The 144,179-nt window shown below is 32.1% G+C and overlaps 9 protein-coding genes and 2 long non-coding RNA genes across 17 annotated transcripts; 7 read left to right on the plus strand and 4 right to left on the minus strand.

Annotated features, from left to right (window-relative positions):
- The first annotated feature begins 9,075 nt into the window (after positions 1-9,075).
- Positions 9,076-19,312, plus strand: PKDM7D (Transcription factor jumonji (jmj) family protein / zinc finger (C5HC2 type) family protein). 3 transcript variants are annotated; one of them, XM_020370224.3, is made up of 13 exons: positions 9,076-9,383; positions 10,159-10,299; positions 10,384-10,762; positions 10,890-10,961; positions 11,419-11,496; positions 11,615-12,127; positions 12,238-12,462; positions 13,203-13,364; positions 13,632-14,000; positions 15,469-16,891; positions 16,990-17,093; positions 17,526-17,723; positions 18,541-19,312. In XM_020370224.3, exons 3-13 carry the CDS (start codon positions 10,448-10,450, stop codon positions 18,847-18,849), a joined length of 3,768 nt encoding a protein of 1,255 aa, XP_020225813.1. In that variant the 5' UTR covers positions 9,076-9,383; positions 10,159-10,299; positions 10,384-10,447; the 3' UTR covers positions 18,850-19,312. The 3 variants fall into 3 exon arrangements, with proteins under 3 accessions (XP_020225813.1, XP_020225804.1, XP_020225820.1); XM_020370215.3 differs by having other exon boundaries at positions 9,077-9,383; positions 10,393-10,762; XM_020370231.3 differs by having other exon boundaries at positions 9,077-9,272; positions 10,393-10,762.
- Positions 19,313-31,440: 12,128 nt separating this feature from the next.
- Positions 31,441-41,066, plus strand: LOC109807570 (nuclear pore complex protein NUP98A). 2 transcript variants are annotated; one of them, XM_020370117.3, is made up of 14 exons: positions 31,441-31,691; positions 31,835-31,980; positions 32,227-32,288; positions 32,512-32,814; positions 33,431-34,015; positions 34,135-34,359; positions 34,463-35,055; positions 35,781-35,868; positions 35,978-36,038; positions 38,840-38,978; positions 39,122-39,238; positions 39,337-39,511; positions 39,882-39,947; positions 40,070-41,066. In XM_020370117.3, the coding sequence occupies exons 3-14, from the start codon at positions 32,270-32,272 to the stop codon at positions 40,726-40,728; spliced, it is 3,030 nt and encodes a 1,009-aa protein (XP_020225706.2). In that variant the 5' UTR covers positions 31,441-31,691; positions 31,835-31,980; positions 32,227-32,269; the 3' UTR covers positions 40,729-41,066. The 2 variants fall into 2 exon arrangements, with proteins under 2 accessions (XP_020225706.2, XP_020225713.2); XM_020370124.3 differs by lacking the exon at positions 31,835-31,980.
- Positions 41,067-42,934: 1,868 nt separating this feature from the next.
- On the minus strand, positions 42,935-46,323 carry LOC109788490 (uncharacterized). Its single transcript, XR_002238746.3, has 3 exons — positions 46,189-46,323; positions 45,131-45,301; positions 42,935-43,164 (listed from the first exon to the last, which is right to left on the minus strand). It is a non-coding gene; the product is annotated as an uncharacterized LOC109788490 (long non-coding RNA).
- CP5 (Polyketide cyclase/dehydrase and lipid transport superfamily protein) lies at positions 46,177-50,158 on the plus strand. The gene is made up of 6 exons (XM_020347221.3): positions 46,177-46,453; positions 46,560-46,728; positions 46,815-46,991; positions 47,074-47,157; positions 48,050-48,131; positions 49,466-50,158. The coding sequence occupies exons 1-6, from the start codon at positions 46,293-46,295 to the stop codon at positions 49,903-49,905; spliced, it is 1,113 nt and encodes a 370-aa protein (XP_020202810.1). The 5' UTR covers positions 46,177-46,292; the 3' UTR covers positions 49,906-50,158.
- A 3,676-nt stretch (positions 50,159-53,834) lies between these two features.
- LOC109816601 (granule-bound starch synthase 1, chloroplastic/amyloplastic) lies at positions 53,835-58,922 on the plus strand. The gene is made up of 14 exons (XM_020381675.3): positions 53,835-53,996; positions 54,112-54,469; positions 55,496-55,576; positions 55,685-55,783; positions 55,899-55,988; positions 56,425-56,488; positions 56,572-56,672; positions 56,770-56,879; positions 56,998-57,241; positions 57,344-57,520; positions 57,627-57,818; positions 57,918-58,004; positions 58,086-58,214; positions 58,355-58,922. The coding sequence occupies exons 2-14, from the start codon at positions 54,128-54,130 to the stop codon at positions 58,469-58,471; spliced, it is 1,833 nt and encodes a 610-aa protein (XP_020237264.1). The 5' UTR covers positions 53,835-53,996; positions 54,112-54,127; the 3' UTR covers positions 58,472-58,922.
- An 8,060-nt stretch (positions 58,923-66,982) lies between these two features.
- Positions 66,983-71,674, plus strand: LOC109804758 (Glycosyl hydrolase superfamily protein). Its single transcript, XM_020366602.3, has 4 exons — positions 66,983-67,325; positions 67,406-68,514; positions 70,453-70,617; positions 71,474-71,674. Exons 1-3 carry the CDS (start codon positions 67,274-67,276, stop codon positions 70,528-70,530), a joined length of 1,239 nt encoding a protein of 412 aa, XP_020222191.1. The 5' UTR covers positions 66,983-67,273; the 3' UTR covers positions 70,531-70,617; positions 71,474-71,674.
- Positions 71,675-72,818: 1,144 nt separating this feature from the next.
- On the minus strand, positions 72,819-82,746 carry LOC109807742 (ubiquitin carboxyl-terminal hydrolase 9). Its single transcript, XM_020370343.3, has 14 exons — positions 82,492-82,746; positions 82,176-82,374; positions 80,126-80,380; positions 79,335-79,479; positions 78,750-78,809; positions 78,541-78,636; positions 77,849-78,235; positions 77,621-77,761; positions 76,936-77,106; positions 76,284-76,541; positions 76,062-76,207; positions 73,950-74,492; positions 73,571-73,841; positions 72,819-73,447 (listed from the first exon to the last, which is right to left on the minus strand). The coding sequence occupies exons 2-14, from the start codon at positions 82,325-82,327 to the stop codon at positions 73,289-73,291; spliced, it is 2,784 nt and encodes a 927-aa protein (XP_020225932.2). The 5' UTR covers positions 82,328-82,374; positions 82,492-82,746; the 3' UTR covers positions 72,819-73,288.
- Positions 82,747-88,616: 5,870 nt separating this feature from the next.
- Positions 88,617-99,479, plus strand: LOC109788462 (RING/FYVE/PHD zinc finger superfamily protein). 4 transcript variants are annotated; one of them, XR_014427895.1, is made up of 8 exons: positions 88,617-90,182; positions 90,863-91,224; positions 91,726-92,793; positions 92,897-93,052; positions 93,189-93,540; positions 95,232-95,331; positions 96,457-96,527; positions 96,631-96,753. XR_014427895.1 is itself a non-coding variant. In XM_020347195.3 (8 exons), exons 1-8 carry the CDS (start codon positions 89,198-89,200, stop codon positions 98,958-98,960), a joined length of 3,459 nt encoding a protein of 1,152 aa, XP_020202784.1. In that variant the 5' UTR covers positions 88,777-89,197; the 3' UTR covers positions 98,961-99,479. The 4 variants fall into 4 exon arrangements, 1 of the variants encoding a protein (XP_020202784.1); XM_020347195.3 differs by lacking the exon at positions 95,232-95,331 and adding an exon at positions 98,619-99,479 and having other exon boundaries at positions 88,777-90,182; XR_002238736.3 differs by lacking the exon at positions 96,631-96,753 and having other exon boundaries at positions 95,232-95,361; positions 96,457-96,578.
- A 4,185-nt stretch (positions 99,480-103,664) lies between these two features.
- On the minus strand, positions 103,665-108,311 carry LOC109788975 (putative lysophospholipase BODYGUARD 3). The gene is made up of 4 exons (XM_020347842.3): positions 107,316-108,311; positions 106,844-107,172; positions 106,568-106,770; positions 103,665-104,304 (listed from the first exon to the last, which is right to left on the minus strand). Exons 1-4 carry the CDS (start codon positions 107,911-107,913, stop codon positions 103,980-103,982), a joined length of 1,455 nt encoding a protein of 484 aa, XP_020203431.1. The 5' UTR covers positions 107,914-108,311; the 3' UTR covers positions 103,665-103,979.
- Positions 108,312-122,982: 14,671 nt separating this feature from the next.
- On the plus strand, positions 122,983-126,188 carry LOC145949565 (uncharacterized). Its single transcript, XR_014427896.1, has 2 exons — positions 122,983-125,005; positions 125,898-126,188. It is a non-coding gene; the product is annotated as an uncharacterized LOC145949565 (long non-coding RNA).
- A 9,366-nt stretch (positions 126,189-135,554) lies between these two features.
- Positions 135,555-139,325, minus strand: LOC109794388 (methionine gamma-lyase). Its single transcript, XM_083059834.1, has 2 exons — positions 138,382-139,325; positions 135,555-136,305 (listed from the first exon to the last, which is right to left on the minus strand). The coding sequence occupies exons 1-2, from the start codon at positions 139,127-139,129 to the stop codon at positions 135,743-135,745; spliced, it is 1,311 nt and encodes a 436-aa protein (XP_082915960.1). The 5' UTR covers positions 139,130-139,325; the 3' UTR covers positions 135,555-135,742.
- Between the last annotated feature and the right edge of the window lie 4,854 nt (positions 139,326-144,179).

Genomic DNA, 144,179 nt, shown 5'->3' on the forward strand with positions numbered 1-144,179 from the left:
AAATTAGATACTGCAATGTCTTATGTTAATTTTATTTTTTTTAAAATATAAAAAATCCTAATTTCACAATATAAAAATAAAAAGAAAAATTCATAGTAAAAAAAATAAAATAATTGTTGAGTCATAAAAGGAGGAGGGATAAGAGTAACAAATTCAAGGGAAGGAGAGAGATCGCAATTTTTATGCGGAGAGGGTTCTTCCCCCAACTAAGATCCATTTTCATCTCATTCTACTCACAGAAACCCTAACAAATTCATCTTATATATATATATATATATATATATATATATATATATATATATATATTGTAGAGATTATGATATCAATTTCATCTTTCACCTTTTTCTTTTCTTGACGTGTGTTATAAAAAAAATTAGCACTGGAAAGTTAAAATTTCAAGCATTTTTTTGTGTTATATAAAGGAACAAATTCAACTACATAGAATAAAATAAAGCAAGTCAATTAAAGAGAACGAACAGAAAAATAGAGCAAGTCAATGACACTATCATTTACATATCGGAGTTTCACAAAATAGGGGAATGAGATGAGAACAATACTACATTATTATATATTAGCAATGAATAATAGTGCAATATTATTAGTAGAGAAAAAAATGGATAAGACAGGAGCATAGAAAAAAAAATATGAAAAACTCACTTGAAAATTCTTGAAACACTTGAAAAGTCACTTAAAACAATCCTTCAAAATCCGATGGGTTTGGATGTGATTGTTTTATGAATCTAGTATTTATAGATAACACTAGAAAGTCCTTCAAAATCCCTCTCATACAACAATCCTTTAAAATCCTTATATTTTTTAATACTAATGAATTGTTTTTAAGTTATAAAAAATCTCAAATGAATACCAGTGGATTTTAATGGACTCTTTAAAAAATCTTGAAAATCCAGATTGAATACCACTGGATTGTTTTTAAGTGACATAAAATCCTGATTGAATACCAATAGATTTTTTTACTCAAAAAAAGTCTTTTAAAATCCTACGAAATCTTAAACCAATACACCCCCTTTAGATTCATATAGTTAAGACACTAAAGATTGTGAAAGACTTTAAAAAATGTTTAAAAAGATCAACTAATTTTTTAAAGCTAAAATTAATAAAATCTATTTGAATTCATCAACGTTACAAGAAAAGTTGATGCTAGCTAGCTTTAACAATTTTATCTATGGATAAAAAAAATGTTGAAAATATTGATGTTAGTAATATTATTATTAATCGCTTTGTTTCTAGAACGCTTAAAGAAATTTCACTTTATGATAATTTATATATATATATATATATTGTTTTATAAGGAATAAGTGACATATTTAAGAGCAAATTAAAATATTTTATTGATGATAGATGACAATATAAAAGTATATTGAATGAAAAATATAATTATTTTTTTATATATGTTAAAATGCTATTTTTCCAATATATAACAAAATATGTTTTCTTCTAAGATATATTTGTACATAAATAGTCATCGTTTATTGTTTCACTTTGGACCCATAAAATAAGAGGACTAATCTTAGTAATATTTTAAGAGTTTTTAATGTTGTTCTTGAATTAAAATTAAGGCTTAATCACTCACTTCATCTCTTATTCCTCTTAATTATTTATTTGTTTGGATTTGGTCTTCTTTTTTTTATTTATTAATCGTTAATTTTAAAAATTGATATAATATTATCTTTTCCATCCAAATTAAGCTAGCGTCGTTAACTCTATAATTTCTAGTGATTTTAATTTACACTTGATGTCCAATATTTTTAACCGCCATGCACTATTAATTTTTTAAAAACAAAATTATAACAAAAGCGTAAGTTAAGAGTATTTTTCTTTAAGCTTTTATAAGTTAAGTTGAACACTTTACACATTAATTAGAATCTTAATCACGATTGAATTGAGATTTAACTCATCTTATATATATTCAAGCTGAAAACATATGACTGATTTGAATAAAAATATATTCAAGCTGAAAACATATGACTGATTTGAATAAAAAGAAATTTACAACTAGGAAAAAAAATGTTGAACAAAAAGTCATCATAAAAAAAAAAAGTGGCGACCTATTTAAGAGTCTTCTGAAATAAATTTCTACTATCAACAATTAAGATATGATGATATATATAATAACTTGATAAATATAGGTTTAATTTCTTGCTTTCCACATCCAGTGGCGTGTTTGGTTCTTTATCCAAGTCTCCTTATAATCATTCACAATTATACAATATTGTGATAGAATAAAGCAAAAAGTTAAGGAAGAAAAGGTGGAGAAAACTTGAGGCTTGTGTTTGTCGGGTTCAAAATCCATATTGATATAAGTTAGGGAACCTAACACGTGACTGATTAATTAAAATGCCAAAGGCCCAAGTTAGGAAATCCTTTGAACATATTAGAGTAAGTCCACAAGAAAAGATAACCAATTACGAATTTAAGAGGTGACTTTGAGGGTTTGCTTTTCCGTTGAAAATGGTACAACGCACCAATTTTATGAAGTGTGTTTAAAAATTAGTTGAGTTAAACTTAATTGAAGTTGAAACAAAAACTTTACATTTATAAACTTTAGTTTTTTCTGTAATTGAGCGTGTATTTTTTCATCCAACATAAATTTAAATTGATATTTAAACATACACATAATTTTTCTTTTTTACACATAGAGTCATTTTTATTTAAATAATTAGGGTTGAGCAAAAGGTAGGATTTGGATAACAATTTATGTTCTTTTTTGTTCTTTATTTATTGAAGACCCTCTTCATCTTTTTTCTAATATGCCCCGTAACTTTTAATACTTGGTTAGCTGTGGCCAATTGGTTGGAGGTGGCGGTGATCTTTCCTAATTCTTTAACATCTCTTTATTTATATTGGATGAATCTTGATATTTATAAAAAACGTTCTCAGTATTTTCTGGTGATTTAGGTTTTTGTTATTTGGTCACTATGGCTTCATCGGTATGTGATCACATTTCAGTAAGGTGTTACGGATTGCAAGGAAGTGTTGGACAATATTAAACTGCGTTCATGAAAGTGGATAACTAATTTTGTCCCTTAATGTTCTTTTAGTTACATTAGTTGGTATCATAACCCTAATTTATGTTTCTCATAGTTTTGACTTTGATTTTGATTTCTAACTATATTTTTGTGTTTCTTGTAATGGATTGGAGTACGTCCTGTACTCCTTTTTAATTTAAATCTCTTTTGTTTATAAAAAAAAAATCGCATAATATTCTAACTTTATTGTTTGTGTTCTACTAAAAAAAATGTTTTCACTTTCTTGTTTTTACTTTTTAATTATAAATTGTCACCTTATTTTCGGTGTTTTTAAAAATTTGTACATCCGTAACTTTTTGTTTTCTGTTTAGTATACAAATCTTTAAAACAAGAAACAAATCGAGAATAAAGAGATAAATTTGTAATTAAAAATTAAAAACACGTTTAATCTTGCCTTAAGTTCACTCAAAAGTGTAATAATATACTTACAAATATATTTGTAGTATATGCTCAAATATTGTAATGAAAAAATATGATTTAAAAAATGTTTTACTAAAGATGATCAATTAAATTTTTAATAAAAATAAATATTGACAAAATAAATAAATATTTTGTAGTAATAGCATAATTATAAGAAGAAAGAAAAAATACTACTAATTCACAGAGAGAAAAATAACAGTAGTCAAGGCAAGAGCAATTAGCATAGTTACTAGTATCAATATGGTTAACATTTAATTCAGAGAGTGAAAAACAAGTAGACTACTAGTGGAACATTAAACGAGTATATATATATATATATTAATCAGTACATGGACCTTCAACTACTAATAAACAACTAGCAAAGGACAGTCTTCTAACTTTTTAAGAGCATGCGTGTGTCGGTTGGAAGAATTCAAAAATATTTTTTACTACTTCCGAACTAATGATTTCCTTTTTCTCCATTTTGAAATTCTATACCAAAATTTACAGAAAATAATTTTTCAAATTCACTCTCTCTTTTACCTATCGAGATGATTTACACAATGTATTAATATCAGAGATTTAAAAATGGGTTCGGATGGGCCAATCAGATTGGTTCAACCCAAAATTGGTGGTTTAGCCGGTTTGAATCTTGAGTTTAATCAATTATGCATTTGATTCGTTTCAAATCGAAGTAAATTGATCAATTTTTTTATTTGATCATTGAAGCGATAGGTCAAATCAGTTTAATCACAATTTTTTTTTTTTAAGGGACCACAAATATCAAAAACAACAATAAAAATTGAATCTTCTTCATGAAAGAGCAAAGAATCTTATCAAATATAACAATAACTACTTGTTCTAATGTATTTTTTTTGTAATGTATGCAACTTATAAAACTTTTATAGTATATTATTAATTTTAAATTATATATTTAATAATATAATATCTATGTAGATATTACATATATTATTTTGTGGTGCCAATTACAAGTATATTATATATGTACATATTATTTATATTTTTAATTTGTATTAACATACAATTTAATGTGTAATTTTTTTATGTATTTCTTAATACAAAATAAAATAAAATAAAATTTTAAATAAAATTGAAATTTAAAATAAGATATTAATTTATTAAAATTTATAAGTATAAAACATATTTAACATGAATATTTTAAAAAAACTGAATCATACAGTTCAATTAGTGATCTACCAGTTTAACCTTTAACCTGACTGCTGACTCAGTATTCTAATCAATTTGAAGATCGATATGATTTTTAACACTATGATTAACATTAAGATTTAATGATTAATTTATGTTTATATAACGTAATTTTACTATTGATAATAATTATATTTAAGAATATAAGTCGATATGACACTATGAAGACTTATAAAAAAAAATTTAAAATAAAATATCGCCCTCTCTCTTTCTCATGTACAAATACATGATGGGGGAAAGACAAAGTTATTTGTTGCTGTCATTCTCTCTACCAAGAGACATTAATAACTTCATTGACAAGGGTTACTGATAGTGGGTTACGAACATTAGGCAATATTTGAATACAAGAAAATGGGTTTTGTTGGGTCATGGGTTCAAATCTTAGAATAAAGGCCCATTTCGTTGTTGAGCAAATAAAATTTAAATGGGTCAATTAATTTTCTTTTACTTTTGTTTCTCTTTCTCTCTTTTAGGATTTTTTTTATTGTAATAAAATAAAAATAGTGAATAATAATGAATATAAAATAAATAATTAAAACAAGTGGAAAATAAATAAGAAAAAAAACGTTCAAGCAAATTTCATACACGATTGTGAATCAAATGTTTTAAAAAATCTATTTATTAATTATATCAAATTTTGTAGATAATCATTTCCATGTATGCTCACTCATGTACAACAATATAAATAACTCTCCGATACAATTTAGTCTATTTAATTCAAGATTATTAAACTAAACCGTAAACAACACTTTTGAGAGATTAATTAGTATATACTTTTATTGACATAATTTTTTAAAGCCTTTCTATTTATATGTTAAATATATAATAATTTACATTTTTCTCTCTTAAAAGATATATGTATTACATTGTTACTCTCATTTTATATTAAAATAATTTAGTCTTTTTAACTTGACAATACTAAAAAATATTTATTATAAAATTTTAAAATATAAGGAGGAATATGTTTATTCTAGGAATAAGTCTACCTAAACATATTGTATTTAATGACTCATTTTTTTATATTAAATTTTAACAATCCAATCGTTGTTGAATTAAAAATTTTTAATACATAAATCATGTTTACAAATTTAAAAAAAATTTAAAAATTATTTGATATTTCGTTTCATTAATTCAAATTGACGGATAATCATTAAATTATTTTATATGTTGATTTGAATTAATGAAACAAAATATTAAATATTTTTAAATTTTAAAAAAATTACATAATTGAACAATGCATTAAAAGCTTTAAATTCAAATATTTGATCATTGAAATTTGATTTAAAACACAAGTTGCTAAACATAATAAATTTAGGTAAATTTATTTTTAGAATGAAGGAAACATTCCTCTTAAAATATCTATTAAAATGTTTTGAGTTTATAAGTTGTCATTCACTCATTTGATTTTTTTTTTTGTAAAATATATAATTAAATTTATAATATATAAAAGAATTATGAGATAAATTACACACATATATATTTTGATCGATATTATATATAATAATTGTGTTTCATTTAAAATCATTTTTTAAAATAAATTCATTCATTTAAAAAGTTGTATGTTTAATATACGTATATTAGCGTTAGATTTATTAAACTTGATAAATATATTATGCTTATAAATGTAATCTATATTATTAATAAATGATACTTTATTTCTTTGTATACACATTTTAATTAAATTGTTTTGTCTTTTTTACTATAAATGCACATCTATCTTGATTTCTCTTTTCTCTCTCATTTTTATTTTTTATTTAAATAAAATAAATAAAAGCAAAAAGTGTTATTTTTCAGTAATAAATAATAATATTATAAAAACTAATTATATATTATATTTAATAATATAGTAATTAATATTATATTAAAAATATCCAAATTATAAAAATATGTATAAAAATAGTATATTAATAATATCAATTAAATATTACTTAAATTCTCAAATAAAATTAGTACTGATGATATATATATATATATATATATATATATATATATATATGTTATTTTAAAAATAAAAAACATAGTCTTTACAAAAAAATAATAATAATAGTAAGTTTGTAAGGTATTCTGCTTTTATCTATTATATATTATTCACGAGTTATTATAAGACATAAAATTTAGTCTTTGTTACGTGGATAGTTGACATGATATTCAACTTCCATGTGTGATTAATAACACTCCGTTTTTTATTTGAACTGCTCGCCGTAAAAATTTCCATTATATAATTTTTGCCTTCTTGCAAAAACTTAAACAGTTTTATATGATTATTCCTCAAAGTCTACAAAAAAACAACATCGAAATAAATAAAGAAGAAAAAAATTAGAATAGTTTTGTACTTTATTCATTTTAAAAATGTTTTTTCATAAATATTTTTAAAATAAAATAAGTTTATTCATAAGTTAAAATTAGTTTATAATATGTAAAAAATTTATCATATTTACTTCTCTAAAATCTTATTTTAAATTTATATATAAGTTTCCTTTAGAGTGGCAAATCCAAGACTTTAGGTTAGTGGGACAATTTTTTAAGTAAAAAATTAATAATTATTATCATTTTTAGAAGCACATACTCCTTCGGGAGGGTAGATTGGGGCATGGACATAAGGATCTTTATGACACAATAAATAATTCAATTCATTTTCAATTAGGTCTTGCTCTAGCCTCTTTAGGAGTTATTACTGAGATCAAGACATTTTGTGTCTTTGTATTTTATTTAAAAATTTTAAAAAATAAAATTAAGTAATAAAGATAATCTATAACATATATAAAGACAATATGTGGACACATTTTTAGACAATATTATCCTTAACTTTTAAAGTAATAAAAAATAATATTAAAAACTAATCATTTATACAAACATAAGATTCAAACTCAAAACCTTAAAGTTTGATGATCAAATGCAACACCAATTAATCTACATCGATAATTCTTAAATACTTTTATTAAATAAAATATATTGAGATACAAAGTATCTCGATTCAACTAATTAAGTAATAAAAGTAGTAGAGTTGAAAGTTATTAAAAGAGAACAGTAGTTATTAGAAAAATATTTTTTTATATATATTTTTTAATAATAGAAGGTAAATAGTCTATTAAATGTGAAGACCAAATGTGATTACTATAAGTGGTATTTCCTTTATATATATATATATATATATATATATATATAATATTAGAAGGTGCAAAATATAACCTCAAACGTGTGGTTCAGCGGTAGGAGTTGATCCACGTTTAAGCAATGTCAGGGGTTCGAATCATGTCTTGTGTATGCAGCCGCGTTAAATATTGGGGTCAACTATCACACCCTTTGAGGTGCCTCCAACCTAGCTAGGAGATTAGTCACCGCTATCGGCGTGGATACTCCAGGAACGAACCAAAAAAAAAAAAAAAGGTGCAAAATATGTGACGACTGTCATGCTCCCTACACTTAATGGCTTGATATTTAACAATAGAAAATTACTAATAACTTAAAGTTATATGTCAATTATATTTGAATATGCAGTATATATCATTCACATAAAATTGAAATAATTATACAAACATAATGACATAAGTACAATAATTCAATAAAAATAAACTATACAATCTAAGTGGCCGATTAAACAATTCCTACTATTAACAGGTTACTTTATGGTAGCTCAAAATAATAACATCGTCAATCTCAATATAACCTCTAGAACAGTCTCCACAAAAGCATATGTTTATTTTACTCTTTACCAAGTATGATTATCAGAGTCCATTCAATAGGGTGTAAGACCCACCAACTTTTGTATGTTCCAATAATTTTTATCTATTAAAAAAAATGTGTCTTTAAAATTCAACAAACTTATTATACATAATGTTTGTGATTAAATGATTACGTGAAAAGAATTTTCATTATTAATGTATAACTATTAAACTCTATTTATATCTACGAGGAGAAAATATTGTAATTTACTATGATTTTATTCATTAAATTTAGTCAATTATTATTTAACTATAATATTTTTAAAAATTAATTGAAGTATAAAAAAATATTTGTGTAATAGATAAAAGTATTATTGTAAATATTGAATAAAAATTAAAATTTTCATACGATCGAATAATTTTACATAAAATTTATAAATATTTAATATACAAATAAGTTATAGTCTAAAATATTAAAAAAAATATCATAAGCTTAATATTATAATTAAAAATAATTTATAGTGCAAATGCTATTTGTAAGTTATATGATACACGGAAAGGAAAGCAGTTTCTAAAAAGAAAAAAAGTTTGTATCAAAAACAAAAAACGTGAAAAAAGTTAAACGTTATAAGGATTCGGCTAGGCCTAGACGTGAAGCCGAAGCCGGAAAGCATAAAAAGACTGAAATGCCCTTGGGCTCAAATACTTTATACAAATTGCACTGCTACAAGTTTACCCCAAAAGAAAGTTGACCAAAAAAAAAAAAAACAAAAGATAGGGGAAAAAAAAAATTCATCTAGACATTAATGTAGAGGATACAGATTTATCTAAGTTGCTTCCTAAATCGTCTTCTTCCTCTATCCTGTTAGGGTTTGTAGAGTTTGCACTTTGTCTTCAATTCTTCACGCTCATCGTTCTCATCACCGGCCACCTATAGGTCCTCGAAATTTTTCTTTATTTTTCATCGATACTCCATTGTATTAACCCCAATTTTCCATGTATTCAACCATACAATAGAAAATCGCAATTCCTCCACGATTTCCTTTAGGTAACTCCTGATAGGATATGTTCTCTTGTTTTCTGTTAGGATTACAGCTAATCACTGCAAAATCGCTTGATTATAGTAAATTTGACTAAGTTTATTTATTTATTTATTATTATAATTATTAATTATTAATTATTAATTGTTGCTTGGTTTCCTTCATTTAATATTCCTAAATAATATTATTGCAGTGAGTTTATATTGATGTTTGCTTTGCTCTATACATCTGTATTGTTAGTTATACAGATAATGGTATGGAGGTCCTTTTTTACAATTTCTACAGGATCTTTTAGGTTATCTTTGTGATCCTGTCAGTGATTGCTTAATTGTTTTGAATTTTTATCTCATGATCTGACTGTTGAAATGCAATGAACTAGGGATTTGGTCCTGAGAAAGGGTAAAGAGAAATATTAAAAGAGGGGTAAATGAGAAAGAGATAAAGAATGCTGTTCACCTCTGGATTTAGATGATGCACTCCCCTACATTAAGCTTAATCCTTCATTTGTCAATTAGTACTATTTGATCCAACAATAATATTAATGAAAAAGAACATATTGAAGTTTCAATATGCCTTTGCTGTCTGATCTGTTATTCTGATGAATGAATGCCAATAGCCTTATTGAAAATAATTTGAGTTTTAGTCTGACAAGAGTAAGGATAACAATTTTGACTAAATAGAAAATCAAGTATGCAATATTAAGATACTGTGTTGCATTATGATGTATTCGCATGTATTACCTTATCTGAGCTGCCTCTCTTTGTTTGTTGTGACTTATTTCAGATTGACGTGTTCCAGCAATTTATGAAAGTACTGGGATCTCCAAATAGCCTTCTTTTGATGCGATTTATAGCTAATACAGTGGAAGTTCAGAGAACCAACAGACTCGACATCTTTCACTTTATAAGTACTCTTTTTAACAAAGTAAGTTTAATAAAACCCAGATTATATATTTTTTTTTTGTGCCTGTGCGTGTGTGCAGATTATGGCTTTATGCTGACTCCTTAGTTCATACAGGGAAGACATATCACTATCAGAGACATTATTGCCTATTGACTTTTTGCATGAGGTTATGATGGGGACTGAGCTTATGAGAGTATGTGTTAAAGAAGATAATGATGATTTTCCATCAGTTCCACCAGGTTTTGAATCATACACATCTTTCTCACTGAAGAGGGTAGAAAACAATGATAAACAAAATGATAAAAATATGACCAGTTCAGCCTCTACAAGTGCTTCTGAATCACCTTCAACTCAGGTGGAAAATGATGTTCAAGTTTGTGATACTGCAAAGGTTCCTAGATCCCTTCGACGAAGACCATGGATTAATTATGGACAATATGAGAACTGTTCAGATGAAGACTCTGACTGTGAGCCGCTTGATCAAGTCAGTCTTATATTAGTTCATTTTTTTTTTGTTTTGGATGTCTTCATTTTGAATTCAATGCACACCATTTCCTGAATATTAGTGCAGAGAGTTCTGGTTAGTGCCTTACATATAAATGTCAATGCAGAATTTTTCCTCAAGACCTTGTCTTCCTCGGGGAGTCATCCGTGGATGTCCAGATTGCAGTAATTGCCAGAAGGTCTATTTATAAAATATACATGATTTACTTTTGTTGAAAATATTATTGGCCTCATTATTAGTGAATCAACTCTAACTCACCATCTCCATTCTCCTTGCTCTCCTCTATCAGCATCATTTCTTTTATTATTGTTATGTTAATAATATATAGACACATTAAATTTTTTGAAAGACAGAATTTATTAAGAAAGAGAAAAGTACAAGCTACAAATGCTAGAGGATAATTTGTAATAATGACATTTGCATTGCCAAGTTTTATGAATTGGGTTGCTCCCTTATTGAAACAGAAGGGTTTTGGTCTACCTTCTCATCCATCAGACTGGTTATTGTAATAACACCAATGAACTTGAATTGATTATTTTTTCATATATTATAGAGTTTATTTCATCATAAATAGATATTATTGGGCATGCCTCTCGCACGATGAATGATTAATTGACAATCAAAGTTTCTGACAGGTTGTTGCCAGATGGCGACCAGAAGAGGCTCGTAGGCCAAATATTGAGGACGCTCCTGTTTTCTACCCTACTGAAGAGGTCTTGTTCAGTTCCAGTGACACATTGAATTCACTTCTGTCCATGCACTGTTCTGTTTACTTCTATGAGTTAGCTTTATCCGAAAATCATATCATTGACTTGTCCATATTTTTTCCAGGAGTTTCAAGATACTTTGAAATATATATCAAGCATTCGCTCTAGGGCCGAGCCATATGGAATTTGTCGCATTGTTCCACCGTCTTCTTGGAAACCTCCTTGTCCTCTCAAAGAAAAAAGTACATGGGAGGGTTCTAAGTTTGCTACACGTGTTCAGAGGATTGACAAACTACAGAATCGTGATTCAGTGAGAAAGATGTCAAAGGTTCAAAGTAATATGAAGAGGAAAAGAAGAAGATGCACAAGAATGGGGGTGGATAATGGCACTAGAAGAGGACCTAATGCAGGTTTTTGTGAAGTTGAAAGGTTTGGGTTTGAACCTGGTCCAGAATTTACTTTGGAAACATTTCAGAGATATGCCGAAGATTTTCGGATCAAATACTTTGGAAAAAATGAGAATGTATCTCATTTGGGTGCTAATTCAACAATTTTAAATGGTACCTTGGAGCCTTCTGTGGAGAACATTGAAGGTGAATACTGGCGAATGGTTGAGAGTCCTACGGAAGAAATTGAGGTCACATTCCATAGAATCTCATTAATTTGCTGCTTCATGAAATTATTGCCTATTTGTTGCCCGTAGTACATGCCACTCTCCTTACATTTCATTTTTCTGTACACTTCCAGGTGCTTTATGGAGCTGATCTGGAAACAGGGGTTTTTGGAAGTGGTTTCCCCAGCAAATCTAGTCATATTGGTTCTGCTTCACATGAACAGTACATAAAATCTGGCTGGAATTTAAATAACTTTGCAAGGCTTCCTGGATCTCTGCTCTCTTATGAAAGCAGTGATATATCTGGTGTTCTAGTGCCATGGTTGTACATAGGAATGTGCTTTTCCTCCTTTTGTTGGGTAAGGACTACATCCCTCGTTTTCTAGCATGTATTTCATGAATTCTTTGCAATTTGTCTTTATAACACTTGAGACCGATGGAAGAAGTACATATATTTCATATTTTGATTAAACTGTACAAAGGATACATAAATATATAGATACAAGGAGAAGCTAAAAATAAGGGGAAAAAATGGAGCTAAACCTTAAGAGCTGATCCTAATCAGATAATGTGCTTAAAATAAAAAATAGGCTACCTGCATACCTACAAATCAATCTGATATTCTGATATAAATAGGAACAAAGTCAACAAAATCAAACTTGTATTGGATCTCCTGGGATATCTCTGTAATCTATGTAATATTTTGACAACAACTATTACAGTTACATGCTATTATATGTGTATGTATCTTTTATCTTTAGTTTACATTTGCATGTCTTTTGTTTGTTGTTGTTTATAGGAACCCATGCATGTCCATGTGTGTGTTGTGTCTTTGTATGCCCTTTGAGGATGGGAGGGGATGTAAGGGTGTGTAGGGTGTGTTTTTGTGTGAAAATAATGGGATGCATATAGGTGACATCTTTTTGCTCTGATTTGTTTTGTAAACCACTACGCCATAACTAATTGTTGTGTTGACTGGCAATTTTTTGATGTTTGGTGTGTGTGTTTTTTGTGTGAGAGAATGAATGCTTAGTTAGCATAGCATCTTTAGTTTTTATAACTGCTTCATATTTTCTTTATGGTTTAATTGTGGATGCAGCATGTGGAAGATCACCATTTATATTCATTGAATTACATGCATTGGGGAGCTCCAAAAATGTGGTATGGTGTCCCTGGAAAGGATGCCTGCAAATTGGAAGAAGCCATGAGAAAGCATTTACCAGAACTTTTTGAAGAACAGCCTGACTTGCTTCATAAGCTGGTGAGCAAAAGTTTTCTATCGCTGCACAAATGCCATTTGATCATTTAGTTTGTTTTATCTTTTAGAGAGGTAACAAACAAGGTTAAAATTATCATTGCGTTCTCATTGGGTGGGGTGAAGCTCTATTTTTCATTTTTTATCTCTCCATTTCACCTACCTGTCCATATTTCTATTATTGTGCAGATAAAGAATTGTGTTGAATGATCATGTGTAGTTTTGTGGACATATATTTATCTAATGCATGAATTTTTAACTTTTTTGTTGCAGGTCACTCAGCTTTCTCCTTCTATCCTGAAGTCTAAAGGAGTACCAGTTTTTAGGTGTGTTCAAAACCCTGGGGACTTTGTTCTGACATTTCCTCGAGCCTACCACTCTGGGTTCAATTGTGGCTTCAATTGTGCTGAGGCTGTTAATGTAGCCCCTGTTGACTGGCTGCCCCATGGACATATTGCTATAGAGCTGTACCAGGAGCAGGGGCGCAAGACTTCTGTATCACATGATAAGTTGTTGCTTGGGGCTGCAAGGGAAGCAGTACGAGCCCAATGGGAGCTTAATTTGCTAAAGAAAAATACTTTGGATAATCTACGATGGAAGGATGTTTGTGGGAAGGACGGCCTTTTGGCAAAAGCACTTAAGGTAAATTCCGCTTCTCCATATAGTACAGTATGAAGGGATGATATTTATGATTTCGTATTAACTTTATGGCCTGTCCATAATAAGGAAGTTGATGTTTAAGTGGTGTTGGTTATAATTATTAGAAACATACAATTCAAAATTCAAATCCTATGATTTGATACAATTTGACAATTTTGACTACCTATCAATTCATATCATAAAATAAATCTCAAATAACTTTGAATCTTACGATATATGAATGAATTGGTGCCATTTCATACCATTGATATGAATCACTCCATTATTTTTTTTTAAATTTGTTTACTTTTCTTTTTACCATTTCTCATGAAAAAGATAGAAAAATCATTTTGTTAAATAAAAAGGAATTAAAATACCATTTCTAAATGTATCCTACTTGATTATTCCACTACTTTATTTGTCACTCATTCAATGCATGCACTCTATTTGCTATTAGTTTCCACTCTTATAAAATAGAGGCTTCGGTGAAACACTAGGGTCAGCCTAGTGGTGGCGAGTTGAAATAGTATGCATAAGGTCTTGAGTTCGAGTTGTGTAACCGTCATTGTAATTCCTGCTAACAAAAAAATAAATAAAACTAGAGGCTTTGCATATGATCATGTTTTTGTTTTATGGGACTTATGGTTCAGTTGTTTTATCTATTTCTAGTTTAAAATTATTACATTGAACACTATATATCATCTATATGATATTTTTTGAATATTTTTTTCTGTCTCAATCTTACAATTTGGTACAAATTATGATTTATGATTAAAAAATTAGCTTGGCAAGTCACGATTTGAATCTTTATTCAATAACCTCACCCACCATTTAAGGATATTATTATTTTAGGGGATTCTGCCTTATTGAATTTAATATTGAAGAGTTGAGTGCTTTTGGATATTTTCTTCTGCCCATCCCTTTCTTCTACACCACCTTGTCTTCTAATTCTGTATTATATTAGTTGATTGTTGAGAGTCTGTCAAGTGAAAGCCTAAGTGCTAGATTGAGTTTAAAGAACAATTATTGTTGGTCAAAAATAGAATAAAAACAAAAAGAAAAATAATCATAGATTCAATGATCCCTATGTGTCATTAACCAGTTAACTTGGAAGCTTAAGTTAGTAGGTGAAGCCTCATGAATGGTTTTTTATGTTTCACATCCCTTTACCCAAGATGCTTTTGGGTTTATGTCTAAATAATGCACTGGTCTGCCTCCTTTTTGCTGAGATTCAACTTTATTATAGAAAATGGGGGTGCCAAGGATCACCCTCCTGAACACCTGTTCTAATCCCAAAATTGTAACTAAACTGTGGAACTTTTGTTCTGTTTGCTGAATATTTGAGGATCTTAGGTGGGACCCGTGCGTATGCACTGTAAACGAAAATTGAAAAGAAAGACTAGTATAAATGAGTGTTGAGTTTTAATGTTAATAATCTCTTTTCTTGTTTTACTTGTGTTTTCCTCTCTAGATGCGTGTTGAGATGGAGCGAGCAAGAAGGGAATTTCTCTGCAGTTCTTCACAGGCATTAAAAATGGAGAGTACTTTTGATGCTACAGATGAAAGGGAATGCAACATTTGCTTTTTTGATTTACATCTATCTGCTGCTGGTTGCCGCTGTTCCCCAGATAGATATGCTTGCTTGGATCATGCAAAGCAGTTTTGTTCATGCTCTTGGGATTCCAAATTTTTCCTCTTTCGGTATGATATTAGTGAACTAAATATTCTTGTGGAGGCATTGGAAGGAAAATTAAGTGCAATATATAGATGGGCAAAATTAGATCTTGGGCTGGCACTATCTTCACATGTCTCAGCAGACAAGGGAACAGTACTTATGGAATTGAACTCGCGTTCATCTAATTTGTCTCATTCTTCTAGAGCAACTGTGCATAAAGAGACAGCTTTGCATCCCTCAAATAAATTTATTGACGATTCTCAATTGATTGATGTCCCAATAGAGAATCAAGCAAATAGCAAAGATCATAGCCCTTTTCAACCAAGGAAATCAGCTGAATCTACTTCATCTCTGAGTTCCACGAAGGATTTGCTAACATTTAAAAGCTCAAAACCTACATGTGAGACAGCTAATCATAAGATATGTGTTAATAAAGAAGAATCTGTTATTTGCAGATCAAAGATGAGAACCCCTGGCTGTCAATTGTCTCAAGAGGATACACCAAATGCTTTATCTCTGCCTCTTGCTCAACACGGAGGTGAAAAAAGTTCACTTTACAGACATAATAACAATGTTATACTTCTCAGTGATGATGAAGATGATGAAAAGAAGATTCCCTATTCAAATAGAGGGAAGGAACTTCCTTATATGCTCGCAGGTCCTAGAGATAAGGTGAGCCCATGCAATGATATAGAAAATAAAAACTTGACAGTTTCTGTGACAGATACTCCTATGATTAGTGAAAAGGATGCTATTACATTGCCCCGTGAAAATATGAGTTCTGATTCAACACGGCTTTTGCGTGTGAAAGAAGAATGTCATGAACACTCAGGAACAGTTCTGGCCTTTACCCCAGTAGATCTTTCTTGTCATATAGGTCTTACAAGTACAGAATCTGCTAGAAATATTCCAACGTCTTCAAAAGTAGAGGCCAGTGATAATTGTTTGGAGATTTGTCCTCTGAAACCACAACATTCTGGCATTAAGGTTAAGACTGAAGATAATCATGAAAAACTTGGAGGATGTGCCACTTCTAATGTAGCGGACAATGCAAGAACGGCTAATGGTAACTTTTCTTGTGGTCCAAATAATTACCGTCAGAAAGGTCCTCGGATTGCAAAGGTTGTCCGGCGCATCAACTGCAATGTTGAACCATTAGAATTTGGGGTTGTGCTTTCTGGAAAGTCTTGGTGCAGTAGTCAGGCTATATTTCCGAAGGGTATGTATACTTGGTCCATAATGATTTACAGCTTCCATGACAATGTTTAATTGAGTATGTAAGCTGTGTATTCATGCAAATTAAATTAATTGATGCAGGATTTAGAAGCCGCGTTAGATACATCAATGTCTTAGACCCATCCAGTATGTGTTACTATATTTCAGAAATACTTGATGCTGGACGTGGTTGGCCTCTATTTATGGTACTTTCACCTTATTTTCAAAATTCAATTGCAGGCTCTTGTCATGCAATCGGCCTTATATATTTTTTTGATCAGTATGGCTAGAAAGGTCTCTCAAATTTCTGATGTAAATTTGTTGTCGTACTTGAAATTTAAATCCTCTGTTCCTAATATCTTGTTGCTGAGAGGAAGGTGTTGTGGTCCTGGGTAATCCTTGATGGGTGCAGTTATGTGTTTGTCCTATTGAATAACTTGTGTCCTTCTTTAGTCATAAAAATTGAGATTTTGAAACTTTTTAGGTGTTGGATGCATTTAGTTAAAAATTACTTTGGGCATTGAAACAGGTTGCTGTGAGTAATTTTTTTTTATTTTTTTACTGAAGTTGCTGTGAGTAAATTAGTTAACTGGAATTGGGATGAGGTGTGTGAAATAATAAAATCTTGCTTTACTCAGGTTTCGTTAGAAAATTGTTCAAGTGAGGCCTTCATCCATATGTCAGCTGCAAGATGTTGGGAACTGGTCAGAGAGAAAGTGAATCAAGAAATCGCAAAGCAACATAAGTTGGGAAGAAAGGGTCTTCCTCCTTTACAGCCTCCTGGCAGCCTTGATGGCTTTGAAATGTTTGGGTTTTCTTCACCAGCAATAGTGCAGGTAATTTTACTGATTAGGGCCCTATTTGGATAAACTTTTTATAAACACTTATAACAGAAGAAAATAAGATAAAATAAACTGAGCTTCTCTCGTAAGTTGAAGTTAGCCTATGCACCTCAGCTTTTGGAGAAGATAAAATGAAAGCTTCTACAAAAGTTAAGTGCTTAAGTTGATTTTAGTTTATGGGAGAAGTTCATTTTACCTTATTTTCTTTACCTACAGATTTTCATGGAGACATTTATCCATAGAGCCTAAAACACATTTACAATTCAAAGGACTTTATTTATGTATAACGTGGGCTGATAATAAGTTCCATTCCATTCCATTTCTTGTTTCTCCCCACCTTCCATGGACTATTATGTAAATTATGCGTATAACAATTTTTATAGCTTCTTTTGGATTGATACGATAGTGATTTAGGATTGAATTATACCCTTTGCAGTAGGTATGTATGTTTGGGAAATAACAATAAATGTTTTCATTAAAATGTGACCAAGCATTTTTTAAATAATAACAGGATATGCACAAACCAAACATGCTCTTAGCTAGTCTCTTACCAAAAGGGAAAATGGAACTCCGAGTGTCTAGCTTCAGAAAAATTTCAATCAATGGTTAAGTAAACAACATGAAAACCATTCAATGCAATGTTCACTCTTGTCGCATGTTTTACATCTAGATTTTAAAAATAGTCTTAACTCGGTTAATAACATTTTCTAAGGTTGTGTTTTGGGGCTGTAAACTTCTTTCTGGTTTTTCATCTAAATTGTTAGTATTTGTAATGTTATGTTTGATTTCTTTCCTCGCTTTCTTTCTACAGGCTATTGAAGCACTGGATCGAAGTCGAGTATGTAATGAATATTGGGACTCAAGGCCCTACTCTCGTCCTCAAGGACAGATTTCACAAACATGCCAAACCAATGGAAATGCAAATGGTGGAAATAGTGACAGGGTTCTCTTGAATAAGCCCACTCCCGTTGGAGTTGTTGCAGTACTAAGGAACCTATTCAAAAAGGCCAATGCAGAAGAATTGAACTTATTGTACAGCATTCTTAATAGGCCAGCGGCTGACACAAACCTAATTGCGCAACTTCTCAATGAAGAGATTCACAAATTACAACCGCCTTAGGCAATTGATTATTTGGACGGTGTTGTTGTTCATACGCCTAACCTTTTCTTGACGTGTAAATTGTAGTCCCTCGCCGGTTGCACATGCAATTTCATGCAACCTTAGTCTTTGATTTTTTTTCACCTGAATGGAGGTTATAGAGAAAGAGAAAGGAAAAAAAAGGGAAATAAATTTAGGAAAAAGGAGGAGGGAGGGGGAGCCTATTTCCCTTCAAAATTTTGCTCTTGTCAAGTGGCAGCTGAGATGGAAAATTATCAAGTGTCACTTTGGCTGTTTCGTGTGAAACTTGAAGGGCGAGGCTACCAGCCTTTATAATTGATTTTGGTTCATATGTTGTACACACAGTTTGAAACAATTAGGTTCATGTTTAGATTTGATTAATTATTTTAGAAAATAGCTTTTTACTCGTATTAAGCTGTTTTCTCTAAAAAAAATACATGTTATAAAAAGTTTATTTTTTTCATGCCAGAGAGTTTTTTTAAGGCATAATAAGTTGATTATTGCCTTTAGAATTTAGATTAGATGATTTCAAAAGCTTTAAGAGGTATCATTTTATCCTCAACCAAATAACTTGATTAATTAAATATTTTGAGAATGCAATTTATCAAAGTGATTCTTTTTATACAATTAACAAGATTTTTTTCTTAAATTCGATTAAGAGTTAACATGCAAAATGTCTATTTAAAAATTTATAAAGCTGATCTAAACATGGGGAATTATCTAGTTCCCTTTTTTTATATATGAAAAAGCTCAGGTCAAGTTTTTATATACTCTTTTGTTAATAAGCCATTATATTAAACAGATTTTAAAGCATATTAAGTAAATTATTCATTAAAAAAAAAGTCAATATATACTTGCAACTTGATGAGCTTTTGTGATATGAAAAACAACAAATTACGCCTCGTACAATGTTATATTTTTCTAATCTTTTTACATTGATATTTAGGCTATTAGTTACAATACTAAGAATTAAATATACTTGTATTCTATGATTTTTTTTAATTTTCATTTTTAATCATTTATTTGGTTTTAATCCTTAAAAAAAGATCAACCCCAAGCGTGTGGTTCAGCGGTAGGGGTTGATCCACGCTTAAGCAAGGTCAGGGGTTCGAATCCTGCTTTGTGTATGCAGCCGCGTCATAAATCTTGGGGCCAGCTATCCCACTCTTTGAGGTTAGTCACAGCTGTCGGCCCTGAATACTCCAGGGACGAACCAAAAAAAAAATTCTTAAAAAAGATTTGCACAAACAAAAACTCTTAATGTCAAAAATCCTAAACCCTAACCCAAAAATATTACTGAGAGTAAAAGTTCAAACTAGTAAAAATTATGTTGATGAACTAAAAGTTATAGTTGTCAAAAAGTTTAAGGACAAAATATAATTGATTCTAATGCTAATGATGTTAGCGATATATTAATTATTATATACTAGGAAAAAAATAGTTACTTCGTGTCTCACTATTTCTCTCATTTTTTTTTATAAACATAGTGAATGATTAAATGATAATTATGGATAGTTTTTACCGTCTTTGATAATATTTATTTCATTAAAGTTAGTAGATGTATAATTTTATTTTTATTTTTTTAAAAATTGTTATAAGGACAAATGTTAAGAAAATTGATTAGTCATTTTGTGGAGTCTTTTCTCTCTATGTCTTTCTCTTTAAATATAATACTCAAACATGAAATTTAATATAAAAATATTAAGTATCACCTAATTTTATGGAACATAAAATTTATTGGTGTTTTTTTTTCTTAAATCCACTTTTGGTCCTTATAATTTTACAAATGTACAACTTTTATCTTCTAATTTTTTTTATTACAATTTTTGTCTCTTTAGTTTTCAAAATTAAACAATATTAGACTTACATTAACATGTTATTCAAAATTAAATCTAAAATGACAATATGTGTCTATGAATAATACTACTTGTTATTAGTTAGCTACATAAGAAAATAATAGGATTAAAAATTTTAACAAAGTAGATTAAAAATTTCAATTGAGATAAAAGAAATAGCATATATGTGGAAAAAAATGTTGTTCCATACTTCCATATATGGAAGCCAACATGGTTAAGTAAATATTCGATAGTGTTACTCACAAATAAGTTAACGTTTTTTGTTTAATATTTGGACGTCATGTTCATTATAAACCTAGATTGCTTAATTTTAAAAATTAAGAGATCAAATTTGTAATATTTTTTTAAGAAATTAAAATTGCATATTTGAGAAATTATAGAGATGAAAAATGAATTTAAGCATTAACTTTTATATAAGGAATAGTATTTTAATTTGTACAAGGTACATGTTAAATATTTATTATATATAACTAAAATTTAAAATAAATTATGTATATAAATAAATACTATGTTAAAATATATTATATTTAAAATTTGGATAAATAAATATTTTTAAATATATAAATTATATTTTAAATTTATGATAAATAATTTATATTATAACAAAAAATTATATTTATTTATTGAAAATTTATTTTAATTTTTTAATTTAATTTATAAATAATTATAATAAATAATATCTAAAACTTTTCATGTAAAATAGTTATTTGTATTTTATATAAAATAACGCATAATAATAATCATTTTTATTTATTGATGGGTATGATTGATTATTCTATTTAAGGATAATTTTTTCGGATAATGTTTCCTTATTAAAAAAATATAGGACAATGTTGATAACATTATTTGTTTATTTATTTTTATTTTGAGTGGCCATTGGTTATAAAAGTACAAGGAAAAGTGTCATAGTTTTTCAATCATTGTATTTTTCATGTTTTGCTAAAATCATAACCAAATACTACACTGAATATTATTGCGATCAAAAAGGTTAAAATACTTTTTTTTTCTCTCTTCAATAAATACATAATTATGTAAGATTTTTGAATGTTAAATTACATTAACTAACAATATTTTTTTATAATAAATTACATTAAATCAAAGCATTTCCTCGTAGATCCTATGCATTTTGGCTACGTTGTAACGACTTTTGTTAAATATTTTCTCTCTCTCATATATATATCACATACGTTTAGGTTAGATATTTTATAAATAAATAAAAAGGTTAGATAAAATTATTTTATATTCAACTAATTATCATTTTAGGTGTTTTTAAATAAGATCATAGTATATCCCTTCAAAAAAAAAAAAGATCATAGTATATGAAAAAAAGCTATTCTTTTAAGTTAAACTCGAAACTATTAGTTTAATAAATTTGTGCTAGTCTTTGTGCACTCGATGTATTATTTATTTTGTACTTTTATACTACATCAACTTCTATGCATATTTATATTTTATTATTATGTTTGCTTCTTTTTTTTTTCATTGAAAAAGTTATATGAAAACCAAAAGTTATAAAGAAGTTCAATTTTTAAAAAAATTGTTGTTTTCAGTCGACTTAAGTTATTTTTTTTTTCCGGGTGTTACATTTCATTTCATTCACCTCATTGTAAAAAAGTTCAATTATTAGAAGAATAAATGTTTTCATTTTATCTTATCTCATTTTATGTGGATAACAATATTTTCTCTCTCTTCATTCAGCCCATCGAAAGAGTTAATAAAGATGTACACGTATGACTTTATTAAGGTAGTTAATTTTTATAAAATATAAATGTTATTTAATAATATGAATTTATTATATGTGATTAATATATTATAGACGGTTATAGTAAATTAATAAGTATTTGTCATTATGTAAATGAGAATAGATATCTTGTAGGCTACTGTATGTATGTAGACCTTTTTCTTTAATGAGAGTTTTAAAATTTTAATTTTTTAATCTATTTTATTTTATACTTATCGTATTTATTTTTAAATTAAATTTAAATATATTTAACATAAATTATCAATTAAATCAAAAAACAAATAACCAATAATTAAGATTAATATAGTATCTTTACATAAATTATTTACTATAAATTTAAAGACTCAAATATGTTTTTAATCCATCAAACTAAAATAAATTTATTTTTAGATCTTCAAATTTAAAATTAATATTTTTAGTTATTGTAATTTCAAAAAAGGTTATTTTAATCCCTACACTATGTCACAAATAATATATTTGAAAGCGACAAATTAAGACAGTTATGTAACTGTGGTGCTTTTACTGACAATGATACTAGTAAGTGAATTTTGTGCAACAACATTTCACATATTCGCTAACAAATTTTTACCTTGAAAATAAAATAAGTTTTTTTTAATTGAAGGGACTAAAAAAATAGACAAAGATGGAGTAGATTATATTGAGAGGATAATATTCACTTTATATATGTTTAAGATTTTCAATGCAGATTAGTCATCAATGGTGAATATTTTGTACCCATATCATGATTATAAAAAAATATCAATTTTAAATTTAAAAGATTAAAAAAATTATCCTAAATTTAAAATACTAAAAATATATTTAAATCTAAATCAAATAAATAATTTAAATATTTTAAAAAAATATTTATACAAATTTTAAATAAAATATAATTTATAAATAGAAAAACAAATTCTATATAATCCATTTAACACTTACAAAGGTCCTAGATGATATATTTTGTAATATTTTATAAATACTCTACTTTTCTCACTCTCCTTGTATCTTTCATATTCATTCTCACACTCTCATCTCATATACATTTGATAATAATATTTTTTATATTTTTAATATCAAATATTACTTACTAAGTATTTCTCTACATCACTTTTTTAATTAAATTTCATATTTATTTAATCTCCTACATTTAAATATTTCATTTTTTTTATGACCCACCTTAATCCTTACACTATATGACACAGTTACTAGTAGTGAAAAACGTCCCACTTAGGACTATAGTTTTACAAATATGAAAAACGTGTATTATTCTATTGATAAACTAAATAAACATGTGTAATATAAATATAGTAATCCAATAAATGTAATTTATACATTCTAAGTTGTCCATCAAACAACAACTACTACACATGCATTTGTACCCTCATCAAGTAGTCAACAAAACACCCCTAGCTCATGCACCATTGAGTGGCCTTCACAGTAACTCTTCAGTCCTATCTTTATCCTATTCTCATACCACATATGATCATTGTAATCCAAACTACATGACAACATGTAAGGGTAATTATTTTTTGCTTGTTAGATCAATAACAAATTGGATACAAATTCACAACACAACAACTCAATTTTTCATATGTCACCACTTGAACAAAGAAGTATAGTACTAATGTCGAGAATAAACAGTTGGGTACGAGTCTATCACGACATTAGCTAGCTAAACTAAGTCTTCTACGAGATTAGTAGATTGACTACCTTCCAAATACTACGCTCTTCCGATACCTAGTTAGAAACTAAGTTCTCAATTTCATACTTTACTTGGTTAGTCCCTTGTAATTAGTATAACTCAACTTGGTCCCTATATTGTGATCGCTTCATACACATGTGTCTCGACCTTGCCCACAGACGATACCAACAAAGTCTTGAAGGAGAAACAACACAATATTCACTTTGAGGGTCAACTTCCCAATAAAGATTTTCAACAAATCAGACTTTTGAAGCATCACTACACAATATCCACACAATGAGATATACAACTTTTGAAAACCTCTTTTCTAGTTCTAAGTGGTAAACATAGCTCAAAACACACGACAATATTTTATAGATTCGACACAATAACAAAATCAACACACAACTTTTCATCTCACAACTCATAGTCAACCTTGTAATCAACAAACATCTTGACAACACATCGTATATTCAACTCAACCATACAATCAACATACAACTTGGTAAACACACAACTCACAACTCAAATCTTTTTCAATAACTAATGCTTGTCGCTACACACACTATGCTCAACGCCATTCAGGCAGGGAGCTCTCTGCCTCGCCCACGCCTAACATTACACAACTCGCACCTGGCGTGACTAAGGCAAAGGCCCTTGAGACATCACCCTTGGCATGGTAAACTGCCATGCTTGGCCCTACCTCAGGCAGAGAGTATCTGCATGAGTCACGCTCGACGTCCCCATCTTGACGCCTAGAAAAATCCAAACAGAGAGCTATAGCTTGGGTGCACTGGGTGCCACTCAACTTTGGGCCCCACGTCACCAAGTTAAAGAACTCTCAAGGTTGCCACACTCAATGTCGTTCCAACTCAAGACGTTTGACATCATTAATCTTACGTCTGACATAATCGAAATAGAGAGCCTCGAGTGAGAACAATGTTCGACATCTTGAAGGCGCGCCCAATGCATTAGAATTTTGTGAAATGCAGAACCCAATTTTAAGCCACAACCCGATATTCAACAAAGATTTCACTCATGCAACATGAAATACTACTTACATGCATCACAATCAACACATATTAGCACTTAAAATAAATATGCAATCTCAATCAATTCAAATCACCACATTCTTGTTCAAGAACACAAAACCCCAACTTTCATCATCTAACCCATTCTAATTTTGATCAATAACATCAAAAAATTACAAGGAAAATATCTCTAAAAATACTTATTTAATAAAATTATTTGCATATATGCGCACATGCACACACACACATACATACATACACACACACACACACACACACACATATATATATATATATATATATATATATATATATATATATATATATATATTAATAAAGATATAGATTGCACAAAAAATATAAAGACATAGATAAAAAATAATATAGGATACAATATTAATTTAAATTAACAATTTTTTTTAAAAATGTTATTATTATTTTTAAATATAAAAATGTTATATATATACATATTAAATTATATTTTTGATCTTTTATCTTATTTATAAGATTCATTTTGGTTCTTTATATTTTAACATGTTCATTTTGGTTTTTTACATTTTAATTTTGGATCAAATTAGTCTTTTTAAAATAGTTATCATTTTTAATTTTGTGATATGATTTTGATTCTTTATTTGATTGATTCAAGACATAAATTTATTTCATTAAATCTATCTATTAACTAATATTTGAATTCAAAAGAGTTATAAACATAATATAAATTGTCAAAAAAATCATACAAACAATTAGATTTTGTTAATTTTTGAAAGCTCCTTTAATTTATTTCCACACCATTTTTTATTGTGTATAAGATTATTTTTTTATTTAAATATTAGTTACATTCAATAATTTTCATGTAAATGAAACAAATCTTAAATTTGAAGTAAGTAAATAAATAATTCAAAATTGTACTTCAAAATTTAAAAGAATTATTATTTTAAAAAGTTTAAATAACTCAAATAAAAAAAATTGAAATGAACAATTTTTTAAAAAATTAAATCTGAAAAATAAGATAAAAAAATAATAATTAAAACTGTTAGATATAATTTTATCTTATAGTTTTTTATCTTATGGGCCTAGGCCCGCTGCTTTGTATTTAAACACATCTTTTGCTTTGCAATACACAAGGAATATGTTCTCTCCATTCACCATTACTCTCAACATGGTATCTAGAGCCTATCCTTGACTTTCCGGTGGACCCACTGTTCATCGGTGCCCGAAAAATGTGTCTCATTCCGTTTTCTGGCTATCCACTCAGTCGTGTCTCTTTCCGGCAATTTTTCCTATTTTTTTAGGGTTTTTCTTCGCTGCTGCCGCCGCCGCCACCTTTCCGGCCGGCGACCCCCCCCACCCAACTCGCCTTCCTCCGGCGAACCCAACACCACCGGTCGCGCGACAAACGGAGGCCGCACGCGCCGCTTCCGTGCTGGGCGCGTTTTCTCTCTCCTCTCCGTCAGCCGCCGCGCGTGGCGGCGCGTCCGACGACTTTTCCGGCGGCGATCACTGGCGCCAGACTCGCCCCGACCTCCTCTACCCCGATCTACTATTTGTTTTGTGATCGGACCTCGTTTGTCACGAATCTCTTCCTTCTCGGGCCGTTTTTTTTTTCTCTCTCCTGTTACAGCATCTATGGCTTCCTCTTCCGCTGATCGGCCTGACTCTGCTATTTTCACTAATTATGTCAATGTCTCTCTTTCCATTGACAAGTTAGATGGCACCAATTATGATACTTGGTCTTCGAATATCAAGCTTTGGCTTAAGGGACAGGATTACGTTGCTCACCTTACCTAGACAGCTGCTTCCGTTGATGAGAAGGATCGTCCTCATTGGTTGAAAATTGACGCTCAAATTTGTAGTGTCCTTAAGTCGACCATTCATCCCTCCCTAAAGCAAATTTTTCGTGCCCATGAGACATGTGTTGGTGTATGGGAACAAGCCCGAGTGTTATACACCAATGATACTCAACGTCTCTATGGTGTGTGTCAAAATCTCCAGAATATCATCTCCCCACGACGCCTTGATGGCTCCATGGCTGAGTATTTGGGCAAAGTTCATGGCCTCCTACATGACTTCAATGAACTTTTGCCTCCTGCTGACACTCCTGCCAAGGAACTAGAGCAACGCCAAACATTCTTTATGTTGATGGCATTGTATGGGCTTCCTGATGAGTACTCTTCCATTCGTGATCAGATTTTGGGATCTCCGACCGTGCCTACCTTGAACTTGGCTTGGTCCACTTTGTTGCGTGTGCCTTGCAAGTTTTCCCCTGACATACCTTCTTCAGCTCCCACTGGCGACTCCTCTGCTTTGGTTTCTCAACGTGATGATCGTCAGCGTTCTCGCAAACCGGGCAAAGGTCGTCCCAAGTGTGATCACTATCACAAACTGGGCCACACAATTGACCGTTGCTATGTCTTACATGGTCGTCCCCCTCGCCCTACTACTGCTGTTGCCCACACTGCCTCTCCTGTCTCTACTGCATCTGGTGCTACCCCCTCTGATAGTTCTGGCTCTGGGCCCCCAGCTCTCTTCAATGACTTCCTTAAATGGTATGAAGAACGTCAAGCTTCCAATTCCACTGCTTCTGTTGCGCACACAGGCCCTTCGTTTGTTGGTTTCACTCACTCCACCTCTCTTGGCCCTTGGGTCCTAGATTCTGGTGCTACCGATCATATTTCTGGTAATCGGTCTATTTTCTCATCTCTTTCTACCTCTACTTATTTACCCTCTATCACTATGGCTAATGGTTCTCGCGCCACATCTCATGGTGTTGGTACTGTCCATCTTTCTCCTTCTCTCTCCATTGACAATGTCCTTTATGTCCCAGAGTCTCCCTTTAATTTATTATCCCTTAGTCGTCTTACTCGTTCTCTTGATTGCCTTATTTCTTTTACCAAAGATTCTGTTTTCTTACAGGACCGGAGTTCGGGACGGATGATTGGCACCGGATGTGAGTCTCATGGCCTTTATCACCTACGCACCTCTGCTCCTGTTGGTTTGGTGGCGGATTCCCCTTCCCTCATCCATGCTCAATTAGGTCATCCTAGCCTTGCCAAACTTCAACATCTTGTACCACGTCTGTCTAAGTTGTCTCATTTATCGTGTGAGTCGTGTCAGTTAGGCAAACATAGTCGTAGTTCCTTTTCTCCGAGTGTCCACAACTAAGCATCGTCTCCTTTTGCTTTAGTTCATTCTGATATTTGGGGGTCGAGTCGGGTCCCGTCCACTTTAGGATTTCAGTATTTTGTCACTTTTATTGATGATTACTCTCGATGTACTTGGCTATTTTTAATGAAATCTCGTTCCGAATTATTTTCCATATTTCAATCTTTTTAAAATGAAATTCAAACTCAATTTGGTGTTTCTATTCGTACTTTTGGTAGTGATAATGCTCATGAATACCTCTCTCACTCCTTTAAAGCCTTCATGGCTTCCCATGGCATTCTTCATCAGACTTATTGTGCATATACCCCTCAACAAAATGGGGTGGCTGAGCGCAAAAATAGACACCTAATTGAGACCACTCGCACCCTCTTACTTCATGGTCACGTTCCTCAACCTTTTTGGGGCGATGTTGTTCTCACTGCTTGCTATCTCATCAATCGAATGCCATCTTCTGTCCTCAACAACCAAATACCTCACTCTATTTTATTTCCCACTCAACCTCTCCACCCTCTACCTCCTCGCGTCTTTGGATCTACGTGTTTTGTCCATAATCACAGTCCTGGTCTTGACAAACTCTCCGCTCGATCTCATAAATGTGTCTTTTTAGGGTATCCTAGGTCTCAAAAAGGGTATAAATGTTTCTCACCCTCCCTTCGTCGCTACTTAATTTCAGCTGATGTCACCTTTCTTGAGTCTTCTCTTTACTTTTCATCTACTTCCTCTTCTCCTACACCTGTCCTTGCCCCTTCACCCTTACCTCTTGTCTTTGATACTCCTCTTGTGTCTGCTGTGTCACCCGACCCACCACCTCAGCCTCAACTTCAAGTTTATCATCGTCGGCAACGCTCCAGCCTTCCCATTGGACCCCCACCCGACTCTACTTCGGTGCCACCTCCTTCGTCTCCTCCGGCCCAACCACTTGAGTCTGACCTCCCTATTGCCCTTCGGAAAGGTAATCGTTCTACTCGTAATCCTTCCCCTCATTATATTACTCGTCGGCAACGCTCCAGCCTTCCCATTGGACCCCCACCCGACTCTACTTCGGTGCCACCTCCTTCGTCTCCTCCGGCCCAACCACTTGAGTCTGACCTCCCTATTGCCCTTTGGAAAGGTAATCGTTCTACTCGTAATCCTTCCCCTCATTATATTACTTTGAGTTATCACCGATTATCCCCCTCCCAATATACTTGTCTCTCTTCTCTTTCCTCTGTGTCTATTCCTAAAAATGTAGGTGATGCCTTGGCCCACCTTGGTTGGAGACAAGCCATGCTTGATGAACTGTGTGCTCTTCAGAACAATGGTACTTGGGATCTTGTTTCTTTGCCTCCTGGGAAGTCTGTGGTTGGATGTCGATGGATCTTCACAATCAAGGTTGGTCCTGATGGCACCATTGATCGACTCAAAGCTCGTTTGGTTGCCAAAGGTTATACTCAAATTTTTGGATTAGACTATGGTGACACTTTCTCTCCTGTTGCCAAGATGACCTCTGTCAGATTATTCTTAGCCATGGCTGCTCTTCGCCGTTGGCCTCTCTATCAACTGGATGTTAAAAATGCCTTTCTTCATGGGGATTTGCTTGAGGAAATTTATATGGAGCAACCTCCTGGGTTTGTTGCTCAGGGGGAGTCTTCCGGTTTGGTATGTCGTCTCCGCAAATCACTTTATGGTCTTAAGCAGTCTCCAAGGGCATGGTTTGGTAGATTCAGTACTGTAGTCCAACAGTTTGGGATGACTCGAAGCGAAGCTGATCATTCGGTCTTTTATCGACATTCCACTGCTGGGTGCATCTACTTGATAGTGTATGTTGATGATATTGTTCGTACCGGTAGTCATCATCATGGCATTTCTCAAATAAAACAACATCTTTGCCATCACTTTCAGACAAAAGACCTTGGTAAACTTAGGTATTTCTTGGGGATTGAGGTAGCGCAATCTACAAATGGAATTGTAATATCTCAAAGAAAGTATGCATTGGATATTTTAGAGGAAACTGAGCTAATGAATTCCAAGCCCGTTGATACACCTATGGATCCTAATGCTAAACTTCTACCTAGTCAGGGGGAGCCTTTCTCAGATCCTGAGAGGTACAGAAGATTGGTTGGGAAATTGAATTATCTCACGGTAACTCGTCCTGATATCTCTTTTGCGATTAGTGTGGTGAGTCAATTTCTCAATTCTCCATGTGCAGGACATTGGAATGCAGTCATCCGCATTTTGAAGTATATCAAAGGTGCTCCAGGAAAAGGTTTATTATATGGCTACAACAATCATACCCAAGTTGTGGGATACTCAGATGCAGATTGGGCAGGCTCTCCCTCTGACAGGAGATCCACCTCAAGTTATTGTGTCTTTATCGGTGATAACTTGATTTCCTGGAAAAGTAAGAAGCAGAATGTAGTGACAAGATCTAGTGCAGAAGCAGAATACCGTGCTATGCCTCTGCTATGTGTGAGCTCATTTGGCTCAAACAGTTGCTTAAAGAACTGAGATTTGGCGAAGTTACACAGATGACTCTCATATGTGATAACCAAGCTGCCCTTCATATTGCCTCAAATCCAGTATTTCACGAGAGGACCAAACACATTGAAATAGATTGTCACTTCATTCGTGAGAAGATTTTATTTGGGGACATTACTACTCAGTTTGTTAACTCTACTGATCAGTTGACAGATGTCTTCACCAAATCATTACGGGGTCCTAGGATTGATTATATTTGTAACAAGCTTGGTGCATATGATCTATATACACCAGCTTGAGGGGGAGTGTTAGATATATTTTTATCTTATAGTTTTTTATCTTATGGGTCTAGGCTCATTGCTTTGTATTTAAACACATCTTTTGCTTTGCAATACACAAAGAATATATTCTCTCCATTCACCATTACTCTCAACAAAACTATATTTTTTCACGATGAAAAAAATACACTATTAAATATAGGAGTTTGGGGAAAAAAAATTACTCCATTTAAGAAAAAAACAGCTAAAAAAGCTTTAATTGAATAATGAGTCTTCAAAATTCTGATAGGATATAGCTTATTGGCTGAGCACGGGTCGGGTCCGGTCGGGTCGGTTACACCCGTTAATCCACAAAATATAAAATAAAATAAAATATAGTTTCATTTAGGCTTTCCTTCCGTGTAGGGTTTCTTTCGACTTCGTGCGTGAATCGTCTTCTCACTCGGCCTCGCAGACTCACAATCGCAGACCACGGGCCGCCGCGCCGCACGCCACCGTCGCTGTTGCCTAAGCCTCTCTTCGCGGTGACATCGTCTCGCACCTGTCTTCGTCTCCGCGGTTCTTCGATTCCGCCTCCTCCTCCGCACCTTGTCTCCGCGTTTCGTGCGGTCTCCGTCGGTCACTTCTGATTAAACACAGGTTAATTTTGGATTTTTTTTTTGTTTTTTGGCGGGCCAACCCGGAACTAACGGGCCGGGGCGGGTTGACCCGTTTTGCCACTATAGACGGACATATTACGCTATAGACTTGTATTTATAATTTTTTTGTATCATATGTGATAGTGTGTGCTCGATTTGAAGGCAAGAGAAAAGAGAGAACGCAGTGGCTGAATCCAACCCATCTCGGCTCAGCCATTGAGTATTCACACACTTTCTCTTTTCATTCTCTTGTCCTAATCGTGAACCCAAGATCCGTCTTCAATTTCACTGTAAGCTTTTCATTCTCTTCTATTTTCCTCTTCGTCTATTCAACTTTCATTATCTTCAACCGCTACCGTCTCCTAGTCTGATTGATTTATTTTACGAGATGTAATGTCCGTGATAATTCTTCGAATCTCACCGCTACCTGCTTTTTACTCGTGCGTTTTTATTTTTGTTGTATTGTGGAGTTGTGAAAACAAATTAAGAAAAAAGAGAAGCTAATGATTTGATGTGTATTTCAATACCGATTGCAGTTGAGGGACAACACGCTACCACTGTGTTTGGAAAGTTGCAAGGATGTTTGGGTCAACAAACCGTAAGTTTTGCCTCCTGTCCTATTATGCTGTATGTTGATTTATTTTCCTCGTGGCTTGTTGTTAGGTTAGTCGCACATCTCTTTGTTGAATGATTGAAGTATTCTTTGTTGTTTTTGCCGCTGTTATTGTTGTTCAAGTGTGTGTATGAAGGATGAAGATGATGTTTATTTGTTTTGTTGGTTTCATTGACAAATCATTGATAAATGGGGATTGTTTCAACAGCGTTTGGGCAGTCATCATCATCAAGCCCTTTTGGCTCTCAATCAGTTTTTGGACAGACTAATTCAAGTAGCAATCCTTTTGCCCCCAAGCCATTTGGTAGTACATCTCCATTTGGTTCGCAAACGGGAAGTTCCATGTTTGGAGGTACTTCCACAGGAGTATTTGGCGCAGCGCAACAGTCTTCTCCATTTTCTTCCAATACAGCTTTTGGTGCTTCATCATCACCAGCTTTTGGTAGTTCGGTTCCTGCTTTTGGGTCATCTTCAACTCCTGCATTTGGTAGTTCATCGTCATCATTTGGCGGTAAGTGCTCTTGGAGTCCTTTTTGGATTTCATTTATTAGTTGTTTCTTTGGTTTATCCATTAGATTGTCTTCATATGAGCCTCTGGAAACTAGTTTATTGGTAATGGTGTGAAATATCACATAATATTTTAGTGAAGCAAAATGCCCATTTTTAGATATAAATACTTTCTCTAGAGGTATTGCCTCATGGGATAAAACAATATTTTGAGATTCTTTGTGTCATTTTGCTAATGCTTTTTTTGTAAAGAAGGGTTGTTTTTATGGTGGATTGTTAAAACAATGAGCAAGCTTTGTTTACTTTTAATTTACTGTTGTTGAGTGTTAATGCAAATTCCATGTGAAACCTTAAGAACAAGAATATTATGAAAGGGCGGCATTCCTTTTAGCTGCATGTGGTCCCTATTCATTACTAGTTTAATTTCCCTTAGAATTCTTAAAAACTACACAGCTTAACAATTGAGGTTTACACCAGGTAGTTTATGGAATTCTCGAGTTCTTTATATCTATAATGGATTGGTGGTCATTAGTATCATTTGACTTGCTTTCTTCCATTGTTCATTATGTTATCCAACAGTTTTCTAATTCAATCTGATAATCGATTCTTTTGCTTTCTAGGATCATCAGTTTTTGGTCAGAAGCCTGCTTTTGGAGGCTTTGGATCTACTACTCAAACAAGTCCATTTGGTGCTACCCAGCCATCACAACCAGCGTTTGGAAGCAGCATATTTGGCTCCTCAACACCTTTTGGTGCTTCATCTCAGCCAGCATTTGGTGCTACGAGCACTCCTGCATTTGGTGCAACAAGCACTCCTGCATTTGGTGCAACAAGCACTCCTGCTTTTGGTGCATCAAGCACCCCTGCATTTGGTGCTACTAGCACCCCTGCCTTTGGCTCGACCTCTAGCCCTACATTTGGTAGCACAGGTAGTGCATTTGGGGTATCAAGTTCTCCTGTATTTGGTGGTGGGGGAGCATTTGGAGCTTCGAGTAACCCCATGTTTGGTTCATCAAGTACATCTGCATTTGGCAGTTCAAGCTCTCCATTTGGGGCCTCTAGTACTCCTGCTTTTGGGGCCTCTAGTACCCCATCGTTTAGTTTTGGATCTGCTCAAGCTTTTGGTCAGTCTTCTTCTGCATTTGGTAGTAGCAGCCCTTTTGGAAGTACAGCCTCACCCTTTGGAGGTCAGAGTTCTGCTTTTGGTAAGATCAAGAACGATCAGAATTTTGACTATGTTATATACCTATTTTCAAGATACAAGGATTTTTAGTATCTTGTGCAAATGTAGTTGAAAGTGATTTTCTTGTATTTTTACTTGCAGGATCCCAAACTCCGACATCGACTTTTGGAAATACTGGTATTGGGCAGTCAGGTTTTGGAGGTCAACGGGGTGGAAGTAGAGTAGCTAATTACACAGCAACAACTGAAGCAGATAGTGGTACCTCTGGACAAACTGCAAAATTGGAGTCCATTTCTGCCATGCCTATTTACAAAGATAAAAGCCACGAGGAGCTAAGATGGGAGGACTATCAATTGGGGGATAAAGGTTTTATTTATTTTTATGATTTTTAATAATTTGTTAATTCTGCTGGTTTTCATTGCAGTGGTTATGACCTTGACTTAATCTGTTATATATAATTCAAATTTAGGTGGACCACTTCCCTCTGCTCAGTCAACTGGCTTGACAGGCTTCAGTTCATCTACAACACAGACAAATGCCTTTTCTCCTTCACCGGTGTTTGGTCAATCATCAGCCAATCCTTTCTCTACGACAACACCTAATTCTAACCCCTTTGCACCAAAGAGTTCACCTTTTTCTTCTGGATTTGGAACTTCTGCTGCTCCTGCCTTCAGTTCATCGGCTTTTGGTTCTTCAACATCAGCAGCAGCACCTTCAATATTTGGCTCATCCCCATCTCCATTTGGAGCCAACTCTGCGTCAACACCCAGCTTTGGTCAATCTACGTCCCTGTTTAATACTGCTCCTGCTCAGGCTTCATCTTCACCATTTGGCACGAGCATTTTTGGCAACACACAGTCATCCCAATTGTTTAGTTCTGCAGCTCCTACAATTGCACCGACGGGTTCTACTTTTGGACAGAATACCTCCCCCTTTGGGCAGACTACACCTTTTAGTCAATCAAGCTTGTTCAATTCACCTTCTTCTGGGCTTGTTGGAAGCATTTTCTCATCAAGTGCATCGCTCACTTCGAATAATCTGACTGGTTTTGGTCAGACAGCGGTATGTAGTTTCATTTGAATTTGATAATGTTTTTCTCGTACAAAATCTTTATTATTTTTTCTTTAAAGTCATTGTTTATGAGACAAGATAAATTGGAGTCATATTTGAGCTTTATACTTTACACACTTATTGAACATTATACTAATCCAGTATTCTATAAATATTGCATATATAAATTATTAGTACAACAGCAACAACAAAAACCTTATTAGGCAGGACTGGTTAAATGGACCTGTCAACTCCCTTTTGCTCCATTAAAAAAAGAAAATCAGTAAAAGGGTAAAACCATCTGTAAACTAGTGTTTAAAAATATTAAATGAACTGTTGCAAACTGAACAATGGCTGTACAATTACCACCTATTGGACTACATATCTGCCATGCGCCCATGCCTATTACCTAAATACAAATATATTTCACATTTATCAACCTGTAGATTTAGTAGAGTGTTGTTTATTTTTCTTTACAAGGAGCACACTGCACCTTCTTTGAATTATTGGTGTGTTAACTTACACAGCAAAATTAAAGATCCTTTAAATTAACTAATTTACTTGTTGATAATTGTGATTAAACTTAGCATCTCTATTTGTTAATTTGCTGAATAATCTCTTTGTCTATTTTCAAGTTTCCATTGCTTGTGCGTGTGAAGTGATTTCCCTGTTGAGAAAATAAATGCTCAAGTTTGTACAGTATTTTGACTCTTTTTTGTTTGACTTCATATCTGCAGCCATCAATTTCAACACCTTTCCAACCTGCACAACCTGCTCAGTCGAGTGGTGCCTTTGGCTTTAGCAACTTTGGCCAGACACAACCTGGTTAGTTCAATATATTATCTAAAGTTTATACTACTAATTGTTTTGTTTCATTTAATGATTGAAGGCTTAATGTTTTGAATTAACTTTTTTATTGTATGGTCTTAAATAGTTGGTGCAAGCAGCTTTGGTGGCACTCCAGGCATATTTGGTCAGAATAATTTTGGACTTCAGTAAGTTACAATTATTTGAAGTCTTGCATTTAGTTCAAAATGCTTTTACCTTTTGGGGGTGACCAAGGGGATGTGAGTTTTGAGTCTTTTGACATCTGAAGCCCCCACACTCTTCATATGACACAAGTATTATAATGATGTGACACATACAGGAAATTCTTAAATATTCAAAATATGATGATCTATATATGTTAACATGAATTAAAAAAAAAACTCTTTACATAAATCATAGTATCCAATCATGCACAATAGCGGCGCTATCATACTGGAGTGTTTTATTGGAGCATGCTGCCACTCCTTCAAGGCTGTTGTGTTGCGCCTGGCCATCATGGCACATGTCGCTGCCGAAATTGCAGTGATGTTCAGGCTTTGCAGCTGCTTTGTGCTGTTGCCAGACAGTATGTGACCTGTACCATCACTGTGCAACTTCTGACTGGGAAAGATAAAATGATTGGGCAAGGAGGTGTTTAGTTATTGAAGGGTAGGTTTTATTTTTCGGGGTAATGGACTAATGGAGAAACTAGAAAGAGGCTAGGGTTTTTTTGGGGTGAGAAGGGTGCCTTCACCCCAATTTGGGCCACTCTTCACCTCAATCAGTCCTACAATTGAGGTTTTTTCTTCTTCTGTCTTTTTTATTATTAATCATATACTGTTATAATATTTCAATAAAGAAAATATTAATACATAATTATATAATATAGTAATAGAGTCAAATATTTAACATATAAATATATATAGATAGATTATATATATAGATATAAAGGAAGTAATTAAGTAGAAATAAATTAAAATCATAGTAGTCAATAGCGGTTGTCGCGGCCGCAATCGCGGCGCGTCGGAGCGGAGCGGCTCCGTGCCGCTTCAAAAAGTTTGTTGCGGAGCGTTTTGAAGGAGCGGTCGGAGCGGCCGCGAAAGCAGGGGCGCGTGGCGGCGCGATCGCGAGTAGGCGACGAAACTTCTCTTTTTTTTCCGGCGGATCTTCGTCGGTCTGTCTTCTTCGACAGCGGTGCTGTCTTCTCCGACAGCGGTGCTGTCTTCTCCGACAGCGGTGCTGTCTTCTCCGACAGCGGTGCTGTCTTCTCCGACAGCGGCGCTGTCTTCTCCGACAGCGGCTGTCTTCTCCGACAGCGGTTGTCTTCTCCGACAGCGGCGCAGTCTTCTCCGATGGTGGCTCAGTCTTCTCCAGCATCTACAGTCTTGTCTTCTTCTAAGAGGAGCGGTGACGGCTGCTTGAGTCTCAAGGTGGAAAAATAATTAGGGTTAGGCCAAATGGGCCAAATGGGCCAAGTTTTATTTTATCTTTTAATTTGATTAAGGGCCTTTTACTTCACTATTTTTTTTTGAAAATAACTTCTCTTTATTATTAATTCAGATAATATTTTAAGTAATAAAAAATTTAATATAAGACCTTAAATATTTTGTTTTCTTATTTTTTTTTATTTTGTTTACTTCACTATGAATTTTTAATTATTAAAAATGTTTAATACATGAATTTAGAATTATTTTTTGTTTTTTTTAGCTTTTATATATATATTATTAATTATTTAATATATATAAATTAATATTAAAATAGCGGTTATCCCGCTCCGCGTCATCCCGCTATCCCAGTTTTAGGGTGGACCGCTCCGCTCCGCTATCCGGGATTGACTACTATGATTAAAATATTAAATATATATTGAAAAAGCTAGATTAGCTGCCATCCCACTAGTGTTTTTTTGGGGCGGTCTCTCCTGGCCGCTATCTATTGTTAACTATTGTGACATAAATCCACAACATGAAGATATATTGACTATTTCTCATTAATATAATACTAGGCTATATAAATGGACAATAATCATAATTTACAGAAAAATACTTGTGATCATTGTCATTAGATTTGATACGATATAGATGGCAAACAATGTGAATTGTGCTGCGTGTCGATTTTGTACTTGAATCATGCCAGAATTGCATGAATCACGATCTGTATCTGAATCATGCGGTTCTTGCTTGAAATGGATCACTCCAAAACAGGTTGGATCACTCTCGAGGCAGTTTTTACTTGTCTCTGTTCACGGTGGACATCTGAAACACATTTGATTTTAATAAATTTTAACAAAACTCACACATACCATGCTCATAGATTATTGATCATGAATATGTTTTAATGTCTTTGTTAATTGTCTATGCTATGTTTTATTATAGATCATGAATCTTACTATTCACACTACAATTTGATTCACAATTCGGAAACTAGGCTTTCTGATATACAATTTAACCTTCGATTCATCTACCATGCTTGTGATCAAAACTATATGCTTGTGATCAAAACAAAAATCATAGTTACGTTCTGTCTATTACCCTTAATCATCAAAATATATTCCCTCCCGTATGACCATGCAACAAGAATTTACATATTTGCCATATCCTTCGTTAGAATGTCTCCAAAACCATCATTAGTCCTATTCAGAAGTATTGACTCTATACAAATGTCGATTTACTGTAGCTTAAGAATACAGAGGGAAAGATAGAGTTGTATAATTTTAATCTTTTTCAAAGTATAAGAGCTGTATCCCAAACATATCAGTCAATAAATTAGAGGATGGTCCTTGGATATGTAGCTAGGACATGTATATTGGTAATGGAGCCTAGTATGACACTGATACTTTCAAATTTTTGGAGTGTCTAGGCTTCATTGCTTTTCAGACTTGTGTATATAATGTACCATTTTATTTCTCTTGAATATAATGACATTTTTTTTAAATGAATTTGGGTATTGTATTTGTTTTTCTTTTCACTATTTTGGATTGTTTGATTGACAGGTCTAATACCCAGAGTTCTGTGGCTGTACAAGCAGTTCCGAATACAAATCCATTTGGAACACTTCCTGCGTTGCCTCAGATGTCAATTGGTCGAGTTGGAACCACTCCTTCAATTCAATATGGAATCTCTAGCATGCCTGTAAAATGCCCTTTCTTGTTTTTAACTTTTGACTTTGTTGGTTTTTAGGTGCTTTTGTACTTTAACTCAGGCAGAAGTTATTTAATTTTTGTGGTTTGAGTTTTAATGAAAGCAAATGAGTTTCAATATGACATTTCATTCAGGCCCTAGACAAACCTGCTCCTGTTAGAATATCATCTTTATTGACATCTCGGCATCTCTCACAAAGACGAATCAGGCTTCCTGTCAGGAGATATCATTCTAAGAATGATGGTCCAAAGGTGAGTATTTGTAGCTCTTTTATCAATCTAGGTTACTATAATAACTTCTTCTTTCATGGATCTGAATATGGTATGTCTTACATACTCTGTTCTTTCAGGTTCCATTCTTTAGTGATGATGAGGATACTCCATCTACACCCAAGGCTGATGCTCTGTTCATTCCTAGAGAAAATCCAAGGGCATTGATCATTTGTCCCATGGAGCAGTGGCCAGGAAAAGCTTTTGAGAAGGCATCAACTTTTAAGGATAGATCCATCCCAGTGAATGAGAATGGTACTATATTTTTTTTATTGATTGCATTACTGTTCTGTATTACTGCTACTTGGCTTTTAGTAAGAGTATTCATTTGGTATTTGGTTCTAATATGTGCCATTCAAAGATTTGTGTTCCAGTGTTTGCTAGGATGGAAATAATCTATTTCTGCTCTAGGACATTGGGTACCAGTTCAAATAGTTTTTGAAACCTTCTGGATGTGTAGCGTACAAATCCTGCAACTGTAGCTGGATGTAATTTCAAAAATTATTGTGTGCACACGTGTGTTATATATATGTGCAATCACGATTTATTTTTATTTAAGTTATAGCCTTTACCATAAAATGTGCTGACAAACATGCCCTTATTTATTTTTAATTGTCGTGTTCAGGAAATATCTCTAAAGAGGCATGTGAAACGCCTGATAGGACCAGCTCACAGGATAAAGATAGAGAGAGTATGTGCTCCTTATGAATGTCTAGTATTTGATTTAATTATAAAATATAGCTCTAGTTTATTGATATTCTGTAATTTAACATCACGATTTTTGGATCTATAATTTCTGTTGATGATCTCCAGAGAGTGCAGTAGAAAATGGATTTGTCAAGGAGCAAGCTCAGACTACAACGATAAAGCAAGCATCCAATGGGAGTAATGAAGATCATTCTCCACAAAAGGCGGACATGTACAAGACACTGAGTGGTCACAGAGCTGGTGAGGCTGCCATTGTATATGAACATGGAGCTGATGTTGAGGCACTAATGCCAAAACTGCGGCGGTCTGATTACTACACACTACCTCGAATACATGAACTGGCAGCGAAGGAAAGAGCTGAACCAGGATTCTGCAGTCATGTTAAGGACTTTGTGGTTGGAAGGCAAGGTTATGGAAGTATCAGATTTTTGGGTGAGACAGATGTACGAGGGCTTGATCTTGAGGCCCTCATTCAGTTTAACAATCGGGAGGTGATCGTATACATGGATGATTCAAAGAAACCTCCTGTTGGACAAGGGCTGAATAAACCTGCTGAGGTTACACTGCTCAACATAAAATGTTTTGACAAAAAAACTGGACATCAGTATACAGAAGGGCCAAAAATAGAGAAATACAAGGAGATGCTCAAGAGAAAGGCCGAGGACCAAGGTGCTGAATTTGTATCATATGATCCCGCTAAAGGAGAGTGGAAGATCAGGGTCAACCACTTCAGCGTCTACAAGCTGGTTGATGAAGACAGTTGAATAAATGATGACAAGTAAGGCCGTAAGGGTTGATCCGGCTGTTCAATTTGGTGGAGGAGAACAGTACTTTTGATAGTTTCAGAACCAAAGTTCTGCTTTAAAATGTATTTTGTTTTTTTCCTGTAAATTTTCACTGTATTGTGTGAAGGATATAGCTTGGAAGAACGCAGTTGATGTGCTTCCTGCTCTGGGGGAATATTTTATAGATCTACGGTTGGGGATGTTCAAATGTGGGGTTTCTAGCATCATTTTTTACGTACTTATATTTTGATTCGCTTAGATGTTATGGCTATTTCAACTTTATTTTTTTTGAATTATGAAGGTGGTGTTTGACATGATATTTTTTTTTATCTCAATAAATTGATTAAGAGTGCAGTCAAAATGTGTGTGGTTTGCTCAAGTGAGTAGGAATGATGGTAATCAGGGACAATAATGACAGTGGTGTAAAAAAATAACTTTTGGCAGTTATATTTTGAAAATATAATTTGATAGGTTGTGAAATTGGGTATGAAGTTAATCAGTCTGTGGACAGAGAATACTCTTTATAAGGAGACCGTAGTCTCTGGGATAGTAAATTTATTGTTAAATTTGTGTAATACGAGACTTGTCTCTGAAACACCAAATGTATTGCTGTATTGTGTGTGATTTTAGCATTTAATTTTAACTTATCAGTTAGAGTTTTATCCTTAAGTATCTAGAATTTCTTTTCGAGAATGTAATATATACTATATCTTGTTCAGGACAGATTGAACAATTGTCTCAGAACAATGTTGTACAATTTTTTTTCTTCTGAAAAGACACGATCGCAACTTCCATCTGATTATCGATTTTATATTTAGTCATAAAATCCAAAGTAATAGTGTTATGAGCCTTAGGTTAAATAAATTTGATACTCCTGTCCATGATTGTTGCCATTGGACTGCATTTGTCATAAGCAGAAATCAATCTGATGTATTTGGTAATGCATCTGCACATTATCTCAACTTTGGGTGGTACACTAACTTTATGTTTAGAAGAGAGGAAAGAAATAAAAGAAGAGGAGTAGATAAGAAATTAAAAGAAGGAAAGTAGAAGAAAAGCGAAGATAAGACAAATTTTTAATTAATTTATACTAAAGTAAAATTTTAACCTATTAATATTTTATTCATCTATTATTATTATTATTATTATAATTATATTTTTTTGTTAGATTTAAAACTATTTACTTTAAAAATAAATAAAAGTTATACATTGCTATAATAATAATAATAATTTATTGGTATTATATTTATTATTTTAATAATAATAATTATTATTATTATTTTATGTTCCGATCTTCTTTGCACCTTCCTTTGATTTTGTGTGGAAGAAAAAAATGTTTACAACTTATTTACACTTTCCTTTGTTTTTGCACACTTTAGTTGTCCCAAACAATCTTGTACAATATAATCTCTTTGATTTTCAGGCTCTTGCACTCTTTTGTGGCACCAAATGGAGGCTATGGATAAAATAATTACAAGTGTGCTCATTAAATTAATAAAATGTTGGAAACTTGGAATTAAAAAGAATCAGGATTGGGATTTAAATTTTTCAATAAATTACAAGTGTGCTCATTAAATTAACAAAATGTTGGAAACTTGGAATTAAAACAATCAGGATTGGGATTTTACTTTTTCAATAAATTTTAAATCAAATAACATGTTTCTTCATTTAGAAAATATAAAAAAGAAAGAAATAATGAAAGTCTTATAAAATTATTTTCCAACATAAGATATTAAATTTTTATCCATAAAAATTACAATGTTGACAATAGATTAGAACATGAGACTTGAGTATACTATTACAATCTAATTATGATAATATAATTTATTCTTTAGGGTTAATTTATCTCTTATCATCATTACTAATATATAATTATGAGTTGATAATAATATTATTGAATTAAAATTTTAAAATAATTTAAATAGTTTGATATTTGGATTCTTTAGTTAGGGTTCGATGTTTGTTCATTGACTTGGCTATAAAGTTGTGATTGATGATACTATTCCTCTATAAGGCTCTCTTGGCGGGAAAAGTTATATTTTTTTATCAATTAAAAAAATGTATTATGTAATTATAAATGATATTTGAAAGTGAATATATCATGTTTAAGATATTATATGTAATAACCCACCATACCCACTACATTTCGTGAAATCTCTAACTAGTCGTAGAACTACTCATATACTTAAGATTTTATACTCACTCTACATGGATATGCACATTATATAACATGTATATAAGTATAAGTGAAACTAAAAATAACTCTATAAATACATACATATGTACAATCATCTAATATAAAATAATATAGAATCCTAAGTTTCAATCAAGCACTACTATACAAACCATCAAAAGCCATCCAATACTACATCGCCCAAAAACATCTTCATGAAACCCGCTTCGACTAACCCTATCCTGTTCCCATAAAAATCATGATCATCATAATTTAACCCACATGAAAAAGAACATACAAGGATAAGCTAGATTTCAAAAACATACTAGTATATGAAAAAAATCTATCCTATTCACCAACATGTAAACTAACCAAAACACACCTCGGTTTACAACATTCACTAAACAACACAATACCAATATGTTTGAAAGCTACACACCAAGGCATATCAAACAAAAATATATTCATTCATTGCATATGAACACACCAACCAACAACACATCATATGCATACACTTCAACTAATATGTCGTCATACATTTATCTATGGAGATTTCCTAACAACATGAGCAGTCAAAGTGACTCCATCCTATCGAACTAATCCAATCTTTTTTGCATCTGAAGCGTCAACTCGATCAAAGCAAAATGGGATAGCAATCCCTCTTCTGATTTCTCGGGTTTTTGTCACTCACATTAGGAATGTTTGGTTCAACCATTAGGAATTGTACAACTAGGTATAAACTTATCACGACCTTGACATGTATTATCAAGTCACAAATGAAATTCATCCACTCATTATCATCAAGGAGCCACACAACCTTTCTAGCTACTTGGTTAAGTCTTGTAGCCTTTAACTTCCTACCTTACTCAATCATAAACTAAGGACCTAGAGGAGATATCAACACACCTCAAAATCCACTCCAATAAACACATCTACTTAAGAAGGGTTTCCCAATAGGGGTTTACCTGAACACCACTTAAGATTTCTTAGGTGGGATCTTCATTTTTCAAAAATAATTTCCTCTACTCAAGTCCTAAATTAGCTAACATGCCTTAATGCCCAAAGCATTCTCGACACCCACACCTCAATATTCATCATCTATATTACATAACCTTAGGTCAATACATATAGAGATCAAATTACACCATCATACATAGCATACAAATGCTAGACAACTTAATCATAATAACATAGCAATGCCTATCCACCACTCCAACCATGCAAACTTTAGCACATTCATCATACATAGCATATCAATGCTAGACAACTAAATCATAATACCATACCAATGTTATCATCATCATTATATATCATACAATATGTAATAGACACAAATATTATATACATGTTCACCAAATTCACCTATCATACAACATGTATCAACATACAACTTGTCAAAATTAACAATGATAACTTTCAAATAAAATATCATAGAGAGAGTTATATTACTCGTATCAAGCTCGTCCTTATCTCATATGAAAGGAAAAAAGATTACCTACAACTCTTATGAAGATCTCAAGTATTAATTTCATCATCTACTATATTAAAAAATTATAAAATTTGTAACATTTTTTTATTAATGTTGACAAATTGGTCTTCACTCACTAAAATAATCATAACTTGAGTTCTAGACATCATTTTTAGGTGATTCCAAAGTTACTAGAAAGCTAATATCCAATACTACAACTTTTATGAAGACAACAAAGTCTAATTCAGAAAGTACTAAATTGCTTAGCCATTTCAAAATCATTCAACAGATTCCTTCCAAAAACACCCTCTAATTATCATCTCCAATTCCACTTAATCGTTTCAAAATGGCTTAGCTATATTCTTCTAGAGACACCCCTAATTCTCATTTTCAATTCTGCTCAGTCGTTTTATGAAAGAGACCATCTCTGTTTTATTTCACGATTTTGGGGTTTTCAAACCTCTTTATTCCATCCAAGCTTACCTACAAACTCCAAATTCAAATATAAACCATAAAATCTTATCTAAACAACGAGTACATCAATTCCAACAATAAAACAAGACTTTTCTCCCAAAATCCTAAATACCTCAAAAATCTTTAAGAAACTAAGAACACTAAGTCTTTCCTTACAAATCAATTTAATATTCAAACAATTATGCATCAAATGAACCTTCATACCACACATGCAACATTGAAATCCTTACAACTATCCACCAAGATTAAGTCTTAGCTCCCTTTACCTTAATTATGAGCTCACCAAGAACAAAGAAGAGGAAGAAGAAGCTTTCTGATGACATCATACAACACCGTACTCACACCAATTCACAATCTCAATTGCTTGGATCCCCAAATGTTTGAAGCAAAATCCAACCTCCAGGACCCCCTAACAGCCAAGTTTTAAAGACTGAAAACTAAGAAAAAAGGAGAAAAATAACTTTGGTCACTATAACATCTACTTACTCCCATTAAGGGAAAATTGACCCAACAGTTACAATGTTACATTATATTACACCTATTCAAATTATAGTAATAATATAACATTCAAAATTAACCATTAGCAATCTTGAAAGTTTTTTTTAAAAATATTTTAAGGTTTGTTCACAATTGTGTATTATCAATTATAAACTCATTTTTATTTAAAAAAAAATCATAATACATATTAATCACATAAGTGTAATTTTAAAAAAAAGTAAAAAAAAAGTAATTTAAAATTTTAAAGGAAGATTATAGTTAATTCTATTTTATTTAAAGAAATACGAATAAACTTTAATTTGAGTATATAAATTTTACGTATTCTCAAGCGAGTGATTGAATAAAATATTTTCTATTCTTTTCCTGCAAATCTTTATAAATAGCCTGTCTAAAAGTTATTAAGAAAATTGTAAGAAAAAAATATAGTCACATCAATTTTAGTTAGATATAATAAATAAAAATAAAAATAATTATTTATACATCAATTTTGATATAACAATACATGAATGTGAATCTAAATAAACACTTGAAAAAAGTACAACTTCAATCTATTTTTTCCTTTTATATACATATTTTCTTTTTTAAAAAAAAAATATTTTTATGTTCGTATAGTAGGATAAAACCTCACAGTTATGGAAGTAGATGATTCATGAAGTTGTAAAGAAAAGGAGTAGTTCAAGAAAATTAGGAAACTAAAAAAAAGAAATTAATGATATTTCCAAGGAATAAAGTGGACCACAATATTATACGTCCTCATAAACTCATATGAATGGTGGACATTATAAAATGAAATGAATTAAGAATATTATTATGATGATGGTCCTACGATAATCGGGAGTAGACGTGTAGAGACCGCTTATCTGGGGATCCTTATCCGCCCGCAATCGAGTGAGCCCATATCTTTTTCTCTCTGCCCCAAATTCTGCTGCCATGCCTCTTCTCCCTCACCTCGCTATGTTCATCACTCCGCTATGGATTGCGGTCATCCTCGGCGTCCTCGTGGGCTGGGCTTGGAAGCCCAAATGGGCCTCCCGCCTCAACCTCCGTCCCCAAAACGACACCGCTTTCCCCCACTCCACTCCCAGCTTAAGGTTAGCTTCCTCCCGCCTTCTCTCAAATCGCCGAATTCCAATACAATGCAATGCGCAATTCTAATTTCTAATCATTTCATTTGTTTCTAATTTATTAATTTCGCAGCGCGCGTGAGAAGGACGCGAGTGCGGGCGCGAGTGGTCCCGTGACGGAGCGCGATTTGCTGCATCTGTGGAAGTTGGTTGAGGAGAAAGACGGAGGCCCCGCGTGGGTTCAGATGATGGACCGTTCTACCCCCACCATGAGTTATCAGGCGTGGCGCAGGGATCCTGAGGTACGCCTTACCCCACTCGGTTAGTTTAGTTTACTCTTGTTGATTCAACAGTTCCGTAGTGACGAGCGAGGGTGCATGTGTTTTAGAGTGGGCCGCCGCAGTACCGGAGCAGGACGGTGTTCGAGGACGCGAGTCCCGAGCTGGTGAGGGATTTCTTCTGGGACGATGAGTACCGGTTGAAGTGGGATGACATGCTTATATACGCTTCGACGTTGGAAGAGTGTGACCTCACCGGAGCAATGATGGTGCACTGGGTGCGCAAGGTTGCTGTAGCTTCTTATGCGTTCTAACTACTTCTCTTGCTTCTTTTTTTATGTGTCTCATGGCGTGTTTTGCTTGCAACAGTTTCCCTTCTTTTGCAGTGATAGGGAGTATGTCATTGGTCGCCGAATTTGGGACGCTGGGCAAGTTTACTACTGTGTCACTAAGGTTGGTGTCAAATTATTAAACTGAATTGAGTCCTTAGCGGTGTTAATTAAATAAGCTGTTTATAATTTGAAAGAGTGGAGGATGTTTGATAGTTGATGATGAGTGTGGTGTTTTTCTCATTATTTGAAGAAGAATCTTTTTATGTGTTGTACTTATGGTTTGTGGTATGAGTATCAACTGATAAGCCCTTAATTAAGTATAGGCCTTTTAAGAAGGAAAAATAAAATAAAATAAATTTCTCTGTGTGCTAAAATTAGCTTAAGCATAAACTTATTTGTAGAAGCTCTCGTCTATTACTTTCTCAAAAATCTTATTTTTAACTTGTACATGTTAGTTTTATTAGTTCATAGAGAAGTTAATATGAATTTTTCTTGTTATTTTTTTTTAAAAAGTGTTTATGGAGGACCTTATCCAAACAGACTTTTTGTGTACAAACGGAGGCAAAGCGAGGAAAATGGGTCTATAAGTGTATGGGAGGAGGAACAAACATGTGACACAAGAGGGAGGGAGAGGGAGAATAACTGAATGGGGACAGGTGGCAGAAAGGGAGTGGATGTGAGAATCAGAGGAATGTATTAAGGGGGTAATAGAATGGGGAGGGAAGGGTGAGAATTATCAAGGATCATTGGAAAGTCATTGAGGGTGGGAGTTGGTCCTTCTCGCTGTGCAGGATTATCTTTTCCTTTTCTTTTTCATTTTCACTGCCATTTTGTAAGGAGCATTGCTCCAACCGTAGTCATGTTTTTCTTTCTTTGCAGACCTTTTTGCAACAATACTCCCTGTAGCTGTCTTTTCTCTCTGATTTATAGAGTTTATAATGCAGATTGCTCTATTTTCTATGTTTGAGTATTTTGGTTTTATCACCAACTCGTGGCTTATTTTGCTTCTTCAGGGAGTACCTTGCCCCTCCATGCCAAGGCACAACAAACCTAAACGAGTTGATCTATATTATTCAAGCTGGTGTATCCGTGCAGGTAACAGGCAGTGTAGAGCTTAATTAGTGAAAGCACTCTTTATTTAACTGGCGTTTCATGTGTTAAGAAATTATAAGCTATGGTTTTAGAAAAGCTTGCCGATGTGTAGTTTGGAATTGAGTACTTGAACCTGGATGTTTATTTATTTATTTTTTACACACATATATATGTAATTTTTTTTAAGGCTTTCAAATATTCTTTTTAAAATGGTTCTTGTTTTAAGAGACATAGTGTAGTACTACTTCAGAATCTTGACGTTTAGGGTACATTTAACCTTTGACGTATTTTAGATTAGACATATTAGGTTTGTTACCATTTGCTATCTTAGTGATTTTGTCAATAACCAAGCCTTATTTTGCCTTAAATGGATCACTCAATGTCAGTGTGCTCCATTAATAACACAATTTAAGTGAAACCATTTAGAGCAAGGTCGTTTTAAATTTTAATAGTTACTCCTTGTTTTCTGAGGTCTTGCTCCATTCCTTTTAATTGGGCTGTTTGTTGCACTTTTCTCTCTGGAGCCTTGATTTGTTCTTCCTCTGTAATGATCAAAGTACCAAACACCCTTGGGTTAGTTTTACCCACATTCTATAAACTTGATCTCTTTTACATTCATGCCATTCTTAATTTGATTTTCTCCTGTATGTTCATTCATCTAGCTGAGGATCCTCATCTCTGCCGCATATATTGTTTTTCTCTCTTTGACACTCACACTTCACTGCCCAAATTTTATAACCGTACATCATGTTGGTCTTATAAATGTTGCTAGAATGCTGGTCTCATCTCCAAAATATTTACCTACTTGCATTCCATGTTCTCTGTCTACTCCTTGGGGACTCAATTTTAGAATTTACTCCTCTCTCTACTTGCATTGTCTTGTAAAAAATCTCAAATTTGGAATCCAACTGGGATTCAATTAAACTGGTTTTGGTTTCGTATAAATGATGGAACATGATTGTATTCTGTTTATTTTCCTTAAAGTAGGATTTTTAGCTTGGGATGCTGAAGAAATCTTTAATGGGTTTTCTATTTTGTGCTTGTGGGCACTTGGTATGGAAACATTAAATACACTATTAAATTAAATACTTTAAATTAATTACTCAAATAAATATTTAACGACTTTTGTGTTTTTAATATAATAACTACTTTCCTCTAAAAAAATAAATAAATAATAACTACTTTTCTTTGAATAAAAGGTTTTCTATGTTTGACTTCTCTTCTAGTGGCAATGGGAGCATAATAGGAAAACCCTTCTTTAAGTTCTGTTTTTTGTTTTCATTAATGCGGTTTTATAGACAAGAGACTTATGTGCGTCTGTTGCCTATCTGGATCAGTTAAATCAAGAAAAGATGGTCAGCTGACTTCATGCGAAGTGTTATTGTTTCATCACGAAGATATGGGCATACCCTGGGAAATTGCTAAGCTTGGAGTTCGACAGGGTATGTGGGGAGCTGTCAAGAAGTTTGATCCAGGACTACGGACATATCAGAAAGAAAGGGATTCTGGTGTTCCATTATCACGCTGTGCTTGTGCCGCTAAGATCAACACTAAAATAACAGCGGATTATCTTAGTTCTCTAGAAAACACAACCAGTGATTTGTTGGAGACTGAAAATCAGGATACTTCTGACAAACCAGCTGGGAGGAACATACCTAAACTTCTAATTGTTGGTGGAGCCATTGCCCTTGCCTGCACTCTTGATCAAGGATTACTGACTAAGGCAGTTATATTTGGAGTAGCCCGAAGGTTTGCAAAAATGGGAAGGAGGTTGTGATACATCATGCTTTTTGCTTTGAGAAATTGCCAGCCAATAGTAGAATTAGAAATTGAGATACCACTTCTTGCTTTCGAGCAACTGTTTATTCTGGGTCTAGTTGGCAGCCAGCCATGGTTCAAGAGAAATGGTATTATTCTTTCCCCATTTGTTTGATCTATGAGGCAGCTTTTAACTGGAAATAGGTACATTGTATCTTTAAAATTCTTGTACTGCAAGAATAACATCAATATTCAGGTTTTTCTTTAGTTCATGTTTTTTCACTACTCGCTCTCCCTTCCATCTTCTTTGTTACCCTCTTATGTTTATAGCGTTTGACTTTGAAAAATACAGTGAACAAGATGTGGTAGTCCTCAAAAATTCGTTGCATGGATGTTTATTCTGTTCATCATGCCTCTGTAGATAAAATGAGAAGACCGGTGTGAATTATCCCAGTCAAAACTTTGCAGGGCCGGTGGTTGAATTGCGATTTTTTAAAGTTTAATGGATATATAGTTATGCACTGTTATTATAATATATACTTGAAATTAATTTTGATATAACTAGTAGGGTAATTATTATTGAAATTAACAAACTTGTCATACATGGAAGTTTGTGATTAAATAGTATAGTTTTTTTACACATGCATGTATTTTTTCTTTATATTTATAATATTATATCATATTAATAATTTAATTATATAAAATTATAAGATATAAAAGTTAGGTGAATTTTTAAATTAACATTAAAATATCATTATGTCTTTGGTTATAAAATATTAATAATAAAAGGTTAAACAATAATGACTCACATGTAAATTTTATAAGAGTCTTGTATGTTTCAAAAAATCATTCTTGAATGAATAAAAATAAAAGTTAAAGTAGTATATATGTGTATTAAGTTGAAGCAGTCTTCTATCATTGTCCAAATTTGTGGATTAAGTGAACTAACTGGTTCACAATTTTTTGAAGTTAAATTGCCTATTTCATTTGTTAATGTAAATTTATTCCATAAGAATGTATATTACGGTAAATTAGAATGGAATTTTTCATATGCAAGAGATATTATATTTAAATTTTATGTTATTCGTTTTCTCATGGGTTTGTTTGGTATATGGAATTAGATTGTAATTTTGATTATAACTTTTTATGAAATGATATTTGATTTGAAATCATAATTTTTGTTTAGATTGTGGGAAAAAAAATACAGTACAAAACGAAATTTAGTTTTAAAGAGATCTATAACAGCTCACATACTTTATTAAATTAACTGGATTAGACTTCTTGAATTGCAACTAGAGCGTAAAATATCATCTGATGACATAAATAATGAAAATAAAATGACAACTGCCTTAAGCCGACAAATTTTGGGATATTGATAAGATTAAAAAAAAGGATTTTAAGAAACATTTCAATCAAGAGTAGAAACCAGAAATACTCGAACTCTGAATCAATTAAAAATGTTAGCAACCACTTTTTAAATATTTTAATTAATAATATAATTTAAATTTGCGTGTGAAAATTATTATAATTATATATTATATAAAATGTTGAATGTAAATATTATATAATATATATATATATATATATATATATATTATAAACTAATAGATTTTGTATATAATATATAATATTATATAAATTAGTACTATGTAATGCATGTTGTTATATTATAAAGTAATACATAACATTATACATGTTATACTTATTATATTTGTTATTTTGTATAATATATATTATAATAACAACTCTTACATTAAAATAGACAATATAAATTAAAAGACTAAAAATAAAATTATTATGTACTGTATTGTATTTATCTTTATTATTATTATTATTATCACTAAGTCATAACCATCATCGCAACTACTTTTATCATTATTATTATTATTGTTATTATTATTATCGTCACTACTATTTTAGTTTAAATATTTTTAATATTGATAATCATGTTACTTATTTAATATATGATCATTTCGAAATGACAACTGGGTGAAATGGGGCGAGAGCGAGTAGTTATCCCTATTACTCGTTTCATTTAGTGTGAGTATTCATTTAACAAGTACCAATGGACAGAAGTATTTACAAGTATTTGTGGATATTTAATAAAATGGTAAAAAAATAAAATAAAACAAAATAAATAATTTTCAAAAATATATTTATATTAAAAGAAATCTGTGATATATATTTGTACTAAAAATAAATATTTATAACACATATTTAGTGTGAAATTAAATTATTTTACATATAATTAATTATATTTTTAATATTTTTAAAGTATGGATACCTTATTATTCATCCTGTTAAATGGATATTTACTTAATTATTAATTTAAAATTTATAAAATATTTTTATATGAAAACATCCATAAATACAAGATTTTTTTGTCATTTTTCATCATAATCAATGTTATAACTTTAATGGTTAATAGATAAATATTTAAAATGTGTTAGTCATGATATTTGAAAAGCTTATAAACTTTCATAAATAATAAGTTTGTATAATCAAAATAAAACTTGTATGATATAAGAACTTATTTTACACTTATAATTTATTTTTATAAGCTAATTATAGTATATAATTTCTTAATTGGCTTTTTTTCTCTCTTTTTTTTATTTTATATTTTTATTAATTTACTTGAGTTTATTTATTTATACTTTTTGTATGTACAAACTCTTTTACACATCCCACCATTCTCTCACTTTTAGCTGCTAGCTATAGTTTATAATTTTCAGCTAATCTATAAGTTAATTTTAGTAAACACACTCTTAACCTCAAGATTAAAATTATAAATTTTATAAAATTGAAACTAAAATACAAAATTAAGAAGTTAAGGGATCAAACTCATGGACTAATTATTATAGGTGATAAAAATTACAATTTAACTTAATTATTATAATGACTAAAAGTTATAATAGATACACATTTTGAATCGATCAGGCGAATTAAAACAAACTAATGAAACTGTAAATACAAATGAATAGTTTAAGCATAATAAGAAAGTGACGCCTTTCCATTGTGTTTCCTCCTCAGCCGTTCATTTTTGCTGAAAGAGTACATTTCATTTTCTGGTACAGCTTGGTCGGCTTGTTTGGCAAATCTTCATTGTCCTTTTCAATAAATCTATTTTTTTTAATTGCCCTAAAAATCTAATCGGACAGTGATCATGACTCGTTTGTCTATAAAAACAATCATTTCCCATGTGAATTAGTAGTAGTATTTTCATTGCAAGCAGTTATTATCAATATTATCATCATAACATAACTACAGCTATTGCTACCACTATATTACATTATGATTATTGTTACTGTTTATAGAATAATTTTATCATTTACATATATTAAGTTAGCAAGTACTAACTATATGGTAAGAGCTTATTATAATTATGTTTTCGTATTATTTCATCCTAATGCATGTTAATAAAATAATTTTATTTTTGAGTTATTGTTTTATTAATATAAAATATTAAATAAAAGTAAATGTTTCTATCATGAACTAGAAGACACGTGCAATAAAACAAATTATATCACGTGAGGAAGCGTGAGCATATTTATAGTAGTAGTATTTTGAGTAAAAATAAACTTGATTTATGTGCTTATAAAAATGGAATATTTCCAGCACTGCAGCATTTTTGTTTGATTGCCAAATGAATCTGTAGGGCATGGTGGTGCGCTTGTCGCTCCTTTCTGGCTACCTCTGATAATTTTTGACGGCATAGAAAAAATAAAACCACATTTATTTTTCAAGGCACAAAAGAAAATAAATAAAAAAAATAGAGAGGCTTGGTTCATTGAATTACTCAAATGTTGCATTGCCAAATTTGCTCGATGCAACACCACCTGGCTCATACGTGTCTTTTGAAAATCTTTGATGAGAAACTCATTGCCCTTAAAACGCAAATTCTCACTAGAATCCCGTGTGATGTGTCTCACTAGCATAAAATCCCTCGGTCTCTGCCACGTGTCGGCGCATAATAGGCCAAGGAGGGAGGCTCTGTTATGCTACAAAAGCCACTCCCATTTCCCGTTCCTCATGCCACTCTAGTCTCTAATTAAATCACAGTGCACTTAATTACTAAGTCGGCGTTTCTTACTCACAGCTCCTCCGTCACCGGTGAGTAACTCTATCTTCCTCTCTAACTAATTTCCGTTACTCACGGATTCTCTCAGTGTTGCTTTAATTTCTTAACAAATGGTGTGAGTGTGATTATTGTGTGACATGCATGCAGAAGGCGTGAATTGAGAATGGCGACAGTGACGGCCTCTTACGTGGTGTCGGGAAGCGCGTGTGGCGCGTGGGGAACGGAGGCCAAGCTGAATTCGCCTCAGGGGAGTGTGAGTGTGAGTGTGAGTGTGAGTCTCAACGGCCAGGGGTTGAGTTACGATGGCTTGAGATCTCTCAACAAGGTGCACGTGGGAGCCACACGTGCGATCAAATCCAAAACCTCTGCGTCTACCGAAAGTGACGGAGCTTTGAGGAAGATTGAGTGTGGGATGAACTTGGTGTTTGTGGGGACTGAGGTGGCACCTTGGAGCAAAACTGGTGGTCTTGGTGATGTTCTTGGAGGACTTCCACCAGCTTTGGCTGTAAGTCAATTCTCTTGACTCTTCTTACTTTCATAATCGCTTTCTCATTTTATTATTAAACTATCATTTAAATCCATTCAAGTTATTCATGTTTGCCACCAGATGAGACGGATCCGTATATACCAAAAAATATTTATCCAAACAAATTAATTTCTTAAATGAATCTTGTTTCTCAAGGAATAAGTACTTGTCTATGTAAACAGAAATTCTCTCATTTTAAGGCAGAATGAAAAGTAGTAATTTGTTATTTTCATGTTCAACGATCACTTAAGTGATTTCTCACCATAAATCAAACATACACTAAGTCAGGATTGATTTCTCACGATAAATTAAACATGCACTAAGTCAGGATTTCTCACGATAAATCAAACACACACTAAATCATTAGTGTTCGACCAAAAAATACCTTTATTTATTAAATACAAAATACAAAATCGTTATAGTTTGGATTGAATTACAAAATAGTGATTTATTAATAAAATTAATTTCTACATAAATATTTAATTTGTTAACGGATCAACCAATCAAAGTTCACAAAAAAAAAAGATAATCAATCGAAAGTTATGATAAATATATAATTTTAAAAGTAATTATTGAAAAAAATTAATAAATTTAGTTCACTTTGCGATTAGATCTATAGTAAAAACTCTATTTTCTCTTATTAATATTAATAATAACATGGTTTTGTTAATAACATGATTTTGTTAATTTCAGTCCGTAAAACTATTTTTAAGCGTTAAATATAATAATATTGGAAAAACGAATATTTATTACATCATATAAACAATTTTTAATAAAATATTGTTATTTTTCGTTGCTTTGAAATTAATCTCAAGGATGTTGGTCTTAACATTCTTCTCATTATTTTTTTAAAAATTTAATAAAATATTGCTACTTTTAGTTGCTTTGAAATTAATCCCAAGGATATCGATCTTAAGTCTTAACATTCTTCTTTTTATTCCTTCCTTCAAAAAAAAAAAAAATTCTTATTATAAATCTGACCTTGTTTTGTGCTAATTAATTTAGGGACATGGACACCGTGTTATGACAGTGTCCCCGCGTTACGACCAATACAAGGATGCATGGGACACAAATGTGTTAGTAGAGGTAGCTTTTTTGGTTCTCATCATGTATCTCCGTATAAATCTAGGTAATTCTTGTTCTTATTAATGACTGAACTGTTTCGTTGTTTGTTTTTTTTTTTTGTGTTGGAAGGTTAAAGTTGGAGATAGAATAGAAACTGTCCGTTTCTTTCACTGCTATAAGAGAGGAGTTGATCGTGTTTTTGTGGACCACCCATGTTTCCTTGAGAAGGTTATATAATTTTGTTGCAATCAACCATTTCAAACAATAGAATGTTTATAGGGTTGAACACGCTCTTATACCTTGAAGTTAAACTGACATTTTTCTTGCGTTTTGATTTTAAAAGGTATGGGGCAAGACTGGATCAAAACTCTATGGCCCAAGGGCTGGAATAGATTATGAAGATAACCAACTTAGATACAGCTTGTTATGCCAGGTAGCTTATTGTCTTATACTTTTTCCCTATTGTTTACACTATAATATTTTTCTTAAAAGGTGTACATGGCTCAAAGCTCATAAGTTAATATTTACCGTGGTCATTCTCCTCCCTGTGCTATCGTAAGCGATTGTCTTGATATTTGATCAAATTTCCATAACCACTGAATCGTAATTACCCCTACTCTCTCCATTTCAATTGATTTAATTTCTCAAAAGAAATGGCAACCGGTCTTAAATTGTTGACTCCCTACAACAGCCATGTGCAGTTTTAATCTATGATTGCTGGCTACATTTATGTGACCTGGGATTTGAATTGACTTTCATGTTTGTTAAGAGAATTTATTTGGTACTAGCATTTGATAGCTGTGAATTACAGTACCTTTATATTTATTGGCTCTGGATATGACATTGTCAATATGTTTAACAATTTTCAGGCTGCACTTGAGGCACCAAGGGTTTTGAACTTAAACAGCAGCAAATATTTCTCAGGACCTTATGGTATGGCTCTCTAGTTTATTCCTTGATCTTTAATCTTCGGTTAAGAAAAAACATTATTACAAGCTTCTCCTGTCTTCCGGCAGGTGAAGATGTAATCTTTATTGCCAATGATTGGCACACTGCCCTTCTTCCATGCTACTTGAAGTCAATGTACCAGCCCAGGGGGATTTACCAAAACGCTAAGGTGAGGATTTTATTACTTTTTGGGTATATGAAATCAATTCTGCATGTTTGTTTTCATCATTCTAGGGAAACTAACTTTCCTTGGCCAATCATGGTAGGTTGCATTTTGTATTCATAACATAGCATACCAGGGTAGACATGCCTTTGAGGACTTCTCTCTTCTCAATTTACCTAATGATTTCAGGAGCTCTTTTGCCTTCACTGATGGGTATGATACCGCTATCTGTAAAAAAAATTACTTACAACATGTCTTGGGTTTATTAGTTTATATACACTTGACGTTTACATAGCCAACCGTGTTCATATTTCTTATGTATCATTTTAAGGCATTATAAGCCTGTGAAGGGAAGGAAAATTAACTGGATGAAGGCTGCAATATTGGAATCAGACCGAGTACTCACTGTAAGTCCCTATTATGCCAAGGAACTTGTTTCCGGAGAGGATAAGGGTGTAGAATTGGACAATGTAATTCGTACACGTGGCATCACTGGTATTGTGAACGGCATGGATGGTCGGGAATGGAGTCCACGAACTGATAAATTCATAGATCTACACTACGATGCAACCACTGTAAGTAGTATCTTCTCTGTTAATAAATTTGGTTTTCTCATTGATATGGAGTTATGGAGCATAGAAATTAGTCCGTGCTCATCAAAACTGTCATATTCTTAGGTCACCGAAGCAAAATTGCTGCTGAAAGAAGCCCTCCAAGCAGAGGTTGGCTTGCCTGTTGACCGGAATATCCCTCTGATAGGCTTCATTGGTAGGCTTGAAGAGCAGAAAGGTTCAGATATTCTTGTGGAAGCTATCCCAAAGTTCATTGACCAGGATGTTCAAATTATAGTTCTTGTACGTGTCTTGATTCTATTCTTGTCTTGTCAATACATATCACTGATACTGCTAAGCTACCAGAACAAAGTTATGCTGATGGTTCATATCCTTTTTTCTTCTTCAGGGAACTGGCAAAAAGACCATGGAGAAGCAAATTGAAAAACTAGAGGAAATGTATCCTGAAAAGGCCAGAGGGGTAGCAAAATTCAACGGTCCCTTGGCTCACAAGATTATTGCTGGAGCTGACTTTATGGTGATCCCAAGTAGATTTGAACCCTGCGGTCTAGTTCAGTTGCATGCCATGCCATATGGAACGGTAGAGATTAAGAGCCTCTTTTTCTCTACTTCCTTCTCATCTACACCTTCTTGTTCCTGACGACATTTTCTGACTCTAAACATTAAATGTTTGTGACAGGTGCCCATAGTTTCCTCCACTGGTGGTCTCGTTGACACCGTTAAAGAAGGGTATACTGGATTCCACATGGGAGCATTCAATGTTGAAGTAAGTAGAGTAGAAAAATAGCCTTGTATAATTTTGATAGAGGAATGAATCCGAAAGATCATAACTGGGGTTTTTCTGTAGTGTGAATCTGTTGATCAAGCTGATGTGAAAAAGTTGACAACTACCATAAAGAGAGCCCTAAGAGCCTATGGTACCTCAGCAATGAAACAAATGATCCAGAACTGCATGGCCCAAGACTTTTCATGGAAGGTAAGCTTGCAGTTTGGTGCTGTGTGAAACGTTTGTTTTGCTTATTTATAGCACACTGCACAAAATTGTTACATCTCTTTAAGGCATGAGCCATGGAGGGAAATGCAGTTTATCTTATCATTGGAGTGATTCTGATACAGGGACCAGCCAAACAATGGGAAAAGGTGCTGTTGACCCTTGAGGTTGCTGGCAGCGAACCTAGAATTTATGGTGACGAGATTGCTCCTCTTGCAAAGAAAAACGTTGTCACTCCTTGAGCACCACTTTTGATGTCCTGATTTTGATTATGGTCATGGTCAAGAACGTTATCTAATACTCGCCAACAGTCTGCTTATAGACGTACGTAGTTTGATCCACGAGTTCAAACGGAGGAATGGAGGTTCAAGCCACAAGTATAAAACAAAAACTAACATTAAGGTTTTTCATAAGCAAGGTCTTGCAACCAGTGAAATCCGAAGCACCTGTGTTGGAATAAATTAGCGTAAGTGAATAAAGGTGAATCTATATGTATGCTTCCATGTCGTAGGAAGGAGCATATCATGTTTTTATTTTCTGATGTTATGTTATTGTCATTAGACTCGCACTCTCGCTCTTTATGTACTCTGGAACAAGTTTTAAGCATTTCGCAAGTTCAGACTAGTGCAAATCAAATAAGTTGTATGCAAGCATCTAGATTAACGTATTTATATGGATGTTGTTTCCCTTGCAGTTTGTTTGAATGTCCCCTAAAGAATAGCCTTAAATTTTAATGGGTACCAAGTCAAGTAGTGCATTTTTTTTATTCATAAATACATATTTAACTTTTAATCTTATCATTTATACACCAAAAGGATTATATAATTTTGATATCCTTTTTTCATAATTCAGAAACCAAAAGGTAATAGCATTTATAATTTTAATGGACTACAATAAAGTTCCCCCAAAAAAGGGTATTTTTTTTAGAAACATTAAATATTTTAAGTAAATTAGAGTTCTTTTTCTTTTTTTTCAAAAAAAAAATTAATTTCACATTTAAGCTGAAACAAACATGTTAGAAAGTGCGGTTATCGTCTAATGCCTTAAAAAAATTATGACACGTTAATGTTAAGAGTTATGTTACAACCTTCGAAATGATTGTCCAAAATATCGTTCGAAACTTTAAAATATTAATATTTTTTAATAAATTTATTATAAAATAATTATTTAATTTAATATTTTATAATTTAAATTATTATTTTAATGATTTGGAATGAATTCGGCACACGTTTTCGGAGTCTGAATCATTTTCCTAATGTTAAATGTTTTATTACAAAACTTAAACTTCGAAGGATGAAGATTAATTCTCTCGGTTGATACATACTTTTGTAGCATGGGTCTTGGTTTTTGGATGATTCAGGAGGACATAAAACATGTCTCTTCCGTTGAATTAATGAACATATATCAAACCGAAAGTTCACATTGAAATTTTCGAAATTAATTTACAATTTCTAATATTTGACTGCTAAAATGCATGTGAGTCGAAGAAAATGAATTACAATTTTCCTAATTTTTAATATTGATATGGGCAACCTTGTAGATGAACTTCCCTGTCCAAGTTCAATTATATGAGCTAAGAAATTATGTACAAACTCCAATCTGGACGTAATAAAAGCTAATTTGGCCCTGTCTAATTCCGAAGGCTAGAGACTAGAGTCGATCATTATTATAATATAACAACAAGAACAGAGTAATAATGGCAAAATGATGAACCATCTTATGTTATAAAAGAAATGATGAATTATCTTTAAAAAAAACTACTAATATAATATGATATTTCCTATCTTCTTTATCTAATTTATTCTACCTTTATTTTTTATTATACACTAATTTATCTTTCTTTATCACTTTCCTATATTTTAAAATTTTCTGATTCGTTTATTTCTTTTGTGCAGTAGCAGACAAATATGCGTAGTCTTTTTTGTTTTCTAATGATAAAAAGATGAGTGTTGATCAAGTTTCGTAGTTGTAAAGGTATGCATCCACAATGAAAGGCGTCCATTTCCCAGTGGTTGAGTCTTGGAAATGTTGATCATGTAAAAGTAAATTAGTCAGGGAACGATTGCTTGGAAGTTGGGTCCCCTCTATCAAAAAATCAAATTGAGTTGAATTCATTCATTTATATTAATGGATTCATTTTAATATTCTCGTGTATGTCAAACTATTAAAAAGTTCAGACATAACTATAGGTTACAAGTCAAGACATTTTTACTAATCTACCCTACTAGCATTTTTAACTTAGAATGTGCTTATATATTCTGTCTTTATATCTTTCACGTTTTTTAAGGCTAGATGGTTAGTCGGTCGAGACTGTTTTCTGTCCGAGCCATTTCACCCTCCTCACTTTTACGGTCAGTAGAAAAATATATTCTCTCGATATTAAGATGAGAGTGTGCATATACTAAAATTAAATTTGGTTATACGTTTGAAATTTGTAACTTTAGTTAGTTGGTTCAAACGTAATATTTATATGTTTTGCTAAAAAAGTTCTTTTTTATTTATTTATTGAGTGTAAATTATAAGCAAATTCTAGTTGAAACAAAAATTGAAAGGATATTACTTTTATTTAAAAGTTGATTTGAAAAGTTAAATTCAACTCAATTTAATTTTTTAACTATAATTCAAACACATTTCAAAGTTGATAGATAAGTGTAATATTTTAATATTTGATAATAAAAAATGTTATTGATAAGTAGCATATCATTACACCATACTCATAAAGTACCTTAATATTAACTTGACTAAAAATTCATATATGACACAAAATTTAATTATTAATAATTATAATTAAGTACTAAAATATGATAAATAATTTCTCAAAAATTATAAAAATCACAAGGTTTATAAAAGCATAGAATATCTTTAAAAATCAATTTAGTTAAACTCAACTTGAGCTGAAAAAGAAGATTACATTCAAAGACTTTTACTTTTTTTCATCAAAACATGTTTTTGATTTTATTAAATGTAACTAAATTGATATTCAAACATACACATAATAATCGGATTTAAAACTTCATTATAAGACAAATATAAGACAAATTACACTTTTAAAATTTTTCGACTTTGCACAACCGCCAAATTATTTCTAATACATTTTCCTGTAAGAACTATCATTCTTCTTCCAAGAGGTTGTTTGACAAAAGTTTATTTCTGCTTAAATTGAAATTCTAAACCTTAACATGTTGAAGGCCTAAAGTTAAAATATTTAAGCTGTAATTGAGTTATGTACCGCCCACATCGGCACCAGGACTCACCTTGGCAACGATGGGTTCAGACCATGTCAACCCAGAAGGTCGGTCCATCTCTCCAACAGATAAAATAAGCTGATAAGAAGAAGATTTTATCATATCCCAACCAACTTAATTATCAACAAGGAAAAAAAAACCTAATTATATCAAGATACGTGCTGTTTACGGTGGATTTCGTTTTATGGATCATTTTTATTCGAACTAGCACGATTTCACGTTTCAATTTATGCGTGTTCGTGACATGACAGAATTGAAGACTTTCAGTGAAAAAATAAAATCGTACAAGTAAGAAATAGAGTTTTCATTAAATGGTAACAGAATTACAATTCGTAAGGATAACGAAACATGTTTAGAATGACTACACTACACTAGACTAGATTATGCTATGCTACGCTATGCTACGCTATGCTACGCTATGCTACGCTATGCTACGCTACTCCTAAAAAAGGAAAAAGAAAGGTGGTCGAGAAATCGTACCCAAAGCTGTCTCGTATGCACAGTATGCCTTATGCACAGGCTGCGGAGTGCGTGTGAGGTATTGTGGGAATTAGATTTTCGACCACTTGCTACGAGCATGGCTCGTTTAATTTATAGACAAAGATTTGGGAAAAGTAACTGTTTCTGACGTGCCCCGGAAGTGCATAACCGTTCTAAACTTCCACCTCGACCTCGTGGCTTATTCCCGGGTACGTCTTTGGATAACTCTTGGAACTGCTCATTAACTTCCCCAAACCGTTCTGCAGCCTTTGACACTTATCCCATGATTTACTTCAACCGCTCTTAAATCGTGTCTCCTTTAAGTTCTTCATTCCGAGAGTTTCTCGAAAAGTGTCTTCGTGTCCTTCCTGGTTCAATAATTTTGAGAGTTTCACAAAAAGTGTCTTCGTGTCCTTCCTCAGAAACTTCTTTGCCATTTTCTGATCACCTAGGATTTTGAGCACCTCTGTATTTCGAGTGCCTCCGAATTCATTTTCCGGTACTAACAAATGCTCCCCTGGAAAACATTTGTTTCGAAGCAACTGAGAAAGAATGTTTTTCAACGCCTCAACTCTCTTTCTCTGATAAGACCCTAGAGCGTTGTACTCTTCGCGAGAATTAAATGCCCCTGACATCTTTTAATTCTGAATTTTTCCTTTTCGTACCTGCTGCTCCATTTTCTCTGGATGTTATCGAAATTCGTTAATCAACTTCTCCTTAACGTCCTGAGATATGTTTTGTTGACTTTCGATTTTCCTCGAGCCTTCTTAACTCTATAATTTTTCATAATTTCAGACACCTCAAAAGCCTTAGCTGCTGATTTGTCAAACACAACGCTACATCTCGGATACAGCATAATTTCCCGATCATCATCTTTCTTCCTCGAAAGGAAATCGAGCAAACTGTCCCTCTCTTTCGGTAAAATATCGAATATTCTATCAGTTTTTGTTATATCGAAACTATATTTTCTATTCGATCCGGCCTCTATATTATTTTCCCCAGGTTTTAATAATTGGCATTGATAGGTTGGCCCAGTTTGCAATTCGGCTAAGTTCACTTCCATTTCTTCATTTAGAGATTCAAAATTATCATCGTTAACGTCCATATTGTCTAAATATGCTACTTTTTCTCTTCGAACAAACTTGTCAATTTTCTCAACCTTTCTTTCTCTGCTCGAATTTGTTCAATTCGTCTCACTTTCTCTGCTAGTTGAGCCATATCTCTCAATTGTTCATTTACAAGTTTCTTTCGAATCGAAAAATCTAACCCAGTGGCGGCAATTTTTACCAACTCATGCTCAGGAATATTCGTGTAACATCGAGACTTTAGTTTCCTAAATCTATTCAAATATTCGTCCAATGTCTCATTATGTTGCCTCTTTATATTCATCAAATCAACTATGCTCACCTTGATTTCCTTTCGAAAAAAGTTTTTTCGTGGAAACTCCTTTCCAATTGTGCCCAAGTAATAATCGAATTAGATGGCAAAGTCGTAAACCACGTAAAAGCATGTTTGGTTAGTGAACTTGGAAAATATTTCATTTTCAAATATTCATTACCCACTAGGTCTCCACACTCGACTAGATATCTGGCTATGTGTCCTACGGTGGATTCACCTAACTCTCCTGCGAATTTTGAGAATTTCGTGACTCTCATCCCCCTGGGTAGCTCAGATTGGGTAATATAGTCAGGAAAGGCAGATACAAAGTAAGGGTGCTCATTTCGCCCCGTTTCAAATCCGTGCCTATTCAGTACCCTCTCGACTATATGATCCAAATTTTCCTCGACATTTCTCAGAGGTCCCCCTTGATTGAGATTGATACGATTTCTAATTTCTCGAATATTCGTCTCATTGATGGTTGAATTTTCGAGGCCGTTCAGATTGACACTCGTATCTCTCGAGAGCCGATTATCATTAATTTTATCTCCTATTTTGCTCATCAGCTCGTATAGGGGTATAAGTGTGTTGTGCATTTGTGTAGACAACAAATTTACCATATCGTGGTTATTATGATCTATTTGTTGTCGAAGGGCTATCATGGCTTCATTGCTTATACCCGCGGGTATATAATTACTTTGTCGAATCAATGACCCTTCTTGGCTTGTGCCAACATGCTGGTGAAGATCGTGCATGATAAAGCCCATCCTATTTGGGAGTGCATTATACCCATATGATGATATTTGCACTTGAGGATTGTGCCCAGAATATGGTATTGGCATTTCTACGCTCATGGGCTGGGTACTTCTCCAATTCGGAGGCATCCCCCATGGGTATTCGCGGGTAGCGTTCACCATTTCTTGTGACGCATTCAGAAATCCCGCGGAGTTCGGAATATTTACAGGAAGTGGAGACATTGCCCCCCTGGCCTCATTTGGCACATTTTCTTGATTTGTATTCCGATTTTCTCCATTACCCTGTTCTTCATTAAGCGCATCTCTTCTGCTGGATGTAGACATAGTTCTCTCACTTCTAAGTCTCATAAAAATAGAAGCACACACAAAACTAGTTCAATTAGTTTAATGAAGTTCATCAAACGCGTCCCACTGGGCGTGCCAATTTGTTTACGGTGGATTTCGTTTTATGGATCCTTTTTATTCGAACTAGCACGATTTCACGTTTCAATTTATGCGTGATCGTGACATGACAGAATTGAAGACTTTCAGTGAAAAAATAAAATCGTACAAGTAAGAAATAGAGTTTTCATTAAATGGTAACAGAATTACAATTCGTAAGGATAACGAAACATGTTTAGAATGACTACACTACACTAGACTAGATTATGCTATGTTACGCTATGCTACGCTACTCCTAAAAAAGGAAAAAGAAAGGTGGTCGAGAAATCGTACCCAAAGCTGTCTCGTATGCACAATATGCCTTATGCACAGGCTGCGGAGTGCGTGTGAGGTATTGTGGGAATTAGATTTTCGACCACTTGTTACGAGCATGGCTCGTTTAATTTATAGACAAAGATTTGGGAAAGGTAACTGTTTCTGACGTGCCCCGGAAGTGCATAACCGTTCTAAACTTCCACCTCGACCTCGTGGCTTATTCCCGGGCACGTCTTTGGATAACTCTTGGAACTGCTCATTAACTTCCCCAAACCGTTCTGCAGCCTTTGACACTTATCCCATGATTTACTTCAACCGCTCTTAAATCGTGTCTCCTTTAAGTTCTTCATTCCGAGAGTTTCTCGAAAAGTGTCTTCGTGTCCTTCCTGGTACAATGATTTCGAGAGTTTCTCGAAAAGTGTCTTCGTGTCCTTCCTGGTTCAATAATTTCGAGAGTTTCACAAAAAGTGTCTTCGTGTCCTTCCTCAGAAACTTCTTTGTCATTTTCTGATCACCTAGGATTTTGAGCACCTCTGTATTTCGAGTGCCTCCGAATTCATTTTCCGGTACTAACACGTGCATTATATATATGAGACTCATACATCTACAAAAATTAACTTAAGCATTGAAGTCTCTTTTGCAAGTACTAATTCCATTTCGGAGCAGCAGATGTACCAAGTAGAGGAGGCTCACCGATCTTACCCGAAGATTGTCTCACCCACCTATCTCAGGTAAGAACAAGTTGAAATAAGTATAACTCATCATTGGAGCTATTTTTATTATTTAAATTCATTGGTATAAATTAAACAAAATAATCATAAATCATTATTAACATATATAAATGATATCCTTTTTAACCAAGATAAGATGGGCCGCAATTGTTATTTCCAATCCCATGTATCGTGTATGGCTGGCCCCCTTTAAAAGATCCCACGCAATCGTAAAACAATGATACTTTTTCGCTTTATTTTTCTCTTTCACGCTTTATATTTTTTTAGATGGAAAAAGAAAATAATATTTCACGAGAAATGTATGTAAGTGTAACTGTGTAAGAATGAAAATATTTTTGATGTTTTTAAGAATTAGTCCCTCTCAGGTAGTTATAGAATTCTCTTTCTTAAATAAATATATTTTCTCGTGTTTATTATCTTTGGTCTCCATCTTGACAAACACGAAAGTTATCACACGAATTGATTAACGCATTGGTTGGTTCAGCAGATTTTAAGAAGAGAGAAAAGTAAGAAAAAGTATTGTTTCGATAGAGAGAAAATTAGGAAAGAAAGAAAATGAGTGTAGAACCAACTTAAAAACAAAATATTTTCTCTTGCAGGAAGAAAACTGAGAAAGGAGGAGAGCAGAGCATGCGATGAAATTACAAAAGTAACTTTCATTTTTGTTTATTTTACCGGGATATGGCTACCAAAGCAATAACATAACATGCTTGCATTGTAATTCGCGAGAAACAATGCTCCATTCTGATGGTTTACAGATTTTCTTTTCCGAGTAAATAATGTTGTTTAGGCTTTAAGAAAAATATTATATTAAAAATACATTAATTTTGTTATATTATATATTAAAGAAAAACACGTGTTTACAAAAAAAAAAAAAGTTATTTTCTTTCTCTTAACTATTTTATTTAATCAAACACGTAAAGAGAAAATTCATTCTTTATTTTTTTTATATTTATTTCAATTCAAACACCTTAAAATTATACCTATTTTCTAGTCATTCTTTTTTTTTTTCCTACTTCTTTCTATTATATGTTTTTTCTTTTCTATTTTTCTTCTTACTCAAACAAAGTGTAAGGGTGTTACACAATGGGGTGAATTTAATAAATTTAAATTGAAATTACTAAAAAATAGTTAAAATAATTTATTAATAACACATTTAATAAACATTTATTCATATATTATTTATCAGCTAGTGTATGAAATTGTTCAAATTAAATCAATAGGCTTGAATTTATTCTCTGAGTGAATAGCTGAGTTAATTATTTCCAGTAGAAAAATATCTAGAGTCTCTAAAAAAAGTTTAAAATCTATACTCTTCGTGAACTAGTAAAAAAAAGGTAATAAATTAATCTCAATCATTCACAATTTACTGAAATCTTAATCTAAATGGATCCAATGTAGTTTGTTCTTGAGCTTTGAATAAATTTGTTGAGGCTGAAAAAAGTGTAGGATAGAGGTAGGAGGGTTCCATGTCGAAGCATCTCATTCGTCTTGTTTGTAAATAATGGAATTTGTTGCGCCCATCTTTCCGCGTGTCTGGCTTCCCCTTTTTTTTCGAGGGAATCTTTATTATTTTTTTTTTATTTTCATCTATCCATTTTATTTTTCTCTCCAAAGTAAAATATCTCGTCTCTCCCTGTGTTCCTGTCTCTTACTCAATCTATTCGGTCACCGGCAGCAACACATTCAAAGTCACACACTCAAACTCAAACTCACCTAATTCATTCTCTTCACATTCCTAATTAAGCAAGCAAAGATCCATGGAGGATCTTTCCACATTCCAAACCTGCTTCATTATGCTGTTCATCACCGGTAAGTAGTAAGTAAAGTAATTGTCAAGTCTCAACCGTTTTAATTTATTCTACTAAAATGTTGTAACAATGTATGAGTAGGATTTGTGGCACGTAGCGTAGCGTCGATTGGCATAAACTACGGGCAAATAGCGAACAACCTTCCGTCGCAGGAGGAGGCGGTGGCGCTGGTGAAGTCCATCGGAGCGACGAAGGTGAAGCTGTACGACGCAGATCCGCGAGTGCTGAAGGCCTTGGGCAACACGGGAGTGGAAGTAATGGTAGGTCTAGGCAACGAGTACCTATCGAGAATGAAAGATCCGAACAAGGCACAGGCATGGATCAAAGGCAACCTCCAACCCTACCTCCCAGCCACCAAAATCACCTCAATCTTCGTGGGGAACGAGGTTCTGACCTTCAACGACACCGCCCTAACCTCCAACCTCCTCCCAGCGATGCAGAGCGTGCACGCGGCGCTCCTCAACCTCGGCCTCGACAAGCAAATAACCGTCACAACGACTCACTCCCTAGCCGTGCTCCAAACCTCATACCCTCCCTCCGCTGGAGCCTTCCGTCCGGACCTGGCTCCGTGCCTGGCTCCCATCCTGAGCTTCCAAGCCAAGACCGGATCTCCCTTCCTCATCAACGCCTACCCTTACTTCGCCTACAAGGCCAACCCGAAGCAGGTCCCGTTGGACTTCGTGCTCTTCCAACCCAACCAGGGGATGGTGGACCCTACCACCAGCCTCCACTACGACAACATGCTGTTCGCGCAGATCGATGCCGTCTATTCCGCCTTGGATTCCTTGGGCTACGGGAAGTTGCCGGTTCACATTTCGGAAACCGGTTGGCCTTCCAAAGGGGACCAGGACGAAGCCGGTGCCACTCTCGACAATGCCAAGAAGTACAATGGGAATCTCATAAAGATGGCTATGACTAGCTCCAAGAAGGGAACGCCCTCCAGGCCCAACTCCGATTTGAACATTTACGTTTTCGCCCTCTTTAACGAGAACATGAAGCCCGGCCCAACTTCAGAGCGCAACTATGGTCTCTTTAAGCCCGATGGCACCCCTGCCTACCCCCTTGGATTCTCTCTCGCTTCTTCGCCAAACGACGCCGTTAACAATACCACCACTGCCACCGCTGGCACGCCGCCGCTGCCACCTACGTCTTCCACCGGCTATTTGTCCATTTCCTCTGCTTCCTCACTGGTTAGTGTAACTAACCCACCGCCACCTCCTACTTTTTACTTATTTTTATTTTTGGTGAATTATTACTATTATTAAATTACTAGTTTGTGGGGGTATTATTTAATTTTATTCAAGTGAACTTCACCGCACTTTTGTTGGGGTTCTGTCAAAGATATACTATTGTTCGCGCAACACATTTTCGATATTGTCTTTGTCTATGACTTCTGTCGGAAAATGCGTCGCGTATTGGATCTATAACTGTTGATTTTCGAATAGATTATTAATTTGGTCTTTCGACCACTATCCTTAAATTATTATTCTCACCTACATAATCTTTAAAATAATGAATTACATAAATAGTCTTTAAATGTTGAAATCATGTTTATAGTTTTTTAAGTATTGAAAAGTCATTTAAATTAATCTCTTGATGTTAATAAAAATATATAAATATAAGGATTAAATTGATGAGTTTCTAATATTTTTGTTCCGGCCACGGGGTGTACTAGGGTTTTTTCCTAGGTCAAGCCTCGAAGTCAGAGTATTCAAGAGTGTAATCTGCCTTCTCAACTCTAGGGTTTGTAGTTTTATAGTTTCTTGTTCACGGGTTTCATGGGCCCCGAGAATATAAGGATTTCCTTAACTGTTCTTATTTTAAAGATATTATGTCAAACGCGGGAACGTTAAATCAGGTCGTGACCGACCAGGTCCATTTGAAGGGGTCCGGTCGGACATAGGCCGATTGGAATCTCGGCTATGAAAGATTGGAGTGGGGGTCGACATGGCTTATATTAACGTAATCTCTCGGTCATAGGCCGAGTGGCTCTTGAAAGGGGGGGTGTCGGAAGGAGACCGAAAGATGGTGTACCGATGGGTCGAATCGGATATAAACCGAGCGGCCCTTAGGAGGCCGGTCGAGGTGGTGGTCGAGCTATCGTAAGTAGAGACATCCTGTCGGGATCCGACTGAGAACGTCACATTTGCCTTCCAGCCCCGAGCCAATAAGGCGAAAGGACTTAGTTGATGCTAGGGGCGGTTTAGCTCTTAAGCACTCTCAGTCGGATTCCGACTGGGAAATCCAACTGGGAACGGCACAATTTTAATGATTATTTATATGATTTTATCATTTAAACAATACTCAGATGATTGGGTATACTCAATGATTTCACGTAGAGGGTGAGAGAAACTTTTTCTTTTTTTCCCTTAATTTGTTCGCGTTGTCTGTTTTTATTGGCGTTTATAAGTCTAATTTAGTTCTTAAGAAAAATGTCTAACTTAGCGGTTCTACCTAGCTAAATTTATTAGTTGAAAATATTTGGAAGTTTAATAGATAGTTATTTTATGTGAATTTTAAAAATAACTATTATCAAGGTCAATATTTTTTAAAAAATATCGCCTTAAGTCTGATTATTTTTTATAGTATTTTCGATGTTGATAAATCTATAACTCCATTCAGAATTTTACATTTTTAGATAAGTCCCGAGTTTGTGTCCTTTTTTCCTTTTCTCTATTTGCCTACTTTTGAGAATATTTTAATAGAGGAAATTGTATAATAAAAAAATACACTATGAACAAGTAGTGTAATATACATTGTATATTTCTATGGTAAATTTGTTATTTCTTACAATCATTAAAATTATATCAACAATATTTTTTTTATGAGTGTATAAGATATTTTTTAATAATCATAACTTTTACAATACATAGAAATGAAGCTCATTTTAATTATAGTAAGAATTATGGTTTTAGATTGAGGTTGTGATTTGTCATGATAGTTTACATTGTGAAAAAACCTTTTACGAGTGCAATTGCAGTTGTGAATCATGGTCCACGCAGTATAAGAATACATTGTAATATTTCCTAATGAATAATTTCTCAACTAACTAGTTAATATTCGCTTATCAATTTCACCGTCATTGAATGTAATAACGTTGATGTCATGTCTTGTTTTGTTTTACACAGGAGAGATTCCGTTTCCTTGGGGCTTCTTTATCCTTTCTGGTGGCGTTGGTGATGGAGCTTTTGATTTTGAAGTTTTAAGGATTTTTCGGCGCAGAATCCAATGAAAGGCACGGGGGGGCATAGCAATGAAGAGAAGAGCAAAGGCAGAAAGAGAACGGAGTAAAGGTACGTTATTTGTTTTTCACTTTGCTTGTCCGATACTATTGGAATTATCTCCCTCGTCATAAAGCGCACATCAAACGTCACCATTGTCTCCACTCTCCATTCAATTTTTAAAATGACAGTGTTTGGGTGACAGTAAAATTAATTTTAAATATTGATTTTGTTAAATGTTTTACCTTGAAAGAAATTTTATATAAAATTTGGTTTAAATTTTGCAACTATCACTTCTAATTAAGCTGAAGTTTGGAGACAAAAAACAATTTTAATTCAAAATAATATTTAAACATTTGTAACTTTATTAAAATCACAAGACAAGATCAATTCTAATATTTTCTACATAGAAATCAAACACAACCTTGTGGGCTTGCCAATTACCATTTAGCAGGAGTATCTTTTACATAAAAAAAATAATTGCAAAAATTCTTTAAAAATCATTTGCAGAAACTTAAAAAAAAAAACACACACACACACACAAAGGAATGTGAAAATGTATAGATTTATAAAATATTGACACATAAAATATTTTTATTATAGAAATATTTACTTACACGTGTTAACAAAGATGACGTCTAATAAACAGTTTTTATTTGTAGATTACATCTAAATTATTTGTAGCTGGTTGCAATAATTGTGTACCCAAATGATCATTTAAGATTGACAATGACGATCTTAAGTAGTAATTTGTTGCATAGTTTGTCACATATCATTATTAGCACCGTTATGGGGGGAAAACGACGCGTCTGAAAAAGGTGGCCATTAGGAAACGGACAGCATCACGCACTTTTTGGTTGGGTGGCATTTGCTAGTTGGCAGCATAAAGAAAGTTAACCCTTTTTCCGTTTCCTTTTGCTCTTTGTAGGGAGTTCACGTCGTCTTTAAAGTGAGATGTCGCTTACTGGTCTAGGAAGGAAAGGTAGTTGTGGACTTCAGCAGGCAGCCTTGTCACTCCCCACCCCCAGGAGACTAATTTATGTATTAGAGGATTAGATACAATTTGATTTCATTGGTATTTTTGTCAGACATTATTTCTAATAATGTGCTACGGTCACATTTTGTGCTATTCAGTTCTCATACGCAACCATCTCCCAAGGTTCGTTCATGAATCATAATGCCTATTTCGTTTGGCAGAAAATTATTATTCAATTATTTTAATTTCTTGAATAAATAAGGACGACACAGCAATAGAAGGCAAACACCTAACGTTCGTAGGAATAACAAAACCTTTGAAAGGTGGAGGGAGCCAACCTCACTGTAACAAGTCCCACATCGGGGAGGTCTCCTTACCAAAGAAGCCTTATAAGGCGGGAGGTTCTCCAACCTCTTGGGCCGGCTTTTGAGGGATGGTTCCCCTCCTTAGCCTTATACTTGTTACAAATGGTGCTTTCATTGAGAGCCAGCCAAATCGAGAAGGGCTACCCACGGAGGGTTCTGACCACCGGAGGGTTCTAACCGGCAAGGGTCGAGTGAAGTACCGTGGAGTGCAGCCATCGAGGACGCTGGCTTTCGAAGGGGGTGGTAATGTAACATCGGGGAGGTCTCCTTACCAGGGAGACCTTATAAGGCAGGAAGTTCTCCAACCTCTTGGGCCGGGATGGTTCCTCTCCTTAGCCTTTTGCTCATTACACTCACTGGCCGGCCAGCCTGACACTAGGTTGGGAAAGTTAAATTAATGTCGAAATTCTGGACCACGGAAATGAGAGATGACGAAGGAAAGAGCTTTTTCTATTTTTAAATTTAGATGGTTATATAATATTTATAAAAATGAATAATATATTAAATTTACATAAATTTATCTGTTCTTTTATCTCATTCAAAAGTTATCAAAGTGTAAAATATTTATTGGAAATCAAAATTGTCCCAAGCTCCTTTTCCCTCTTAAATATAACTCCCAAAAATGGCAGCCTGGTTGCAGGGACTTCTAACTGAAGACGAGATAAATTTCAGCTGAGCAAAGCAAACCTTGCTAAGCTGACGGAAGCAAACACCGCATAAAACAAGAATGAAACACAAACTGACGCCCAATCGAGGTTGATTGACTATACTTAAAAAGAACTCCAAGAGCTCATTGTTTGCACCTCAAACTAGAGACAGAAAACACAATTGAAAAGTACTCCAAACGAAAAGATCCGTGCAGCTAATTCACACATTTTGGGAAATGCACCAGAGATGTAGAAAGACAATACAAGAGACAGGGGCAAGCTATATTGTTTAAAAAATAAATAAATATAATCAGGAGCTGTTCTTCTCCTACTGGGTCCTAGAATCCTAACAACATACTAACGGAAGGAGGGCACAATTTCTTTAACAAACACAAGCGCCGCCCTCCTATTAGAACGATAAAATTACATACAACTGTCAAACAGTAATTATGATGAATTCATGCTGATCTGTTTTAACCTCAGATGAAATGAAATAACAGAAATATCTTTTTTTTAAGTTCATAGGCTGCCAAAATTTCTCTATTCAAAAAATGATATCATTCATGTAGTGATTAAGAACTGATTCTACCAGAGCCTCGCCTAAACATTTTTGTTTAATTGCTGTCACGCAATGGTAGCATTTTGTCTCTCATTTTACCTTGCAGTTTTGCAATGCAAAGTAAAATAAGCTCCGCTGTGTGCTAACTGCTAAGCATGTAAACCAGGCATCAAGCAACAAAATGCCCCATCATGGTCTATACTGTATGAAGCTGAGATGCCTCTCCTTCCATTTGGCCTTTACTTCTAACTCTCTGATAAAACAAAACATAAGCAGCTGAAGATTTAATTTCAGCTTCAGTAACAGGTGTGACATGACTGTCATCGAAATGGCACCATTTATTGTCATCGATCAACTGTCAAAAATTGGCAGAACAACTGAATACAAGGTTTAAAACAGAAACATCTAAAATAGCATAAAGAATTCACAAATTACAAAATCAAAACCTGACATCACAGTAGGTGCATGTCATGATTACCTTGCAATATGCGGTGTAATGCCCACCACCTAGACCACCATAATGGTTGCTGACTGCATAAAGGTCATACACATAGGATTGTCCATCCTTGCTTTTAACATACTTGGTTAAATCAAGATTGTGAATGGGAAAATTCACGAAAGTGTCAAGTTTGTTTTTCAGGTATCTGCTATATGAGAATCGTTTCAAGTGAAAAACAAGAATCTCTGGCAATTTCCACAAGTCAAGCTTCTTTGTTGCTTGTCTGTGTTCCTTGCATCTAGGGCAGTACCTAGTTAATTTTGAAGAAAAAAAAAAATAAGGCAGCATTATTTTTCAAAGCACAAAATCACGGTAGTCTAGTATCAAGTCCATTTCAAAAACATGAAAGCAATCTTACCACATGTCATCTGGCCCTAGAGGTTCTTCAGTCAAGAATGCCTCCAAGCAAGAAAACAAAGAAATAGCTTCTTGCTTGGTTTTTTTCACAGTGAATACGGTTTTGTGAACTTCTGGGAGATCCCTCAGGTAGCTAGCATCATATACTTCATGTTCTTTCTCAGTCCAGTCAAGAAAGACTCTTATAAGTTGGCTGGATTTTATAAAAGAAGACTTCTCAATGGGTTCACAACTCAAACAATTTTCGTTAGTTAAAGCAAGTTGGAAAGATGACTCCCCACATGATGTTCCATCTTGTTCTTTGTTGCCAAATGTTAGACTCTGGGATTCACTTTGAGTATTGGAGATGTTTGATTGCTCTTCACTCCCAGATGAGATGAAACCATTTTCCTTCCCATCATGAGACTTAGTTGAAGAATATGCTCTTCTTAAAGGTGCCAGCAGTTTATGTACAGATGCCTCAATGTTGGCTCCGAATTGAGGATCTTCTACCAAATAAGTAACCAAGGGGGTTCCGAAGAGCTTCTTGTCTCCACCCTTCATACTGTCCAATAAGCATCAAGGTAATTCAAAATCAAATCAACCAGTAATAAAGAAATTGAAGCATTATCATATTCTATGTTAGTGCACCAGGAACAATTTGGTGAAATCTCTATAATCAGTTGAGGAATCATGCTATGGCATATTTCCCTAATGCTAAGCCACAAATAGTTATGTATACTATCCTAACTCATATGTGATAGTGGTGATACCCTGAGTGCCAATTTGAATGGCACCTGCACAAGACTCTGGTACTTGAAACGCCCAACAACGGAGAAATTAACCAAAGTGCCAAAAAAATTATAGGAAATGTTCAGGTGGTTTGGTTCATAAACAAAATATAAGAAAATAATTTCACAGCAGAGTGAATGCATTCAAAGACGGATGGCATCAATCACCATTAACAATCTCTAGATTATTCATTGCCATTTGTACTCTAGAAGAGATAAACGGGTGGTTGAAGAGTGTGACTACTATAAGTTGGGAGAATAGCTATCCTCAATCTGCTACTTTCAAGGGCACAAAACTATTTAACCAAAAAATTTTACAAGTTAAGACAAAATTCAACTAACCAACAAGAATACTTTCAGTTAAAAGGGAACCTTAAGAATACATTTACCAAAAACTTGGGTGTTTTTGGACAGAGACTTGCAAAAATTCTAAGGAATTTGAAATGAAAGGATATTCAATGCTTCAATTAAACCATTTTCATTTTTAAAACAGTTTGTTTTGAATAAAGCAATTCAAATTCCTTGTATTTAAAATTATTTGTTTGGATAAAGTAATTTAATTTCCATCATATGTAAAATTCCATTTTAAATAATTATTTTAGAAAAATGCGTTTCAGAGAAACAGAGACGGAGAAGGAGGGAAGGAGATGTGAAAAAGAGGGAGAGGAGTACAGAAGGAGCGTAAAGAGAAGGAGAGGTGTGGAAGAAAGAGGGTAAGAGATAGGTGCAGATGTGCAGGAGAGATAGGGGAGAGGGAAAGAGAAAGAGAGGTGCAAAAGGGATAGGGGGGAGAGTGAGAGAGGAGGAGGAGAGACAAATGAGAGGGAGGGAGGAAGAGAGGGAGAAGGGGAGAGAGAGGTGTGAAGAGAGACAAGGGAGAGGGAGAGGGAGAGAGAGAGAGTTGCAGAAGAGAGACTCAGGGAGTGGGAGAGAAAAAGAGAGGCCCCGAAGAGAGGGGGAAAGGTAGAGATACAGTGCGACCAAAGCTTTGAGATGTAAGAGTTGATAGTGATACTTTGAAAAGGAAAAGGTATACCCGAAATCTTTCATTTTATATATTATTTGAAATCCCTCCAATTTACGAAAAAAAATCCTATGATTTTGAAGATTCTTTGGATTTGATATCCAAACAAGTTAGTTTGGTATGTGATATTTTAAATCTGCTTAAAAAGAATTCCTCTCTCAGAACCCTACATCCAAACACACCGTTAAGGATGAAAACCACTATAATGTCATCTTAGACACAAAAAATAAAAACTTGTATATAGGCAACCATGACTTATCAGAACATTTTCACTGTAAAGAGTATATCGTACAGCACACACCAAAAGAGGTAAACTTACTTATCTAGCCATCGATGCATTATTTCAAGTTTCTTTTTTCTGGCTCCACTTTTGACTCGATAGGCCACAATATGTTCATCATCCTTTATTGAACTCAATGGTTCCAACGGATTCTCTAGATATCGATAAATCTTATGCTCATAAACCTAAGAGATAGACATATAAACCATCAACCACCAGAATCAATGCCAAGAAGAAGCAACTTTTATGAGAAGCACTTACCTCTGCAAGCAAAAGCATTTCATCACTCTTCAAGCAGCACGCAGTGCCTAATACTTGGCAAAGATCTCTACAGCAGCCATGCTTCAGAACTGACACGGTGTATGGCATGGGAAGGCCACTCCCGTCACAATAAAAGACAGTTACTGTCATCATGCGAGTGACAGTGGAAGGCAGTGGTAACGATAAGTACATGAAAGGATCAAAAGTGATTGAAATTTTGCCACATACCGGACAAACCAATGTTGACTTGTATTGACCCTGACCATTTTATTGTAGAAAAATCAAAATATCATGCTTAGTACAGATAACAGACTGAACTTAAAAGTGAAAAACTCCATCTTGTCAAGCTTTTATAGAAAATCAAGTTCAAAAATGATAGAAATTAGAGAAGGCTTATTGAGTAGGGGAAAAAACTCAAGAAAGCATATAAACAAATTGTAAACTAAAATTAACTAGAGTAAAACAAATATAAATATAGCAAGTAATTCATAACTAGAGGTTCTTCTCTTTTCCCATTTTTTGTGTAAAAGGGTGGAGGGAACCAGAGACAATAAGGCAGAAATTTAAGCATTTAACTACTAAGCTTAGCAATGGCAGGTCAATTATAATCCATGCAATAAGTGTCTAGGAAATGACATGAACATATACTCACCTGGCATACATCAACAATCAATGAATCATTCCGAGCCATATGATTTTTCCAACACTCAGATGCAACTTCCTCATCTGGCCTACCATCCGAGTCCTTCATTTCAATGTAAGGCTTTTGTTTCACACGATTCAAATCTTCATGCAGTCCATCCAATAAAAAAGCAAGCAATTCCTAAAGAAAGAAATCCACTACTCAGAACATACAACAATCATAAAAAGGCACAAGTTCAATGACTTTTAAAATTTAGTGAAGATTAATTTTACAATAACCAAAAACTGCCACAAGAAGAAATTCAAGCAATCATCAAGTTTTCTCAAGTCCAAATTTAACACAAACTAAGCTCTCAAGGACACGATTGTTACATTACATCTGTAAATGCAAGTTAAACAAAAGATAGATTGCATAAGAAAACATAAAACTAACTGTGATACTCTCAATCTCAATTCTCAACTGGGGGTTGAAACAGATGACCAACTACGTTGTTACATTATCCGCGGAAACAATGGATGGTAGATAGAAGGTGTTTCAAATTACAGAAAGATCGGTGGAAGAAAGCCTAAAGTTGTCTAAATGTTGTACAAGGTGACAATTTTCTGTCTTAAGTAATGAGTAATAACAGCACTTGTGTTTATTAACTTGACAATAATTTCAAAATTAGGAACTTTGACAATTTGCATAAACTAACCTGAGAATCATGCTGGTTATAACCACTGAATTGTGGAGCAAATCGGGCCAATTTGCTCTTGAATGAACGGGGTGCAATAGCAGTTCGCCCTGAGGACCACAGTTTCCTCAACAAGTCACCAAATGCAAGTGCTAACTCACCCTGCATATCAGATACATGTTACATTATCAAAATTAATTTAAATTGCCTTCAAAATAAGCCATCAAGCCAATGGAAATGATCACATACATGCATCCCTAAAGGATTGTCCATGTTGATTTCTTCACTGTAGTCTTGTAAGAAATATTCAACAAGTTGTGGAGTGTGGACTAAACATTGAATAGAACTGTTCATGAAACAGGTATTCCCCAAGTTCTGCAGTCCAGCCAAACCACCCCTTTCACCTCTATTGACTTCACATTTATCATCCATATTGGTCAATGATGAACTAACAGAGCTTCCCTGATACGAATTAAAACTAGACCCAGTTGAGTGACCATTTGACATGGTAGGTCCCCCAGCAATTGACACAGATGACCTTGTAGGTTCTAATGGTACCAAAGCCAATTCATTTCCCATTGAATCCATGCCAGAATGAGAAGAGGGATCTCTCTCAAGTGATACTTCTAGAAGAATCTGTGAGCAAGAGATGAATCAGGAGCATCAAGCTTCTATAGACAATGAACCAATACCAAGCAAAAACTAAGGATGTCTTCGTAATAAATTTAGAAAAATGCAAATAGAATATTCAGCTCATGTCTCTATTTAAAGATAGCCACATTACCAAATATTGGACATAAGTTCCTTCTAATGGAAAACCACATTTACAGCACTTCATAATACCCACTTTGTAGGCAAAAGGTCTTATTAAAGATTTGGAGATCTACTTCCAGCTTGAAATCAATTCAAATTAAAGATATATACAACTCAAGGTTACTCACATCTTGGTCCATTGTCAAGTTTGCTTCCTCCAATGTCTGGTCAGAGATCGTCAGCAATGAATGCTTTTTGAAATTGAAGTAATCCCAAATGCAGGCCTATAATTTAATTGACAGCCAAACCAACAAAAAAGGAAAAAGACAGAAGAATTGTGAGATTTTATAACAAATGAAAAAATAAAAACAACCAAATAAGGGAGGAAGGGCAGCACCTTGCTTTGTTCTACTCCTTTAATCTTGCACACCTGCTCATGAAGTTCACCTACGGTCGCCTAAAATATATTACAGCAATAGAAAAGCAATAATCAGAATGATGCTTCATTCAAATTCAATCATCAAATTATAGCATGTTAAAACCAAATATAGTCCCAATCCAGATTATTAGCAGTGTGTCAAGACACCAGTATACCCATGTACATGTTATCTTTTAATTGTATGGTTTGCACTTACAATTTTAAAGTCCACTTAAAAATTTTATGGTCATTCATTCCTCAACTAATCAGAAAAAACATATCAATATCCCATTTCACTTATTCCACATGAAATCCATATTTTGATGACCTTATTTAAAAATAAAATTACATGAAATAAAAATTGATTATTTTGAAATATAGTCATACTGCCGTAGTATTAACATTTATACTAAGTAATTAGTATAATCACTTTTTTGTGGTGATAATCAAAGGTCAGTCAATCATTCAGTGCATACAAATAGATAAAGTGGCCCCTTTTCTAAGCATTGGCATTACTGCAAAGCTAAGTAGAACAAAAGAGTCTGTAATGAAATCAATAGGTACCTTTTTGCTTAATTTTACAATTGACTGACTGTTATCTCTTGCATCGATCACCTTTAGACTGAGTGGGTAAACCTCAACACTGTATTGCTTATGTTCAAGACCCTGAGAAATTAACTTCCTTGGCAATGCTGGTCCACCTTTGTACCTAGACAATAGGGAGACAGAAATCTATTTACACACTGCACAAATCAAGCATCTATGCTGTCTTATGACATGTTGAATTAATGTCATGCCCTTTTCCATGCCCAAATTCGAAGAGGTTTCCATAATCCACACATCGGTTAGCTTCAAATTTTTATTACTAAACTTAGACATTTAAAAAGTTCGGCAAAAACCAAAGTATATTGTCTATCAGGATTCAGGGGGAAACTTTTAAAATTAAACATCTTTTGGGCTTTTCTTTCACTATATTCCAAACCCAGTCCATATAAGCTGTTAGGAAATTGCTTCCTGAAACTTAATTTGTGGTACCAAGTGTATGTTTAGATACCAGTTTAAAACCATATTCAATGGAAAAACACATGTTCCAATACAGAAGAAGCAAAAGTTTGTCTGTAACTTTTTTTTTTAAACCCCACTTGAGTGTGAACTCAACTGGTTTCCAAACACACCCTAAATCTGTTTCCAAAATTGCTCATTGTTTACTCAATCAAATACATCTAAAATGGTTTTATGGCTCTCTCTTCAAAGAAAACAGATGCAATATAATTTATGCATATCTTAAACTACAAATCACTAAATCATTCATTTCTCCAAATTAAAAAGCAACAACATTTATATAATAAATTTACCATTCCAACAGCCTTTCCCACACTTTTTCAGGAACTAAAACATAGTCTGCACCCTCTTCCAACATTCGATGAATGTCTAAATTATTGCTGTCATAGTTATTTCCCTTTGAAATAATATCAGAATTATCAATAGGCCCAGGTCTATCTGCAATCTTTGTGTGAGTCATTTCAGCATCCTGGCCATCAGAAGATTGCTTGTCGATTGAAAGCATACCAACACAAGAACCAACATAACTCTGCCACCTTGAAAACCACCTGCATGGATGGCAAAAAACCATGATTTAATATATATATATATATATATATATATATGAAAAATAAAACAATACAGGTTGCATTTAGATAAGATTTTGGCAAAATAACTTTATCATATAGCTTTTTTCATTGCTTTTTCAGAAACTACTCATTCTAGCTTAAGGGAAAAGCACTAAGGGCATGTATGGCTGATATTTTTTTAGGAGAAATAGTCGCTTCTTTTTCAAATGTTACAAAAAAATGACAAAATTAAGTGATTATTTCTCCAAAATAAGTTGAATGAGACATGCAATAAAACTGTTCTTTTAAAAGGTTTTAACTTAAAAAAAAAACTATCTGAATTCTTTTTTTTACATTTTTAATTAAAAAAAGTCTTTGGAAAAAAAACACAAATAAATTAGTCCATTTAACCACTGTTAAGAGTTGGTTGTTGAGATTTATTGCAGGATTAGGATGCAATTCCAAAATGCACAGATATGTATTAATACTTTTAATAGAACAATCTGTACGCCAATAATGTAGATGGAAAAACATCATGTGATTTATAAAGGATGGTAATTGTCAATCCCAGATAGCAGGATAATTATACATGCTCAAATATAAAAAATAAAAATAAAATATTACCAAAAATAAAATATATATATCCTGATTACCATCATTAATAATTAAAAGGCAGACACACAATCAACATCAAACTAAGGCATAATAAGAAGTCGATGATAGAGACACCATTGCACCATCACAGCACATTGCAGGACCACCTTGCTCCTTTCTTCACTGTTGCATCACACCTGACAGTCACTGGTAGGGCAGCGCAATTCACAGCCGAGATCACAGCATTTTACAGGCGTCATGGGCTACTGGGTTAGATGCATCTGAAGACCTTTTGGCCCCCAAATCAATGTCATTTCATGCATTTTTTTTGGGGAGGGGCAAACTCGTAAAACACCAAACCCTTTAAATTTTAGTTATTTTTGTTTATACCCTTCTTTTCTCAACATCTTCATGCTCAAGCCCTAACCATGCTCCCACTGTATTCTGCACTCGTCCTCCGTTGGTAGCAGCTCCAATCACCTTCACACACTGCTGCCCTAGTCTTAGCCTGGCTCCCAAACTATTTTGCACACCTCTTTTCTGGCCAATCTTCAGCATCCAGCGTCTTTTACACTTCTCTGACCACTTCTTTCTTCTCTGCTCAATCTCTGGCCAATCTGTTATAGTTTCTGGCTAATCTCCAGCCTTGAAACAACAATGACCAGCATCCATTACAATCTCCGCCCAATAATCAGCCTTGAGTACTAATGAGGGTTAAGGGCTCAAAATAGCAGCTATCCTTGCATGGCGCTTTATAGGTTGCCACTCCCCGCCACTATTTGGGATTGAATACGATGATACCAGCAATAATCAACAAATATTTAACTCATCTAACTCTCAGGTGTAGTAACGTTACCTTTACAGACCCATGGCAACTCCCGAATAAGACTTTTAAAAGAGCTAGCCTAGCAATTTTTAGGGAGGGAGAAAAAAAAAAAAAAGATACATCGGAGCAAACATACAAGCGTATGCATGTCTAGGCACTAGGCACAACACACGATCCATTCGCTCCACGATAGAGACACAAATTAATCGATTGCATAAGAAGTCCGCTGACCAGGACGCACAGGCGCCAATCAACATAATTTCTCACACGATAATAAATTGATTATATCTCAAACCATCACGCGTAACACAGTATAGCATAACATAGCATAGATTCGTTAAAATTAAAAGAAAATAAACGATATAAGATTAAGACCTGTTAGAAATAACGAAGTATACGTTGCCATCTTTCAAATTAAGCTCCGATTCCTTTATCAATTCCGACACGATCCGATTTTCCTCCTCCGGTGGAAGCTGTATGCAACTGGCCACGCTATCCATCGGAAAAACTGAATCGGCGATTGTCATGGTGGATTTTATCGACGCGAAGAACAATGAAGATCTCGAATAAAGCCCTAAATCGTGGATATTAGCACAGTGTTAAAGCTCAAATCAGCGTTAAATTGAACACAAGATTCAAAAAGCAAGGGAAGTGAAGAATAAGAAGAAGATGATTGCAGCACGGCAAGTACCTGAATTGAACAGATCGAAATGGAAGAACAGTGACGGAGAAATCTAACAGAAAAGACGTAAAGCTTAAGACACGATACAGTATATTCTAAGAACCCTAGATTGCAGGAAGCGCGATAAGCACAGGGAAGGTAATGTGCAATGTAACGAAATGATCCCACTGCACAAACCTTTACCGTCTTTTCAACTACCGCTTCTCTCCCACTCTCTCTCTCTTATATTTCCTCAGCTTCAAGTTTAGTTCTTACCGATGTAGCAACTTTGCACGAGCACGGTATCTTTTTAAAAAAACTTTTACTAATTATTGATTTCAGAATTTCCGATTTAGGTAAAAAAAAAAAATCTTTTAATTAGTTATTGATTCAATGTTAAAAGTACCTGTCCTCATGAAAAAAAAAAATTGTTAAATTTTAATTAAAATATAAATAAATTTTAACTAACTTAATTTTATTTAATACTCTTAATATAGAAATACATTTAAGATAATAATTAAATGCATATAATTATGGGGGTGTAAATACAATTGTGATAAATCTCTCCGTCCATTTTAAACACATTTATTTATATGAAAACTATAATTCTTATTTTTATATGAAAACATTTACTTTTTTTATAGATAGGTGTGAATTTAGTTCTAATCGGTCTCTTCACTTATTTTGAGACGAAGAAAAATGAAAAGCAGAGAAAATAAAACCTAAAATGATGTTGAAAGAAGAAATGACATAAAAATAGATATAAAAAAAATGAAAGAGAAAATGGTTGATTGCTATTATGAATAATCATTTCATATGGCTCATTTGTGTACAAATCAAAAAGTATTATAATACTTAAATACTTTTTAATTAATTATTTAAATTATTATAAAATTATTATTAGTTTATACTCTAAAATATTTGTAACAAAAATAACTTCAATCTTAAATATTTTTTAATTAATTATTTAAATTATTATAAAATTATTATTAGTTTATACTCTAAAATATTTGTAACAAAAATAACTTCAATCGTGTGGTAATTGTACGAAAAATTTGAAGAATTTGTATATTAATATTGGTGATTCTGATGAGTTTTCAAAAATGGTTGATGAAAAACATAACATAGTCATTTAGTATTGTATTTCTCTTTTCTTTAGTGATTTTCCTTAATGGCATAGGTTCATGAGGAGAAAAAAATTGTTCTTCTATGACAATTTGTTACACGAGGGGTTTGACCTTATCTTTATTTATTGTGTCTTAATCAAAGTGAGAAAGAGAATCCTAAATAATGCCAATAACACTTGTGGGAATATAAACATATTTCTCTTCAAAGATAATGTTTTTTTAACTATATCTCCCTTTGCAAAATCAACACCCTAAAAAAATTAAACATTTCTTGATTCAAAAATCGACTTAGTTGTGGGATCATGAAATTTTGACCCCTGGATCTTTCAAAGTATCCAACACAATGCAACTTATACACCATGAGTCTGATTTATTTTCATTTAACCTATAAGGCCTTGCTAAAACTGGACAATCCTAAACATGTAATTGTTTTGAATCAGGCTTTTTGCCTATCCAAAGTTTGTAAGGTGTTTTTTCAATTACTTTTGTTTAAACCCTATTAAGGGTGTTACAGTTTTAAGGGCTTATCCCTAAAGTGATGTTAGTAAAGTAAAATGACTAATCATACTCCTTACCGTGTCTTTTAGCACTCTATTTCATCTTTTAGCAACATCATTCATGGTAATCGAACTCAATATAATATATTATGGGATGATACCACATTCCTCTTAGAATTTAGCAAATAGTTTGGGACGTTGTTCACTTGAACCTTCATATCTAGCATAGTATTCACCACCACGATTAAACCTGACACTTTTAATTCTTTTGTTAAGTTAGTTTTCAACTTTAGCCTTATAGTTTTTTAACATTTATAATGACTTTGCTTTTTCATGGACGAGATAAATGTAGTCATATCTCAAAAAGTTGTCTATTAGTGTTATAAAATTTTGTTGATCATTCCATGCAACCGTAGGAAACGGTCCACAAACATTTGTATGTATAAGTTCTAAGACATCTAAAGTCCTATTGGCCTCAAGTCTCATTTTGTTTATTTCTTTCCCCCTTCATACATTTGTTACAAATATCAAAATCTATAAAATCTAAAAGGTTTAGAATTTTGTCTGACACAAGTCTTTATATTCTCCATTTGGAGATGTGACCTAATTGTTTGTGTCATAATGCAATTGAATTCTCATTGGTTAATTTCTTCTTTATGCCCAAAGTACTTAATTGTAAAAATTCATCAAATGAAACAAATGCACTAATTAAATAAAGATTATCATAATCTGATAAATAATCATAACCAACCAAATTTGAATTATGAAACAAACCAAATTTTCCACCCTCAAATGAACAAAACTAACCAAATTTGTCCAAAGCAGAAATAAAAAACAAGTTTTGTCTAAAAGACGATACAATAAATGTTTCATCAAAATCTAAATAAAAACTAATTTTAAACAATAATTTAGATTTCTCAATTGCCTCAACCTGAACTATATTGTCGTTACTTACATGGGTTATTTTTCACCATCATTTGGTTTTCAACAACTTAGACAACTTTGTATAGACATACTAATGTAAGTTATGACACCAAAATCTATCCACCATGTATCTCTAGGTACAAAAGTTAAATTAACCTAAGAAAAAAAACTAAGTTAATAAGCATACCTTTCTTAGCACGCCATGTTTGGTAATTAGTGCAATGCTTATTCACATACCTTATAGCTCAGCAAAAGAAAAACCATTGTTTCTTCATATTCATTTGATTTATTTTGTTGTTTCTTTTGAGGTGTTGTAATTACATCTTCCTTATCCTCTTTTTTTTAGTCCCTTGCCTTTATTTTTTAAGGTAAAGACTATATGAACACTTTTTGTCTCATCTTGCTTCAATTTTTCCTCTTCCTGAACACAATGTGAGATGAACTTATTCAGAGACTAAGTTTTTTTTTTGACAATTATTGCTCATCTTAAACTAACTAAATTATGTTGGAAGATGTATCATAACTAAATGCACTAATAAGTTAGAGAGTTATATACTACATGCTTATAGTTTTGAAGCAATGTGAAACGTATCCATGATGTACTTTTTAATGTTGCCCTTACCCATATACTTCATTGAAATTAGGTTTTCCAATCGTGTACCTATCTCAGACTTTTCATTCTTAACAAACCTCTTTTCAATTTCTACAAAAAAAACTCCTTGACTATATTTATGTTTCCAGATATTGTGCTTTAGAATGCTTTCAGAATGACCTTCTTCATGATCATCAAACTCATGCAATTTGACTTCTCCCACATTTTCACTTTTCTCTTATTTTTAGAGGTGTTCGTATCTGTAAAAGGTGAAGGTAAGTCTAATTTGAACGTAAGGTTGAGATTCATTACTACAAGGACTATCAAGATATTATTTTTTTAGGACTTGAAGTTTGAGTTATTCAATACATGAATAGAGTTGTCATTGACAATAATATTTGTAGGATCATTCATAACTGAATTAAGAACAACAAACAAGATACACTCATATAAATCTCAAAATACAATAGATAAAAATCAAATTCAAATACATATATATAGATAATACATAAATATTTAATCTTTGGATAAAATTTTGACTATTTAATGATATCTTGATGCAATAATAAGAACATGTCAAATAATAAACCTTCTTATGAGTTTGATTTATTATTCACACGCAAAATTGAATAATTATTACACATTTATCATCACAAGTGCACAAGTAATTATGTAAAATATTAGTCTTCTTTTAAGTCAACTAGTACCTACATAAGTTGCAAGATCATAACCTTTTATATTTTAAAATAAATTAATTTCCACAAAAGTTAATTTAGTGACATGTTTCAACTAATTAATCTCAAAAAAAAAAAAAAAAATATATATATATATATATATATACTTTTTCAATATTTGAAAAATTAAAATCGAATGCAATTTAACATATATAATTATTGGATTTTTTTTATGAAACACAAATATCATAAAATTGAAAGGAAATTGTTTTTTAAAGGACAATCAACCAAGCTATATATAAAATTAGTAACCAGATTTAATATATAATAAATTAAAGAATCAACAATTTATTACATAATTTGTAATAAGTATCGACCTTTAATTTTATATGTCCATTGATTCACAATAGTTATACAATTATATTATATTAATTATAAAATCAATTAAAATAAATAATAATAATAATAATATAATAAACATTTTTTTTTTACTTTACAACTAATTGAATACATAATTGATTTCATGAAAGATTAAACTCATGATTCATCGAGTATAAAAGAGAAAAAATAAAGAAATAGTAACTCAATTAAAAATTATGATAATCAAAATAATATGATTACGAAGATTGGTTGAAATAGATTGAATTAAAAATAAATATATCATATTATACTCTCATCCATATAAATCAAATCAATCATATCGATAATCAAAATTTATTTTATCGTTCAAAGTAAAAAACTTTTCTCTAGCGGTCAACATATACATTGATTTTTTTAAACTAAAGGTACATGGTAAATATGTATAATTTAATAACGAAGAAACTTGACCAAAAATTCTTAATGATCAAACATGATAAAGATCGGACACCGTTGTTAAAATTAAACTTAAACTATTGATGAAAACTATTATCTATATAATTCACAATCTATCATGTTAATCTTTATAAATTATAAGTAGAAGATTATCTAAACTCACAATGACAAGTGAACAATATGGTTTGACTTTCTAGATTAACATATACTATCTTGAAATAACTTTTTAATTATATATCTATTTCTTTCTAATAATGAGATGTCAAAAAAAAATGTATTGTAATATGAGGACATAACTTAATTATAAACAATCACAAGATTACCTTTTGATTGTTTGTTTGTTTGTTTTTTTATTTTTTATTTTATTTTATATTTACCCATGCAAAATAGAATTACTCTTCAACTATTTCACATTAAAGGTCTTATATTCTTTCAAATTTATAATTTTTCAAAAAATTTATATCAAATCACTTTAATTTGACACCTTATGAGTTATAAAATACAATTATTCACATATAAGGTTAATGTTGAATTAAGTATCTAAAATTCATACCATCCACCACATCAATATCATGCATTATGTTAACTAGTATAAAAGAAAAACATTTTGTGTTTTTCTATATTTTTTTTAAAAGAAAAAATAATAGATAAAACAATTAGAGGATTAGGTTTGAGATGAATTAGAGGTGATTATAACTTATAACTTATAAGAGTAAAATAATAATAAAGTTTGTATACACAAAAATTGAAAATCAATTTTATATATTAGTGACACGTCAAACCCAAATCACATTTAAGAAATCAAATTATGTAAAAATTCATCTTTATTTTCTAAAAACATGCACAAAAAAAAATCCTAAAAACCTCCCTATTTCAATCCACATTTTTTTAATGAAAATATTATGTTTTACATATGAATCACTTGGGTTTTTTTAATGAAAAATATTATGTTTTATGTATGAATCACCTGTTTGTTTGTTTGTTTTTTTTAACATGATTTAACTTTTGAGAAACATAAAACACAAACTAATTTGGTTTTATTTTTCACTTAATTCTAAATTTTTCAAAACTATTTCAATTGATGTAGATTTTTTTTCTTCAATTCTTTAAGTATGAACAATTTACTTTAGAAAGTAAAATAAATAATTTAGTCATTGATGAGAAAATTAACAGTTGGTATTATATGTCCATGCACAATAAATCATACATGTATTGGAATATTATTGATTTTTTTTTTTCAATCAATGATCGATATTACTCACTTAATCATTATTAATTATAAAGAGTCAAATTACCATATTTTAGTTTTAATTATTCAAGTTAGCAAAATTATCCTTTATATGATTTTTTAGGATAATCATAAAATATTTGCTGATTTTGTTAATAATTAATTTTTGTGAAAAAACTTAACCCAACGATCACCCACTTTGTTGATGACTATTTATTAGACATCTTCCGTTTAACTTCCCAAACCATCACACATTCCCTACCAAGAAGCAAAGAATCACCATATCATTGCTTCAGTCAGTACAAAACTTTCCCGATCTTTCGACTATCACCATCTTCATTAGAAAAAGGAAAGTGAAACTCTGATAATGGAAAAATATCAGCCTGTATTCCATGAAAACACACCAGTACCTTATTAGTTCAATAAAACAACAAAAAACTCCTTTTTCTGTATCTTTGCTTCATAAAAAAAAAAAAAACCCAAAAACGAGCCCATTTCTGCCTATCCTTTCCTCATAAAAAACCCCCAAAAAATTACATTTTTGTGTATAATATTTTTGGAGAGTTTCCATCATGGCCAACAAGGGCATGGAATCGGATGCCCGATCCAATAACCGCAACAACAATTCGGTTATGGATTCGGGTCACACAACACCCACCGGGTCGGGTTGAACAGTCGAATTGGATCCAAATCAAATGCACCACATCAGAACCGGATATTAGTTCCGATTCATTCTCTTCTCCACCCTTGCCATCTCTCTCCGCGTCACATGTTTCCTCTGGCGAGAGCAGAGTCTCTGGTCGCACCTACCAATCCGAAAACCCTCGCCGTCTAGCGCCGTCACCGCCGCTTCCGGCTCCGTTTCCTCCTCCGCCGCGACGATGAAAGGCGGGCGATCGCACCGCCCTCAGAGCTCGGACCCGCCGGACGAGTGGGTGGACGGCTCGTGGACCGTGGACTGCATCTGCGGCGTCACGTTCGACGACGGAGAGGAAATGGTTAAGTGCGACGAGTGCGGCGTGTGGGTCCACACGCGCTGCTCGCGCTACGTCAAGGGCGACGACACCTTCGCGTGCGACAAGTGCAAGGCGAAGCACCACACGAACATCGAGGAGAACGAGCTCGCGCAGTTCCTGGTTGAGCTCCCAACGAAGACGATATCGATCGATAACAAGAAGGCCCTCCCCTCTCGGCCCAGGCTGTGGACGGAGAAGCCCATTGAGGAGCGGGTCCATGTCCAAGGCCCACCCGCTGGCGAGCCTTCACTATTCGCCAACACTTCCACCTCCTCGATCTTCTCTCCTCAGCTGTGGAAAGCCTCCGGGTATGTTCCTAAGAAGTTCAATTTTCAGTACAGAGAGTTCCCTTTCTGGGGTGATAGCGATAGTGATAACGTTGATAACGCTGATAACGTTGATAACGATAACGATAAAGATAAAGAGGGTGATCAAGAGGGTTCTCTAGCACAGCCACAAGTGCAAGAACGGGATTATAATAATGATAATGTGGCTGAGGCTGAGGCTGAGGCTGAGGCTGGGGCTCTTGTGTCTCTGGCCAAAGACACTGCGAATACTGCTCCTCCTGTATTGGACTCACCTGTGGAGGCTTTGGTAGATTCTAGATCTGGCCATGGTAAGGATTTGGACTCGGGCAAGTTTGGGAGCGGGGATACGCTGCCACGTGTCCACAGTTCCGTGAAGAAGGAGAGGGCTATGCTGAGGCCTCCGGTTGTTCATAACAGCAAGCGCCGGAAGGAGGATTCCGGGGCTTCGAATTCCAAAGACCGGAGTGGGAAGAAGCGGTCCAGGACTTCCTCTGACAGAGAGGCGGATCCCAAGAGGAGAACTCAGCATTCTTCTAAAACAGGTTATTTCAGTCACGCCACTCTTTTTTCCTTTTTTTATCTGCTCTGCTATTTGTTGCTGTTATATTGGAGAATTGTAAGTGGTTTTGTTGTGATACATGATATTGTGGACTGATGTGGCTGCAATTGCGGTTATAGAGACCCAAAACCCGGCTGCAATTGCGGTTATAGAGACCGAAAACCCGGCTGCAATTGTGGTTATGGACTAGTTTTTAAAACCTTCGTGTTGATTTTTCATAGTTGTCCAATGTTCATATCTTCATGGAGATCTTTGTTCAGTGATTCCCTCTTGGTAATGTTATTAAATGGAAGGAGTTATATAGGTTTTTGTTTCATTATGTGTCCATGAGCAAACAGTAGTGGTACCTGATATTGTGGACTGATGTGACTGCAAATGCGGTTACACAGTCAACGACCCTGAAAACCCGGTTGCAATTGTCGTTGCAGCCTGTTTTTTAAAGCCTTTATATTGATTTTTCCCTATTGTCCAATGTCCATATCTTCATCAAGATCTGTGTTCAGTAATTCCCTCTTGTTACTGCTATTGAATTGCTGGTTGAAAAAGTTATATTTGTTTTTGTTTCATTATGCGGCCACAAGCAAACATCATTGACTATGGTGTGTTTTACATCTTGCTCTTGTTGATTCCATCTTTTATTTATTTATTTTCCTGATTCCACAGGTGAGGGAAAACAATTGGACTTTTATGGGGACAGAGGTCCGAAGGTTTTCAAGGCTGATGCTCGGAGCATAAAGAACAAAAACTTAAAAGACATAGCGGCTCAAGAACATGTTTCTGATGATTATTTACCTGTGGATACTGTCGTGGAGGAGCCAAATAACAACTTGACAACTACTGAGGACTCTTCAGAACCGTTAAATCCTGTCATGTCTAGACCTAGTCTTTCTGTTGGAGATGTAGTAGCAGAAGAGAAGGCTAGTCATAAAGCTCCTACTTTGGCGGAGATGTCTTCTAAGACTGATGATGCTGTTACATCGGCTTTAAAGCATAATTATGTTGGAAATGCTTCAGCTAAAGAAAAGGTGTGTATTACTGACACTGCCATAATTAAAGATTGGCAAAGGAAATCTATGTTTTGTGATTATCATGTGTCAATTAGTGAACCTGTTTGTGCCCATTCCATATTTAATATGGTTGCATCAACATTGGTTATGCTCTGCTAGGTTCTTATATTATAGCATACTACTTGTTTCTGGGTTTAAGAAAGTAAAATTTGAGAAAACTTCTTATTATTTCCTGAGTACTTACTGAAAATGCTAGGACTTTATCTCCCCCCCGAAGAGGGCATCTGCTTTGTAGATACTCAAGCTTGTAATATTGCCTAAATATGGGATACTTAAATTTTCTTCTTGGGAGCCTGTAGATTATTTTCTAGTGTCTGAAGATTTTATTTTTAACCATTCAAGGTATTTTTATTTTTACTAAATTTGTACATGCATAATTTTATGGATATTTTGCCTTGAATGCCTTTAGACTTGATATTACACTGCATTTTAATGACATTTCTTGTTTTTATAAACAAGGATGGAGATTGCTTGGCATCTGATAATGTAGATGATACTTTAGTAGTAAGAAGTGCTGTGAGTCCTCATACAGAAGGTCATTGTGGTTCTACACCAGAACTTATGGATATCCAAGTTTCTCAAGATCATGACTGTAACATGGGTTCTAGCTCTGCAAAATGCAAAGTTAAGGTGAAGAGAGAGGATGATGTTGATAAGTTTAGAAAGCCCCCAAATTTTCATTCTTCTCCTGTCAGTGATCTTAAAAGCAATGAAAAATCATCTGATGACACATCTGATACTGTTAAAGTGAATGATGCTCCAGTTCCCTGTTTACTATCATGTGAAAATAAGGTGGGTAGTGTTGACATTTCATCAGATGTAATCCCTGCTGATCATACCAATAAGCCCAATGAATTATCTGGTGATTTTTGTCATAGAAAACAAGAACTGGAGGGGTCTGAAGGTTCCTTGGAAACACAAAAGGGATTTTCAGAAACCAAAGATAGTTCAGATGCTGTTAAAGATCCATCAAAATCTGAAGCACCTGGATGTCTGCCTAAAGTGTTAGCATGTGTTGGAAAATCATCTCCAACTTTGTCAACCACGAACTCTAGACGATTGGATCATGACATCAAATCTGAAGATACTGAAACCCCTAAATCTTTTACGAAGCATGGAGTGATGACTGATGGTAACATTCACATAAAGAATGAAACTTGTACAAATAATGCTGCCAGGGATGACAATCCAAAGAAGTCTGTAAGAGAGCGACCAAAATCTTCTTTGAATTCCAATTCAAAAGGATTGCATTCAAGCAGGAGTGTGCCAAATTCTGTCTCAAAGCAAGTCATTCCAGACGTGAGAGATTCTGTTCATGTTTCGTCTTCTAAACCATTGACACATCAGACTGCAAATATCTTAGGCTCTAGTGATTCTAATGCATCTTTGCACCATCAGAAGGTTTTACAAGTGCAGAATAAGATTTCAAACCAAACTAACATCCACACTTCCTCAAAGTTGACCCAAAGTCATGGGTCATCAGTGAATCCTTCCCCAATAACAAATTCATTGCTGACTGACGAAGAGGTCTGAGCTGGATTTCTATTTTTCTAATTAACTTCCAAAGAAGTTTCTCTATGGAATATTCTTTCTTGTTTATTAACTTATCCTTTTATTTTTTCGTTGTAAGCTTGCTCTGCTCTTGCATCAAGAACTGAATAGTTCGCCTCGTGTACCTCGTGTACCCCGAGCACGGCAAGCAGGTAGTTTGCCACAGTTGAGTTCTGCAAGTGCTACAAGCACGCTAATGAGCCGAAAATCTGCCGGAGGAAAGGACCATTATTTGGTAGGATTCTGTGACAACTAAGATCGATAAACATGGCTTTGTACACCAATTTTATTTCTAGAATTTTCACAATCTTTCACAATAAATATGGTCAATTTGGCTCTAGAATGTGACTAAATCCATTATATTTGCACAGGCATCTAAACGAAAACACAAGGATGCTTCTAGAGATGGGTCTAGCAGTTTGCGGGAACTTGAAGGTGAAGCTAAAAGGATAGAGAAGGAGAAAGGTCCATCCTCCTCTGATCAGAGGAAACAAGATATGCCATATGTGGAAGATGCTCCTGCAGGGGAAGAAAGCCTTGCATCTATGACAGCTGCGAACTCCATTGCTAGCAATACTGTTTCTCCCACTTCTGCAATTGCAAACAGTGATCCATCCTCCCCTCCTGAGGATCAGAATTTGTCATCTATGCATAACTCGCCCAGGAATATATCTGATGATGATACAACAACTGCTGGAAGGCCAGTTCATCGCACCTTACCTGGTAGCTTCCTGACAGGGAAATAATGAGTGCTATTTTTTGTTTGTTTTGATTTTTAAATCTTCAAACAAAAAATATGCTGGGTTCCTCCTTTATCTATTATCTAAGACTCGATAAAGATCAAACCTTGTTGGTTAATAGTTATAGAACAATGATCTTAGAATTTTTTTTTTTCATTTATGGGCATTTATAACTCATCCAATTATCTAAAGCTTCATTTTATGTTTGGAGTATGTTGACAAATACTGTTGGGAATGTCAATTTCAAATTTTCAATCATTAAGTGAGTAATTTGAGATATATTAATTGATATGTAAATGATTGTGACTTGGTTTCTGTTTGGTGATAATTTATAGAGGAGATGACTCTTAGGATTGTAAAGAGCAATTAATTAGTGCTTATTCATAAAGTCTTTTGAAGTCATCACCACTACTATAAATAAAGGTTCTTGTGATGAAAATAACCACCTCAAGTTGAAGAGGAGGTCACCTAACCAAGTAAAAGAGATGTGAGTCTCTTATGAGTGAGAGAATGTTTATCATTTCTTATATCTTTTGAGCGGAAGACTCAAATTTGTAGGGTAAGTCTTTACAAGTCACCGCTATGAATAGAGGTTCTTGAGATGAGTATAACCACCCAAGTTTAAGTGGAGGTCATGCACTCAAGTAGAAGAGATGTGAGATTGTCTCTTATGAGTGAGAGAGTGTTTATCATTTCTTATGACTTGAGTGGAAAACTCAAATTTGTAGGGTGATACACTATTGAGGGGGAGTTTATGGTAATCTTATTTGACATAGGAAAACACTTTTGAGACAGTTCGTGGACGTATTCAAGAAGTGCCGAACCATGTTAATATATGTGTTCTTTCGCTTGGTGTGTTTTTGTTTGTATTCTATCCTTTGATCTTTGGTATGTGTGCTTGGGACTTTTCCCCAACAGTTGTATAATAAGTCATCACCACCACTAAATAGAGGTTTTTGAGATGAAAAGAACCATCCCAGGTGAAGAGATGTGAGAGGCTCTCTTGTGAGTGAGAATGTTTATCATTTCTTGTATCTTTTGAGTGGAAAATTGAATTTGTAGTGTGATACACTATTTTTGGGAAAAAAAATTCAAGTTTGTCTAGAAAACTTATAAATTTTATTTGAGATAATGAATCACTTTTGAAATGATTATGTAGACATAGACAAGAGGTGTCAAACCGCATTAATTTTTGTGTTCTTCTGTTATTTCTATTTGTGGTGTGTCTTTGTGTGTGCTTTATACTTTGATCCTTGTGCATGCGAGAGGTTTTTTCTCAACAGTGATATTAGAAGTCATCACCACCATTATAAATAAAGGTTTTTGAGATGAAAAGAACCATCAAAGTTCAAAAGGGAGAGGAGATCATGTACTCAAGTAGAAGAGATGTGAGACGGTCTCTTGTGAGTGAGTGTTTATCATTTCTTGTAACATTTGAGTGGAAGACTCGGATTTGTAGGGTGATAGACTATTTGGGGAGAGATTTACAAATTTGTCTAGAAAACTTGTAATTTTGTTTGAGATAGTGAAACACTTTTGAAACAGTTCTTTAGACATAGGCAAGAGTTTTTGAACCACACTAATTTTTGTGTTCTTCTTCCATTATTTCTATTTGTGGTGTCTTTGTGTGTTTTATCCTTTGTTCCTCGTGTGAGAGGGTTTTTTCCTTGACAGTGATATTAGAAGTCATCACCACTACCATAAATAGAGGTTTTTGAAATGAGAAGAACCATCCCAAGTTGAAGAGAGGGTCTTGTACCCAAGTAGAAGAGATGTAAGTCCAGAAGATGCGAGAGAATCTCTTGTGAGTGAGAGTCTTTATCATTCCTTTTAATTTTGAGTTGAAGACTTGGATTTATAGGGCAATACACTATTTGGGGAGAGTTATTAAAGTTTGTTTAGAAAATTTCTGATCTTATTTGACCTACTAAACACTTTTGAGATGGTTCCATGGATGTAAGCAAGAAGTGTTAAATCTCGTTAATTTGTGTTCTTCGCTATTTCTATTTGTGATGTGTTTTTATGTGTATTTTGTCCCTTGTTCCTTATCGTATGTGCGAGGGCTTTTTCTCCAACAATGATACATGAAGTCATCTTAACTAATAGAGGTTCTTGAGATGAGATAAAAACATCTCAAGTTGAAGAGGAATTCATATATAACTTGTATATAGTCAGTCAGAAACCATATATAGATCATAGATGTCGGTCTGGGCATGACCTACTCTTGTAACCTATTAAGCATGAACATTGACATGGATACTACACACAACACAGACACATACACTTTGACACAACTTTTGTTTAAAATATAGGACACTGGGACAGTCCATATTTATTTATTTTTTCCTCATAATAACGAGTCTCACAAAAGAGTATTAACATTATTTTACCATCAAAGAACTTGGTCTCTTTACAAAAATTCCCAAAATAAGGAAATGTAGTTATATATTTTAAGAAAGGGATATTCACCTTCTCAAACCAACTTTTCAAGTTTTTTCTATGATAACAAGCCTTACAACAAATGTGAGGCATTATTTCTTATTTTTTTAATTAGATTTTAAGCTGACTCTTTTATAAATTAAAAAATAAGTATTAGTTTGTCTATCGATACAGAAGTGTCAGTTCAAGTGTCTGAGTGTTGTATAAAGGTGACAGCTTCAGTATTCAAGCTGACAAAAAATGTTTTTAATTAGATATATAATGAAGTGTGTAACACTGTGACACTTCAAATAGGAGAGGTATCCATGCTTCATAACTTATAATTTGTAGTCAGACAAACAACAAATATCTCTGTAATTTTAAATTTTTGGTAAATACTGAAATAGAAATGAAATTAATTTGTGAGTCTATCCAGCAGATTGTGGATAGTTTCTTACTATACATATGTATCCAAATGCAGGTTTAATCAATGAAATTATGAGCACAGGGAAGCGCATGACATATGTGGAACTCTGTAATGCTGTGCTACCGGTATGATTCTTTGTTAGTTCTTTTTTTTTTTTTTTTTTTTTTTTTTTATTTCTACTATGAAATGGCTTATCCGTAAACATGTTTGTTTTGTGTTTTATCACAGCACTGGCATAACTTGAGGAAGCATAATGGAGAGCGGTATGCATACTCAAGTCACTCTCAGGCTGTTCTTGATTGTTTGAGGAACCGGCATGAATGGGCAAGATTGGTTGATCGGGGTCCAAAGGTATGTGGATGTAATTGACATAATCACTCTTCAACTGGGTATTGCTTACTGAATATTGATGGAAATTTCATTTTAAAAACCCTCAACAAGTCAACAGGGACTGAATTATTTTTGTGACTTACCAAATTATACTATCAAGTTTTCTATAAAATTCTGTTACATCAATTTGTGAATGATCGAAGTCTTGGTTGCACTTATTTTTATTATTGCCGCATAAAGCATTTGACTTCAGCCCGGATGTGATATGTTAGTCCTATTTGATCAATCTGTTGCCCTCCATTTTCTTTCTGTTTGTTTCATTCCCAATCTTTAGATTATTATCAATTTTTAGTATAGGAAATGGTAAAAAGAGAATAGCAATAGATTCTGTGTTATCTGCTGTGTGATTCTGTATCAACCTATTTGAAGATCTCCCAAGTTTCTTGATTGAATGATTTACAATGTTTGGTTGAAGAGAAATGTAGGGAAGGAGAGGGAAGAGAAGGGATTTTCCTAATTTTACCTTGTTTGGTTCAAAAATCTGTAGGGGAGAAGAGGGGAAATAAAGGGAACAAAATCCCTCATGTTGTATTTTTGTCGGTCGTCCCTTCAATATTAGGGGAATTTGGAAGGAAGGAAAATGGTTTATAACTTCTGGACTGTGCACACTAAATTGTCCCAAGATTTTATTTTACCTCTCATTCTTCCATCATAGTATATTTGTTGTTGTGGAGATTCTATTTTCCCTACATTTATTTATCTCTTCCTTAAAGGAGTTAGAAATCGTAAAATCTTATAATAATTTGCAATCAATTCATTCTATTTTTCCCTTTTTAGAAGATAAATTTATATATTTAAATCATGAGTCAGATATACGAATACCCTATCCTATCCATCTGAAAATCTTGGTTCAAATCCTTCGATATTGGATAAAAGATGTCTCTTTCTTTCATTTATTAAGGTTGTTTTTTATTACTATTGTAATTGGAATAGTCTTTTTACTCCAAAAAAATGGAATTCTACTTTTTTTTTCAAAAAGTAATCCAAGATTTTTCTTGTTCTTATATAATTTATACGTATGGGAATCTACATGAAACAAAGTATTAACTATCCTTTCCCTCCCCTTCTCTCCTTTGAATTAATACTGTCCTTTCCCTCCATCTCTTCCCCCCCACCCCCTTCTATCCTTTGAACCAAATGAGAGAAGTAGAATACAAGTCCTCTGACATATTGCTATTATTTTGAAGAGAATAATTTGTATTTTTCAAGCGATACAGAAAAGTAGAATACAAACTCCTGTTACAGAAGTGAGAAGATGAAAATCAGGGATATGGCAATCTACATGCCCCCCAAAATAGGAAATTAAATTTGTTTTATCACTATAAATATAACATTAATCCTATCCAAAGTCCTAGTATCTATGAGATAGAATTTAAACCTATTTGACATTTCCAACATTATGGGATTCAGTACCTTGTAGTCCAGTTGACCTCACAAAAATATAGTGAATTTTGATTTTATTTCTTGTAATTTATTTTTTCTGGGTTTTGAAGTTAAAAGTTTAGAAAGTAGTCCCTATTGCAATTTACTGATATGATGTGATATACATGTGTAACATGTCTAGATGTAATTCACATAATTATTAAATGATGATCGGGGCTATTTAAAAAAATAGTTTTATTTCTCATCAAAACCAATAATTTTTGAATGACAAACTAAATTTTATATTTGGATGGATTAAAAATATTTAAAGCAATTTTTATTCATTTAGTCTTTCCTTACAAGTTGCAAGATGACCTGCTTTTATCTTCGCTTACTTTCTGTGACATTGCTGCTATATGTACTGTCTAGACAGCTTTCAATCTAAAAGTGAGTCAATGTTTCAGACAAATTCTAATAGGAAAAGGCGTAAGTTGGATGCTGAAGAATCTGATGATAATGGATATGGCAAGGGAAGAAGTGCAAAAGAGGTTGAAGTGAAGAACTTTGAGTTGCAAAAAGAAGAGTACCCTAAAGGCAAACGTAAAGCTCGAAAGCGCAGGCGCCTTGCTCTTCAGGGAAGAGCAGTGAAGGATGTCAGGAGGAGACAAAAAGCTGGCTCGCAATCGGATGAGGATGTTGGTCCATTCTCCAATTCTAGTGAAGAGAGCATGTTCAGTGAAGATGATATTCAGGTTGGCAGAATATGTCCTGCTGGAAGATCATCAGATGAGACAGGTAGTGCCTAAATATGAACTGGCTAAATAATTTCAAGTGGTTGTTTTTCCAAGAGTAAAGAATTGCTGGCTAGCCGTCTTTGCGAGCTTGTTTAGTGGAGGATGGATTGCGGGTGGCTTGGTTTGGTGTGACACCATATCAGTTGTGTAAATATTTGTAGCAGTAGTTGTATCTTTTCATGAATGAGGCAGAACTGAGTAGGTTGTGTAGAATTTGTAAGTGACTAAGGATTGGGTTAAAGAGCAGAAAGAATGTACAATTGGATTTGATTAGGAAACAGTACTAATTTAGAAACTACCCTTGGTCACTGGGAGCCTGGCATCTGATAATCTAATCTAACACTCTCAGTGGTCTTGTGACAATGGGTGGCTATACAAGGACAAGTAGATGTGGTAGCTTTGCGAAGGACAATGTATAGGATAATAACTGATTCTCTGTTGTAAAGTTCTTGTATAACATTTAGGCTTCGCATTTCTCACTCTTGTTAGCTGATTTCATCAAGTGATTAAAGTATTCTGTTGTATTTCTCACTCTTGCTGCTTTTGAAGTCTTGGCATGAAAACTGTGATCTAATATGCGTCCAACATAATCAATTACGTGCTATTTCAAGCAGCTGGGATCATTGGAACACAATACGACTAATCTTCTGATCTCTTTGGAACGAACCAATGACAAAAAATAGAGCCTGAACTTTAGAAGATTTTTTTATGTAGCAAGTAATGTGGGAAGTTGAAAAACCCACTAATATGTCCTAGCATAATATACGTATTAATACATGGTTAGTTTGTTAAGCACCACTTTTATTCTTATTAGTAATTATACAATCATATTTTATTGATAACCTACCATTCTATTACTTTCAATATCATGAACGAAACTCTGGAAGCAAAAACCATTATGTGAACCATGTCAGGAGAATTAAACATTCTTTTACCACAAAATGTGGGATGACTGAAGTAAGTGCAACTCATTTTTTTTATTTGTTTATGATATGAAATTATTTCGACAGTTTTATTTTAGCCTTTTAACATTTAGATGGAATTTTTTATTCTATTGTTTTTTAATAGTTTAATCTTGATTCGTTGACCATGAATCAATTTAACTCTTCTGTTTATTTTTTGAATCCTCGGACAACTGGATAAGCTTGTTAATGTACACTACTATAATATCGTGCATTGCATGAAGAAATTAAGCTAAAATTAAATAAAATTCTATAATGTGGTAAATTTATGTTTTTTTTTTTATTATAAAGTTTAACTAGAATTTTGTTTCTGTAAAATACATGTAATGAAATATATAACATGCGAGCATATTTTTTATGATTTTTTTAATCTATAAATAGGTATAGATTATTTTGGAAGTAAAATATAGAAATTAGATTATTTACTTATATATATTTACTATTTTGAAAGTAAAATACAGAAGGAATTCAGATTCATGATTTTTTTAATCTTTAAATCACGAAGCAGAATCTTTATATTAATACTTTCATTAGATCATTTACTATTTTGAATATATTGAATTTATTTGATATGGTATGACTAAAAAAGTTGAACACGACAAAATGATAAATATAACTCTATAGAATTGTTTAAAAATGGAGATAAAAATTAAACACAAATACAAACAAGTATAAATATATTAAGATTAAGAAAAGTATTTGTAAAAAAAATAAATTCTAAGGATATCTCATGATTGTAGATAATAATTAAAAAAATAAAAATTGTATATAACTACACTAGGGATGGGATAATATCGTAATATCACTAAAGAGGAAAAATAAAATAAATTTTTTGGAGTAAAAAATGAATAAATGAAGCAAGATTATTTTACAGGAAGGAGGATATTTGAAAATAAAACTTATTTTGAATAATTAAATATGATGTTATATTTATTCATTGACTTTATGCAATACAACGTGTAATATTTGAATATGAGGATTTATATTAAATTTTTTTAATTTATTTCAAAATATATATAAAAAAATTACGATGCTAGATGACCATTCTTGACAATGTTATTTTAATCAATAATATAGAGTAAATTCTTAAATAAAATTTTCCAAATATTTGACAATAGTTTTTTATTTACATATCAAAATTAAACTTTGAAGGTCATAGTTAAAAAAGGGCATTAATGGATTGGATTTTTTTTTACGGTTAACGGATTGAATTTATAAATGCAACTTGTAATAAAATTTGCATTTAATTATTACAATAGAAACACAATGTATCTAAATATTTAATTATATTTGAAATTCTTCTTTGAAATTATTCTTTAACATATTTATTATTTAAATAGAATTTCATTACTATTCTTTTGACATTAACACGTTAATGTTAAATAACTAATTTTAAATAACACGTTAACGTTAAAGTTATATAATTAAATAAATGATTTTTATTTATTAAGTGACTATAATTACGTATTTAAAAAATTCGGCATAGATTAGGTAGTTTAACTTGTGAATCCATCCTAATTTACCAATAGCAAGATGACATTCGAAATTGACATGTATAATCAATCTCTAACTCACTCTTTCCTACTAATATTTATTATATGTAAATAAAAATATAATATATAACATCTATAAAATAAAATGAGTAATGTGTTAAAAATAAATATATTAGCATTTTTTTAATATATTTTTTAAATTTCTTATGTTAATCTTTTCAAATTAATTTTAATAAAGTTAACCATTATTTTATATCTCATCAATTCACCTTTTTATCTTTTGTTAGGTCAACTCATCAATTCACTTTTAAAATGAGATGAACTATATTTTTTATTTGTAGGTCAACTTACCCTATCTTATTTTAAGTGGGTTGATATCAGAGTGAGTTAATTTATTTTGTCACTTTTACATACATGGATGATCATGTTGAAACCATGACTAATGTGTTTTACAATTTTGGCAATATATATATATATATATATATATATATAAAAGTCATAAAATTTTACTTAATTTACATTGATTTTGCTGTATAAAGAACAAATTAAAAATATTTAGTCATGTGTTAAATTGGTTTTGATATTTACTTTATTCCATTATATATAACACTTATGATGTTGATTACGTTCATTACTATTTAATGTACAATTAATAAGTAATCCTTTATAAATATTAATGATAAATTATCACTCCAAAATATACAACTGCTTATTAATAGGTGTAATTAGCCAATTCATTAACATGTTCTTATTCTCATCATTACTTGACTATATGTAAGAGTATAATTAAAAAAAAATTGCATACTTTCGCATTGAAATCCTTAAACAACCAAAATTTTGAAGCAAAAGTAAAATATCAAGTTTGGATAAATCTATCTAAAAAATATTTCTAAGAGAGAAAATTAGTAAAAAAAATTATAAACTAAAATTAATTTATATATGGATAAATTTGCAGAAATCTCTTCTATTAGTTTCTTCCAAATTTTATTTTTAACTCATTTATAAGTTAATTTTAACTTATAAATAAGTTTTTTTTAATTTTTTTTTCTTAATAATGATTCTAATTAAAAAGTATATAAAAAAAAAACTACAGGAACCCAAATGTTTGATTGTAGGGCATTTTTTTTAAATGAGAAAGATGTTTGGTAACATTTATCGCTAGATGCAAGACTTGCTTTTGCGTCATTTTTTTTTTTTTTTTGTTTTTGACCTACATTTGAAGGATAACATACATCACGAACGCTAATGCAAACAAACATTAAACATGTTCCACACCTAGTGATCGTCAAAGAGCTTAATAACAATAGTGTCGATGTTATTATAAAAAGATAAAAAGCAAAAAAAAATAAAAAAATAGAATAAGTAGCTAATTAGAGATTTACGGAGACATGTAAAATAATAATAAATAAATGACCGTTTTAAAATAGTGGGAGAAGGTGATTTGGAAGTTCAATAGTTATTAAATCGTTAAAACTATCAAAAAAATTAGAATAAGATAATTTAAAAATAAAAATAGAATAAATAGTTAATTAAAGATTTACATAAACATGTAAAAAATAATAAATAAGTGACCACTTTAACATAGTGGGAGAAGGTGATTTGGAAGTTCAATAATTATTAAAATGATAAAACTATATAAAAATTATGTGCGCGAAAAGTAACCTTATAGATTTAAAAACTATTTTTGTCATTACAAATCAACGTTTACACATTTCAAAATATAAAACACAGAAGTAAAAATTTGTATTATTGACATTAAAAATAAATATATAATTAATTAATTAATAAGGATATTAATTTTAATTTTTTCTATAGGCTTCTCTTGTATAAGGAAATCATCCCAATTCCAAGGCCAAAGCTTGAAAACATCGGTAAGTTATTTTTTAATAAGCAAGTATATGTTGGAACCCTAACGGATCTCTGATGAATTTATTTTTATAAAAAAAATCAACATAATTAAGTATCATAATTTTATCATTTATTTTTTATTTAATATATCAGTTGATGTCTGAACTTTTCTAACAAATTTAGTTAGATCTTTAAATTAAAAAAAAAATGTAAGGAAGTCTTGATCTTTTAATTTATAATTTTTATAACCGAACCCCTAAATTAACTTTAGGAAATTAATTACAATAATTTTGAAAGATAAATAACTTAATTATAATTTTTTTAAAAAAAATTATGAACTAATTAATATATATATTTTAAAGTCTAAGGACTTACTGCTAACATATTAAACCTTTATTTTTTGAAAACTCAACTTTGAAATAAAAATATATTATATTAATAACATTTATACATGATCTACATAAAGTCCCAATATTTGATATATATAATTTTTTATTACACTTCTCTCTTCTCTCTTTAGCCGGTGGTACGTTGTCCAATTACCCAAACTAGTACTGTAAAATAGACAATGTTTTTCTTACAAGAAAAGATACAACACTTGAGTTGGCAGATGAGAAAGTTTGAACATATATATATAAATTTAATCTAATAGTGCTAGCTGGACGTACGTAAATGCATTGGCATGACGTACATCATATATATGATATATGATATATAACATATAATATCTAGTTGTTGGTAGTGTTCCAAATCTCCTCAAGCTCTCTTGCAAAGGCTTTCTGTCTTCCAACCACAATGGTTATGTGATCTTTGTTGTCAATAACTCTTACTTGTGCACGTGGAATTCTTTTCTTAACTTCATAGCTGCATTCAACTGGGATCACCTCATCTTTTTTGCCATGGAAAATGGTCACTTTACAATTTGGGTTTTCCCTCACTGCGTCCAAATAAGAACCAATTTTAGATGCGGTTCCACAGATGATGTTGTGTACGGTATGCCAAGCTGCGTTGTGTGTGTGGCAGAAGAATCCTTCAAGCAAGAACGTCCTCACCCTGTTACACAGTTTTATCATGGTTAGCCAAAAATAAATATCCAAGCTCACGTTAGTTAAAAAGTCTCCGTCACCAACATACTTGAAATTAATCTCATTCATGGCCATCAAACCTAGAATCATTAATTAATGCAACCATAAATCCATCTGACTCCTCCTACTGGCCTCACATTCTGACACGTTTGACTAGGGCACCCTCACCAGTGGGGGCAACAACATTAAATTTTACCAATATTTTGTGCTACCCTAATACGGGTTATGTCAAACAAACCCCAAAAACAGAAGATAAAACAAGAACAAGAGATAGAGTACCAACACATTGAACTCCATTTTGCAATTTTTGAAATGTGGTACAATGTTAGCATGATAGGCTCTAATTAATAGTTACTATATATAAATTAAAGTGTATTGATTAAGAAATAGTAGCATTTATCATGGGTATATAACCACACACATATCAGTACTTATAGTTTGTCTATCTTAGAATTAAAATAAAAAATGGATTCTTCTTTTTAAAAGTACATTTTCGAAAACTTCAAGCGTGTGGTTGAGCGATAGAGGTTGATTCACGCTTAAGCAAAGTCAGGGGTTCGAATCCTGCATTGTGTATGCAGTCCCGTTAAATCTTGGGACTAGCTATCTCATCCTGCCTCCCTCGAGAAAATTAGTCACTGCTATCAGCGGTGAATACTCTATGAACGAAAAAAAAAAAAAAAAAAGTACCTTTTCGAAGAAGGGTAGCCTCTGATATTTTTTTTTCTTAAAAAATAAAAGCAAATAAAAGGGTTTGTGGTGTGCAATGTGCATCTCATGAAATTACTCCAAGGCTGTTAAGAAGATCCCCTCCTTCTTGAGCAAGACATGACATGTGGGTCGTGCCTTAAAGTTTTGCTCAGTGGTGTTTTAAATTTTGACAGCACAATATTTTGATTGTGGCTTAAAAAAGTACATCAACGATCTTGTGACGTAGTGGTGTCGTCTATCCTCAATGTTAAAATGTGTTATTTTGGCCTTTTGGGGTAGTTTTGTTACCATACGCATTTATCACATTAGTTAAGAATACACAGTATTGCGTATTTTATGAATATCTATTGTATTTGCGTGTATATATATATATATATATATATATATATATATATATATATATATATATATATCACCTTTTAATAATAATTTTATAATAAATTTGTTAATTTTTATAATAATTATTTAAAAATTTACCAACATAATTACTAATTTAAATTGAAAATTTAATGAAGTTAAAATAATTTCATACTGATTAATTTACACATTTAATGGTCTACAATACTTAATATTTTAAAGGGTTAGCTGTTTATTATTTTAATGATTAATAAGATAAATAATTATTTTTTCTTTACAACTTTTGAGGGCCACAACAACAAAAAGAAAACTATAATTTCAACATATTATCCATTTTTAAAGAATATTAATCTTAATTCTGAATTATCAAACACTTATTGTTATATTTAATTAATTGTCAAACCTTTATTTTCAACTTAACCGCGAACAAATGATTATCTCTCTTCGTTTTCTTTACAAGTATCAAAAAGATATCTCCTTTATAAAAAAAAATAAAGATACTTGCATTATTTTAAACAATATATAAACACAACCCAAAGTATTTTAAAATAATTACAAGATGACAACTGTATAATCTTACAATTTGAAACAAAGTATATAAGAATTTGTGATTATAATAAATATAATTATGATATTACATGTATTATTATTAATTATTTCAAAATAAGCCGCAAGGACAGTTGCATGAATTAAGATGGGATGGGCATAATGGATGGCAACAGAGAATATGTAAAAGGTCTTAAGTTTGAAGGTTATTAAAATTTTAAAATAAACAAAAAATATGCATAAATTAAGTTATATATATATATATAAAAGTTAATGACTTATACATTATCGGTGTAAAATTCTTTTATATTGATAACTAATCATATATTTTAATAGTATTATGTTATTTACTTATTTAATTAAATAAAAATAAAATAAAATAATTTAAAAGATATAATTGGTTATTAGTGTAAAAATTACATTGTATAAATAATTAATTTTATATATATTTTGAGAAAAGAAAAGCAAATATAAGTATAATAATCCCGTTACGTAGCATGTGTTAAGAAAATGGGAAGGGTCAAAAACTGGGCAACTAAACAGGGATGAAACTGGAAAGAGACATGGAATGGAAGGGGTTGTTGAGAAGTTGGAAAGCTGAAACAAAGTTTTTATACCTGTTTCGTGTGATGAGTTTGGTTAGAAATTCCCAGAGACGGTGGTTCTTGCAAATGACCAAGCAAATGACCCGAGTTATGTGTTCGTACCAGCACACTAACGACGCTCCAAACGCCATCGGTGGCCACACGCGCCTTGGCGCAACCTTTCTCATCACATACTGTGTGGCCTGCGTTTCACCCTTTGGAACCGGATAGAAAGGCTGTTCATAAATTAATTAATATTCATATCATACTATAAATAAGGATATATATATATGGAACAAGATTAATTACCGGGGCAAGAAGGGTCAACGATTTGACGGATTGAGGGTGTTTGACGGCGAGGGCAAGGGCCAAAATGCATCCCAAGGAGTGGGCCACAATGTGGAAGGACTTGACCTTATGGGCCTCCAAAACTGACCTCTCTATCATCTCTAAATGCTCCCTTAGCGTGTATAGAGACTCGCTGGGCTTTGGGCTTCTCCCAAACCCAAGTAGATCAACCGCAAATAACCGGTAACATGACTTGGCCGCACTCGAGAAGTTGGGGAACAAGGTCTCGCTCCAAAATAATGACGATGATATAAAGCCATGTATGAACACCACATCTTCTCCTGCCCCCTCTACACAATTCAAGTCACGAGCATCGTGGTGTCATCATCAATTCATTCAATTCCATTCACATGACAACAGATTAAAGCATAAGACACTAAACAAGGGTGGTATGTAAAAACATGAGTATTTTGTTAGGAATTATTATTATTACCTGTGGTGGGGCATTGGGACTTAACAAAGAGAGTGGCTTTGGCATTGGGGTTGTTAGTATTAGGAGAGGATGAGATCCAACTAGTGCAAAGTTTGCAATCACAGTCAGACCATCTAGTTTTGGGGTGGGTTTGGTGTCTTCCGATTTTGCCCTGGAGCATTTCGACAATGGTGGTGTTGACAGTGAAAGTGGAGCAGCGATGGTTGGGGTTGGGTCTCTTGGAGTGTAGGAGGGGGTCCTCCAATTTGAACCTGTTGAGCTCGTTGAGGGTTAGCCTGGAAACCTCGGAGACCAAAGAGGGTCGCGAGTAAAGGGTGTCAGAGACGTCCTCCAAGTGAAGCTTGGTTGAGCTAAGCGACACGATCTTTGACTCACCACCTTGCTCAGAAACCAAGATCTTCCCGCTGCTCGTGATTGCTTCCCTCGCCGAGGAACAGTAGCAGGGTCGAAACTCAGCCTCCACCCACAAGTCCACAGCTTTGAAGACATAGCACAGAAGAAAATCAACGAGGTCCAGAAAGCAGAATGCCACGAAGCTCACTGCTTCGTTTACCACTCTCCCACTCATTGCTAAAACGGATCTAACACCCATTTGCATGCAGAAAAAGGTGAGAGTGAGAGTGTGAGCAAGTAATTAAAGTGTGAGTATTTATGTAAGTAGGGTGGAGAATGGCATTAGGAGGAAGGGTGAGTGAAGGTTCGAATAAAGCTTGCGAAGGCAACGGAATAGTGTATCTTAAAGCGTGTGGGTTTGCCTCTCTTAAATTAAAACTTCAAAACAAAAACCAGACAGACAAAGGAAGGAGAGAGAGAGAGAGAGAGAATTGATGGTTCATTAAACTGCATTTGTTGGCCAAGAAATAAAAAGTAGTTGGTTGTTGAACCCCCAGAGAATGAAGAAACAATTTCCCCTTCACTTCACCCCAAAATATGCGACACTGGGCTTTAGAATTTAGATAGATGATCAAGGGTAAACAAAGTGGTATATATAAGTAGAATAAATTGGTTGCACTAGCCTAATTGTACGAGATAAGTCACTTTCATACGAAATTATCGCCACCATTTTCCCACCCGCTAGAGTCTTCACTCTTCATTTTACCTAGTGTTAATCAGAAAGCCAACCTAATTGATGTGTTACTCATCACAAATTAATAAATAGTTAATTCGGACCATAAACCTTTTGTATTTAATGCAATCTGCATCGCCCACATGAGCGCCATGCCATTAGGTACCAATTTAAAACCGTCCTCAATCACTCGTCAATCACTATGCTTTTAAGACTCTGTCAAACTCCCTTCCACAACTTTAATATCAAAGTATAATTATGTTCCCTTTTTCATTTGTTTCACTCTTAATATCAAATTCTATAAATTCCTTCTAAGTTCTGACAAGCTCGGTTTATGGAAAAATAAATAAATTAAATACTATCTTTCATCGCAATTATATATCCAAACCCTTTAGACTGATGTTCAAACTTTAGCTGGGTTATATATATAATTTAATGAATTTAGTTATGGGTTAAGTTATATATATATAATTTAAGACAGAAAACAACAAAATCCTAATATTTCCTCATGAGGACTTATTTATTGGCAAAAAAATCTTAATTTTTTTTAATAAAATATGAACAAATTTATTAAAATCAACTTTATTAATTGTTTTTAATCTAAAAATACATTTATGTTAATAAATAAAAGTATTATCTACTATAAATATGTTTAAAGATATTTTAAAAAATATAATATATATTTTATGTAAAATTATAAAATTAAATACATTTAATAAACTTCTTAATTTATGTGTAATTAATTTTATTTACTTATAAGTCCAGAAGAGGAAATACCATATGCTATCAATGCTTTTATAACTTGTGAATAAGTTGATCTACCTCGTTTATTTGTTTCATTATCAATTTATTATGTTCTATGTATGTCACAAATTCAAGAGCTTTTTTATATACAAACTCTATATATTAAACATAAATAGTTACCTTATATAATAGTATTTTTAAGGAATATTTTTTATGAGAGAATTTTTAAAGATTTTCTTAATTTTTTAATTAATTTAATTTTTAGTTATCAATTTTATTTATAGATTAAATTTTAATATTATAAAATGAATTATCAATAAAAAAATAATATTTTTTTTTATCATAATATAAATTATTTATCTTAAAAATATAAAATATAATTTATATATTATAAAATATTTATTTATACAAATTTTAAATATAATTTATATATTTAAATATAATATTTATTAAAAGTTTTAGTTATATAAAACAAATATTTAGTTAGTAGCATGAATATTCCTCCACTTGTAATATCTTGTCTTTATCATTTTAGGACACAAATTTCACGATTTTTCAGGTCAAATTATATTAATTAGTTTTGAATCGGCTGAATGATTTTTTCAATACCAAACTAAACCCGGTAATCTTTGCCACCGACGACTTTCAATATTTGTGGCTCAAAATACTAAGCAAATTAGTCACAAGATATATTTAAAATAGAATTAAGGACTAATCTGTAATGTAAACCAAGTTTTGAAAACTCAAAGATGAAACTACAGAATACTGTTGATAAATTAAGGGGTCACTTGTTTAATTTTTTCCTTCTTTCAAGGGCACTTATGTAGTTGTAAATTTTTCTAAGGTATACAAATTACTGTAGTTTTATTTTTATTTTTCATATACTAGCAGCATGCGAAGATTTTTATATTTTTAATCAATTAAAAACAATCAGAATATATGACTGCAAATCAGTATATCTTTATTAAATCTATCCTCACTTTATTTTAATTATACTAGCTAACATTAAACTGAACACAAATAAATGAGCCACCACACTGTCTGAATACGCATTCAATTTCATCTTCCCACACAACCAAATCACTTGTTTGCAATATTATCCATTATTAGTCGTGTACATAGCAAGCTTTAAAACAAATCTAACTGTAAATACATGTACTATATTTTTATTCAGATATTATCATTCATAGTTGGGGACCCTAGGAAAGAAGACACGCTGAAAGATTTTCTTACCAGCCTTGGGTGGCCATGCGAACAGTGCTGGTCTCAACATTTTGTCGCAAAACCACGAGTGTTCAAAAGAAACCAATGTTTCAGTTTGAAAAATTTGAGTGCAACTTTGGATATATGAATCCAACGAAATAAACAGTGCTACATATTTTGTGGTCATTCCGTAATTGTAAAGGTGACAGTTAGCTGCTTTATGTGTTATGGCTGCTAATCTTTCTTTAACCTCTCGAGATTTTGAGTTTGGAGACTCTCATCAATTGTGGAAAACCAACCACTCCTTAAATTTTCACCCTCTCACAAACGGTTTCACTGCCATCCTTATTTTTGCTGTGACAAATCCTTATGCAGTTATTAATCCATTTCAGGTCGTGATGACTGATGAGTCCATAATGCCCCTTGTTTATTTTGTCCTTGCCATAAATTTTGATACATGCACGACTAGTAGGTTCAATGTAAACAATAAACAGTATTTCACCAATTGTCAATTTTTATTTTTATTTTGTTTATACCAAAAATGTCCATTTCATTATAGAATATCGTGTTCGATTCGAATAATAACACCATGGACAATGTTTATCGAAACTGAAATTTAGAAACTAATATAATTTCTTTTATCAGACACTCTTTCTTATGCATAGATTTGAGAATGAATCTTACCTCTAACCAACCAAGTGATTAAAAAGTAGGCTTATTAAAAATCCATACTGCACAATTTTTGTAGTTTAGATATTTTATTAACATAAATTGAAATTCCATAAGGTTAAATAAATGATTTATATTTTATACAATTGTTTAATATTTTCTATTATAAAACGTCATACAACATTTCATAAGATTAATAAATGATTGATTTAAATGTATTTTTGGTTTCTCGAGTATTGATGTTATGTGATGTTAGTTCTCAAATTTAAATTGAGCAAATTTATTTTCTTTAAGTGTTATCATAATTCTAAGATTTTGATTTCTCAATTTTTAATTGAAAAATTTTGTTTTTTAAATATTAAATATATTAGACAAGATATGTATATTTCTAATTAATATATTTATATTTTTGTAAATGTATATTAATATATAATAAATTATATTTATTAAACTATTAGTTTATCTATAAATATACTAATAATATTATTGATATTAATTTATCAGTAATATTATAAAAATAATAATATATAAATTTATACATTAGCAAAAATTATAATATATATTAAATTGAATAGATAAATAATTATATAATTTTAAAATATTGTATATATATATATTAAAATTATTAAATTGTTAATGGAAGAGACTAAAATCGCACAATTATGATATTTGAGATATTAAAATTATTCAATTAAAAATTAAAGGACCAAAATCGCACAATTATAATTCTTTAAGAACTAAAATTACTCAAATAAAACTTGAGATCAAAATTGCACAATTGCAATACTTGAATGATAAAAAATGCAATTAATCCTAATATTTAACATAGCTAATCATGACACATTTCTCACTTATTTTTATTTATTGTCAATTTGAATTTTAACACTTATTTTTTACTTAACTTCATAATTTAATTTTATCAGGATAACTTAGATATTAACTGATTGATAAAATTAAAAGCAATAAATAAACCAAAGAATAAACTAGCATTAATTTGTATTTAAATGTTCTATTATTTAATAAATATTCTTAATGACTACCATTACGTATTTAAAACGTTAAACAGTTAGATAGGTTGCTGGTTGGGGTTATAGAAGATAAGTTGCTGAATTTTAATGAACTTTTTGTTGGTAGGGGTTATATATAGCTTGGGGATACATAGCTGATTCTTTTTCCTTCTTCTTGGTTCCCCCTCCTTTTGCTGTTTTGGAATATTAGCTTTATTTTAATTATTTTCTCTGTGAGAAAAAAAAAATTCTCCTTGCTTATTAGAAAATTGTATCGTTTCATTTTTCAAATATATATAGAATTAGGAATTTAGAAACCTTAAATAAATGTTTTTTTTTTAAATTAATTAATATAGTAGGATATCATGCTAATTAGCATAAAAATTAAAGATAATTGTCATGTCACAATATTAATTCAGTATAAATAAATGGAATCATAGCGGCATTATTAGTAAGTGAAACAGTAACTTACAATATTTTTAAATTAAAAGAATTTTTGTATAATATTTTTAAAATTATAGAGACTTAATTAAAATTTTAAAAATATTATAAGAATTTATAAATTAATTTTTGTATCGATAAAAATTACATGACGAAAAGAGAATTGAATTTAAGAGTTTGTAGATACTATAAATTAACTTAACCAAATATAATATAATTTAGTCTTCTGTATTAAATATCAAGGGAACTTAGTAATTAAATATTCATTATAATTAAAGCAATAAATAAATCAAAAGGAGCTAACATTAATTTGTATTGAAATAAATATTTGTTTTTTATTTATGTTTTAATGACAATAATTATGTATTAAATGACTTAAATATAAGTATTAACGAGATACTAATGACTAATATCCTTCATGTATGCTTGGTATTATAATTTGAACTTGAAATATGTTTACACGTAGATTGAAATTTTATAAGACTATTTTAATATTAATTTTTTTGTAAATTTTAATTTTTTTTAAATGTAATGACTTTTAAGATTTTAAAAAAAAAATTTAAGATCTCGTAATATAGATTTTAATGGATTTATCATAAGATTTCAAATTTCAAATTTCAGAGGATAATATGGATATAAAAATAATAATAAAAATGACAATTGATAATGTTTGAACAAATAAAATAAAATAAATATAATTTTTTCAATCTTTTAATAGACAATTTATTCTAATTTTATGTCCTTCCAAAGTAACATTTTGCTTCCTATATACTTTCATGAATTGATATTTTCTCATTCATTATTGAATTTGAACATATTGTTTAAATTTATGATATTCAATATTGGATAGAGTTATCAAAATTGATTGGCATGTTGGGTTGACTCATTGGCGCGCTAGGTTAATCTGGGTTAGACTTTTTATTTTTAGGTCCTAAACATATTAGGACAGTTAAACCAGTAAAAATTAGGCTAGAAAGGTATTGGACCAATTGGTTTCATGATTTTTTTTCTTTTAAATTACATACAAAATTATTGGAAAAATAATTATTTTCAAGTTATACGCACACTAATTTAATTATATTTATTTATATATTGCATATAACGTTAATAGTGAAACTTTCACTCTCATAATCACACTCAAGGTTTTTTTTAATCTCTTTTGAAAGTATATTTCACATACTAATTGTCGGATATTGGGTTTCTTTCTTATGTGAAGAAAAGACCCAAAATTGAGATGCTCACATTTTATCTCATTTAAAAACAAGTGGAGAGGGGTCTTATATAAGGGGTGAAGAGAGAGTGAATTACACAGCCATCAGGAAGAGAAAGAATAAAACAGAAAATTTGGTTCGCATACACTGATTTTCGTTTTGACCATTGGGATCCTGGATTGAGGTCTGTGGTTGGAGAAATCAATTTCGCATAATTACTCAAATTTGAGGTTTCTTCTTCTTTATTCTTCAGTTGAAAGACCTTGTTGCTTTAATATATGAGTTAATCACCTATACACTGTCAGTGTAAAATTTTTTTTACATTGGCAATCAGTTATATATTTTAATTGTGTCATGTCACCGTTAAAAGTAAATGTGTTTACAGTGACATGGCACAATTAAAAGATATAATTGATTGTTAATGTAAAATTTTTTTTACACTGGTAGTGTATAAGTGATTAATTCTTAATATATTGACTGATTGTAAGTATTGGTTTATGCATTTGATTAAACTCTCTTGTACCCTTATTTATTCATAATGAAACTTGATTGACTGGCTTATGCCTATGAATTTTTACTTCTGACATTGAGAGCGTTTTCCCACCTAAAAATATCTATATTTCTACGTGATTATTTTCTGTCATTTATTTATTTTGTTACTCCTTGTTGATTTTTGCAAGTTACAAAATTATTTCTGCTGCATACTTTAGTACTTTTGATTTATTGTGTTGTTGTTTCCCCTATCACTAATTTTATAAATAACCTAAAAATTTCTCTTACGTTGTGTTTGAAGGAGAAATTTTAAGAGTTGATAACTTGAAATTTTAATTGTTTTGAATGGATAATTTAATTTAAATTTCTTTAATTTTAAATATTTGATATATAAAAATATTTTTTAATATATGTTTAAAAATTGGATATTTTAATATTAAATTTTATTAAAAATATGTAGTTAAATTCTAATAATTAAAAAAATTTAACAATAGGTAATATTTAATAATTCAAAAATAATTTTCAATTTTTAATAATTAACAAATATTGATAAATTATAAAACAATTTTGATAGATAAAAGAAAAGATGAGAGAAAAAATAGAGAGAATAAAAGATAGTAAAGAGTGATGAATAAAAAGAGAAAAAGAAAATGAGATAAAGAAGAGGAAAATAATGAGAGAGAGGCAGGAAAGGTGATAAAGAAAATATTTAGCAAAGAAATAAAAGGAAAAAAAATGTCATATGAAATCTCAAAGGTTTTGATGAGATTCTTGGATAAATGAATTACATGTAAATTCTACTAAAAATTCCCATAAAATTTATTATTCAAAATAATTTATTAAAATCTCAATATTTTTGAATATCAAGAAATTTTTTAATTGAAAAGAAATATTAATTAAATACTATCGAATTTTAATGAACTCCTAAAACATCGTGATTGTTTTAATTAAATACCACCAAATTTTAACACTTTTAAAATAGATTTTAATTGAATATCACATAACTTTTTTATATTAAAAAAATATTAATTAAATACCATGAGAATTTTTAATATAAAAAACTCTTTTAAAATCTATTCAAATCTTAACTCAATACTTTTCTTAAGAATATTTTGAATGAAAAATAATAAATTATTATGATATAATTAAATTGGTTAAATTATTATGTACATAAATAGCTTTTTTAATACTACTATTTGATATATATATATATATATATATAAGATATTTGAAATTTTAATATTTCATTTCACATATATAAAAATAGAGTTTCACTTTTATTCTTTATTTTTTGCTACATCATCATAACCCTGGAAAAAAACAATTGAATGCATTTTTTTCCCAATCATTTTCGTCAAAGAACACACACACTCACACACACATATATATATAAGGAGTGATTCATTTATTCAATGAGTAAACTTACTTCACTTAATAACTCATCTTCTAAAACAAAATTTAATAATTTGATCATTTAAATTTGATATAGAACACGAGTTATTGAGTAAAATAAGTTTAGATAAACTTACTCTTGAAATAAGGGATCATCCTCTCTTTCTCTCTCTCTCTCTCTCTCTCTCTCTCTCTCTCTCTCTCTATATATATATATATATATATATATATATATATATATATATATGTAGAGAGAGAGAGAGAAAGAAAGAGCACATCCAATGAGAGCATTTTTATAATGAGAGATGAGAGAACTAAATCATAACTTTTAAATTATTGATAAAAATAATAAATGGTCAAGATTAAATCTTAATTATAAACACTACTCTATAATTTTATTACTATTATCTCTTCCACTACTATTAACATCATTGTTGTCCATCATTATAACTATCATTATCGTTGTCGATGGAGGCAACAATGACAACGGTTGTAGTTGTAACAATGTCATTGTCATTGTTATCATCGTCGTCATCACATGTTGTTAGCAGCGGTAATAGTAGCAACAATAATAACAATGTCAATGACGATAATGTTGGTGACAACTATGTCGTTACCATCACCATCGCCACTATCATTGTCACTATTGCTAGTGGTGGTAGCAACAATAATTATGATTTTGACAATGGTGGTAGCTATTGATAATGGATAATAATAATGTTGATAGCTCAGAGTAAAATTACTATTATCCCTTACACAACTATCAAAACCATCATCATCAATCGTCATTACCACCACTGTCATTGTTGTTGTTATTGTCATTGTTGTTGTTGTCACTACTATTACCACCAATGTCATTTTTGTGATGACAATAATGATAACTATAGTGACAATATTGTTACTACCACAACCATCGTCACTATCATTATTGTTGTCGTCACTAATAACGTCATTAGCAACGACGACACTAACGATGGTAACAACAACAACATTGGTGGCATCGTTACCACCAACACCGTCATCACTACCTCCAAATCACTGTCGATGGCAACCATGATGATAGTGGTAGTGGTAACAACAAAGTTGACGATGATGGTAATGATAGTTGTAAGGTGAGCAATAATGATGTCGATAGTTGTGATTGGGATATAATAACAACAACAACAACTTTGTAAGAGAGTGTTTATAATTGAGATTTAATCTTGACCATTAATTATTTTTATCAATGAGTTTAAAGCAACAACTTTGTAAGAGAATGTCTATAATTGAGATTTAATCTTGACCTTTATTATTTTTATCAATGAGTTTAAAGGCTACGATTTATTTTTGTCATCTCTCATAAAAAGTAAGACATGCTCCCTTTGAATACCTCCCTAATGTTATATAGTGAAAGTACTATTTTATTTAAATATTTGTAAAAATATTACATTAACTACATTATTAGATAATATTCTAATACTTGTATTTCATTTTATTATACTTATATATATATATATATATATATATATATATATATTATTTTGATATATTACTTTAAAAATATTTAGTAAATATAATAATGAAAATACTTTTTTAAAGATATATGTGGTTAATTTTACCAAAATTTAAAATCATTTTTTAAATAATAATTAAATATATAAATTATGAGATAAATTATTAAAGTGTAGTTTGAATTTTTCAAGGGAGAAAAATGCTTATTACAACATAAGATTGAAGAGTGATATAATATTTACATCTTTAAAGGATGTTAGTGTAATGAGTGTTTAGCTGATAACTTTTTTTTTTTGTAAAGGAAGTGAACAAAAACTTTAAAAAATAAGTAAAGTGACATATATTGAAATCTATCGAGAATGAAGATTAATTTGTTAATATAGTTAGTACCTTACTGTTATATGTGTGTTTTTTGTTTTATTATTCAAGAGTTCATCCTTACATTTTTTTTATTATTGATCTACATTTTCATATTTTATGAGAGCAGGACAAGATTAAGTCGAGCGGCGAGCTGGTTTTTGGAGTGTTATGTTGGAGGTGACATTGTTTTTATGTTTGTGCTCTTTGAGCCAAATGAATTTTGTAAATGCTTGACCAATATTAGGGTCGTTATGTTTTTAATATTTATATTACATGTATATTTGTATATATGTACAAAGTTTTACTGTAATTCCATGAGAGATTTTATATTTTTAAGTGATATTGACATGAATTGTTTTATGTTTTGCATCCGATACATATATGTTGCATGAATGTTCGGATACCATTACATGATAACCCTAGTATAATTGAATTAATTATTTATTTTTGTCACTTAATTGTTAATCCGTAAAATGCAATAATCTACTGGGTCATTATACAAAACAATCCTCAAACAATTAAACTTATAAAGATTCTTAATCCTTAATGTTTTAAAGCATTAAAACAATATTAACAAATATTCAATTAAATAATATAATTAAATTTATAACAATTATAACATAGTATTATATATTGTGTCAATACATGACAATTTTTTTTAGTATTTAAACTAATATAAATACATCAATACATTATAAATACATTATTTTGATATATTTAAATAGATTAAATGGAATACATCAATGAAATTTTAATGACTATTACATTTTATGTGTATTTGATATTAATATGAATTTAATTTTAAGTTTAAATATTTGTTTCTACAAATACAAATGAAATAAGAGTTTAATTTTTATTATCTATTTTTACTATATTCTTCGGCATGAAAAACTATAATATCCTTCTGAAGAAAAAATCAAATGCGTTTTTCTTAATCATCATTTCACCAAAGACTAGATATCTTTATCTTTATGCTAGTAAAAGTGAAGAACAGGTGGGGAAACTCTTTTTCTTTGTCTTAAAATAAAGATAATTTAATAATTAAATTATTATTCAGCACTACACCAAAATTATTTTTTTGTGGTAATTAATTTATTATTTAGGGTCATATAAATGATTATTATTTTTTTTACCAACATTTAAATAAAAGCTGGTGTATCCAATTTCGCTAATACTATTACCGACATTTATATGTAAATATCTACTAAATTGTTGAAAAAACTTATTTTTTTAGTGGCAATTCTAGTAGCCATTTTAAAGGCTATTAAAAGTTATTTTTTTTCAATTGTCTCCTTTACTTTAAATAATTTATTCCTATAATTTCATTTTCTAAATTCATAACTTATATACTTTTTTTTATCTCTACTCAATGTGAAATTTGTAAGATGAGAGTTGTCTTTTATTTATATATTTTTTAATTCATTCTTTTAATTGTGTTGTCTATTAAGAAATGTGAGATTTATAAGGTGAAAGTTTCTCTCTAATTGTTTTATAACACTATTGAATTTGGTAATAATGGGTGATTTGATACCAATTTAGAATAGTGAATTAGGAGTCAACCTTATAAAATGAACCTGTAAGGTGGTAGTTATTACTCACTTATATACTATTTAATTATCTTATCTCTAATCGATGTGGGACTTAAGCTTTTTCTAATAAATAATTGTCGCTAATAGTAAACTTTAGTGTAATATAAATACATTTTGAGTGACTATTATATATTAGTCATTAATATTTTTATATATGGCGGCAATTAAATTATTGTCATTAAATAATTGTTGTTAATAACAAATTTTGTTGTAGTGCAGACAAATTAGAGTATTTGTATGATCGATTGTCAAATTGCTACAAATTTGAAAGAAACAGAGAATTTAACAATGAATTTTAAAAAAAATTAATTAATTTGTTATCCATGTAGAGATATTTAAAATAAAAAAAAAGATTCACATGTTGTTTTAAAATACATAATTACAAATATTATATATAAAAATTAATATTTATTAAATAACATTTAGTTTTTATTATTAGCCCCTCTTAAGTTAGAAGCCTGCTCTTAATTTTTTCTATAAACTTTACTCTCTTTTTCGCTGAAATTAAGCTGCACATATTATTTGTTTATTTATTTATGTGAATTAGTTATGTATATTTATTTTATATTTTATAATTTTTCAATTTCACTTATAAAATATACCCACGCAATCTCATACGATAGGAAGGGGGAAAAAAATTGAGGACCTCATAACTAATGCTATCTGACGAGCTTATTATAGGTTTCAAGTTCAACTAATGCATCTATTTCTTTCCACGATTTATATCCCAACAACCATTAAAAAGAACGTTTCATTTTTTTCAATAAAAACATATCAAAGGTTGTAAAACACGTGAACTCTTGGTGGTAAAACCATAGTTGACATGATAAGCTTTATTATGTGTTTGGATACTCCAACTTAACCTATTTTTACTTTAAATCAACAGTCTTATTAGTTTTGAATTTCACGTATTGGAAATAAAAAACACACATTTCTATACTTTGAAACGGGTATCCAAACACATCTTTAACTCATTATTCATTCACATTTCACATTTCGATTTTGTGTTTGTTGGGGATTTTTGTTCATACTTAATAAGTTTGAATATGATCCATAGGCCAATGAGGAAGCCAATGTCGATATCTAGAATTTGGTGGTTTATAACAAGAAGGTTATGTCAATATATTAATTACATTCACTTGTAATCACGTTAATTCGCATATACACATTTTTCTCCATCTGAATAGAATTGAACCCGCATCTTTCAATAGTTAGGTAATTTGATTGTTAAGGACTATGAATGTGCATTTTCTCTTTTGTGATGGCTACCTTGGTGCATTAAATCCTTGGTGAAGGCCGAAAATAATTCCTACCTAACTTTTATCACATTAAGAGAATTGGGGTCCGTCGTCTTTGATCACCATATTCGTCTCTAAAACGTGAAACGACTGCTAGATGTTGATATATATATATATATATATATATATATATATATATATATATATATAATGTTACTTGTGCTTGTGCATGTCTTTAATTTTTTATTTTCTTTCAAATTAATATTGGATCTCCCTGATTTTATATGGAGCTATAGACATTACTCAGGCCCTAAATTGAACAATAACTGGCCACTTATGACAACCAAAGTTTGTTCAATTAATTCATGATATATATGTGTCTCATTAAATTGATGGCATTTTTCTATACCTACTCACAAATCACAATGACAAAAAATAGAATATAAATAAATTTGATGATTTTAACATTATTTTATTTTATTTAAATATAATTACTCTGTATATAAATTAGAATAGTTATTTTAAATAATAGTATTTTAAAACTTATTGTTTGACAAAAATATTTTTAGTTATTTTTCTTTGATAATAATTTTTTTAAGAATTCTTCTTGATGATATCTTTTTTTTTTTTAATTTATCTTTTTTATTTTTAAATTAAACTTATGTTCTTAAAATAAATTATCAAAAATTAAAAATAATCTTATATTATAAGGTAAATTATTTATAAAAAATTAAAATATAATTTATATAATAAGAATATTTTTATTATAAGTTTTAATTATAATATCATTTACGTACATATTAACAAATATTTATTTATTATAAATTTTAGTTATATAAAATTGAAATTTATGACATACCTCAATCTTTTTAAATAAGACTTTTCATTTGAATCTTGTGTGTAGATAAAAAAAATCATGCAAAAGAGAAACTCTACTAAAAGTAGTCAATTTAAAAAAAAATAGTTATAAAAAACCTAGTAAATATTTATATTAATAACATGATTAAAAAATTATATAATACTACATAATCTACAATGTTAATTTTTTAAATAACACGTGAATCGAATCACAAATGAGAAAAATTATTTTCACTTCACACATTGAAGAAGTTGATTAAAAACTTTTATTATTATTATTATTATTATTATTATTATATATATATATATCTTTTTTTTTTTTTTTGTGCAGCACGAGAGTAGAGTACTACGTCATGGTATACCATTAGTAATTCGTCACATATTTTGTTTTTTGAAAAGCGTGATTGGTCAAAAAAAAAGGTCAGGCAAGTATAATTAATACGTATGTCAATGTCAAATACGAGCTTATAGATCACAGTGAAGAATTTTCGGTTTTTCACTATCTTATCCATAAGCACTAATTAATTCCATGCCTTTCTTTTAGATGGAGATTCCTGGATGAGAAGTTCTACATCCTCCGAAACACGTTCCGATGTTTAAAATATTTATATTTTTTAATAAATTTATTATAAACTAATTATTTAATTTAATATTTTATAGCTTAAATTAGTTTTTTAAGTATTCGGAACAAATTTCGGACTGCGATTTCGGAGAATGTAGAATTTTTCTTCCTGAATGTATATATGTACGTGGACTGCATACTTCGTTAATTCCTAGCAAAGGTTAAAAGTTGTTGATTTTTTTTTTTGAATTCATATTATTTAATTATTGGGTAAAATATTTGAGATTATTAATTGTAAAAATAAAGTAGTAATTATTTAGGTTTATGATATATGAGTGAATTTATAAAGGGTTGGTTATATGATATTGTTGAGATGCAAGTAAAGTTTCACATCGTTCAAATGAAAAGATGAACATGAATTTATATACACAGTTGTCTCTATTGGTTGAGAGATTTTTTGGGTGCTATCCAAAAGTAAATCTGTGAGGACTTGAGTACAAAGTAGACAATATCTCACACATGTAGAGACATGTGGTAACTCCTTTCGGTGCCCAACAGATATAAATTAAATTAATTTTTTTAATAATATCATTTATCTCGAATGTGGTTAAGCATTTGACTATATGATATTATTTGAATATTAACATTTTCGTAATTAATGTTCAATTTCAGAGGGTAAAATGAATTAGCAAATAATTTAGAGAGTCTAATTATAAAAAAAAACACAACAGAAATAGAAAATTACTAATTTGATTAGACACCTCTTCAATGTTTGAAAGAAAAAAAAATACATTAAATTAATTCGCCTTCAAAAGGAACTTGTTTTTTGAACAACCAGAAAATTATATAGAAATATAAATAGGTAAAAGGGTACCTAAAATCCTTTTAATTACAGGAATGAAAATTACATAATTATCAATGACTTGAAATTGTCCTACCACTCCCTACTTAACCTTATCTCTGTCTAGTACTCTTCCTTCACTGTTTATTTATACCTTGTGAGAACACAAGATTAATTAAATTAGTTTGTTGGTTATTCGAAACATCATCCTATAAGTATTTTAATTAATTGAATTTTTCTATATTGTTTCTATATTTTGATAGTTCGGGAACGGCCATTCTGGCCTAAAAATTATAGGTCTTTTTTAAAAATTGGAACGGCCCATTCCAGTTTGGGAACGGCCGTTCCAGTTGTGGGAACGGCCCGTTCTGGGCCAAAAATTAGAGGTATTTTGGAAGGTTGGAACGGCCCGTTCCAGTTTTGGAACGGCCCGTTCCGGGCTAGAAATTTAGCCTTTTTCGGAAGGTTGGAACGACCCGTTCTGAATCCAGAACGGCCCGTTCCGGGCTAGAAACTTTAGGGCTTTTAGGAAAGCTGGAACGGCCCGTTCCAGATTGGGAACGGCCCGTTCCAGGCCTGCAATCTTAGTACCTTTTGGAAAGTTGGAATGGCCCGTTCTGGTTTTGGAACGGCCCGTTCCAGGCTTGAAATTTTGTCATTTTTTATTCTTTTTTGCATATACCTATTTTTCTATTTTTTAAGAACAAAATTAATATTTCCCGGACGAAATTGGGTTACTACACTCATAAATTAAATTCTATTTCGTTTGTTTTATTTTGTTGTGTTTAAGATTTTCATCATATAGGGAAAGAAAATAGTATTAGTATTAATTCTTTTTTACTTTTCTAATTAATTTATTGGCACGAAATATGTAACATTATGAGCTTTTGAATGTTATTGTTATTTAATTTATTATATGTTGTTGTGTTATGTTGGGAAACGGTTAAATATGAGAATTTCTTATGAGTTTTAGTAATTTGAGGATTTCATTAGGCAAAAGTCCAATCTAACCTTAACGAGAGTTAGTATATAAGATTTTTATTTAAAATTGAGTCTCATAAGCTTAGAGAGAGGAAGTCTAGAAAGAAGTGCTATAGTAAATGATTCTTCTTCTTCTCTGAACCTTCTCTTGTAGGGTGATTCTTCTTCTCGAATCTCATTCTTGTCGCATTATTTTGTTGATTCAAGTCAATAGGAACTTGAATTAAGTTGTTGTGATCTGTGCAGAGTCGTCTTGAAGTTTTACAGAGTCTCTTACTTATTTTCCTTGTTTCACTTTGATTATGAGGTAAGGAAAGTTGGATTACTGTTTTTGGTTGAGTTGTTTAATGATTCATGAGTTGAATGTTGTTTGGATCTTTAAAAATTCGTAACTGTATTAGTTGAGAGTAGGTTGCATGTTGGGAGTTGGGGTTATGGTTTTGGAAGAAATATATTGAAAAAGATTGGTGATTTGATCGAATTATAAGTTGCATGTTTGAAATCGTGTTGTATGGGAGTTGTACATAGTATATATGTATGTATTTTTGTGTTTCATGCTGCAAATTTTGTGGCTTTCAAGTCCTTTGAGGTGGATTCTGTTCTATAATGGTGAAGAACACTCATCATGTCGAGCATGACTTTAAGGCATTGGGTGCTACTTCAATATGAGGCTTTTTGTCTTACTCATGCCAGGCACCAAATTAGCGGTTCCAAGTGTTAGTTGAATGACGTTGAGCATGAGGAGAGATAATTGTCTCGGGTTGGATTGGGAGTTGGGTGTGGAACTTCACCACAGTGGGTTAAGGCCCTAGGGGTCTTTACCTAATCCACACTGGGCACTAGTTGTATGACGTCGATTGTTAGCGAGGCAGAGGATCCTCTACTTATATGGCGTCAGACACTAATTGTGTGGTGTGGGACGTTGATTGTTGGATGAAAACTTATTGTTTGGTTGATGAATTGTTGAATATGAGTATTGTAACATCCCAAATTTTATTTAATGAAAAGAAATATTTTTTATGTATTTATTATGTGAATAAGTATTTTATTTATGTATTTTACTATTCACATATACGTATTTTACTATTTATGTATACGTATTTTACTATTTACGTATACGTATTTTACTATTCATATATACGTATTTATGAATAGTGTTTTACTATGCAAATAGTGAATGGCTGCGCATGAGGGGCGGCTACGAGGGGCTGCGGATTCTTAAGTTTCAAAATTATAATTAATTTGAATATTTTAATGAATAGTGCATAGTAATTTATAATATTATTTTAATGAATAGTGCATAGTGCATAGTAATTTATAATATTATTTTAATGAATAGTGCATAGTGCATAGTAACTTCAAAAATTCTATAAATAGGGACTTAAGGTTTTGAAAATTTAGAATTCTAGAGAGAAGGAAATTCTGGAGAAATAGAGAGAGAAAGTAAGAGAGAGAGAAGGAGAAAGAAAAAGAGGTTCTGCTCTAGTGTCTTGTTTAAGGAAAGATAGAGAGGAGGAGATTCTGCCCAAATTCCTATTTATCCAGGTAAGGGGGGAGTGGGAAATCTCGCTTGGGGGTGTGGGAATAATTGTTAAATAGTTTGTTTGTTGGATTGGCTCCCGATCCCTTACCTGTTGTTTATTTCTTTGAATATGTATTATTGATGTGTTTTGTTTTATATCTTATTTATTTACATATTAGAATCTGTTATTTGAATGGAAGGCTAAGCCTCCTAAGTATTTATAAATTTGTAATCTATTATTTAAATGGAAGGCTGAGCCTCCTTATTATCTTATATTACCTTTTAAGCTTCCTACTTTACTTAAAAGATCTTAATATATTATTATTGAAAAATATGATACCTAAGCAACCTCTGGACTGTTGGACTGTTGGACTGTTTGGACTGTTGGACTGTTGGACTGTTTGGACTGTTGGACTGTTTGGACTGTTGGACTATTGGACTATTAAATTGGATTATTGAAATAATTCTTAATTATGAAATATGAATATGATATGTGTAACATGCTAAAGGTTGAGTCTGTGAATGTATGACATGCATCATATGCACATATTACTCCAGGTGTGCCGCTGAGGCCGCATACCCACGACTAACAAGGTGTACCTTTGGGTCACCCACGATATGCTAACGAGGTGTATGAACACCAATGATAGGTGTACCTTAGGGTCACCGACAATTGTATAGGTGTGCCTTCGGGTCACCAATGATGATATGTGAACTTCCGTATGGCGCCACATGCATACATTAGTGAGTCAAGTCAAGAAAATCATTATACATAAGCATATATGTGAGATTGATTATATATGTGAATTATATTGCGTGTGTGTGTGCTATTTAACTTTTATTTCTATATCTGCAACTGAGTGAGAAGTTTCTCACTCCCTTGTCATTTTTGTGTATATTTAAATTATGATGCAGATAATTAGCATGAGGCTGAGGATGTTGGTGGTGAAGCTTAGGCTTCTGTTTGGGTTTCGCTCTGATAGGATGTGACATCGGGATTAGCTAGACTAATTGTTAAATTATTATTATTTTTCTTTTGTAATTTTTATGTTATTTATGTTGAAAGTGTGTATTTTTGTCATATTATAATTTTACTAAAAGATTATAAGTTAATTCCTAACTAGGAGGCCCTGCCACCTTTACTGGGATTAATTTATAATCTTTGTTTTATAATAACTTCTTGAGTTTAATATTTATGTGTATGAATTATGAATGTGCATCTTCTACCTTATGATACTTATTATTTTATATCATTCTAAGAAAATCTTTTATAAATATAGTTTATGTTTATGAATGATGTTGGGGTAGAGGGTGTCACAAGTATAGTAGATTAACCTATTGCATGTTTTAAGTTGCTTAATGTTGTTTATTTTATATACATTTATACAAGATGATATTTAGAGATGATTCATGGTTGAAAGTTGATTGAGTTAAATTGTAGGTTGCTGGGTTGTGTAGTTGTGTTGAAAATACTTTATGCATGATGTTGTGTTATTGAGATGTGAATGTTGAGAATGTTTTAGACATTTAGGTATGGTGTTGAAAGTTGTGTTGATCATTCTAAGACTAGAAGAGATATTATTTTTAAAGTTGCATATATGATTGTGTGGATATTGTATTGCAGTACTCCAAGAGTCCAATTTGTTAAAAATCTTTCTTAGAAAGTTAACCCTTGAAGAGGATGGTTGAGTCTCCTCTAGGACCTTAGTTGGCATTGTATGTAGGTAAGGTCGAGATATGTGTGTATAAAGAAACCATAGTATAAGGTCAAAGTCAAGCTATACTCATTACAAGATACCAACACAGTAAAGTATGAAGTAGGAAACTTAGTTCTTTATCAAGTATCAAGAGGGCATATTATTTGGAGGATAGTCAGTGAATTAATCTCATAGGAAACTTAGTTAAGTTAGCTAATATTGTGATAGACTCATACTCAAGTTTTTATACCATGACAGTGGTATTAGGCTTTTTAGTTTAAGTGGTGACATCTAAAAAATATATTTTATTGTGGATTGATATATAAATTTGTTGTTGATCTAGTAAGTCCAAAAAATCACCTTATGTTGATGGTTTGATAAAGTCAAATCATTTAAATTGCTCATTTATATCACAAGAGATCTCCTAATTGAAATGCGTAATGACGCATGTAGCTATTGTGTTGGGCATATGATGTGTTGATTTGTGATGAAATGTGTCGATGTGTTGAGTTATGAGATGTCGATGTATGTTGCTTAAGTTGACATTTAGTTGCAAGATATTGGTAGCTTGTGTTGTTAGTGTTGAAAGAAGTGTTGTTAGGGTAATCAATGCTAGTAAATATAAGATGCGATGATGAATAAAGTTGCTCATATTTCCAATTTTGTTGTATATTTTTTTTTGAATTCTAACTTATCCTTGTATGTTTTTATATGTGGTTGAACTGTGATGATCATATATAATATAATACAATACGAATAGGTTTGAGGTGGTAGACAAAGGAAATCTTTTGATACATGTCATGTTGTTAATATTTCTTCTGGTGATACTTTTGGTAGTATTGTAGTTATATTTGACCAACATTTAAGGATGTATTTTGATCTCTATTAAAAAATTTGACTAATTACTTTTAATAAAATATCTCTTTTATATTATTTTTTTTCGTTGACATTATTTAAAAAATCAATGTTACTTAAAGAAAGTTGAGTCAAATTCCATATGAACCTATGAGCTATTGGTTTTTATTATTTTACTTTATGATAAATAATTAATGATATCATCAAAATTATTTAACGTTTCATTGATATTATATATATAATAAAAAAAAACTATTTAATCTGAGGTGAGTGACGGTGGGAGTGCGTATACAATGGGTTAAGGTTGTGTGAGAGATCATGGGAACATTAATTGAGAGGTGAAAGACGGTTTTAAATGAGCAAAGGTCAACTAGGGCATGCCATTGCCAGCAACTGTCTTTGCAGAGCTTTAATTTTTCACAACACAAGTCAAACCACTCCCACATGAATAGTAGTAATAGTAACACTGCAGAACCTTACGTGTCCCTTTCAAGATGGGATGTAAAATTGTAAAAGTGGCTCGAATTTAAGTTCAATATAGGTGCACCGTGTTGTGATGTGATGCCATGACTCTTTCTTGAACAAGTTGGTAGAACTCCCAAAGAAACAAAGAAAACATAACATGGTCCTTCAGACATAAGAATTCTAAGGACACAGAAAACATGGTCCTTCAATTTCCCTTCACCTAACTAAGATTTTGCCTTTCCAATGTTGTCCAAGGAAGGTGCTACGAGGTTTCGTGCTTCCATTGGTGACTTCTTGGGCAAATGTTGACTTTTATTTACTACTATAGACATAGTATATTAAACTTGCCAATTGCGATGCATTGCATATGGTCCCATCATTCCTAGGGTTTGATTTCTATTGTTAAAGCATGGACATTAAAACAAGAGGTGAATTCTAAGCTGGAGTCTGAAATGAGTGAAGTGTCACGAGCTAGCCAAGGTGGTGCATGTTCATGTTACTACTGTTCTAATTGAAGCTCGGTCAATAAATAGTGAATGTGGTTGGTGGTTAGGGGTTTGGCTTTTGATGAATAGTGAGATCCATGTGTACTGTTATATTCTATTCTTCCACATTTCCTTTCCCTTTTCCCTCCTTCACTTTGAATTTGTTGCTTCAATTCAATTCAGTTGATATTGTTGTATAAGTTGTTATAAATCTTCTTAATATTAAGTTCAATAAATAAAATTAAATAAATATAACTTATCAAAATAATATATTAAAGCTTTTGTTCTAATTAAAGGTAATATTATTATTTATACTTCACGAATCATAGTCGCTAACATATAATTTAATATAAACCGACAAACACATGTATCCCCCAACAAAAAATTGTTTCGACATAGGGTTCGAATGTAGAATTGTATTAAATACTTAAAAAATAGGTTTTGTTATTTATAGTAATTATATTTAATTTTAATAAAATTGTCTTTAATAAAAGATATATATAATTAGGTTAGGGATAGTAAAATGGGTTATGATCCGCGAGCCGACTTGTTGGCCCATCAAAAATTAGCGGGTCGAGCTCATCATTTCAACTTATCAACTCATCGACAATTTTTTTTTGTATATTTTTAATGGTATGCAGGCTGGTCCGTCGGCCTACTAGCCCGCATTTAGACGGGATGGGCCAACATTCCTTTTAATGGTGGACCGACTTCGACTAGTACATTTTTTACGGACCAGGTCAAAATGAACCGGTTTTACCACCCCTATATATAATTTAAATAATATAGAGAGAATGAAAAAGAAAGAGGGAAGAGAGATTTACTTTCTCTAAGAATAAATTTACTCTATCAAGACTTACTCTACTTAATAATTCATATTTTACATCAAATTTTAATATAATATACTTTCATTGTTGAAAATAAAATATTATTTTAAAATAATTTTTTTAAAAGGATATTATAAAATAAAATAAAAAGTGTATAGGCCTTTGACCATATTGGGATGTGGGGTCACCATGCTGTCTAGTGTCAGTAGAAACAGTATTGTGGACTTTATAGTAACAGGTTGGTAGTTTTGGGCACAATCCAATTGGTGAGGCAATTCTAGGCCTAGCAATAGCTCTCTCCGAGGCTGAATAGTAAAATGGAGATTCCAGCCCTCGCAAGTTACAGACCATTCTAGGCGAAATACAGAAATAGTTGACTATTTTATTTTCTCTATTCAATTTAAATTCAATATAAAAAATTTATATTAATATAAATATTCTACTCAATCAACTGAAAAAAATTTGAGTTAAACTTTTTTAATGCAATAATTGCTTATAGCTGTAAGAATTAGTACTTTCATCCGTATTTATATATTTAAAATATTTGACCATGATTGTGAGAATTACTAATAATTAGTCGGAATTTTTAAAAAATTAAATAAGTATATAATGATTTATAATATTTTTAAAAATTTTAATAATTATTTTTTTAAAATTTAATAACTTATATTAAAAGAACTTATAAGATTTGAAAATTCTTTTTTGTAGATTTATACGATTTGAAAGGAGTATGTGGATTTATAAAAAATATTAAAAGCTACCGGTATTAATAAAAATAATCAAAAATGATAAAGTTTAGATAAAATTAAATTAATTTAAACTAATTTTTTTTTAATATATAATCTTTTTTTTCCTTGTGAAACGTGTATAAAATCTCATTGTCATTAGATAATGAACAATCACCACAGAAAGAGTCTATTGAATTTATAGCAAACATTAATTTTTTGGACAATATAAAGACAACATTATTAAATTTAATGTATAATTAACTTCCTAAACATTCACAAAAAATTGAATGGATCATCTCAATGGTGTTTGTACTGGGGAATTGAATATCTCTTTGGCTAGTGCACAACCCGAAAGGGTATTTAGCTATAAGGAAAGCTGGATACTCATCACCATCGAAATCACGTCACCCTAAGCCTAGCAGCCGCCCAGAAGTCACGAAGGCTGAAAGTCGGGTACCAGTTCGACTAATGCATAACTCGAAAGGGTATTCACTCATAAGACAAGTCGAATACCCCCTGTTATTGAAGTCACATTATATTAATCTTGGTTAGATAATAGAGGTCCACGTCAGCCCAAATTAAGGTATAAAACTCAAGTTATTAATCCCTTAATCAAAAAGGTCCATCAAGCCCAAATAAGTCACTATAAATACAATATTGATGGGACAGAAAGGTAGGTATGATTATTTAATACTATAACATTTTTTGCTCTGGACCGAATACTGACTTGAGTGTCGGAGTGCCTTTGCAGGTACCCTTCCCCACCACTCGGAGATAGGATTCGCCCAATACGCGAGACTTAAAAGATTAGCCAGCAGGAACCTCAAGAGTGTTTCTGACAGGACCTTTATTATCTAACCAATATTAATATAATGTGGCTTCAATAATAGAGGATATTCGGCCTGTCTTATGACCGAATACCCTTTCGAGTTATGCATTAGCCGAACTGGTACTCGACTTTCAGCCTTCGTGACTTATGGGCGGCTGCTAGGCTTAGGGTGACGTGGCTTCGGTGGTGATAAGTATCTGGCTTTCCTTGTAGTCGAATACCCTTTCGGGTTGTGCACTGGCCGGAGGGGTATTCGATTTCCACGGTACATAACTTAAAATATTAAGAAATTAACTATTAAGTGTACCAATATTTTGTATCTGTGTATTGATTTTTTTTTTTATTGATAAAATATTATTGTGCATAATATGCGCTAATGCTAATCCTAATTGTAATTGTCTTCTTTATATATCTGAGTTACCAATTTTTAGATTTTATTGTATTGTCTACTTTAATTTTTTTTATCCTTATTTTTATTCTTTTTATGAAAGTTTTTTTTTTAACCATAAAAAGTGGAATTGTGAGATTGGGCCTGAAGAAAGTATTTTGGTCCAGAATAAAGATCTATTGCATGGGGATGGAAGCATTGCGGTGTTTGACTTAGTCCTCCTAGAACTATAGTTGAGAAGGGTTTAACATAGTTTCAATTCGATTTAAACTTTTGATAGTCACTTATTTTAATTTAAATTAAGTTAAAATCTGAAAACATATAGAATAGAATGGAGTTAATCTAATTTGCTGATATATTATATAATTTTTAATATTATATATAAATTTTGGAAATAAACAAGCATGAAACAAAAACTCAGATATTTTGCGGTGTATATTTCAAAACAAATATAGCCAATATATTATAATATTATATTGTATTACGCAAAAATATTTTACTTAAGAACTCGTTATTTATACATAATTGATAAAAAGAGGGTATACATATATAAATTTAAAGTAAGAAAAGAAGTGTGAGTTAAAATAACTTGAAATATAATATAAATTAATCTTTATATTTAGAGGTGTTAAAGTGAGTCACGTGAGTTGACTTACTCCAGATTGGTACTTTAAACCGGTCAATCTAACTTGACTCACTTTCTAGGACTCACTTTCTAGTGAGTCAGAAAAATTTCAATCTACCAATTTTTTTAAAACTAAAAAATATATAAAAAAAATTAATTGCATATTTCTATTTTTAATAAATAAAATAAAAAATTATAATATTTTATACCCGAAAATCAAGTCCATCATTGATTCAAATCTAAATATATATAAAAAAATATTAATCAAAATTTCAAATAAAAATTACATAAAAATTAAATATATTTTTTAAAAAAATTTAATAATGGACTAAACAAATTATCCTAACTCATTTAAACTCAAACTCGTCTGACTCACGACTTAAGTGAGCCAAGTTAAAATTTAATCAAAATTAATATAATTTTTTTTCTTATCCCAGCCTATTTTAGATCATGGTGAGTCAAGTTGACCCATCAATGTTAACTCATTTTGACACTTCTAATCATATTCACATTAAATTTACATTATAAAATAGAATTGTCATGACCTTAGTTTGGAAACCCACCCCCCAAAAACAAGTTTGATTCCCCCAAAGAACGATATTCATTAAATTAATAAATCTTATTGTAAATATATAATTAAATAAGTCTAAATTTTGAAAAACTAAATATTAGACTCTAAACCAAATTAAAACAACTCAAAATATAATTTGTAAGGGTAAAAAACTTAATTAAATGTTCATCGAATAAGTATTTACCATTGCAAGTTATTTCTATAATCAAAGAGAAATAAAGCGGTTAATCTATTTTCATATAAGTCACAAGTTATTTTCATAATAAGTTTATAACATGCCGAGTTTATAACTAGGGAAAAAGTGTGACATCATTTTTTTTACTTGAGTGATTAAAGGATATGTATAAAAGTCCAATCCAAATCCAAAATAAAAACTAAAGGAGGCCAGGGTGTTCTTTGTCATATATTTTTTTTTTTCATAAAAGTAACTTATAGTACGTATATGATAATAAAAAGTTGGTTAAAAACCACTTTTGGTCCCTTATAATATTTTTTTGTTTCAATTTAATCTCACTTTAATTTTAGGTCTCAATTTGGTCTCTAATAATTTAAATCATTGAAATTTGGGACTTCCGTCTAAATAATTTAAACGGAGTTAACTAGTGGCCAGGTGGATGCCAGGTGGATGCCACGTAGGTGGATCAAAAAATACTTGAATATACCTGAAACCAGAACGGTCCGTTCTGGTTACACTATTGGTGTGTAAATTTTGTACCTGGAACGAGCCGTTCCAGATGCAAAATTAACACACCAACAGTTTAACCAGAACGAGCCGTTCTGGTTTCAGAATGGGCCGTTTTGATTCCAGAATTTCGTGCACAAAAAAATCAAAGAACAAAACATTTCAAACACTAGATTTGGTAATATTGTTAATGGTGATTGATAATTTCAATTGCTAAACATTTGGATTATACAGTGTATTATTAAGGACGATGCAGTGTATCACTAAGACAATGGTAACAAGTTTTATTTCATTGTTAGTCAAATTGGAGTGAACCACTAACTACCAAATTGACACTATACAGTCAAGGATGAAACAAAACGGTGTTTCCCCTTGAAGTCATTGACGATGTACCCCAACAATAACAACCTGTTCTTGAGGAGGTACAACCTGAATTTTTGTGGTTTAGGGTTTCCCTTCAGCGTTACCCAAATGATTTCCTTTCTCAATAATTTATTTGAACTTTTTTAGTATATGTTATGTTCTGAATTTTTGTTTTCAGTTTCTAAACCATATTTCTGTCTTTGAATTTATGATATATTATGAATTTTTATTTTTGATTTTTGAATCACATTGCGAAATTTTAGTCAAGATTTTGAACTGAATAAGTTCAAATCAAAGAAGGATTTTGGAAGGTCTTATCTTATTTGATTCTTTTTTTTTAGTTTTATTCATAAATGAATATTAATTTATTATATTTTTATTAATATAAATATAATAAAAAAAATACAATAAAAAGCATGAAGTTGGCGCTCTGGAACGGGCTGTTCTGAATTCAAAACGGTCCGTTCTAACAGTAGAACGGCCCGTTCTAACAGTAGAACGGCCCGTTCTAGTTTTAGAACGACCCGTTTTGCTGCACTAATATTGTGTTAAATTTGCATTTGGAACGGCCCATTCCAGTTGTAAAATTAACATATAACATGTGCATGCAGAATGGGTCGTTCTGGTTTCAGGTATATTCATGACATTTGACATCTACTTATACATCTACGTGACATCCACCTGACATCGAAGTCAGCAGTGTGGAAGAAAATATGCACAAAGTTTTGATGTTGCCAAAGCATTAAAGAAAATAAAGGTCAAGTTAAAGCAAACTGATCAAGAAGCAAGATCTCAAGTAATAACTAGATAAGTCTTGACTGCTTAGCTTAGTATACTTTTAGAATTTGCAAATTTGACTTGGCCATTAAAATAAGAATTTCAAGAAAACCTAAACTTAATACTTTTGAATATAAGAATAAGTTGTTTGAAAAGAAAGCAAAAAGAGTATTCAAAAGATTAAATAAAAATATTTTTAACTGAAAAATAGAAGCTCTTTATATCTTAGATTTTCATAAGCCAAAACAAGTGACATGTTTCTGGTAATCGATTACCACTTGCTGTAATCGATTACCAGAGAAAGAAAACCTTTCAAAATGTTAAAATGCTCTCTGGTAATCAATTACCACTGACTGTAATCGATTACCAGAAGAGAAATTTTAAAATTCGAATTTGAACTATACAACGTTTCAAACATTTTGAACTTAAACCGTTGTAATCAATTACCAAGTCGTGTAATCGATTACCAGAGCCTATTTTCTGAAAAATTATAGAGAGTTACAACTCTTCATGAAAAGACATAACTCAAGATACAATTGTCTATAAATACCTATAATTTTTCAGAGAAAGGTGACGAACTCAATTGTGAAAAATTATCTTTACAAATCACTTGGCCAAAATCATTTGCAAAATCTCTAAAGAGTTCATCAAAGATCATGAAAGTGTAATATCCACTCTTCAAGAGAGTCATTCTGTATTACTTAATAGATCATTGGATCTGTAAAGGAGAAAGGGTTTTTCTCCTTGTTGGTGTTTGAATCTCAACACAAGGAAAGGGAGTTTCGAGGTGTTGAAGGATTCGTTTTCTTGTAAGGTTTACAAGAGTAGTGGAATTCTCAAGTGGGAGACTTAAGGACTGGATGTAAGCAAGACTGGCCGAACCAGTATAAAATCAAGTTTGTAATTCTTCTTCCCTACACTTTTATTTATTTGTTATTTAATTGTGTTTGAGTTGTTCTTCATCATCATTCTTTACATGCAAATTTGTCTAAAGAAATAAAGTGATAAGAAAGTAATTGAAAAAGTTTTTATAAGAGGAAAATTTAGCAAACTTAATTCACCCTCCCTCCCTCTTAAGTTATACGAGGCTAAGGGACTAATAAGCAGGAATTAACCCCATTTAAATCATTTGGACAAAAGTCTCAAATTGCAATGATTTAAATTATTAGGGACTAAATTGAGACCTAAAATTAAAATGAGACTAAATTAAAATAAAAAATATTATCTAGGACCAAAAGAGATTTTTAACCTAAAAAATTTGGTTTGCTGAAAAAGGGAACTAAAGCAACGATCCACCAAAGCACGTTTAATTTAAAAGTAATTCTGCATGTACGAAAATAAAGACGAAAGGGGGAATTGATAAGCATATCCTCTAGATATGGAGTAGCGAGACAGGTAGCATACAGTTAAAGATAAAGCTAGTAGAGAAGGGTGCATGCATGATGCAACGCAAGAGAAAAGCAGCAACTTAATTCTTGTTGTGAAGTCGAGTGAGTGCCTTTTCCAGCTGGCTCCACTTCTGCTCCAACGTCCCAATGTACCCTACAGACATTCTCACCAGGCCCGGTGAGATTCCCGCTAGGGCTTTTTCCTCAGAGCTCAACTCACTGCTGGTGCTGCTGCCAGAGCACGACATCAGGGTCTCATAATAGCCCAGGCTCACAGCCATGAACCCAAACTGGGCGTAGTTCTGCAACTGGTTCATTAACCGATTGGCCCTCTCCTCTGTCTCCATGTCGATGCACAAAAGCCCACCGTACCCGTACTCCCTGTTGTGCATCGACTTTAGCAGCTCGTGATGCGGGTGCTCCTCCAGGCCCGGGTAGATTACCTTCAGGCCCAGGCTTTTGAGCCTCCTTGCGAAGACCAGCGCGCGCTGACTGTGCTCCTTCATTCTTAGCCCCAAATGCGGGATTCTCTCCGATAGTTCGAATGCCACCTTCGCGTTCATTGTTGGGCCCAGCAGCATTATCGCTCCCTGTTGCAGGTCCATCATTGAATTCACCAGACTCGCGGGCCCGCACACAGCACCTGACATTTTCCAAAAAAACACATTTCGTACTTAATAAAGAGACTGAAACTAAAGTAACACGTGGAGGAGGATAAGAGAAGACACAACACCGATTGTTCACGTGTAACACTGCTCACTATTAGTCACCAAGCAAATTTCTTAAATACATTTGATTCCAAAGTCACTCCTACTTCTCATCACTATATACATCTATCTACCCCCAAAAAAGATTCTCAATTTCAAACTTTAACTTTGCCTTATTAAAATTTAAGATAAATCCTAAAGAAAGATGTTAAGGAAGTTCAATTTCGAATTATGATTTTTTGAAATTTTTCAAATAACCGTAAATGTCTAAATTAATGATATCCCATTTATTTTGTGTACAGTTGCCTAATTATCATAACTAAAAATTTATAAACTATAAACAGATAAAAAAAAGTTGCAATTTGAATAAAATGTTATGATGCTTTAATTCTAGAAAAATATCGAAGCAGACAACATAGTTTTGGGGTCTAATTTGTTTTCTATGTAGAAATAATTTCGTGAATTGGAAAAGTTAGCCAACCGCAATTTGTTGTCCACTAAATTAAGTTGGAAAATTCTTCATCCCCCAACGCAACCTCCGAAATATATTCCGAATGTATAAAAAAATAATTTAAATTATAAAATATTAAATTAAATAATTATCTTATAATAAATTTATTAAAAAATATAATTTTTTTAAAATTTCAGACGATGATTCGTTTCATTTTTCGGAACGTCTAGCAATCTTCAATTAAGTTTAAACTTTATTTACAATCTTTATTTTTGCAAGGTCGACGTCGTGTTATACTGTCATTGTTGGACGAAGGGTCAAGGATCCTTCAAAATCTTCTTTTCACCCTAATTTTAATATTTATTCACAATATCATTTTATTACGAAAAAGACAATGGTCCTACAGATCCATTAATTCTCACTAGCTTGTCCGGAGTTGAAAATTGTAGCTTTTCTAATTATATATTTATAATAAAATTTCTTCCTGGATAAGTGTCAGAAAGAAGAAAGGACAGAAAAATGGACCGAAATAATAGGCAATATGATAAAATAAAATAAAATAGTATTTTTTTAATTTATATTAGTATTATTTATCATAAAATATATTTCATAAAATAAATCTGTATTTTAATTATATATATTTTTCTTATTGTTGTTTAATTATACATGCTATTAAATATATTACAGAGACAAACAAGAACAACTCAATCTTAACGTGGATCAAGTCTGTCCTACTCCTATGTGATATCATAAACATCCATGATAAGACGTTCATTTTTATTTTTTTTCTCTCACAAAGTGTACAAACTACTTCTTACTGTAAAAAATATCTTTTGCTAGTAATTATCAATGCACTATTACCGGTACAACACGTGAGATGGATAGATATGAGGATAAACTTGAGGAGTTGTCATTAAATGATTCGAGATCCTCTAAAGTAAGCGCTTTATAATTGAACAATGAAATTAACATGGGTATCTTATTATAAACACTTATTTAACATCTTTAATTCTTCTCTAACTCTCTTTTCCTCTATCTTTGTCGATTAGGATAAAAGAATATACCATCCGATCGACTCAAATAAAAACCACACACACTTCATTATTTAATTGAGATAATTACCTATATATAATTAATTTTTTATATTAATAATCAATTATATTATATTTTTTAATAATATTATGTTATTTTTATTAGTAATATAATATTATTAAAATATATAATTAATTATTAGTATACAAAAATTATACATTAATTAATTTTATTTTATTTAGAGTTAATTACTTGTATATTATTAGTATAAAATTTTTCATACTAATAACTAATTAAAATTTTTAATTGTGTTATATCATTGACATGGTACAAATATAATTAAAAAATAATAACATGATATAATTAAAAGATCTAATTAATTATTAATGTAAACACTAATAATGTACAAGTAATTAATTCTATTTTATTTATGTGTTTATAATTTTAAGGAAATTTAATATAGTTATTTATTAGCTAGTTAATGAAGAGAGAAGAATCCGAAAAGAGAAGTGAAAGAAGACAAAGATACCTGCGATGATATCGGCCCCACCGCTGATGAACTTGGAGATACTGTGAACAACCACGTCAGCACCGAGACGCGCCGGCGAGAGGACCATGGGCGCAAAGGTGTTGTCGACGACCACCGTGACGCCCTTGCGGTGGGCGACGCGGCAGAGCTCGGGTATGTTGGCGACGGAGAGAGTGGGGTTGGAAACGGACTCGAAGTAGAGGACCTTGGTCTTGCCCTCGACGATCGCCGCCTCCACCATGTCCAGATCGGAGACCTCGACGAAGGTGGTGCTCATGCCGCACGTGCGGGGGAGGAAGTGCGCGAGGAGCGCGTGGGTCCCGCCGTACAGCGCCCTGGAGGCCACCACGTGTCCCCCGTGGCTGCAAAGCTGGAGGAGCACGGCGGCGATCGCGGACATCCCGCTGGCGGTGCAGTACGCCGCCTCGGTGCCCTCCAGCGCCGCCATGAGGCGGCTGAGGTTCAGCACCGTCGGGTTGAAGTGGCGGCTGTAGATGAAGAAGTCGCGGTCCGGGCCCAGCTCGCCGGCGAACATGCGCCGCATCGTCTCCGGCTCCATCACCGTGAACGTCGCCGAGGCCTCGATCGACATGTTCACGCCGCCGTGCTCCCCGAACTCGTGGCGCGCGCTGGCCAGCGCCGCCGCCGGGTCCGCGGTCCCCTGCGTGGCGAGCTTCTTGGCGTCGGCGGCGTCGATGTGGTCGGAGCGGCTGCGCTTCTGGGTGGCCAAAACGTAGGTGTCCGCCATGTTGTTGGGATGAAAATGGGAAAGAAACAGAAAACCGTTCTCTCTTGGCTACTAGCAAAGCAATCAGTGCCACGGAAGCTCTAGATTTTTATGTGCAGATTCGTTTTGATCGTAACTTGTATTTATAATTGCTTCCGGATTCATTTATTTCTTCTACGTCATTTCATTTCACCTTAATCTTAATCCTCCACGTTCCTCCTCTCCAGGGACACTGGGACATCTTATTATATTAACCTTATTCTCACGTGATACCTATTTATCTTTTCTTTATATTTCATTAAATTATATTTTTTTTCCTATTTTTTTAGGAAAATCATTATTTCAAGATTTAATCTTTTCTTATAATTTCGTAAATTTAGTTTCGGTCTCCAAACACTCCATTTTTTTATTTAATTTTATATGAACTAAGGGAAAAAATTTATGAAACTATAAAATTAATCGAAAGAGTATTTGAATCTTGTTTAAAGTTATATATATAACATAGTGTATGTGTGTGTAAAAAATATTTTAATTTATCATTTTGGTTATATATAATTTTATAAAATTTTACCTTTTGTTCTCTATAATGTTTTAAAAAATCATTTTAATCTTAATCGATCCATTCAATGTATGTGCAGTTAATTCTCAAAAGTCTTGAACTAAAAAGCTTGAATCACTATAGTCAATCCTATTAATTGATTGTGTATCGCGTTAAAGGAAATACAACCTCAAAAATTTTAAGTCAAACGAATAAGTCGATCTTATCCCTCGATAATGAGTCATTGGAAAACATGAACTAAATAATAAAATTTATGAAATTATATAAATCAAAAACATAATTAATTTTAATATTTATTAAAAAAATTGTCAACTTTTTAAATATATATATATTTATTTAATGCATTAAACTCTAATTTTCAATTGCAAACTATTAGATTGATTCTAATAATGAAAAATTGAAACAATATGTATAATTTATGTTTAAATCTTCTTATCATCATCTTAACTTACTAATATAAAAAAAAAATGTCTAACTTTTTGTCGGAGAATATTCTGGAAAAGAAATAGTATAAAAGTTGGGGATATTGTAATTATTTTGTTTAAACTTTAGCAGGTGGGTTTTAAATTGATAGGATATTTTAATGGAGAGGATAAGTTTAAAATATTTAGTGAAGTTCTTCTTATCTAAGTTGCATAGTTATTGGACAAACTCGTTTTAGACTATACTTTGTATGCATCTTATTGGACAATTAATTGGAATTTGGACATGAGGATATCAACTCACACTTCGCTTAATCCTTTCCATTGTCTCCGCTAGACACCTCATTCTGGCGTTAGCATTAGCACGCGTTAAAACAACTCTCGCTTCTATCTTCTTTTGCTTTTTAAAGAATTATTAAGTAGTTCCTGTTGATCATGTATACTATCATTCTCATTTAACCTTTATTATCATGTCTTAAATTGGTTTTGCTTTTCGAAACTATATTGATTTCTTTTTTTTGTGTGTCTTTATCTAAGAATTTAATCATGTTTTAAATTTGTTATAAAAAAATGAATGTACAAAAAAATCTGTTTGTACGTGTGTGGACATGATGTGATTGCAGAGAAACATCTACGTCCATCATATACCATACGTCACCTATACTGGACACAGCTGTCGTACGTATTGACTTCACCAAATATAGGAACATTATTAAGATTGAATTAACGAATACCAAATTTGTGTACTTTCATGATTTCATCAATGGGGTGGATAAAATTGGTTAATCTCGTCTGTTTAAGACCATTTTTTTTGGTTACTTTTTACAAATCTGTTTAAGACCATGTTAAGTATTTTTATTATGTTAATACAATGATTTTTTAATTAATAAAAATTACAATAAACAATGAGAATTACATGTACTTCTTTAAACATTTGTTTCTATTTCACCCTTAAAAAATTAAAATAAGACAATAATAAAGGTGAAATACGGAAAGGAAATTAATATAAATGCACTCTTGTTTTTATCTGGTTAATATATACACTCTTGTATAACATCGGAATTGAGTCATCAGGAGAAAAGAAGGCGCACAAAAATTATTTGTAATACATTAAATAAGTTTGAAAGTGGTACAATATGAGTCTGTTAGCAGTTGCTTAGATTCTTTGTGTCTTTCCCTTGAGTTTAGAAGGCCTTTTACCTTTGGATCTCTCGCCGACTAAGTGAATTGGACAGGTTTTCCGATTGATGGTTTGGGTTTGTCAAATAACTATTATAATAAGATTTCATTGATTTTCAAATCATCTCTAAGTAGTTAGGATAAAATGTGAATTACAAAATATATTAAGATTTATTAGACTATTAATGACAATAATGATACAACATAATTTGCATGGTCATGAGAAGAAATAAGAAATTTGTATCCATAATATCATCTAAGTTTATACATGAGGACTCTTAGGTCTAAAAAAAAATAAAGTTTGACACTTACTAAATCATTGACGTGAAAAACATCTTAAAGTTAGCGAAAAAAAACTTAAGGCTGGTGATAATGAGAAAATTATAATGTAAAAAATGTCTTAAGATCAATGACAAAAAGAAAAATTCTTGGAATGAAAAGTGTTTTAAGGTTGACAACATGAAGAAAAATCTTTGGTATGAAAAATATCTTAAAGTTAACTACAAGAAGAAAAATTATTGTCATGAAGAGCATTTTAAGTTAGGCAACAAGAAAAAAACTCCATGGTGTAAAGAGCATCTTAATAAGGTTGATGATAACAAAAAAAATTCTTATCGTAAAAAGTATTTTAAAGTCGATGACAAGGAGAAAAATCCTTAGTGTGAATAGTGTCTTAAAATTAGCAACAAGATGAAAAATCTTTTACATGAAGAGCGTCTTAGGATTAATAACAATAAGAAAAATTCTTAGCATATGAAGAGCATCTTATGGTTAGTGACAAGAAGAAAAATCTTTAACGTTAAAAGCATTTTAAGATTAGCGACAGGAAAAAATGTCCTTAATATGAAAAGCATTTTAAGGATATCGATAATGACAACTGAAAAAAATCTTTTGTGTGAAGAGTGCCTTAAGGTCGATAAACGAACTATACCTTGAAAGTGCTTTAAGGTCCACACCGAATAAAATGACACAAACAAGACAGTTGAAATCAATCACAATAAGAAACTAACAAATATTATTTCCATAATACAACTGGACAACTATTAAAGACAACTCGAAATACAAGACGATTGAAAAATAACAAACTCGACAAATAGTCGATCAATTATAAATTATATGATGAAAAACAAATACTTATAAAACACAATTTCAACAAACTACCAATCAACTATTTAAGCAACTAATAAACACACTTGACAAACCGAACATTGATTATTTGAAGATTCAAAAGACAACAAGCATTTATAAACCAATCATTGAAATACAAAGTGATTGATAAACTTGCCAAGTCATTGGTCATTTACTAAACCCTATATGAAGTATAAAATGGTCAAATCATACAATTCTAATGTATTAAGTGATATTGATTCAAAAGGATATTACATTCATCTAAAACCGGACTTGCACATATATGAAACATCTTACGACTAACATCAAATAAAAACACCCAAAAAAATCCTGACTCTAACGATAATTGATTAGACCTTGTCTCAAGCACAAATGCAACAACTCAATCGAATACTGAGTTTAAATGAAAACATATTGGATCCTAGCAACCAAAAACACTTCAATCAACCAAAATGCGCAAGTAACAAAATACAAAGGCAAACAACAAGTTGACACTATTAAAAGCTAGAAGACAATATCACTTGGCACCAGTTCATTAACCATTAAGACTCTTCGTGACCATGACACTCAAGCTTGGATGATTGTGCACCTACAAGATGTTAGTGACGAATTCATGCCTTTGGCACTCGAGCCTAAATGATTGTGTATCATGCCGGTCTCCCGTCAATCAAGTGAGTTGAAGCACTTAGGGTCTTCACACTTACATACTCAAGTCTGAAGGGTTATGTACTGTATCAATCTCTTAGCAAATAAGTAGCTCGATCATTTAGACTCATTACACTTTTAATGCTTAAGTCTGGAAGACTTTGTACATAACGATCTCCCACCAACCGAGTGAACCGAGCAGGCTTTCCAATTGATGGTCAATTGATTTGTCAAATAAGCATCATAATAAGACTCGATTAATTTCCAAATCGTACTCCACGAGTAGTTGAGATAAAATGCCATGTATTATGGAATAGACAAAATAATGTTCATAAAATATTCATTAGCCTATTAATAATACTGATGATACAACATAATTTGTAAGATTACAAGAAAAAATAAGATATTTATGTCCATAATATTGTTCAGGTTTATATATAGACTCATAGTCTAAAGAAAGATGAAGTTTGACATTCAGGAGATGTTTTGAACTAAAACAATTGCTAAATCCTTTTAAAAGAAATCTCATACTGAAACAAGAGTAAATAGTTATTTTTAATTTTTTATAAAAATGAAACTAAGGGGGGTGTATTGGATTAGGATTTTAAAGGACTTTTTTAGTTAAAAAAAATCTTGCGGATTTTAAAAGACTTTGCAGGATTTTCATGACTTTTAAGATTTTGCAAGATTCTACAAGACTTAAAATCAGGATTTTAATGGATTCTGCAAGACTTTTAAATTAGGATTTTAATGGATTCTGTGGGATTTTGTGGAGTTTTGACATTTGATAAGATTTAAAAAAAATTATACATTCAAATTTAAAAAGAGTCAAAGATAAAAATAATAAATAAAAAAATAATGTCTAGATAAATAATAATAATAATTCTCTATAATATTCTATCATCTTTTTATAGCATCCACTATCAATTGTAACAATTCATTGGAATCATCCTTAATCCAAGCTTCATAGTTTTCTTTCTCTTTTCATTTTTCTTTATTATTTCCTTGTGAATCTTCCATTTGAATTACTAAAACAATATATGTTAAAAAATAGTTATATAAATAATTACGAATAATAGACAAAATCAATAAAATTATATTATTATTTTTAGAAGCACACCATCATACAAGATCGAAT

Source organism: Cajanus cajan, chromosome 7 (genome assembly GCF_000230855.2).
Source record: "Cajanus cajan strain Asha chromosome 7, NIPB_CcT2T_4, whole genome shotgun sequence".
Taxonomy (NCBI): Eukaryota; Viridiplantae; Streptophyta; class Magnoliopsida; order Fabales; family Fabaceae; genus Cajanus; species Cajanus cajan.

Coding starts and splice junctions, on each gene's coding strand:
- CP5 (XM_020347221.3), top strand. CDS start 46,293: ATGCCTCTTCTCCCTCACCTCGCTATGTTCATCACTCCGCTATGGATT. Junction 46,454..46,559: donor CACTCCACTCCCAGCTTAAG/GTTAGCTTCCTC, acceptor TTAATTTCGCAG/CGCGCGTGAGAAGGACGCGA. Junction 46,992..47,073: donor TGGTGCACTGGGTGCGCAAG/GTTGCTGTAGCT, acceptor TGCTTGCAACAG/TTTCCCTTCTTTTGCAGTGA.
- LOC109807570 (XM_020370117.3), top strand. Junction 36,039..38,839: donor CAGAATAATTTTGGACTTCA/GTAAGTTACAAT, acceptor TTTGATTGACAG/GTCTAATACCCAGAGTTCTG. Junction 39,948..40,069: donor ACAGGATAAAGATAGAGAGA/GTATGTGCTCCT, acceptor GATGATCTCCAG/AGAGTGCAGTAGAAAATGGA.
- LOC109788462 (XM_020347195.3), top strand. CDS start 89,198: ATGAAAGGCGGGCGATCGCACCGCCCTCAGAGCTCGGACCCGCCGGAC. Junction 90,183..90,862: donor TCAGCATTCTTCTAAAACAG/GTTATTTCAGTC, acceptor CTGATTCCACAG/GTGAGGGAAAACAATTGGAC. Junction 93,541..96,456: donor AGTTCATCGCACCTTACCTG/GTAGCTTCCTGA, acceptor ATCCAAATGCAG/GTTTAATCAATGAAATTATG.
- LOC109804758 (XM_020366602.3), top strand. CDS start 67,274: ATGGAGGATCTTTCCACATTCCAAACCTGCTTCATTATGCTGTTCATC. Junction 67,326..67,405: donor CATTATGCTGTTCATCACCG/GTAAGTAGTAAG, acceptor ATGTATGAGTAG/GATTTGTGGCACGTAGCGTA. Junction 68,515..70,452: donor TTTCCTCTGCTTCCTCACTG/GTTAGTGTAACT, acceptor TGTTTTACACAG/GAGAGATTCCGTTTCCTTGG.
- PKDM7D (XM_020370224.3), top strand. CDS start 10,448: ATGATGGGGACTGAGCTTATGAGAGTATGTGTTAAAGAAGATAATGAT. Junction 10,763..10,889: donor ACTGTGAGCCGCTTGATCAA/GTCAGTCTTATA, acceptor ATGTCAATGCAG/AATTTTTCCTCAAGACCTTG. Junction 14,001..15,468: donor TTTTGGCAAAAGCACTTAAG/GTAAATTCCGCT, acceptor TTTCCTCTCTAG/ATGCGTGTTGAGATGGAGCG.
- LOC109794388 (XM_083059834.1), bottom strand. CDS start 139,129: ATGGCGGACACCTACGTTTTGGCCACCCAGAAGCGCAGCCGCTCCGAC. Junction 136,306..138,381: donor TGGGGCCGATATCATCGCAG/GTATCTTTGTCT, acceptor GGAAAATGTCAG/GTGCTGTGTGCGGGCCCGCG.
- LOC109807742 (XM_020370343.3), bottom strand. CDS start 82,327: ATGACAATCGCCGATTCAGTTTTTCCGATGGATAGCGTGGCCAGTTGC. Junction 78,810..79,334: donor TTGTAAAATTAAGCAAAAAG/GTACCTATTGAT, acceptor AATATATTTTAG/GCGACCGTAGGTGAACTTCA. Junction 76,542..76,935: donor TGATTGTTGATGTATGCCAG/GTGAGTATATGT, acceptor TAAAATGGTCAG/GGTCAATACAAGTCAACATT.
- LOC109816601 (XM_020381675.3), top strand. CDS start 54,128: ATGGCGACAGTGACGGCCTCTTACGTGGTGTCGGGAAGCGCGTGTGGC. Junction 56,489..56,571: donor ATATTTCTCAGGACCTTATG/GTATGGCTCTCT, acceptor GTCTTCCGGCAG/GTGAAGATGTAATCTTTATT. Junction 57,242..57,343: donor TACACTACGATGCAACCACT/GTAAGTAGTATC, acceptor TCATATTCTTAG/GTCACCGAAGCAAAATTGCT.
- LOC109788975 (XM_020347842.3), bottom strand. CDS start 107,913: ATGCAAATGGGTGTTAGATCCGTTTTAGCAATGAGTGGGAGAGTGGTA. Junction 107,173..107,315: donor GTCCCAATGCCCCACCACAG/GTAATAATAATA, acceptor TGAATTGTGTAG/AGGGGGCAGGAGAAGATGTG. Junction 104,305..106,567: donor AAACTCATCACACGAAACAG/GTATAAAAACTT, acceptor ACTGTGTAACAG/GGTGAGGACGTTCTTGCTTG.